The 144,179-nt window shown below is 42.0% G+C and overlaps 3 protein-coding genes and 2 long non-coding RNA genes across 8 annotated transcripts; 3 read left to right on the forward strand and 2 right to left on the reverse strand.

The window, feature by feature from the left end:
* The first annotated feature begins 10,228 nt into the window (after positions 1 to 10,228).
* pla2g6 (phospholipase A2, group VI (cytosolic, calcium-independent)) lies at positions 10,229 to 23,869 on the forward strand. 2 transcript variants are annotated; one of them, XM_084366050.1, is made up of 19 exons: positions 10,229 to 10,318; positions 10,983 to 11,203; positions 12,104 to 12,313; positions 13,262 to 13,442; positions 13,637 to 13,824; positions 14,881 to 14,977; positions 15,279 to 15,461; positions 16,409 to 16,517; positions 18,115 to 18,222; positions 19,119 to 19,206; positions 19,319 to 19,482; positions 19,563 to 19,713; positions 19,867 to 20,003; positions 20,285 to 20,362; positions 21,200 to 21,354; positions 21,450 to 21,501; positions 21,592 to 21,707; positions 21,943 to 22,016; positions 22,675 to 23,869. In XM_084366050.1, exons 2-19 carry the CDS (start codon positions 10,989 to 10,991, stop codon positions 22,817 to 22,819), a joined length of 2,451 nt encoding a protein of 816 aa, XP_084222176.1. In that variant the 5' UTR covers positions 10,229 to 10,318; positions 10,983 to 10,988; the 3' UTR covers positions 22,820 to 23,869. The 2 variants fall into 2 exon arrangements, with proteins under 2 accessions (XP_084222176.1, XP_084222177.1); XM_084366051.1 differs by lacking the exon at positions 20,285 to 20,362.
* Positions 23,870 to 25,546: 1,677 nt separating this feature from the next.
* LOC311264886 (platelet-derived growth factor subunit A-like) lies at positions 25,547 to 76,068 on the forward strand (the record flags this gene model as incomplete). 2 transcript variants are annotated; one of them, XM_084366069.1, is made up of 6 exons in its annotated part: positions 25,547 to 25,629; positions 65,861 to 65,953; positions 70,764 to 70,871; positions 71,049 to 71,242; positions 73,502 to 73,628; positions 74,647 to 76,068. In XM_084366069.1, 6 exons carry the CDS (start codon positions 25,602 to 25,604, stop codon positions 74,655 to 74,657), a joined length of 561 nt encoding a protein of 186 aa, XP_084222195.1. In that variant the 3' UTR covers positions 74,658 to 76,068. The 2 variants fall into 2 exon arrangements, with proteins under 2 accessions (XP_084222195.1, XP_084222196.1); XM_084366070.1 differs by lacking the exon at positions 25,547 to 25,629 and adding an exon at positions 65,478 to 65,540 and having other exon boundaries at positions 65,861 to 65,957.
* Positions 25,674 to 26,909, reverse strand: LOC311264915. Its single transcript, XR_014623502.1, has 3 exons — positions 26,827 to 26,909; positions 26,223 to 26,414; positions 25,674 to 25,814 (listed from the first exon to the last, which is right to left on the reverse strand). It is a non-coding gene; the product is annotated as an uncharacterized lncRNA (long non-coding RNA).
* On the reverse strand, positions 38,955 to 39,791 carry LOC311264907. Its single transcript, XR_014623501.1, has 3 exons — positions 39,662 to 39,791; positions 39,509 to 39,566; positions 38,955 to 39,200 (listed from the first exon to the last, which is right to left on the reverse strand). It is a non-coding gene; the product is annotated as an uncharacterized lncRNA (long non-coding RNA).
* A 22,182-nt stretch (positions 76,069 to 98,250) lies between the features above and the next one.
* LOC311250081 (dnaJ homolog subfamily A member 3, mitochondrial-like) lies at positions 98,251 to 104,117 on the forward strand. 2 transcript variants are annotated; one of them, XM_084341588.1, is made up of 12 exons: positions 98,252 to 98,497; positions 99,331 to 99,467; positions 99,582 to 99,665; positions 99,746 to 99,955; positions 100,138 to 100,290; positions 100,436 to 100,583; positions 101,186 to 101,250; positions 101,352 to 101,480; positions 101,686 to 101,801; positions 102,200 to 102,294; positions 102,424 to 102,565; positions 103,148 to 104,117. In XM_084341588.1, exons 1-11 carry the CDS (start codon positions 98,293 to 98,295, stop codon positions 102,549 to 102,551), a joined length of 1,470 nt encoding a protein of 489 aa, XP_084197714.1. In that variant the 5' UTR covers positions 98,252 to 98,292; the 3' UTR covers positions 102,552 to 102,565; positions 103,148 to 104,117. The 2 variants fall into 2 exon arrangements, with proteins under 2 accessions (XP_084197715.1, XP_084197714.1); XM_084341589.1 differs by lacking the exon at positions 102,424 to 102,565 and having other exon boundaries at positions 98,251 to 98,497.
* The last annotated feature ends 40,062 nt before the right edge of the window (positions 104,118 to 144,179 follow it).

The following is a 144,179-nucleotide window of genomic DNA, read 5'->3' on the forward strand; positions in this document are numbered from 1 at the left end:
ACGTGTGTACTTCTAACATAAAGCCATTTGGTTGGTTTGTTCTGTTGAATGTTTGTCACCTATTCATTCTGACAATAAATAATTGTATTTTATAAACAATAATTAACTTTCTGGTTTGTTTTGGGTTCTGTCCTAAGGAAAATACTCTTAAAACTGTCAATTCAACATTACTATTGTTAAAGGGACATGGGGCAGGATCCAGAAATCCTGGTGTAACGTTTAAATACTAGCTTTTCATTGTACACGCTACCACTGTCACTCCCCCGTGTTTCCTGTCTGTATCTCTACTTTAAACAAGGAAGCCAACACCAACCAAATAAATGGTTAAGTTCTTCTAACATGTATGCAACACATACATATCACTATATAACACTTTTATTCCAGCGTGGTGTGTTAGATATTTCAATATGTGACAGATCAACAGGAAATTAGTGTTTTGTTTTCGTTTTATTAATATTCATTTACAATTTTAAATCACAAAAGAAAAAGTAACTTGAAAATTGTTCGGCAGGATGAAAGGAAACATGCACAAAATACAACATCCGATGATAAATGTTGAATATAATCATAATCAAACGCAGACATTAACTTATTAAAGTTGTGGCCTAGTGTCACGACACAAAGTGTGCTCACGTCGCAGTAGTGGACGTAACAGTAGGGGAAGCTGATGAAGCCACCCACAACAAAGAGTCGATCATCAATCACTCCGATGCCGAAGCGGGCTATCCTCAGAAAAATCCCAATCAGAACTAGAAAAATTGCATTTCGGGATTTTGGAAATCTGCTGAATGTACTGGAAAATACTTGCTGGAAATGCAATATAAATATATATATATAATAACATATATATATATATAATAACATTTTTTCAGTGTTGATAGCTTGACACTTTAGGGAGTGAAATTAATACTACAAAATAGTAAAAACAATTAACTCAGAGCAGTGTTATTTGTCTAATCCCTTAGTGGTACTTTATCTCTGTTTTGCGAGTTAAAGAAGGAACCCTGGCATAGTGTTAAATGTTTAACTATTTTGAAAGTGTTAATTTGACTCTGGAGAGTGTGGAGCTATATAAACCCTGAAAAAGTGTAGAAATCAACTCTGTGGGAGTTAAATCAACACTGGACTTTTTGCTGTGTATAGTCTCACAAGTATCTTTTACAAAATGAGATGGAACGACATCTGTGGGACAAGCTGAAGGTTTTATTATTATTATTATTATTATTATTATTATATTATTACTATATTATATTATACAAATATTATAACAAACAAACAATATTCACACTGTATGAAGGACTGTCAGGTGGATTCTGCCTCGATTGACAAGTTAAACTTGTGGCATAGCGCCACGACACAAAGTGTGCTTGATCATGTTGGAGGGTCCGCGTACCACGCAGCATCTGACGGCACCGCGGAAAGTGTCCAGTTTACATGCATCAGACCACTCATCTGTCTTTTCGTCGTAGGACTTGACGTAAGATGTGGGGAAGCTGTTGCAGCCACCCACAACAAAGAGCCGGTCGTCAACGACTCCAATGCCAAAGTCGCAGCGGCTAATCCTCATGGAGGACACTTCCTGCCAGGTGTTGGTGCAGGGATCGTAGGCCTCAGCGCTGTGCAGATGGGCACTGAGGAGGATACATGAACATGAGGATACACGAGGAAACACTGAGGACCAAGCTGGGAGGCAGACACGGGGAGAGACAGACCAAGACGGAGGATGACAAACACAGGCTAACACAGGCTAGGAGCTAACACGAAGGAGGACGGGAAGACACACAAACAGGAACGGGAACATCTACGAGAACGGCGGAGTGACAGCATACACCAGACAGAGATCCGACAAAGACAGGGGGGAGAACAAAGGCTAAATACACAGAGACACTAATGACGAGACGAGGTACAGGTGGAGTGAGGACGGACACGGACAGGTGAGGTAATCAACACAGGAGGAAGTGACAAGTAGGACGCAACAAAGAAGCGGCCTGCATATGCCACGACGCCAGCGTTACACCTCATGTGACCTCATTCCCGTTGAAACCCCCACAAATGTAGATCTAGGAAGAAAAAACAGGTAGAAAATCAAATTAGCAAAGTTCCAGTCAGCACCATACATCTCTCTGTTACTAGTCCCAGCTGCTCTTTCACTTCACCCACCTTGTTGTTGAGTGTTGTGCAGCCGGCGCAGGTCCTGATCTGATGCATGGGTGCAATGACAGTCCACTGGTTGGTGTCGGGCCTGTAGCGCTCTGCGGTGCTGAGTCGTCCATGCCCATCATCACCTCCCATTGCGTAGATGCATCCATTCAGCACCGCGATGCTCACATTGCCGCGGTGGGGGCTCCCGGTTGTTTGTCAGGTCAATCCAGAGGTTAGCGCAGATGTCATACGCCTCAATGCTGTTAACTGGACAACCTCTTCTACAGCCTCCGATGGCCAACGAGATGGCATTAGGCAGGCGAGGACGAGCGACAGTGTGACGCCACTAGCAGCAGCTCCTGTACGTTGTCGTCTGTCACAGAGAGAGAGCCGGCGTATGCAAACGCAATGATGATCTGCATCATGTCAGAAGACAGGCCGTGGATGTTGAAGACCTTTCTGTCTGGGGCTGACCGGCATGTGAAGAGAGCTCTGTGGGTCAGGATGAAAACACAGGAGAGGATTGAAAATAATCAGTATTCAACATCTTTCTCTCATTTTCACACTGATTGATAATTATTGTTCTTCTGGAATTTATTAAAGTTTTTATTATTCTTCTTCCGTACGTTTTTCGGCTCGTTTTTGAGCTACAGAAACCGATCAACTATCAAAATGTTCAGCTCGTTAAGGACATGGTGGTGTGTATTTTTCTTTTTTCTATCTTTCATACTTTTGGAAATATTGAGCTTTTTCTGCAGATTTTCTCCCATTCATCATTCTTCATTCAGAATTTCATTCTGCTACTACTTCAGCATACGTTCAGCTATAGAAACCGTTCAACTATCAAAATGTTCAGCATGTTAAGCTCTTTCAGCCTTGTGCTTTTCAACCTTTTAGCTTTTCAACTTTTTCAAATATTCAGCTTTTTCAAAAAAAAAATTTAATATGGAAGCAAATGGGAAAATCTTCAAATCCTCCTTAAAAGTCATCCACTTTCAACCTCTTCTGCTCCCTCATACTTTGAGCTAGAGAGACCATTCCAACTTTAAACTATTCACAAGACCTTGAACTATTGAACTCGTGTTTCCAAATTTGAAAATCTTTTACGGTTTTGAAATTATCACAGTTTCAGTTTGAAGGATTTTTAGCTCGTCTTCTGGGTTTATAATGGGTGTGTATTGCGTGAGCTAGAGTGGGTGACATCATCGCTAGAGTGGAGAGCAGCTGCAAAAACTTTAGAAAAAACTCTGTTCAGCTTGATTTGGGTCCCACATCTTTTACTTCACATAGACAATATATACATAGAAATGTAGGAAATATTGTTGGCTTTCAGATGATGGTTTTATTCCAGATGTAGGACTTATACTTTTGGCTGTAGAAGCCCTCGAGCGACAAGCACTCCAGCAACTCCCCCATAAGCCGCAGTGTTAACTTTGAACCTAAACTTCTGGAGTGGAGCAGACGGTACCGGTTTTGTCTCTCGCTCTGGCTCCCTCATTTTTCACTCTACAGAAATAAAACACACATGACAGGGTTCAGCAATGTCTCCTGTTACTTACTGAATAAATATTATGGTCACAACCATTACACTTTGTTCTATGCCTGCAGGTGTTTGGGAGGTGTTTCCCCATTCATTCTTATGGGGACATGTTCAACTTTGGTTCTGCTACTGCTCCAGCAGCTGCCTTTTCAGGTTTTTCAAATATTCAGCTTTATGTTCAGCTATAGAAACCATTCAACTATCAAACTGTTAAGCTTTTTAAGCTTTCAACCTTGTACTTTTCAGCTTTTCAACCTTTTCAGCTTTTTCAAATATTCAGCTTTCTGCCTTTCCAGCCTTTTCAAGTATTCAGCTTCATGTTCAGCTAGAGAAACTGTTCAGCTATTAAAATCTTAAGCTTTTTCAGACCATTGAGCCTACTACTATCCAGCTTTTCTGCCTTTTCAGCTTTTGAAAAAATCAGCTTTTCCTGCAAATTCTTGACCATTCATTCTCATAGTTTTATGCATTTCCGGCAGTACATTCAGCAGATTTCCGAAATCACTTCAGCCGTCAGCATTCACACTGTATTTTCGCAGGAAATGCAATTTTTCTAGTTATTCAACTGATGGTTACAGTTTCAGTGCACTGATTGCAAATTGTTTGCTGTTAAACTGTACAACATCCTGCCTCTGTGACATGTCTTCAGCCCTATTCGCACAGAACTAGTATTACCTAGGAACCTCTAATTGTGGAGCTTGTCTGTCATCTTTATCCCATCCAAATCTGCCATTTCCATCATTAGAAAAGTAAAACATTACCTTTCATATTTTACCGAAGACAATATTCCTGTCATATTAAACCTGTTCAGTTCCTTTTGGCATGTCATTGATTTGGAAGCTAAATTTGGTTGTCGCTCATAAATGTTGAACAGCAGTCAACACTTTACCATTTTGTATCATACCTGTGCTCCTGGACGTTTTTTTTTTTTCTTTTTCTTTTTTTTTTTTAACCCACACCCAAAGTATTTTTCTGTTTTCCTTTTGCAGCTGGGAGCAGCTTTTCAATTTCAATTTGTGTACTGACGTTTTGGACAACAGTGCATCAAAAATCAGCTGCTTCAAGTGTGTGCATAATAACTTCCATGAAGTATATATCATTCTGCCACTTTTTATTCAATTTTATTCAATCAATGTAAGACTGATTGTTGTACGCAACTGATTGGCAGAAAAAACCTTCATTTAAACTTATATCTGACTGTATGGACGGACAGGGAACCTGCACCATAATTAAACTTACACTTTTGAATTATCTTTCAAAATATGTTCTCTATATTCTCCATCAGGTCTTTCATGTCCTAACTTCTGTGAAAAATATTTTAAGTGAAGTAGTAGTAGATCTTCTGTGTGTACTGTAATCACATTATAGCGTTGGGCTAACATCTGACTGTTGGGACCAGTACTTGAAGCATTTTCCCGGTGCAGGAGCGCATTCATGCACATAAAGCAAACCAACTTGATATGAAAGAAGTACACATGTGTCAGCATCAAGTTACACTCACCTGTCAGAGAGAGACTCAGGGCATGGTCCTGTCGTGATCTGACGCTTCAAGGCTGGGGGTTGATGCGTCCCTCTCATAACTACAGGACACAGAAATAGGCAACATCAGCACATTTGTAAAACGTCCAGCTCAAAGTCTATATGAATGCACGTCACACAAATACAACAACAATGCAATCCATATTCACAGATATGTGTAATCTTCCAGGACCTCCAAACAGTGGACTTGGCCTTTCACACGTGTAGCACACAAGAATTAGTCTGCCTCTCACATGCAGCTCGTCTGGCTGATGTCCAAACAGCCCAGGGAGGCAGTGCATGTGTGAACACTGCTATATGGAAAACCATGACAATTTATTGAAAAAGCACCCTGAAACTGTCAACATGGTTGTACCATTGTGCAAAAAAAGCACTTGTGATGTGAGAATCCAAGTAAATAATGCAATTAAAAAATGTAACAAGGCGTGTTGTTACCATGTACATAAATAAATAATAAAATGTAATAGAAATAAAATGATTATATATTAATTCACACATGCAATATTTTCTGTTGAACCAGCTTGAGTATATGTTCTTGAAAATGACAAAAATGTACTTTTATTTTTTAAAATAATTTTTTGGCTTTATTGACTGGACAGCTTCAGAGATGACAGGAAACAGGGTGAGTGAGAGGGGGAGTGACACTCAGCAAGGGGCCCCAGGCTGGGACTGGATCCTGGGGCCACTGCAGTGAGGACATAGCCTCCCAGACCATCGCTGTGATGCCACAGTGCTAAACACTGAGCTTCTGTCCATTAATGGCATTCATCTTGAAGGAAAGAAGTTCTTTGGTTCTTGAAGTCATCGCAGCTGCCCACGATGCACCGCCTGAATGGCCTGGTTAGCATTTTTTTAATATTACTAATGTAATGTTGGGGAACCGAAGCGACTCGGAGGAAACCGTACTAACCCTGTGATGTCAATGTTAAAAGAGGCGGGGGGTGGTGAAAAAGGTGAAGATGGTCATTTAGTCTTTGGGGACGCCACACCAAGTCCAGGGTGTGGTTAGAATTTTTCTCACCCTTGAAAAGAATCTGGCCACTGCAGACCATTTTCGACTTTTGGACTTTGACTTTTTTCCCTTTTTTTTTTGGCATTCTTCTGCCTCCTTTTCTTAAATTGTTTCAGTGCAAACTCAGAAATCATGTCGCTGCATGGGTCCTTCCTTTGTCTTTTCCATCTGGTGCGCCCTGAAGGTGCAGCCTTTGAGGAGCACCTACAGGGTTTGGTAAGAGCTTTTCCCACCCTTAAAAAGAATCTGGCAACTGCACACCTTTTTGGACTTTTGGACTTTGACCTTTTTTTTGACATTGTTCTCCTTCATTTTCTCATTATCTGCATACTTAAAAAATCTTTTGCTGCATTTGCTCTCTTTTTGGTTCTAACTTGCGGTGTGCCCTGAAGGTGCAGCCTTTGAGGAGCACCTACAGGGTTTGGTAATAGCTTTTCCCACCCTAATGAAGAATCTGGCAACTGCAATCCTTTTTGGACTTTTGGTCGATTCACAGCTCTCTTTGGATTCAGAACTCATTGAATTCAAGCTCAGATAGGATTCACATCTCATTGAGGGACCAGGAATCTCGGATTTCATGCTCTCAGATGATTCACATCTCATTGAGGGACCAGGAATCTCGGATTTCATGCTCTCAGATGATTCACATCTCATTGAGGGACCAGGAATCTAGGATTTCATGCTCTCAGATGATTCACATCTCGCTGAGACGGAAGGTATCTCAGATTCAGAGCTCTGAGGGGATTCACATCTTGCTGAGGGAACAGAAATCTTGGATTTCAAGCTCGGAGGCGATTCACATCTCACTGAGGGACCAGGAATCTCGAATTTCATGCTGTCAGATGATTCACATCTCTCTGAGGGATCAGCCTTTGGGACAAAACAGTCTCTAATACAATTAAACAGTAACCATAAACTGAAAAGACGTTTGGGGGAGCTAATGTTCTCATTCTCATCTTCTCCGTGGTCAGAATGATGAAGGTCATTATTTATAATGTCAAGCGATTCACAGCTCTCTTCGGATTCAGAACTCATTGATTTCAAGCTCGGAGGGGATTCACATCTCGCTGAGGGACCAGGAATCTTGGATTTCATGCTCTCAGATGATTCACATCTCGCTGAGGGACCAGGACTCTCAGATTTCACGCTCTCAGATGATTCACATGCTGTGCTGGACATGGAGTCAGAGACGAAAAAGCCAGAATCTACCACAGAGGTTACCTTCTGTGAAACTTCCTTCTTGAGCAGTTCTGTCAGCGTCTCTGCACTCTCACATATGTCTGGTGCCATGTGAAGAACTTCAGCAAAAGTGAAAATGAGGGAGTCTTCCACCTGCGTGTTGAGGTTTGCCAAAGTGCTTATATCAACCTGTGAATCATTCCTCAGAAGACGCTTCCAAAACATTAGTAAGACTATGCTAAGGGCAGTTTCAGAGACTGTCTGTATGATTTCAGAAAGAGTATCAATCAGTGTCTTCTGGACTTCTGGGTCATAAATCCCTTCAGCTAACCGGGTCCACTGTGCTTCAGAGATTTGATCAAAATGTTTTACCACGATGGGCTTTACAGCCTCTGGACTGATGATGATGGTACTATCCATCTGGGATCCAGACTCCTGCATTGTAGACATCTAGTCAGAGTAATAACTGAAATAACAGCAGTAATATGCTATAACTGGAAATAAAAGAAATCTTGGCTCTTATAAACCTGCACGGTTCCAATATTCAATGACGTCATGCGTTCGTCATTATTTAGCTTTGCATCAAAGACTTTTCGTCATATAGAACGCGCATGAAAGCGCATGCGCACACGGACACGGACACGTACGGCACACAGACGCACACACATTTTGGCGGAAGAGAAGCAGCAACAATACGAGCAAATAGTTCCAGATAGTAAAGAGAAATACGGACATAAGATGACATCAATAAGTATTTAAGTTGTAAGTACATCAAATCAATAAATAAGGTGTGACTTCACGACATTTTCCTGGCACAGCTGTCACGTTGTTATAAATGCCAGGGTAAATCCAATGCGCCCTTTAGGCAGAGCTGTAGACAAACACACACAGAAGATAAACAGCCTACATTTTCGGCTGCACTGGCCAAATTATTTCGACTTGATCATTGTTGCTATTTGGGAATTATAGAATATGCAACGAAAAAAATCTACACATTTCAAGCACAATATCGAAATTACTTGTGTGCACAAAATATGAATCTTTGCACAAAATCTAAGCTTTTGGGACTCCAGGGGCTCGGTAATAATCATATTTATATTTTAATCCCATTGTTGTATATAAATGTGTTTGTCCTATTAATGTGCTTGATGTATATGTCTTGATAGAATTTAATATGAAAGGAAGTTTTACGCTTGCTGGTGTAACCTAATGTTAATTATTAAGGGCTGAGGTATTGTTCTCAGTGTGTTGTGTTTCAATATGTCAGTGCCCCAAACGCCCAGAAAAAACAAGCTATAGAGTGAGTCAGACAAATTGGTTAATCCAACTGAGATGGCAACCTTAGTTACGGAAATGGCAAATTAGTTTTGGTGGGCAACTTCTAATCTGACTAAAATGAAAGAAAAGAAAAGACAAGGCAGGACTCTACTTTGGTGTTAAGTCAAATGACTCTCTCCTGTGATAAAATAGTTTCAGCTCTTGACAATCCAAAAATAGCATGCAGACAATAGGCTACTGGACAGCTTCCTTTTCTTGTTCTGTTCCTTAAATATATTGGCTTATAAATCACTTTGACAGCTCCAAAATCTTCACAGTTACCCATTTCCTGCACTTCTTGATGAAAATTTAAGTTGATATTTAAAAAGTTGAAAGTTTACAAAATATGCTTCATATATTTACACAGGAAAAGACGGACATGATTTGCTTAAAATAATTTTCTGGCAGAAAGTGATACAGAGGATGAAATAACTTTTTCTTTGGTCTACATTGATTATAAACCAGTGCGGATGTGGGCCTTCATGCATACTGTATCAGTGGTGGAAAGTATGAATTTGCCATATTTGTACTTTTCTGAAAGTAATTATATTGCTTCTGTACTCGCAAAGTTTTAGAGCAGGCCTATACCTACAACTGTAATTTTAGCAACATTAACGCACCAAACAATAATGCAGGAATTTCATGACATTAAACAGTGCTTTAAAAGGGGCATCATTAAAATCTAAATCAAAAGTATTAGCATTAAACATATACTATAACTGCTGTATACTCGATTATATAATTAGTGATGCATTATTGTGTTAATCTCCTTAATCCTTTAAGCTGGAGCTAATATCACCTACTTGATATGCTGCTCTGTAGATTAATCTATTACAACACATCTTGTTTCATTAGTGGATTTGTATTTTGTGTTAATACATTGAATCTGTAACCAGTTGCTATAGCTGTCAAATAAATGTAGTGGACTAAAAAAGAAGTATCTCAAAATTGTACTCAAGTATAGTACGTGGTTTCTCTTTGTGCCATTTGAAATACAGGCCTATACGTTAATAAACACTCCTCAAAGTTAGTCAGGGCTATTGGGATATGTTAGTGTTTCACTTGATTGTTTATTCTGTGACATAGCTGACATTTTATTTTGTGTTTTGTGAATATTCTTGGTCCCCCAAAAACAATGCAAAACATGTCATTTGACTCTGATTGCATATCCACCCACATGCATACATGCAGCCATATCCCAATAAATTGATTTCTGAGTAGTGCTTTTTCATATTCATTCATTTTAAACGCTGAATTATCAGGGATAGCCAGCTCCTCTCAAGTTTGCTGAACCGACTGATGTTTACGACATTTCAATATAATGTTCCGGTTCATTACATTTATTGAGCCTGTGGCCACGGGACCATCAGAGATCCCCTCTCTGCTGGTGGGACTTTCCCAATGCGATGGAAACCAGGGCGAGCGTTGATTACGTTCTAAGCCCCACCCCCTTTTACCGAGCGCTCCCGATTCTCGAGCTCTGATTGGAGCAAGTCACAGTCAGTCAAGCTTTGGAGCAGGTTTGGTTGCAGTGCGGCGGTTGTTGATGTCGGTGTCAGGAGTCAGCCGCCGCAGTGGAGAGCTAGCAGGTAAGCAGAGACACGCACCGGAAAGGCTGCTTTTACACGAGTTAATGCGATTAGCTACACTTGGCTGTAGCATAGACTAATATATTTGGGATGTTTCTGTCCGAAACATGAGCTAAAGGGATTTTTTTTTTGTCGACAGGGTGCGCTGCTTCTGCTTTTAGCGTTGGTAACTTATCACGTCAAATTGACTCTGTGTAACTGGGAACTCGTGAGCAGCTCTGAATGAAACCACTTGTTCATCATTCAAATGAAGACCAGCCCCGGTTTTCTCCGTCAGCAGGAGGTCTTGCAGTGTAATAGAAAGTGCAGAGTGGACCACTAACCCGAGTTGGTTATTCATTTCGTAGCCGAGCTAGTAACAACCGTTGAATAACTAGCTATAACGTTGTTTTGGGCGGTGCAGGTCGTTGCTCCACTGATAACAGCAAAATAAAGCTTGTCAGTAGCCACAGTGTGTAACATGTGGGGTGTTACACCTGTTGCTACTCTTGAGCCCTGTCCTTGGGATGCAATAAATGATTCATTAATGTTGAAAGTAATCCCCTAGGCTGACAAAGAGGGCAGGGCTAAACACTTTTGCATGTTTATATCAGTTAGACATCTTAGAGACTGTGCTGAAGATTGTCTGAGTCCTCCCTAAGCTCTCTTGTTATTTTTGCCTCAGGTGACCATGCAGTTCCTGGGCCGGCTGTTGGACACAGTGTCCTCTGTGTCAACCCTCTTCACCAACCCCTACAGGGTCAGGGATGTGCCGCTGTCAGACTACAGTGGAGGAGGCAAAGTCATGCAGAAAGAGGAGGGACGGATGGTCCTGTACAGAAACGCCCAGTGTCAGTCATGGGACTGTCTGCTTATGTGCCCTGAGACGCCTACTATGACTCTGAGGTCAGTATTGATCACATTAGCCGACAGGGAGGGTGGCGTGATATGTGTCATAATCAAGCGACTGACCTAGATTGAAATGTGCAGATGTAAGCTGAAATGACCACAAGCATGTTTATAAGATAGCTTGTGATACCATGAGCTCCTGCAGATTTGGTCAATACTTCCAGCCTTCCACCTTACTTCACCACGTCAAAGCCCTTTATCTTGAAGGAATCGGGTCATTCAGTCATAGATATGAAAAGTACTGATAAACCATGAAGATAAGATGGTTTTTATGATCCAAGCAAACTTATCACAAGCATTTTTAAAACTACACTAAATATTTACCACTTGTACGCAGAGAATTGTCAGAGCTACTTTTAACACATAATCTGCAGAGCATTTGTATCGCGGATCTAAAGGTTGCAGAAATTAAAGGGACACTTTACAGATTTTTAACCAGATATGTATCATTACAATGTGGGTAATATATGCCACTGAACAATGTTTATCTCCCTACATGTTGCCTGCAGCCTTCTATCCAACTTCTATACTAAAAATGTGGAAGTAAAATTTCACATCTTAACAATGACCACAAATATACTGTGTACGCACAATCTGAACAACAGCTCTAGAGCCAGCAAATGAGTGGGTGGCTCTGGAGAAAGAGAAAGAGAAAGAGAAAGAAACTCAGATCAAACCGTCAAAAATAGGCAGTGCAAATTGAATATGAATCACGGTTCTGTTACCGTGCTGCCTATTTTAGTTTAGTTTCTAGTTTAGATGTGATGTTAATACAAACATTTTGAAAAGGCTACCAGCGTTACCACATTCCCAAAGTTTTCGGCCTTCATTTAGATATTCCTTTACGGCTCTTGTGAAATGTGACCAGCCACGTAATCATTGCGCTGTGTTAACCAGGCTGTTTCAGGTGGCGTCAGAGGAGGATGCAATGAACTGGTTCCCCCAATATGCCCTCAAGCTTCGCCCCTTCTATGAGACACTTCCTCTGAAGGCAGAGACCGCCCAGCCTATTGTGGACTGTATCCGCAGCCACCCGGACTGGAGTTCGGCCCACATTGCTGTGGAGACGGGCCTGAGAGATTGTCTCAAACACAACTATGTCCAGAGGTAAGAGGAAATGTGCTGATTTTCATTTCTGCTTGAGAAAATGTTCTCATGTTTGTGGCAGTGTCCTTGAGTCCAAAATGATATTTTATCATTTCTGCGTCAAAAGTCCAAAAGATATAAAGATATCGACAAGGATTCTTACAATTGATTATCAACATTGTTCCTGCAGTCGACTTAAGGATAAATTGACTAATCTTTTCAGCCCTAGCTTCTGGCTCAGGGGCCTGAGATAAACGCTTCAGGATAAAGCTGAATGAAAAGAGGATTATAATGTGTAAACCTATTCTACAGAGGCATTAATTGTGAGGCAGTCAATATGAAGCTGCTGGCTAAATGCATACAGTGCAATAAATAGTATTAAATATTTATCATTAGTTCATAACAACAGGGCTTTAAAACCCTTCCAGTTCAATTTCCTCTACCCATTTGCCCTGCCGCAACTGATTTTCATTCATTTCAGGACATACATATATTTATTTGCTACATTTTTGGTCATGAGTTTTGCTGAAAGTCTTCAGTTGACAAGTCATACAAGATGTGTGTGTCTTCTAAAAAGCATTCACTGGCTATTTTTATATAGTTAATATAGTTATTATTAATGCTTGTCACCATGCTTGTCTGGTGGTACGGCACTTAAACAATTTAAGTTGTTCATCATCCTCATATGACAGTTATGCATCTTACATAACCAGAAATACCTCATTAACACATCCTGAAAACAGCTGTATTAAAAAGAAGAAGAAATAGTCACCTAACCCTACTGTAGTGGTTTTCCTATATCTCTCAAGCAACTCTGAAGTCTCTACAAGCTCACCTTCATGCTGTACGATTGGAAAACAGTGGCTGTCTGGACGGAGAGAAGTCAATCCAAACCAGCTGTATACAAAATATTCATTTTAGTGGCTAAGACTTGCAAAACGACCTGTTTGGTCATCTTTCTGTCTCCAGTCAGATCAATGCTCGGGATGCATCAGGTCAAACGCCGCTGCACCGGGCATGTGAGCGTGGCGACTCAGTGTGTGTGAAGGAGCTGTTGGAGGAAAGCCAGGCTCGCACCGACATCAAAGACCGCAATGGAGAGACACCCTTGCACTTTGCTGCCAAGCAGGATTCTCCTGCCATCATCCAGGTGAGACACGTGAAGTCACAGTTACATTTCCATCTGATCAAATTTTGACCACTGTGTTTCTGTGCTCAAAAAATTGTTTGAGCAAGGTAGATAGGCTATTTCAGGACGAGAATCATAACATTTTTAACCCGTCATGTCCTCTAAACTACACAGCAACAAGCTGCTGTCCATCATTTTCTCCTTTCCACATTCAGGTCATGTGTTTGCGGTTGTGCTCGGGGGTGAATGAGCTGAACAACGACGGGGAGACGCCGCTTCATGTGGCCTGCCGCCTCGGACGCATCGAGTCCGTCAAAGCTCTGTTGGGGGGTGGGGCAAAGTGTGATGTAGTTGGTGGGGCTGGCTACGCCATCCACAGTGCCATGAAGTACAGTGAGAAGGGGTGAGTAGGGGTAAAATTGAGGATTATGATTTGCAAACTTCCACAGCTGTGTGTGGTTCGAACTGCTGGCCCATCAAATTTTTTAAATGGTTTCTGTTGGTTTTAATCAAGCAAGGACAGTCTAAGTGTGTTCAAGTCAATGTTTCTTCCCTCTGTGATTTTAAGGTCATAAATTGATTTGATTTTTGAATTCACATCTGGATTTGTAAAGATCAACAGACCATTAGTTTTATGCCCTGACAACTGTCCTTTTCATTTTCAAATTATTCTTCAAAGATAGAGAGATATTTTACTTTATCCTGTTGACTTATGCAGGTTAGGGTTTGGCCTGTTTAAATAATATTCACCAAATGTATAGATTCCAAACAATAAACAACAAAAGATATAAATTCAGATTGTTACAAAGTTAAGTTTCTCAAACCTGCTCCAAGTAAACCCTCCCCCCAAACAAGTCAATTAAAGATCTCTGTCACTGTTATCAGTTCTGTTCAATTTAGTTCATCCCCCATGAGTAAAGCCTTGTCTCAGAGCAATCAATGAAGGTTCTCTGAAACATCTCAGATGCTGTCAGAGTTTTCTCTGGACTCAATTATGCAGAGTCTACAGTTTCTGTGACAGAGGAAAGGTGTCTGTATCGCCTTCAGTGACACAAAAGAGCATATGGTTTTGAAGTAACGGTTTCCCTGGTTACCCTGCTGCTGTCCCTCTCTTTTAAAAAGACTTTTGGCTGCAGATAGTAAATGCTTGTACTCTTGTGCAATATGCCTCCAGTATCTGGGTTTATTGACTTGGAATAAGACAGCACATGAAAGGGAAAATGATTGACAATTCTGAGGAGTACCTCTAAGACAACTACATTAAGTAAACTCATTCAAGTAATATTGTGCCTCTGAATTGTCATCATTAATCTGTACAAAAATTGCAAACCCAAGACAAATTGTAGAGCCTCTTTGATTTGTCGCCGCTCAAAATAATACAGCGTAGATTCTATGCAAGTGATGTACTTCAGTTAATCCATAGTAAATATTTGTCCTTTATTTTGTGTTTGACTGTCAGCTGTGTGGAGGAGATCCTCAAAGCCGACTCAGGCCAGCTCCAGGCTGAGGACTCTATGTATGGAGGGACGCCTCTGCACTGGGCCAAAACTGCTGAGGTGAAGAATATTACATTTCGTGTGGTTAGATATCCATAATGAGCCGTTTGAAGTACAGTACATGTTTGAATCTTAGTGGTACACATCCAGAGAAATTGATGTATTAGAACGGGATGTTACAATGAGTTTATTACCTTGGAGTTGGAGCTTAAGTAATTATTACAAAACTAACTGTAACTATGTTGCTGTGCATTCTCTGGGCTACCAAACCAAAACATTCATGTTAGGAACAGACAAGCTTCACATTTGAGGGGAAATATCAAGCAGATGTTTAAAAAAACATTACCTCTCTCTTTGCCAGATGTGTCGTATACTGTTGGAACACGGCTGTGCAGTCAACTACCTCAGTAAGACCGGAGAGAGCCCGCTCCATATTCTGACCAAGAGGGGCCGTTTTGAGGCGGCCATGGTGCTGCTCACCCACGGAGCGAATGCCAACCTGAAGGGCCAGGATGGAAACACAGCCCTGCACTTAGCTATGAAGGTCCGTGTGCAAGATATCATCTCTCCTTTGTTCTTATTTTCCTGATGAGAACAATAATCTCTTACTGATGATCAAAATGGTCATAAAAAGGAGGTAAATGTCAAGGAATGATTTTGCAATGTGGTTGCAACACAGGCCCCTTTCACACTGGGCAAAAACCCCACAAACACCCACCAACATCTGCCATTTGTCTTCACTGGGGAATTGTACAATAAGCACTCAGTCCCGCGTAAATACTTTCCATCTTTTCCGCCCATCTTTATCAAAGCATTTTTTGGCTACATCCATCATCAGCTCCAGAAAAAATAATTTGTCTAATTCAAAGTAATATTAAAGACTTTTTTAAAGCTAGTCTTCTAGATACAGTCTGATGAAATATATGATCTGCTGTTACCGCTATTGTTCCCTGTTTTCCGACACGTTCATGACACACAAAAAGGTAAACTCATCCACTGGCAATGTGAAAGGAGTTAATCACCTTTTATAAGCTGGTTTGCAGGCATTTAAAACACTTTAAGGTTATAAAGATTATACATGGTTTATTTAAAGATTATAGAGGTTTTAAAATCCTAACCAATTTGGAAATTAGGTTGCATCACACATACAGTGTAAGAATAAACTTCACAGATGTGCTTCTCTGCAATAGCCAGCATGCTCACACTGCAAGATGTTATCTGTCTTTCTTGGTTGGTTTGAGTGTTCATGTGCTTGTTTCAACAGGAAATGTTTTTTTCTCCTTTTGCATCTACGCTATTTATGTAACTACATCCAAATTTTGTTGGATAAGTGAAAAGGCTAAATTGTAACACCTGCTGAATGTGACAGATTGATGACATCTTAAAGAGGATCCAAAGTTGTATTTTTCCTTTATTGTCATTTCCGGTTGAAATGTAAAGTGCATGTTAAAAAATATTACCGCACCACTTATGTGCCTCTCTGTTCTTTAGATGGACCACATGGACTTGATCAAAGCTCTGATTGTGTTCGGGGCTGATGTGGAGATCCACAACGACCTGGGAGAAACACCTGGACTCATCGCTGCTCGTACCAGCAAAGGTAAGAGAGAGGGAGAGAGAAGAAGAGGGAAAAGAGAGCTTTAAACTGTGAGGAGATGAAATGAGGGAGGCAAGGAGGTGTACAATGGAGGATGAATTAAAGGAAGAGAGAGGAGGGAAATAAGGAATTGTGATCGATTGATTGAACTTAGATTGCATGGCCTAACTGGTCTGTTTGAACGTTATAATAACATCTTAACACGTGCCTGTAAAACGGTAAAGCTGCTGCATGAAAATGGCTGAGTATGTAATGATGGAGTCACAAAATTAGAAACTTTGCCTTGTGTCAATATGTTTAATCTTGTTTTACAACTCCTGCTACTTTTAAAGCTGTGAGCAATAAGCAAGATTATTCTGCCATATTGAGTAAAATAAGATAATAAGAAAGAGTCCAAAGAGGAAGGAAACAGATTAAGAATTATTCAAAATAAAACTCTGGCCAGTAAATTGTTGTTATTTCAGTCTCTTCTGCTCACTACTCTCATGTTCACCTTCATAAACAGTAGAGGGCAGTACTACATTAAAAGTAAGACTCTTTGTTCTCTCACCCTTGTCAGTATTTAAACTGACCTTTAATTTCTTAAACTGGCAATAGAGAAGTTTTTTGTTTTAACGACTAATGAAGAAAATTCTGATTGCACAATCTAATGGCTATATAAAAAGGACATCATTGGCATTAAGGTTCATTCCCTTTAAACTTCACTATAACTACACTAAGCCATTTTGCCTACTGGGCACGAAATCTGTCAGGAAAATGAAGGTTGACTGACGATCCAGTCAGGTTGAGTGACCTGGCATCATTGCTGTCTGCCTTCGTGTTTCATGTTCCGTTAAAGACTAATAAATAAATTAACACGTGTTTTATCCTGTGTGGTTGGTGGCGGAAACTGTCTTTGTGACAGCGGCGACAACATTATTCCACTTGGAAACAACCAGTGAAATAACAACTCTCTTACACAGTATCAGTGATACTGAAGACATGTATAATATAATCACCTTGTAGTTGTGAAATTCAGAAGCAGTTGAGTTGCTTCCTCGACACATTAACTCTAGTGCATGTTAGCGTGACTGTACCAGAGATAACTGATATTTTTGCAGTTCCTAGCAGCTGAGAAATCAATGACTGAACGTATTTATTAATTGTACGAAAGATTTAATTTTGATTGAGGTTTCTGCCTGTTAAAGGGCAGTGCTGGGTCTCTGTAAATTATGTATGTTCTTGATCTGCTCTATATAAAAAGTGTCATGAGATAACCTTTGTGAATTGGTGCTATATAAATAAAAACTGACAAATTGACAGATCAGAACAGTGCCACTCCTGAATTTGTGTTTCTATTCAAAAAACAACATTATGGTGTAATCATATTTGTTGTTTGCACATAGAGATGGATGTCAATGAAACCACTCACTTGATGCTCTGAGGCAGAAGTGATGGGAAAGGAGTTTGCTTTATCGATACATTCATTGATTTTGAAAATGCATGATAATTGCTAACAGCTCGCTCATGTTCTTGCTCTCTCTCTTTGTCTTTCTCTCTACTTATTATTATTGTGTGTGCATGTCTAACATGTTGCCTGCTTGTGTGTGTAACATAAAAGGTCCTAACAGAAAGATACTGCTGGACATGCTGTGTAATGTAGGGGTCCAGCGGTGCCTCCCGCCCTCCCCCGGCAGTCCTCCCCCCATCTCCAAGCCTGGAGGCATAGGTAACGCCACCAGACGACCTTCATCCCTCCCTTCACTGTGCTGTAACAGCCCAAATTGAAATGTCTCCCTTTGGTATTATGCATGCTATTTAATATTTAACTACTGTGGAAAAAATTTAAAGGGACAGTTTTCCTCTTACCTCCAGATTGTTTGGGTGTGAGTTCCCGAGCTGTGGAGATATCAGCCATAGAGAGGTATGCATTCTCTCAAATGTAATAGAACTAGTTGGCCCTCGGCTTGTGCCTTGTTGTCAGCAGTTTCATGTGGGAACTATTTTCTTTCCATCGAACTTCACACAGCTGCCATATCACTGTGCAGAAGGAAGCATGTACTCATGGATGAAAGGCTTGTTCTCGTGACAGCATGGGATGTAAACATTAATGGCGTTCTCCTCGGCCGAGCTGCAACCTTAGCTTGCTTTGTTGTCTTAATTAGCCAACCTCTTGTCCATGAGTAGATGCGCTCTTCTTTCTGCTCAGTGATACGGAAAAAAATAGGTCTTAAATGAAACTGCTCATAACAAGGTCTGTGGATTATCTTAAGTAGCCAGGTCATGTCTTTTTTGGCACTTTGAACACCACAAGCCGAGTGCCATCTACTTCTATTATATTTGAGAGAAGGCAGACATCATGACAGTCACAGATCTGAGTTTTCTGTGAAACTTGAGCCACAGCTTTTCATGTTTATTTGATACATCAGAACTGATCCAAAGAGGCAGCATCACTCTGGTCCCTTTTATATACATACTGTAGCAGAGAGTGGCTATGCTCACATTGTCATGATAGTGATAGCAGTAGAAGTTTCGTGGCTTGCCTTTTACTTTTGGTATCCCTCATGTGTGAATTTGATGCCATGTGTTGGTCCCATACCAATAGCTGTTGTAATTGGCTGACAGGGTTTGAGGACATCATGTATGTGGGGGCTGCAGTCAGTGCAATGAGCAGAGGCAAGTCTGAAGTGGATGGCCCCAAAATGGAGAGGAAGTGAGTTCAAAACTTCAGCTCAGTTGTATTTTTTTAAATGAATGTTTTCACATTTTTTACTTGAGAAAATTGCAGTTCTGGAAACAGGTAAACCATCTCCTCTTCTCTGCAGGATGGACCGGCTCCTATGTCTGGATGGTGGAGGTATAAAAGGCCTGGTGTTGATCCAGATGTTGATTGCTCTGGAGAGAGAGGCTGGTCGGCCCACCAGAGATCTCTTCGACTGGGTGGCTGGCACCAGCACTGGGGGCATTTTGGCCCTCGCTATAATCCATGGTGTGTATGTTTACCCTTTTATTTTGACGTTTTTTAGTAATGTAGCATTAAAAATAACATTGATGTTTCTTTTAATGTAGGTAAGTCCATGGAGTACCTGCGCTGCCTGTACTTTAGGATGAAGGAGCAAGTGTTCAGAGGTTCACGACCTTACGAATCAGCACCGCTGGAGGACTTCCTGAAGAAAGAGTTTGGAGAGAACACCAAGATGACAGATGTCCGATACCCCAGGTAACTGTTCATGTTGAATGTCTCCATTGCCAGATTCTAAAAATGAACACATTTTTGTTTCATTTGTTGCAATTACTTATTTTCAGGTTTGAAGAGATGTCAAATGTCTTTCTTTTCTGTTCTCTTTCCACTCATTTATTTGTTTCTGCACAGGGTGATGGTGACCAGTGTTCTAGCAGACAGACATCCAGGCGAGCTGCACATCTTCAGGAACTATGACCTTCCCTCCGTCCGTAGAGAGCCCCCATATGCCACCACTGCCACATTCAAACCCCTCACCATCCCACAAGGTACTTCAGGAATGGGAGCCAGTTATGTTTATTGGCTCATTGCACTGGTGCTCTCATGTTGTGATGGAGGGGTAGTGCAGTGCATTTATACTACCACTGGATGGTGTCAAAGTAAACAGCTTTCAAACCCTACACTGGGTGGCTTAACATCCTGGGATTGGGTAATATCAACAGGAAATATAAACATCATCAAGCCTACATCTGAGTATAGGTGTCGTCATATGCCTGAGCAAGCTCAGTTCTGCTGTGTTGACTGAGTGCCAGCCATGTTGTTGTTCCAGGATGGGAGGATGAGGATGTGTTGATAGTAGGATACACAGAAGAGCCACCCAGAAAGCGTAGGAAGGTGACAGGTGAAGGTGTGTGTGTGTGTGTGTGAGAGACTTTAAAGAAACAGTTTAACCTCAGTCATTTTCTGTCTACCCCAATGCTGATGGAAAGTTGGGTGAAGTTTCAACAACGCAGTGTTGCTGTGAAGCTCCAGAAATGTTTCGTGGACTATGAAACTTAACTTGCCTTTCTATCGGCATGGGGGCAAGACTGACTTTTGTTTTTTTGGTGAACTGTTTTTTCTAAGTATTTAAAAGAAACAGATTCACAAGGATTTTCATTTGTCAATCACAATCAAGTGGCAATGCTCCACAAATTCTCATATTTCCAGGTTTAGAGGAATAGTTTGATATTTGGGAAATATTCTTATTCACGTTCTTGTAGAGTTTGATGATAAATTGATACCATTTTCATGTCTGTAATGATATACTACATGTTAATTAGCTGTAGATGTTCTGGTAGGTGGATTTTGTTACCTTTGGACTGAGCCAGGCCAACGTTTTCCCTGTTTCCAGCTTATATGCTAAGTTAAGTTAGCCGACTGCTAACTGCCGATTGCTACCTGTAGCTTCATCATCCTGTGTGTTCTAGCTCTCAGAACAAAAGCGAATAATTGTATTTCCCAAAATGTCGAACTGTGCCTCTGAATGTGATTTCATACAAAACACATGCTTTTAATAGCACGCCAGCAAAAAAAAACAGATTTCACCCCTTAGGCCTTTTCAGCATGAATGAATGTGAATGGTTCGTGAGCGCTAACAAGCTTTCTCTGCGAATTGGTCGTAAAGTCTGCACCCAGAATCGAAGGATCTGATTCATTGTTTCATGCCTTTTTCTAAAATTTAATATCCATGTTTTTGCACCAGAACAACTTGTTTGGCGGGCTGCCCGCTCAAGCGGCGCTGCACCCACCTACTTCCGACCAATGGGCCGCTTTCTGGATGGAGGGCTGCTGGCCAATAACCCAACGCTAGACGCCATGTCGGAAATCCATCAGTACAATAAAGGCTTAAAAGCAGAGGTAGGCAACCTGACATCTGCATCTTTCAATCACTAATGCTTGTGGACTTCTAAATCATTGTTGATGAGATTATTTATTTGTCTCCTTCCTCTCAGGGCCATGGGAACCAAACCAAGAAGTTGGGCATAGTGGTCTCTCTTGGTACAGGTAAGCCACTTCAGTGTATCTTGAGTACTATTTATCCAAGATGCCGTATATCGCTCTGAATTCCCACACCGTGCTCCTGTGTGTCTCCAGGTAAACCTCCTCAGGTGGTGGTGAGCTCTGTGGATGTTTTCCGACCCTCCAACCCTCTGGAGCTGGCCAAGAGCATCGTAAGCGCCAAGGAACTCGGAAAGATGCTGGTGGACTGCGTGAGTACAACCTGCTCACGGTCACATTTGTCCTTGGTTAAATCAGTGATACTCACAATGTACAGTTTTTCATACTAATTCATCCACTAAGAGTTCTGTTTTCCACTTCAACTTGTGGAGCTTTATTTGATGTTTCTGATATTTTGGATGTAATAATTAGTAACAGTAGCATTTCAGGAACTGTCTTTTTGTTTCTAATTGTCTAATTGACACACAAATGTCTCTGAATGTAAAGTGTACAGACTCTGATGGCTGTGCAGTGGACAGAGCCAGCGCGTGGTGTGAAATGATTGACACCATCTACCACAGGTCAGCTGACTATGATTCTACTGAACTTTGGTTCTCATTTCCAGCTAATTCTGCTCTCTGTCGTAACCCTTTTTTAACGTTCCCCTCATCCGTTTCTCTGACTCACACCATCTCTCCCACTTCGGTTTATCTCTCTTGTTCTTACACACTTCCTCTGTGGTATTTTGAACCATTAAAGAGACATGTTCAGCAATGTGCTGTGTTTAATGACACAGACCAGATAGATATGGCTGAGGCACCTGTCTGTCAAGCACGCACACCCCCGTGACACGAACATAAAGGACAAAATTAGCTATCGAAGCCCGCACTTTCATAGTTTTTTTTTTTTAACCATTACTTCTGTCGGTTTATATGATAACTATTTACTATCAGTATTAATTGTGTAGATACGGAGAGTCAACAGAAAGATGACACATGGCAAAACAAGTATTTAACCCTTAACAGTAATCATTCTTACCAATCCAGTTTAATTACTCATTTAAACTACTTATATTGCTTTGGGAACAAGCTATGTTTAACACTATATTCAAACACAATTTGGTACGTGTTCTTGTGTCCTGTTATAAGTGATTGCCACATGGGCTTTTATTTGACTTTATTATTTCTGAAGTACTATGAAACTTGATACAAATCACTGTGTTTATTGTCTTTTGTGCAGATTGAGTCCCCAGTTGTCTCAGGAGGTGTTGTTGGATGAGGTGAGTGACTCAGTCCTGGTGGACATGATGTGGGAAACCCAGATGTACTTGTATCAGAAGAGGGAAACCCTCCAGTCACTGGCAAAGCTGCTACTGGACAATTGAAGGTGCAAGAAAATCACAAGGAGAGGCCTCGAAGATGGGACTGTGAGAGTAGATGTGTTGGAGAATATGAGAGCAAAGGGCAGTCCCAAGAGTGGTGTCAAGCACAAGAGTGACTGGACGAGGAACAAACAGTAGGGAGCCATGTGTCTGATATAAGACTGTAGTGTCTGTGTTGGTGTGCTCTTCCTTTCAGACAAACATCCTTGAGATGATTTGACAACAATGACTATCCTTTTTCCAGCTGAGATGACAGAACATAGTTGCAATTATGTGAAACAAGACTGACACCTCACGTAGCCTATTAAAGGCAAGTTATGTAGCATCATGTGTTTCCTACTTTGGTATGTGAATGCAAGGGAAGTGTAGGAGCAAGTGTCACACACCCGAATCAAACTTAAGGTGGCACAGACCGACTGTGATGATGTCAGCTAACTGTCAACCTCCCACGGTCCAGAGCATGACCGGTTGGGATAAAACTAATGTGTAAAACTCCTCCTCATTCCCACCTTCTCATGTTCCTCTTTTTCTTTTTTTAACCAAAGTAGCTACAGACACTGAATACACTGACATTTCCCATGAGGCCATATCATGAACAGGACCCTGTAGTCCTACTGTAGCACAGCTCGGATAATGGTGATGATGAACCTGCCTTATGCGTCTGGGACCCAAATGTGTACCTTTCTTTTTCTCCACAACACACTTTCATGCCTTTACTCTGTCAGTTATTTATTCGTCTTGGCTTCAAACACAACATTTAACTTATTGAACACTCATTGATAACTTGCTTGCAAACTGTGTACGCTTTTGAATCCTCTTTGTCTGATGTGAAAGTGACTCGAGCACATGTTTAACATGCACTGTTACAACTGGACTGGAAAATAAACTTGAATTTTCAATTAATGGAAGGACAAGGAACAAAAAGTCTCACTGCTACTTGCACAACATAAACTAGAGGTAATACATTTCCTATGTTTTTTTTGTATTCAGAACAATTATTGAAGTGTATACTGCTATGGTAATAAAATATATTAATGTGGACTAAATCTTGAACCCATGAAGTGTTGAGTTCTTTGTCGTAGCATTTACAGCGCTGCTTGTTTTAATTCAAGCTCGGTCTGACTACATGTTAATTACCGACTGCTGTGGCCATTAAGAGCACAAACACGAGACAGGTGAGTCAATTTTATTCAAACATACAACCTTTAATCAATTCACCAAAAGTCAAAACACATAATTGGGTCATGAGATATACTTTATTGATGAATAATTGAGCAGGGGGACTGTAAGACAACTAAAACTCATAGCTTGATGCTGTTTTTGTAAAAAGGAGTAAAAATGGCTTACATTTACACAAGAAACAAAACATTTGTGAAAGATTGCAATATACGGGAAATATATTAATAAAGCTGTTATTTACATTGTTAAAAAATGATCCACGGAGGGTTAAACCGTCATAAAAATGTAGCTAGCGTCGCATTGAAAGCCCTTGAGAGGCATCACAGACGCCTCCAGCGGCCATTTTAGGGCACCAACGGTAAAACGCGACAACAGTTTGCTGTGCCGTCATGTAGGGTTGTTGAAAGGCTGCTCTTTAAAACGACATGGAAAACAGATAAAGGAAAAATTAGCAGGTTGAAGACGACCAAGTATTTATTGGCAAAAAAAGGTATCAACGCCTTCATAATGGACACTGTTGCATCGCATACATAATTTTATGTTGGGTGAGTATTTCATTATTAGCTTATTCTGTAACAAACAAGTGACCTAAGTGTTAACATTAGATAGTAACACAAGTTTAATTAACTTTAAATAAGTTTCATTCAGTGAAAGAAGTATGCGAGCTGGAGTTACTGAAGTTATAGTTAGCTAGCTTGACTAGTGTTAGCATAACGAAACCAAGCTGCATTGACTCGCCGGACCGTTGGTCGACGTCGCCGCCATATTGGATGTAGCAGGTCTGCTATGTACAAGTAGACGTAAAACCGGGTTTTCTGAATATAAAGCATTAACGTTTACATTTAACTGACTTTGATGATTTGTCTTTATATTAAGTGATTTTTATTCTTTTGATTGAGTCTGCTTTCTTTTCATTCAGCAGTGAAGTGACATTTAACAATTCCTATTGATCTGTTTTATTAGTTGTTATTTATTTTATTTGTTGTCTTTCATCCAGTCTTTATCCAGTCTTTTATCTTTTATCCAGCTCTTATTATGTACTTGCACTGTGATTTTATTCTATAGCTACACTACTACATTTGTTCGTGCTCTTACATTGCACACTAGGCTGGCTTTGTAGCTTAGCGTACTGTACTGCCTCATCTGTGTGAAATATGACATGTTTGTAACAGTTTTTTGCAAACGCTATGTCAGAAAGTTTTCTTTTTCTCTTCAGTGCTAGCTAATTTCAAAGACATCAATTACTTGAATTTTTTGTATTTTCTGTATGTTTGAATTGTGGATGAGTCTTGTAAGAATTATCCAGGTAGTGTGGAGGATAATGACTAGTCTTTTATCTGGTAACAACTTTTTTTTATGTAACTATGATGAATTTTAACTTTCTTAAGTCTCACAGAAATTGTAAGCTATTTTTTGAAATATAGCCTAGTTGTTGCTGAATATTTGAAAGCACCAGTGTCCACTCCTCGTGTTAAACACAGCTATATGGTTTAACAGATTGGACCATGGGATAATCGGAGTAACTCACAGATCCTGGTTTGACTTCCTAAAACAGGCAGCTGGTGTCCATCATCGCTCTGAAGTGTGCTCCTGAAATGTTGATAAGATGCCGGATGTCTGCCTGCTCATTCACGGTAAGCCTGTGTAGATAAGCTCCTCAACTGAAGTCCCTCAATGCAAACGCGATGCAGAGAAAATGAACAGAACAATATCCAAGTTCTGTACATCACAGAGGCAGGTGTGTTGTTACATTCATTTGCTTTATGTTTTGTTTGCTGTGTTGTACAACGTCTGGGGATCCACTGCCTGGCCATGGTGCCTGAAAGTAAAAAATAATAGAAAATAATGCATTGCTCTCATGTGGGTTACAACTTAGCAAAGCAGTTTGGTCAGTTGATGCAGTTTTTTGTAGGATTACATTTAGAATAGAAGGGCACCTTTGAAGTAAGCAAGTATACTTTTCAACTTTTCATTAAAATCAGATTAGTCATGTGTTCAGTGACAATGAGCGTAAATATCCTTAAATTCTACTTTTGATGATCATCCCAACATTGAAGTCAATGTGATATCAACACCTCAGTGTTTAAAAAGTAATTTCCTTCAAATTTAGTCAAAATACTACTCGTTAGTTCTAAGACGTCATATAACCCACCCAACCTGTAACAAGCTACATCATTTTTACATTGTGTCTCTCAAGAGAGCCGATGTTATAACAAGAGGTGCTCACTCAAGGGGCTTTGTTGGTTTTAAAGTGGACAACAGCATAGGGGACGTGCTCTTGTTCTTGGGCCTGAAGTGGCTGGACTGTGCTGTAGACAGGATCTGTGTGTTTCTGATGGAAGTGGACTCTGCTGTAGTGAAGCTCATCCTGCTCTGTTGGTTGAGCTGAGATATCGTCGTACAAGGGACCAGGGTTTGGCTGATTATAAGACAAGAGAAATGAGATCATTTTATGATACACTGTATGCATAAAGCAAGCTAGAAACCTCGGAGGATTCATAAAAAGATGTTTTTTAATCAAATTCAAAATCTAGCTTTAAAAGTTAGCGAGTAAACAACATATCTGTGATGAACAACAGGATGAGTAGATAACTAATGTTTTACAAAAGACTGATTGGCCTAATATGGACTGCAGTAGATGTTTCTGTGTCAACGGACTAAAGGTGTTTAGTTAAGAAATAAGAAATTGAGAGAAATTGTAACATTATTTGTAAGTTTGAGCTGCTGTTCTGGCTCAGATGAAAGAGTAATTCTTTCTGAAGAGAAGCAGAAGACAAGATGGTGATGTTTTTCTATTAATGTAGCAGAATTGTTCAAATTATTTTCTTTACCTGCTCCAAGTTGTCTGAGGTTTCACTTCGAGGAGATTGGCTGGGCGTCCTCTTTTTTCTGGTTAGTGACACAAGAGAATATAAGAATTAATTGGTGATGCCATGTTAGTGTGTGAGTGTCACTGATTAGAAACAGAGCACAGTGTTGCTCACCTAATCCACCAGAGGACAGCGAGAAGTATTAAAACCAGGAGAGCAGCACAGACTCCTGCAGCTGCTGCTGATGTTTGTTTCCCTTTAATATTTTGGACAGTCAGAGTTTTTTCACTTGAGCCAATGGTTCTTTTGCCAGTTTTGACCATACAGGAGTACCTTCCTTCATGCTGACTGCTGACTGGGTCTATAATCAGGTGTTTGTTTTGGTTCTCTGGCAGGGTCAGAGGTCGACTGTTGAAGATCCAGGTGTAGTTTGTGCTCAGAGGACAGCTGGTACTGCAGGTCAGTGTGACTCGCTGCCCCTCTGTCACCACTGCAGAAGGAGTGAACGTCACTTTAAGAGCTGAAAGATGGTTTGATTGGTCAGCAAATGTGAAAGAGACAGACTATCTCACAAGGTCTCTTAACTAAACAACAAAGTAGATTGTTTGTTAGTGTCTTATAAATCAAACCATAAAGCTTCAAGCCAAAATTAGTACATTTGTTTTGATCAATAAATTAAATTAATTGAGTGAAAGGAGCATTGAACCTGCCTTTCAGTGTGCTGACTGCTGATTGTACAGTACATAGTATGGAAGTCAATAATTCACTATACAAAAATAATGTATTTAATCTAAACAATTACCTGTGACAACCAACGTCACTCCAGACGAATCTGACTGTTTCCATACATCGTATGTCTGGATCTTGAATATGTACTCTGCTGAGTCATCCCTCTTTAGGTCTTTAATTAACAGGATGTGATGATTCTTCATGTTTTCATGGTACTCAACACGACCTGCAACCTCAATTAGCCTTTCAGTATCCTGATCACCACTTCTGATTATTTTATACCATAATTTAGACTGGGGCTGCTGGAAGTCGGGATGAGAATATTCACTTGAAATGTTCACTGAGGAGCCTTGAACAGCACAGATTCTCCTCCTGACATAACTCACACTCCAACAGTTGTTATCCCCAGCACCTGAAATATAGATGAAAGACAAGAGACAGTTTACTTTACATGTACTACAAGAAACTTTTTACCAGTTATGAAAAAGTCTCAATTTAATACTAATGCCACTATATGACCTACATAAGCAAATGAGCTATTTCTGTAATTGGTATGATTACTGTTAATGTCTGTCACTAGGTTGGATTCAGGCTTAATTGGGATAAGAGTCTCACATCCTGAGGAAAGTAGTAGCTTTGCAGTCTGCTGGTACGTCGCTAAAACAAAGTTTGTTTTCGTGTTTGTCGTGTTTGAAAACTATTTAGCAAATCTATGTGTTTACATTTTAGAAAATACAGGCCTGGTAGTCTCAAACTTGTATCCTTTATAAATCTTTTTTACTCAAATATTTATCTTTATTTCATGTCTAACAACAATGATATAAGATTGATTGGATCGATACAGAGACACAGACCTGCAGGTCTTTCTACATTTGGTTGCTACATTTTTTATAGCGTCTCGACATCACATCTTGTGGGGTGTTAATAGCTCAGGGCGACAAACCACCGCCCAAAGGACTGAGAAAAGAAGACAATACAGGAAGAGAGCGAGCTCTTTGCAGTTACAGACACCACCACAGCCGCACACTTTTAGTGGGTCATAAGTGATGATTGAGAGGTATAACTTTTGTATGAGTCTACACATTTCTTTTTTTTTGTGAGATTCCTGCAGCTGCTAATTTTCATCATCCTTTGAGAAAATGAGCAAAGTCTTTTTGATCTAACAGATGATTACGTATTTACAATTCACCAGTAAATTCTCAAGCATTTTTACTGTGTAATCATGCTGCATGTCATAAAACAGAACTTCTAGACAAATATCAGTTAGCAGTATGTGTCAACTCAGTCTCTTTCTCAATCAATTTTCAACTCAATTTTTAATTCAAAGAGGCTTTATTGGCATGAAAGTTTTAACAACAATGTTGCCAAAGCATCTGTCCAAACACTCGAACAGAACACAACAGATAACAACATGAACACAAACACAACACCAATATTGATTTACATTAATAATATATACACTATATACAGTGTGTGTGTGCTAGTGCCTGCGTGTGTGTGTGTGTGTGTGTGTTGGTCACTCACTGTCTCTCAGGTTGTGGCATGTTGACACATATTGGGCAGCAAGATATGCCCTGTCTCCTTCTCCCAGGAGTATTTTTAATTTTGAGATGTCATTCAGCTCTTTGAAATCTGAGATTACAGCGTTGAACTTGTTAAAATAAATGTTCCTTGTTTCATTGAATGTTTTACATTGTAGGAGAAAGTGCATCTCTGTCTCAACCTCACCTGTCGAGCAGTGACCACATTGTTCTGTTTTCTTTCAGTTTGTGGTCACTGAGCCTGTACTTGGTTAAGATCTGTCTCTGCTTTCTATCTCTGACAGTAGAGAGATATTTTGCTAATTCATAATCTCTTTTTAGGGCTAGATAACATTCTAATCTACTTTGGCTTTTGGTTTCTTCTTTCCAATGTTACAGATAGGTTCAATCAATCCCTGTAACATTTTTGCACCAAAATTATTGCATACACGTTTATACGTACATGCAAGTTTTCTTCTTTTTTTTTTCACTTAAACCTGATAAATGTAGGAAATTGGTTCCTTCCTCATTGCCAGTTTGCAGGTTTGCATTTCTTTTTCTTGTTGTTTTTGCATGTGAGCCACATTCAACATCAAGAATACGTTATTACCGTAGTGACTTTTTTGTATCTTTTAAATTCAGTCACTCTTTCAAACTCAACATTGACTGAAAGTGTTGCTTGAGTTGAGATGGATGGAAAAGTTTCTTTGAAAAAGTTGATATGTAGATTTTCACCCCTGCTTTTTGCAGACAGATGACTCAATTGTCCCAATCCATAAGTTACAACAGACCATAGTTGGTTCATACTCACAGACTGTAGCGGAGTGTACATCCTTGAGGCCTTTTACAGCACAGGAGAAGCTTTCAGGAAGAGAGATGGGAACTGTTACAAACGTTTTTTTCTTATACTCTCCCTCAAAGTAACTGCTCGTGTACATTCTAAAGGCAGTCTTAGGATCAGTCAGAGGACAGCTGGTGTCACAGGTCAGTCTGACGTGGCCTGTTGCAGCTGCAGGAGTCTTTTGAACATGCACTTCTGTTGAGAGATGATGAAATAAGTTTTTCATTAATTCACTTGTTCCGTGTCTATTATATAAATTACAGTTGTAATAAGTTGATTAAATAAATTATGAACCAAACTCTCACAGCCTGTTAAGTTTAAAAGACAGAACATGATGAACTGTAGTTATTATACCATCAACAATGTAAAAACTAGAAAAAACGAAAGCAAAGACATGACAGTGTGCAGCGACATGCACAGACATTTTGAGGGGGTTTTGCTGCTACCTATAAAAAACATAGCTCTAACTCTGCTGCCTATATGTGAGCCAGCTAGCTAGTTAAGATTGGTTCATATGATCGCATAACAAAAGACAATAATTCATGACTTGATAAAACATGACAAGCTGCACATTGTTCTGAAGCATATGTGGAGATGTTTGTTTTGTTCTGTACAGTTTCATGACTGTATCTTGCACAATTGTTACTGGTAATGATCTATTTTGACATAGCTCTAATTATAATTATCTCTTTTTAAAAAATACCAGTTTAAAGGAATTAGAGGTAGGGACGGAGGAGGTTTGTCAATGTTGGAGGAAACTTAACCTGTTGGATATGTGATGGAGCAGGGCTCATCCTCTGATGTCTGCTTATAAGAACACATTCTCCCTTTAGCATAGGTCACACTGAAGCAGGCTGATGTGACAGAATCTGGACAAAAAGAGAGAAATTGTGTCTGCTTTTAGTTAATTTAGTTGATTTGTCATTGTGTGTCATAAGCTTTATAGTTTAAGGATCCAGTGCATGAATATTTCTTATTAACATATTTAGCCAGAGGTAACATGATAAGGAGTTAATGGCTGTCACTCACCCACTGAGACTTCAGGGGCTCTGAGATCCTCGTAGCCTTTGATAGCACAGGAGTATCTGACTGCTTCCTCACTGCTGACCAGCTGTTGGTACCAGGGAGACCAGTCCTCATAGAGAAACTCTCTGTTCTTGTACCAGATGTAGGCTGCAGGGTTTTCAGTCAGAGGACAGCTGGTGTTACACATCAGTGTTACTGTGTGTCCCTCTGTGGAGGGAATCACCTTCACCTGCAGGTCTGAGATGATGGTGAAGAAAAGTAAGAATTCATATATTTATGTCAGACTTAAAGTAACTGATTACTGACAGTCACCTTACCTGCAACATGGAGCTCAATTATGCCTTGCTCACTCATCCTGGGGACTTCTGCGTTCTCTTTGCTGCTGCAGCAGTAAGACATTGCATCACTCTCTGTCAGATCATTGATTGTTAGATTAAAGTTACTCTCTTCTGACATGTTGTACTTAACATGACTGTCATCTGCAGGGAGTTTCTTCAGAGTAAATGTAGATCCAATCCACTGTACTTTGTACCATTTCATAGTTGTAGTGCGACGTTCAACCAAACAGGGCAGATCCACTGATGAACCTTTTAAGGCACAGATGCTGTTTACTCGACCCTGAACCCCTTTAACAGAAGATTAAATCATCAGATATCTGGACACTTTCATAAGTCTTGTATGACTTCATATTCACTATAATAAGTCAATGATAATAGTATGATTGTAAAGGATCATACTTTCATTCTGCAATGCATAAAAAAAGCTCCTGCCAGCTAACATTGAATCATTTGTTGTCTTATATCTTACTTTCACTCGTACACTCCTGAAAAACTTGTATCTATATTATTTACAGTTTTCAGTTAAATATTGTCATATAACGAGCAAAAAACATTATTCCTACCTGAGAAGCACAGAATGAAACCCATAAACACACATCCAGCTTCTGCCAACAACATGGCTGTCGTAGTCTTCAGCTTCTGATCAAAAAGATGATGGTATAACTGAATGAACTTGTAACAACTGCTGTGTTTATTAAAACGAATAAAACATGAAGAATATAAATAATAATTCAAATCAACAGCAGTCTTCTTACAGAGACGGAATGAACTGTTGGTCAGTGTGAGAGCAGCAGCTGCACGCAGCTCTGCAGCCAGAGCATGACTTCCTTCCTTATTATCATTCTTAGTACAAAAGAGGCGTCTAATGAAGAATCTATCTACTGCAGTAGTTATGTGATATCATTACTTGAGGGTATTGTTTTTATCTGTATTTTATCACAATTATAACTTTTTATTTTTTATTAATTCAACAATGTACAGCTGGAGTAAACCGTGTTATATTTCTATCAAAATGTTTTTACAAAGTTGCCAGAGTGAGATCAGAGAGAAGTGAAGCTGTCTGTAGTTGGTTTGTGTCACTGAAGAGGGAAACTGAGAGGAAGTGAGGAACATGATGTACTGCCTTTTTGCTGCACATCATTAAATGTGTCTATAAAACTATTTCCAAACAGTGTTGCATACTGCTGTGGCTTTTTGCATCCCAGCTGCTTGTATTCTTAAATCTGATGAGGAGATGCGTAAGATCTCTTTTTAAAGATTTGTCTTAAAGAGCTTGACGGGGTAGACGAATACAAAGTTCCATTAACATTTTCAGCTTCTTTTAAAGAAGTCAAGTCTGTCCAAATAACGCACCTTGTCCGGCAACAATGCACAAAACATCTAAAATTTTAAATGTTTTTGTGCCTCTCTTAGAACATTGCAGCTAAAAGTTCACTTAAATGCAAAATCATGCCACGCAGTAACGCAGTCTGAATACAGACTTTTTAGACTGTGCTTCCTGGTATACATCTTTCACACCACACACACTGTGCAGCAGTGTTTTCAGTCTGATTAGTGTGATGTTGCGAGTTGGCAAAAAACAATAAGAAAAGGGTGAATTTTGGTGCCATTTTATTTAGAGCTACATTGTGTCAGGATCACACCTATAGTTTAAAAACAGCTTCACTATGAAAAACCATAAAAGCTACATGATCTTTATATAAATAAAGATTATTTTCCTGCATTAATGGGGAGTAAGAATACCTTCAGGTGTAAACGGCTCTATATAAGAGCTGTAGCTGTGTGTAATGGCTGTACTGCTTGATCTAATAACTGCTTTGACGTTGCTAGAGGATATTGCTAATGCACAATTTAGGCGAGAGCGAGTTTTCAGGGCCCGTACTGATGTTCTGGCCCATGATGATGAGCGCTCATCAAGCTGAGAGAGCTTGGGCATCCCCTCTCCTCCTCGCTAAACTCGCACACTATGACCGTGTGCAGAGATGCGCCTCTTGGCATCTCGCTTGAAATCAGACCTCCTCCAAAGTCCGAGGATCCGACCTCACGGCGTCCCGGCAGTGTCACTGAGGCAAGCAGCGTTTTACACTTTTGCTTGTGATGCTCAGCATTTTCAGGGGATCCAGATCTGCGTTAGTGAAAAGTCTGGCTCATCAAGCAGAAACATTGCTCACAACACATCGCTGTGGTTGTACCATTGATTAAGATGAGGAAGGGCACTCAGTAGATCCTGAAGCACTTGTAATTAAGAGATGCTCAGTCCGGGGTCGTGTTGGATCTGAAGTTGACAACAGCATAAGTGGCATGCTCCTGTTCTTTGGGCTGATGTGGTTGGATGGTGGAGTACAGAGGAACTGTCTGGGTATTAGAGAAGTGGACTGGACTGCAATAGTGAAGATCCTCCTGCTCTTCTGGTTGAGCTGAGATGTTTCCATACAAAGGATCAGAGTTTAGCTGACGAGGAGACAAGACAAATAATATTAGTTTCCACTTTGTGGCACCAAACCTTTGCACTGCAAACTGGACTGATGACATCTTTGTGGAGGCTGAGCAGTGTTGGCACTATATGTTTCATGATACCCTTATGTTGATCAGTGGTTAAAGAAGCGGCTGTAGATACTCTTTCTCCCTGTAGTATTGACGAGGAATCCCCGCTAAAAAAGCTCCGCTAATATGGTGATAAACACATTTTATTTCCAATAAATCCTTCACAATAAAAGTCCCATGTTATGTTGTCGTTTAAAAGCTTTTGTTATGAAGCTGTAAAATCCGGAAACTTTGGGTTTTTCACCAGCAGAAACTTTACACAACTCCTGAAACAGCTGAAAGTGAAATGTGAGTTACCAGTAGCGAACCAGGCTGAGACGTCATATCAGGGGCCAAGCAATTGATTAGGGACATATTGAACAAATATTTTGGCTCCTTTCCAGCCAAGAGTTTCAAATCCTATAGCCTTGTTTCAAAGACCTAATTGTTGTACAAGAACTTTGTTGAAATGTCTGATTTTCACCTGCTCTGTGTTGTCTGTTGCTCCAGATTCAGCAGATTGACCTGAAGTCCTCTTTCTTCTAGTTAGTGAAATAAGACATGAATAAACATGAACAAGTGATTTTACATGAGAAATTGAATGCCATTGATCTGCAACAGAGCACAGTGTTGCTCACCTACTCCAGAAGAAGATAGCGAGAGCTATGATAACCAGGAGAAAAGCACTGACTCCTGCAGCTGCTGCTGTTTGTTTCACTTCAATGTATTGGACAGTCAAAGTCTTTTCACTCGAAGTAATGGGGGTTTTGCCGGTTTTGACAACATAGGAGTAGTTTCCTGAGTGCTGTTTGCCAACTGGATCCAGAACCAGCTGTTTGTTTTGGTTCTCTCGCAGGTTCAGAGGTCGACCGTTGAAGGTCCAGGTGTAGTTTGTGTTCAGGGGACAGCTGGTACTGCAGGTCAGTGTGACTCTCTGCCCCTCTGTCACCACTGCAGAAGGAGTGACCGTCACTTTAAGACCTGAAAGATGGTTTAATATGTCAGTAAATGTAATCAAACATAAAAAAGTCCTTTTACCTGTTTATGTAGTAGGTAATTTGTCAGTGCCCTAAAAAACCCTGTTACATGACATGAACTTTTCTGCTCTTGCACGCTGAGGAGTCAAGTCATACTAAACAAGACTTTAGCATTCGGCAATAAAAGCTACTTTATAACACCCATTCATCCACATGACTTTCTGAAATGATATGAGAACATCTCACTAGTTCTGTTTCACATTTACTACTGTGAGAGGACAGTTGTTTATTACCAAGGAAGAAAAACAAAAACTTTACTCCATGAAGCATCAACCAGCCTCAAAGGTCCAGTGTGTAGGATTTAGTGCCATCTAGTGGTGAGTTTGCAGATTGCAATCAACAAAGTAACTTTGCCTCACCCTCCCTGTTGATGGCTGCTAAAAACTTGAAAGGCTCTCTCCATGGAAGATGACCCGCTTCCTCTGTAGATATACAAGTTTAACCTTAAGGTAACGAAAACAAACCATTTCCTAAATTCAGGTGATTATCCGAACCCCAAACCCTACACACTGGACCTTTCAAATGCTAGAAAACTCATGAGAAAAGACTTTAGGCTACATAAAATCAAATCTGCACTGTACTTATTGTACAGAATTACCTGTGATAACCAAAGTCACTCCAGGAAAGTCAGATTTGTACCGTTCCCCATCATGTCGTTGGAGGCTGAATTTGTATTCTGCTGAGTCATTCTTCTTCAGGTTATTGATTCTCAGGATGTGGTGGTTCTCCATCATGTCATGATACTCCACACGGCCTGCAGCCTCAATCAGCTCCTCAGCTTCTTTCATCCCACTTGTCTTTATTTTATACCATAATTTATCCTTCGGTGGCTGGTCGTCAGGATGTGAGTATTTACTTGAAATGTTCACTGAGGAGTCTTCCAGTGCACAGATTCTCCTGCTGACATAACTCACACTCCAACAGTTCTTATCCTTAGTACCTGAAATAACGAGAAAACAAACAAAAACATCAGTTTCCCTTTTTTCTTTTTCTCAAGTAAATAATCAATGAAACCAGAACAACAAAGAAGCCTTATTTCTTTTGTTCTATTTTTGGGATTTCCTCAGTGTGAGCACCCTCAGTACGTCATGATCTGCTCCTCGTGGGCAAAACATGTCAAGAAAATTGCTGCATAATGAACAATGCAAAATGTTGAGGAACCAGTTTTGTCCAAATTCTAGTTTTATGACAAGACAGTGCTCCTTTTTTCTCTGACTGACTCTAAGTCAACTGGGACATCTAGTGGCCACGAGTTGTGATCGTATTGTTTTCATATTTCTGACCGCCTTTCGGCCTTTTGTCTATTTAGATTTGTGACTTCAGTGTTAAAACACATTACGCAGTATGTCAATGGCTCATACTCACAGACTTCAGCAGACATCAGGTCCTTGAAGCCATTTACAACGCAGAAGAAACTTTCAACATTGAAGCTGGGAGTTAAATACTGCTGATTCTCAAAGTATTTAACTCCACCTATGTACCACGTATAGGCAGTTTGGGAGTCATTGAGAGCACAGTTGGAGTGACAGGTCAGTCTGACATCTGTCAATAGAAGAGTCTTTTGAACATGTACTTCTGTTAGGAGATAATAAATATATTTTTGTCAGTTATTTTAGCATGCTACAGTGTATAATTTAATGAATCAATTAATTTAAAAAAATGAATTTGAAGGCATTTGATGTTTGAGGTTGCGCAATTTGTAAATATTAGCAGAAACTTAACCTGTTGGATATGTGATGGAGCAGGGCTCATCCTCTGATCTCTGCTTATAAGAACACATTCTCCCTTTAGCATAGGTCACACTGAAGCAGGCTGATGTGACAGAATCTGGACAAAAAGAAATGCGAGACATTATTCTGGCTAGTGTACGCAGTCACAGTACTTCAAAAGGTTTATAATTTAAGGCTCCAGTGCATGATTCATAAAGGTTTTTTATGATAAGGAGTTAATGGTTGTCACTCACCCACTGAGACTTCAGGGGCTCTGAGATCCTCGTAGCCTTTGATAGCACAGGAGTATCTGACTGCTTCCTCACTGCTGACCAGCTGTTGGTACCAGGGAGACCAGTCCTCATAGAGAAACTCTCTGTTCTTGTACCAGATGTAGGCTGCAGGGTTTTCAGTCAGAGGACAGCTGGTGCTACACATCAGTGTTACTGTGTGTCCCTCTGTGGAGGGAATCACCTTCACCTGCAGGTCTGAGATGATGAGGAAGAAAAGTAAGAATTCATATATTTATGTCAGACTTAAAGTAACTGATTACTGACAGTCACCTTACCTGCAACATGCAGCTTAATTATGCCTTGCTCACTCGTCCTGGGGATTTCTGCGTTCTCTTTGCTGCTGCAGCAGTAAAGTTTTGCATCACTCTGTGTCAGATCTTTGATTGTTAGATTAAAGTTACTCTCTTCTGACATGTTGTACTTAACATGACTGTCATCTGCAGGGAGTTTCTTCAGAACAAATGTAGATCCAATCGGCTGTACTTTGTACCATTTCATGGTTGCATTGGGATGTTCAGCCAAGCAGGGCAGATCCACCGATGAACCTTTTAAGGCACAGATGCTGTTTGCTTGTCCCTGAACCTCTTTAACAGAAGATTAAATCATCAGATATCTGGACACATTCATACTCCTTTTAACACTTTTTAGTATCTATAATAATTAGTCAATGATAATAGTATGATACTGTAATGGATCATACTAAAGCAATTTTTGAAAATCCTGCCAGCTAACATTAAATCATTGTTTTTTATATCTTTATTTCCTTCCTACACATCATAAAATTCAGATATTGTTATATAAGGAGTTAAAAAAAAAAAGATTCCTACCTGAGAAGCACAGAATGAAACCCACGAACAAACATCCAGCTTCTGCCAACAACATGGCTGTTCTAGTCTTCAGCTTCTAATCAAAAAGCAAAACGTTGATTGTATCATTTAATGACTTTATTACAACTACTGTGCTAATGAAAACCTACATAACGTCAAGGATGTAAATGAACAGTTAACAGCAATCTTCTTATGAAGACTTCAAGGACTGGGGCCAGTTTGTCAGCGGCTGGTAGATACTTTAAAACTGGATGCAGCTTTCACACCAATCACTTCCTTCCTGATTACTTACTTCAGTGAAAAGAGCCCTGCAGTCTACAATCTGTGTAGCCTAGTAGTTAGTTGATGTCATATTTTGTGATTGAAACCTTTGAATTTCATTTCAGGGACTGTGTAGTTTATCACAATTATCATTATTGTTTTGTTTTTCAATTTTTACATAAGAAAAGTCAATTGCATTATATTTCTTCAAAAAAGGCGTTGCAGTGGCCAGAATGAGAGCAGAGGGGTGTGACATTGTTTGTGGTTGAACTGTGGTGGAACAAAACACAGACTTCATTGAAGAGGAAGCTGCAGACACAATGTCTATGATTTTTAAGTTCACCACATTCCTTTGCAGCGCACCAAAGTTATCTGTGCTGCAAATTAGTTGTGGTCAGGCAAAAAGTGCTAAAAACTAGCTGTCTTGTTTTTAAGAGACACATCATTGCATCCAAAAATGCACATATACCAGTGTTCATAAAGACGCAATTGTATTTTTTTATTTTATTTTTTTCAATTTTCTTGCAACTACAACAACTCAGCAGAACTTCTTCCAGTCTTTGTTTTCCTCAATCAATTTTAAATTCTGGCCGGCGATCTGCTACGACAGACAGATTAGTAAAGGCAGATCAGTGGAACACTTCATCACCGGCTTAGTCTTCAGAAACTTCTACGATTTTATTGTGATTGAAATGGCTCATTTATCTGTAGTCGAAACACTGATTCACTTGCCAGTAATGGGGCTTTCAAACTGTCAAATTTCAATAGTGAAAAGGTCGTCAAAGAATCTGATCTGTGGCCTTTTCGTTTGTAAATTATGGAATCTATTCTCAAAACATCTCTTCTCTATTCTCACACAGTGTTTCATGCTGCACTGACTTCACTTAAAGCTTGGTTATCAAACACTTGTGACAAAGATATGCAATAAGGATGATGGCAGGATATCAACTTTATTGTTCAAAATTACACAAGTGCACTGTCACAATAAACTACACTTAATCATGATTCACATCAGGCCTTTTATCCTGCATTATGTTAAGAAAAACAAACTTATCAGCACATTTTGGATAACATATAGGTGAAAATCAATGTATCTCTGATATATCCATGATAGACCAATATCAACCGATTGCAATATACACTGACAACAAACTTTAGTTCAGTTCGCTTGATGGGTGGTGGAGTAAAGATCTTCTGTGCGGTTCTGAGAGAAGTGGAGTCTCATGTAGTGACGGTCATCCTGCTCTGTTGATGGAGCTGAGATGTTTTCATACATGGGATCAGGGTTTTGCTGAGGAGACAAGACAAATAATTTTACTTACATCATATTGAATGGACAGGTTTGGCTGATTCTCCTATCAGATGATTATAAAATGCAGCTAGAGCTCAACTGATGAAGGTTTTTTGAAGCATTTTAAGGTATATTTTGTGTCTTGAAAAAGTTTTCACCCATTTAGAGTTTTACCCCCAAGACTTATTCTTCTTTCAAATATTAATTTATTGGCTAATCATTACTGTGAAAAGAGAATATTTAATTGCAGATGTTTCACCCTGTTTTGACATAGTTCATAGAAAAATTATTCAATTTTTTTTCTTTACCTGCTCCAAGTTGTCTGAGGCTTCACTTCGAGGAGATCGGCTGAATATCCTCTCTACTCTAGTTAGTGAGAGAAGTGAATACATTAATGAATCTTTGATCCAAGGTTAGTGTGTGAATGTCATTGGTCTACAACAGAGCACAGTGTTTCTTACCTAATCCATAAGAAGACAGAGAGAGCTATTATAACCAGGAAAGCAGCACCGACTCCTGCAGCTGCTGCTAGAGTCCATTTTCCTGTTGTACTGTGGACAGTGAGAGTCTTTACACTGGAGCCGATGTTGTTGTGTGTTTTGACAGCACAGGAGTATTTTCCTGCATGATGACTGCTGACTGGATCTAGAACCAGCTGTTTGTTTTGGTTCTCTGGAGGGATCAGAGGTCGACTGTTGAAGGTCCAGATGTAGTTTGTGTTGTCAGTCAGAGGACAGCTGGTGCTGCAGGTCAGTGTGACTCTCTGACCCTCTGTCACCACTGCAGAAGGAGTGACTGTCACTTTAAGACCTGAAAGACGGTTTAATATGTCAGTAAATGTAATCAAACATAAAAAAGTCCTTTAACCTGTTTATGTAACAGCATAAAATGTGTCATAGCCCTAAAAAACCCAGTTCCATGATTGTTCTAAAAGTGACTCATGAACTTTTCTGTTTTTGCACACTGAGGAGTCAATTCATACTAATCGGGGCTTTAGCTTTCGGCAAAAGAGCTACTTTATTACGCCCATCAATCAACACTTTGACTTTCTGTGATAGAACAACGTTTCACTAGTTCTGTTTCACATTTGTTACTGTGAGAGAACAGATGTTTTTTCCCAAGGAAGACATGAAGATGAAACAGTTACTGTACTCCATGTAGCATCAACCAGCCTCAAAGGTCCAGTGTGTAGGATTTAGTGGCATCTAGTGGTGTGTGTGCAGATTGCAATCAACACAATAACTTGGCCTCCCTGTTGATGGCTGCTAAAAACTTGAAAGGCTTTCTCTTGAGTCAGTGTTTGGTTTGTTTGTTCTGGGCTACTGTACAAACATGGCTGACTCTATGGAAGAAGACCCGATAAATGTGAAAGCTTAATGTTAAGGTAACAAGAACAAAACAATTCCTAAATTCAGGTGATTATACACTAATTATATATTTGTGAATCGTGAATTCCATTCTTGCCTGTAGATCCTTTTAAGTCCTCCTAAACCCTACACACTGGACCTTTAAAATGCTTGAAACAGGCTCCTGAAAAAAATCAGCGTTTGTGAGTAAAGCTGAAGACTTTGGGCTCCACAAAAGCAATAACACTGGTACCATCTGCATTGTACTTATTGTACAGAATTACCTGTGATAACCAAAGTCACTCCAGGAAAGTCAGATTTGTACCGTTCCCCATTATGTCTTTGGAGGCTGAATTTGTATTCTGCTGAGTCATTCTTCTTCAGGTTATTGATTCTCAGGATGTGGTGGTTCTCCATCATGTCATGATACTCCACACGGCCTGCAGCCTCAATCAGCTCCTCAGCGTCTTTCATCCCACTTGTCTTTATTTTATACCATAATTTATCCTTCGGTGGCTGGTCGTCAGGATGTGAGTATTTACTTGAAATGTTCACTGAGGAGTCTTCCAGTGCACAGATTCTCCTGCTGACATAACTCACACTCCAACAGTTCTTATCCTTAGTACCTGAAATAACGAGAAAACAAAGGAACAGTAGTTTTTTAGCTTGAATGTCATTTTTATGAGTGTGTCTCAGTCTCACTGTTTTTTACTTCAGTCCTTTTTTTTAATCTCAAGGTGGATAATTAAACAAAGAATAAAACCAGAACAAAAAATAAGCCGTAATTATGTTGTTCTGTTATTTGGATTTCTGCGTTTCCTCAGTGTGAGCACCCTCAGTACGTCATGATCTGCTCCTCATGGGCAAAACATGACAAGAAAATTGCTGCATGATGTACAATGCAAAATGTTGAGGAACCAGTTTTGTCCAAATTCTAGTTTTATGACAAGACAGCGCTCCCTTTTTCCCTGACTGACTCTAACTCAACTGGGACATCTAGTGGCCACAAGTTGTCATCATATTGTTTTCATATTTCTGACCGCCTTTCGGCCTTTCGTCTATTTAGATTTGCGACTTCAGTGTTAAAACGCATTACGCAGTATGTCAGTGGCTCATACTCACAGACTTCAGCAGACATCAGCTCCTTGAAGCCATTTACAACGCAGAAGAAACTTTCAACATTGAAGCTGGGAGTTAAATACTGCTGATTCTCAAAGTATCTAACTCCACCTATGTACCACGTATAGGCAGTTTGGGAGTCATTGAGAGCACAGCTGGAGTGACAGGTCAGTCTGACATCAGCCGATAGAAGAGTCTTTTGAACATGTACTTCTGTTAGGAGATAATAAATATATTTTTGTCAGTTATTGTAGCATGCTACAGTGTATAATTTGATGAATCAATTAATTTAAAAAAATGAATTTGAAGGCATTTGATGTTTGAGGTTGCGCAATTTGTAAATATTAGCAGAAACTTAACCTGTTGGATATGTGATGGAGCAGGGCTCATCCACTGATGTCTGCTTATAAAAACACATTCTCCCTTTAGCATAGGTCACACTGAAGCAGGCTGATGTGACAGAATCTGGACAAAAAGACATGTGAGACATTATTCTGGCTAGTGTACACAGTCACAGTACTTAAAAAGGTTTATAATTTAAGGCTCCAGTGCATGATTGATAAAGGTTTTTTATCATGATAAGGAGTTAACGGTTGTCACTCACCCACTGAGACTTCAGGGGCTCTGAGATCCTCGTAGCCTTTGATAGCACAGGAGTATCTGACTGCTTCCTCACTGCTGACCAGCTGTTGGTACCAGGGAGACCAGTCCTCATAGAGAAACTCTCTGTTCTTGTACCAGATGTAGGCTGCAGGGTTTTCAGTCAGAGGACAGCTGGTGCTACACATCAGTGTTACTGTGTGTCCCTCTGTGGAGGGAATCACCTTCACCTGCAGGTCTGAGATGATGAGGAAGAAAAGTAAGAATTCATATATTTATGTCAGACTTAAAGTAACTGATTACTGACAGTCACCGTACCTGCAACATGGAGCTCAATTATGCCTTGCTCACTCGTCCTGGGGTTTCCTGCGTTCTCTTTGCTGCTGCAGCAGTACAACTTTGCATCACTCTCTGTCAGATCTTTGATTGTTAGATTAAAGTTACTCTCTTCTGATGTGTTGTACTTAACATGACTGTCATCTGCAGGGAGTTTCTTCAGAACAAATATAGATCCAATCGGCTGTGCTTTGTACCATTTCATGGTTGCATTGGGATGTTCAGCTGAGCAGGGCAGATCCACTGATGAACCTTTTAAGGCACAGATGCTGTTTGCTCGTCCCTGAACCCCTTTAACAGAAGATTAAATCATCAGATATCTGGACACATTTATGCGTCTTGTATGACTTCATATTCTCAATTATAAGTCAGTGATAATTGTATGATTGTAAAGGATCATACTTTCATTCTGTAATGCATAAAAAAAGCTCATAACAAGAATTTGTGAAAATCCTGCCAGCTAACATTGAATCTTCTGTTGTCTTATATCTTACTTTCACTCGTACACTCCTGAAAAACTTGTATCTATATTATTTACAGTTTTCAGTTAAATATTGTCATATAAGGCGTAAAAACAATTATTCCTACCTGTGAAGCACAGAATGAAACCCATAAACACACATCCAGCTTCTGCCAACAACATGGCTGTCGTAGTCTTCAGCTTCTGATCAGAAAGTTGGTTGTATAATTGAATGAACTTGTAACAACTGCTGTGTTTATTGAAATGAAGAAAAACGAAGAAGATGAATACTGTTTAAAATCAACAGCAGTCTTCTTACAGAGACAGAATGAACTGTTGGTCAGTGTGAGAGCAGCAACTGCACACAACTCTACAGCCAGAGCATGACTTCCTTCCTTATTATCTTAGTACAAAAGAGGCGTTTAATGAAGAATCTATGTACTGCAGTAATTATTTGATATCATTACTTGAGGATATTGTTTCTATCTGTATTTTATCACAAATATAACTTTTTATTCTTTGTCAATTCAATAATGAGTAAACCGTGTTATAGTTTCATCAAATGTTTTTACAAAGTCGTCAGAGTGAGATCAGAGAGAAGTGAAGCTGTCTGTGGTTTGTTTGTGTCACTGAAGAGGGAAACTGAGAGAAAGTATTTTTGACCTTAAGAACAGTAGAAAACACTCACAAAGTGCTGCAGTGGGTCTGTCTGTCTCAAGTTATCTGTGCTCCAGATTACCTATGGCCAAGCACTGAGAGTAAAAAGAAATATGACTTTTTAAGATCCACATCATCATAAAATACACACCTAAACACACATTCCCATTAAGAAGCAACAGATTTTTTGTCTTTAGTCTTCTGTTTGGCTCCAACAACATTACATCACTAACACAGTCTTCATAAATTCTTTGATTTTAATGTTGAAAGTTTAAATGATTCATTTATATCTAGTTGTGATACTGATTCACCTGCCACTGACGGGGCTTTCAAACTGTCTAATTATAACAGTGAAAAGGTTGTCAAAGAATCTGATCTGTGGCCTCTTTGCTTTAAAAAAAGATTAGTCTTTTTTCAAAACAATTTAGTTTTCGCAGTGTTGCATGCTGCGTTCTACTCACAGCTGCTAGTCCACTTGCAACCTTCACATAGACAATTCATCACACCTCCTATTTGAAGATGTGGCCTAAAGAGCTCTTGTTAGTTGGCCTGCCTCTGCTTGTGAATCTCAGTACTTCTGGGAAACTTGTGGTCCACATTAACATGTAGTGAACTGAAAAGGTGCTGGAGATTAGACGGCTTGAAGTTTGAAAGTGAAGTCTCTGATGTCAGGAAGGGAAGTTTCTAGGGATATACGATATATCGGGCAGAGAAATTATTGGCCCGATAATGATAAAAATTACATCATCGGTTATCTGCAGATAATTATAGCCTATAAATACAACCGAGGCTAGAGCTATGAATAACAAGTCATCCATCTTTGCCTGCTACATCTTAGCCTTTTTACCCTCAGGGATGCATACACTACAGGGTATGTATATCTTTTTTTCCTGTAGAAGAGCCACATCATCATAAAAGGCACCAACATTATTTATTTTCTTATTTTCTTGAATGTAACTACTCAGTAGAACTTCTTCCAATCATTTTTTAATTCTGGCTTGTAATCTGTTATGACTAAAAGATTAGTAAATACACATCAACGGAACATTCATCAACGACTTAATCTTTAGAAATTCAACGATTTTATAGTAATTGAAATGGCTCATTTATCTGTAATTGAGACACTGATTCACTTGCCAGTAATGTGGCTTTCAATCTGTCAAATTTCAATAGTGAAAAGATCGTCAAAGAATCTCAAGACTCAAGACACTTTATTGTCATTTCTTACAAATGTATGTTCATACATAAGCTGAAACGAAAAAAACGTTTCTCACCAGCTACTAGCAGTGCTGTACTAAAAAAGAATAATAAATAATTAAACAGGTTAAAATCGTATCAAAGTAAAGGGAAAAAAAGAAAAGACATTCATACATACATCAGCAGCAGTTTGGGAGCGTGTCCATAATAAAGTGCTTTTAAGTGCGAGGTGAAGTGCGAGGTGACTGACCTACTGAGGGGGAGGGTTGGGTGTGAATGTGTGTGTGGGTAGGGGGCGCAGTCCATTCACCAGCCTTATAGCTTGTGGGAAGAAGCTGTTCAGCATCCTGGTGGATCTGCAGCAGATGCTCCTGTACCTCTTCCCGGATGGCAGGAGGGAGAACAGTCCATGAGAGGCGTGATGAGGGTCCTTCATGATGGCGGCAGCTCTGTGGACGCAGCGCTGCTCGTAAATCTCCTTCAGGAAGGGCTGAGGGGCACCAATGATTCTGCTGGCTGTTTTCACTATCCGGTTGAGCTGCTGCTGTTCGTATGCCTTGCAGCTCCCAAACCAGGAAGTGAAACTGTAAGTGAGAATGCTTTCAATGGTGCCCCTGTAAAAGGTGGTGAGGTGAGATGTGGGAAGACCTGCCTTCCTGAGCCTCCGGAGGGGGTGGAGGCGCCTCTGGGCTTTTTTGATGACCGCTGTGGTGTTTGTGGAGAAGGTCAGATCATCAGCGAGATGGACTCCCAGGAACTTGACGTTACTGACCCTCTCCACAGCCGCGCCATGGATGTTGATTGGTGCATGTTGTCTGCCACCCCTCCGGAAGTCAATCACCATCTCCTTCGTTTTGTCCACATTAAGGACAAGATTGTGGGATTCATACCATGCAGTGCGCAGCTCCACCTCCCTCCTGTACGCAGACCCATCATTGTCAATGACGAGCCCCACCACTGTTGAGTCGTCAGCGTACTTGATGATGTGGTTGGTGCTGTGTCTGGCAGCACAGTCATGGGTCAGCAGGCTGAACAACAAGGGGCTCAGAACACAGCCCTGAGGAGAGCCTGTGCTCACTGAGATGGTCCTCGATCTGATTTGTGGCCTGTTTGCTTGTAAAATATGAAATCTATTCAAAACATTCTTGGGAGTTTTCACACAGAGTTGCGCTCTGTGCTGTCTTCACCTAAAGCTTGGTTATCAAACACTTGTGACAAAGACATGCAATGAAGATGAGGGCAGGATATTTTACAGTTTAACTATCAACTTTATTGTTCAAAATTACAAGTGCACTGTAGCAATAAACTACACTTAATCATGATTTACACCAGGCCTTTTATTCTGCATTATGTTAAGAAAAACAAACTTATCAGCACATTTTGGATAACATATAGATGAAAATCAATGTATCTCTGATATATCCATGATAGACCAATATCAACCGATTGCAATATACACTGACAACAAACATTAGGTCAGTTCGCTTGATGGATGGTGGAGTAAAGATCTTCTGTGCGGTTCTGAGAGAAGTGGAGTCTCATGTAGTGATGGTCATCCTGCTCTGTTGATGGAGCTGAGATGTTTTCATACATGGGATCAGGGTTTTGCTGAGGAGACAAGACAAATAATTTTACTTACATCAATGTTTGGTGTCTTGAAAATGTTTTACCCTCAAGGTTAACTCAGGGAGAAATCTCTGTTAATGGTGAACATCATGACTGGTCATTGAATTACAAGAGCCTGATATTATCTTAATATATTGTATAAACATTGATTCATGGTAGTCAGTGAATCTGGATTGCAGTAAACGAAAATCAAGTTAAGATTGCTCGCACAACAAGCAGATGTCAAAGAGTATATTTATCAAATAAAAATCTGAGGACACGCATGGAACAGTTTTGCAGCAACATGACCAGGTGCAGGAGAAGAGAAAATCTAAGGAGAAGGCTGCACCATTAATAGGAGATGATTTAAATGCTCACACCTGACACGGCTAGCTAGTAGCTACTGCAGAGCTGTCACTTTCTGCCACCAGTTTGGCTCCACCCAAAAACACGTCATCGCTGTATACAAACACAACTTTGGTCTATAGTTTAGATTGTCTTCTCTACCTGCTCCAAGTTGTCTGAGGGTTCAGTTCGAGGAGATTGGCTGGATGTACTCTTTTTTCTGGTTAGTGACACAAGACAATATGAAAATTAATTAGTGATTCCAGGTTTGTGTGTGAATGTCATTGGTCAGGAACAGCACAGTGTTGCTCACCTAATCCACAAGAGGGCAGCGAGAAGTATTAAAACCAGGAGAGCAGCACAGACTCCTGCAGCTGCTGCTGGTGTTTGTTTCTCTTTAATAGTTTGGACAGTCAGAGTTTCTTCACTTGAGCCAATGGTTCTTCTGCCAGTTTCGACCCTACAGGAGTACCTTCCTTCATGCTGACTGCTGACTGGGTCTATAATCAGGTGTTTGCTTTGGTTCTGTGGCAGGGTCAGAGGTCGACTGTTGAAGGTCCAGGTGTAGTTTGTGGTCAGAGGACAGCTTGTCCTGCAGGTCAGTGTGACTCTCTGCCCCTCTGTCACCACTGCAGAAGGAGTGAACGTCAATTTAAGACCTGAAAGATGGTTTGATTGGTCAGCAAATGTGAAAGAGACAGACTATCTCACAAGGTCTCTTAACTAAACAACAAAGTAGATTTTTTGTTAGTGTCTTCTAAATCAAGCCATAAAGCCTCAAGACAAAGTGAGTACATTTATTTTGATCAATAAATTAATTGAATTGAGTGAAAGGAGCATTGAACCTGCCTTTCAATGTGCCGACTGCTGATAGTACAGGACATGGTTTGGAAGTCAATAATTCACTATACAAAAATAATGTATTTAATCTAAACAATTACCTGTGACAACCAACGTCACTCCAGAAAAATCTGACTGTTACGACATCCATCGTTTGTCTGGATCTTGAATATGTATTCAGCTGAGTCATCCCTCTTTAGGTTTTGAATTGACAGGATGTGATGATTCTTCATGTTTTCATGGTACTCAACACGACCTCCAACCTCAATTAGCTTTTCAGTATCCTTCTCACCACTTCTGATTATTTTATACCATAATTTAGACTGGGGCTGCTGGTAGTCAGGATGAGAATATTCACTTGAAATGTTCACTGAGGAGCCTTGAACAGCACAGATTCTCCTCCTGACATAATTCACACTCCAACAGTTGTTATCCCCAGCACCTGAAATATAGATGATAGACAAGAGACAGTTTCACTTTAAATGTACTACAAGAAACTTTATACCAGTTATTAAAAAGTCTCAATTTAATACTGATACCACTATATGACCTATATAAGCAAGAAGATTAGTGATATGATTATTCTATATATCTGTCAGGGGGTCAAATTCCAGCTTAATTTGGATGGATAAGTCATAAAAATGAAACTATAAAGAATGAATTAAGGAGTCTCACAGCCTGAGGAAAGTAGTAGCTTTGCAGTCTGTTGGTATGTTTGTTTTTGTTTTTGTCCACAGGGGGAGCCAGAATCCTTGTCGTAGCTTTAAGTAACATAAAGTTCCTTTAAATATTATTTAAACTAAATTCCTGTGTTGAAGAACATGTCATCTATTTAGTTAATCTATGTGTTTACATTTTAGAAATACAGACCTGGTAGTCTCAAACTTGTATCTTTTTTTCAACTCTGAAGGCCAAAGATGATAAAAGATTGACTGGATCTTTACAGAGACACAGACCTGCAGGTCTTCTTACATCCAGTTGCTACATTTTTATAGCGTCTCAACATCACATCTTGTGCGGTGTTAATAGCTCAGGGCGACAAACCACTGCCCAAAGGACTAAGAAAAGAAGACAATACAGGAAGAGAGCGAGCTCTTTGCAGTTACAGACACCACCACAGCCACACACTTTTAGTGAGTCATAAGTGATGATTTGATTTGATTTGATAACTTTTGTATTAGTCTATACATTGTTTTTTGGGAGATTCCTGCAGTTGTTAATTTTCATCGTCCTTTGAGAAAATGAACAAAGTACATGTCTGACTGTCTCAAAATCAAACATGAATTCTCCTAGCTGGTGTTTAGTGCAAAGCAACTGTATTACACTGATATAAGTTTCTGTTTGGCATTAATCTCAGGAGGGACTGGGGGAATATGATCCAACCAATCTGGGAAAAATATGATTTGCTGAATCTGAGCCTGTTGTTGGTGGCTGACCACCAGTAAGTGGACAAACAAAACATATGTTAGCCAGCAGTTTGCTAGCGTGCCACAGTAACATTAACTAATAGATTAGATTTGCAATACTAGGAGTGGCCCTTGGGCCAGATTAGAAGCGAGGTTGAGCAGCACCTTCTGGGGGCCTGCATTAACCAGTGATTGCAGTAACAAATGTAGCGCTGTAGTGTTCCTTAGCCGGCAGGGTGATGGAGTGTTCGTTAGCAGAGTTACAGAAATAATTTGGGTGCCCTCCTCAGGAAGTGCTCTTGAAAAAATGTCATGTAGTTCTCCCCTCCAAAGTTGATATGTAGATTTTCACCCCTGCTTTTTGCAGACAAATGACTCAAATGTCCCAATCCATAAGTTACAAAAGACCATAGTTGGTTCATACTCACAGACTGCAGCAGAGTGTAGATCCTTCAGGCCTTTTACAGCACAGGAGAAGCTTTCAGGAGATGAGATGGGAACTACATTCTTTATTATCTTATTCTTTGAGTTGCTCCTGTACATTCTCAAGGCAGTCTGAGGATCAGTCAGAGGACAGCTGGTGTCACAGGTCAGTCTGACGTGGCCTGTTGCAGCTGCAGGAGTGTTTTGAACATGCACTTCTGTTGAGAGATGATGAAATAAGTTTTTCATTAATTCACTTGTTCCATGTCTATTATATAAATTACACTTGTAATAAGTTGATTAAATGAATTATAAAACAAACTCTCACAACATGATAAGTTAAAAAGACAGAACATGAATAACTGTAGTTATTATACCATCAACAATGTAAAAACTAGATAAAACGAAAGCAAAGACATGACAGTGTGCAGCGACATGCACAGACATTTTGAGGGTTTTTTTGCGGCTACCTATAAAAAACATAGCTCTAACTCTGCTGCCTATATGTGAGCCAGCTAGCTAGTTAAGATTGGTTCATATGATCGCATAACAAAAGACAATAATTGATGACGTGATAAAACATGACAAGCTGCACATTGTTCTGAAGCATTTGTGGAGATGTTTGGTTTGTTCTGTACAGTTTGATGACTGTATCTTGCACAATTGTTCCTGGTAATGATCTATTTTGACATGTCTCTAGATATAATTATCTCTTTTGAGAAAATACCAGTTTAAAGGAATTAGAGGTAGGGATGGAGGAGGTTTGTCAATGTCATTGGAAACTTAACCTGTTGGATATGTGATGGAGCAGGGCTCATCCACTGATCTCTGCTTATAAGAACACATTCTCCCTTTAGCATAGGTCACACTGAAGCAGGCTGATGTGACAGAATCTGGACAAAAAGAGAGAAATTGTGTCTGTTTTTAGTGAATTTAGTTGATTTGTCATTGTGTGTCATAAGCTTTATAGTTTAAGGATCCAGTGCATTAATATTTCTTGTTAACATATTTAGCCAGAGGTAGCATGATAAGGAGTTAACGGTTGTCACTCACCCACTGAGACTTCAGGGGCTCTGAGATCCTCGTAGCCTTTGATAGCACAGGAGTATCTGACTGCTTCCTCACTGCTGACCAGCTGTTGGTACCAGGGAGACCAGTCCTCATAGAGAAACTCTCTGTTCTTGTACCAGATGTAGGCTGCAGGGTTTTCAGTCAGAGGACAGCTGGTGCTACACATCAGTGTTACTGTGTGTCCCTCTGTGGAGGGAATCACCTTCACCTGCAGGTCTGAGATGATGAGGAAGAAAAGTAAGAATTCATATATTTATGTCAGACTTAAAGTAACTGATTACTGACAGTCACCTTACCTGCAACATGGAGCTCAGTTATGCATTGCTCACTCATCCTGGGGTTTTCAGCATTTTCTTTGCTGCTGCAGCAGTAATACTTTGCATCACTCTCTGTCAGATCATTGATTGTTAGATTGAAGTTACTCTCTTCTGACACGTCGTACTTAACATGACTGTCATCTGCAGGGAGATTCTTCAGAACAAATGTAGATCCAATCCACTGTACTTTGTACCATTTCATGGTTGCATTGGGATGTTCAGCTGAGCAGGGCAGATCCACTGATGAACCTTTTAAGGCACAGATGCTGTTTGCTCGTCCCTGAACCCCTTTAAAAGAAGATTAAATCATCAGATATCTGGACACATTTATAAGTCTTGTATGACTTCATATTCTCAATTAGTCAGTGATAATAGTATGATATTGTAAAGGATACTCTCATACTGCTCTCATCTCGCAACATACAGTATTGTAAGTCTTAGTGAAAATCCTGACAGCTGACATTAAATCTTCTGTTTATAGTTTACTTTAACTTCTACACTCTGTAAAACCTTTAATCTATTTTAAATATAGTTTTCAGTTCAATATTGTCATATAAGGAGCAAAAACAATTATTCCTACCTGAGAAGCACAGAATGAAACCCATAAACACACATCCAGCTTCTGCCAACAACATGGCATGGCATGTCATAGTCTTTAGCTTCTGATCAAAAAGTTGATGTATAATTGAATGAACTTGTAGCAACTGCTCTGTTTATTAAAACTAACAAAACAAGAAGAAAATCAACAGCAGTCTTCTTACAGGGACAGAATGAACTGTTGGTCAGCGTGAGAGTGGCAACAGCACGCAGCTCTAACACCAGAGCGTCACTTCCTTCCTTTAATGTTCTTAGTGAAAAAAGACATCTAATGAAGAATCTATGTACTGCAGTCGTTATTCAATGTTGTATTTTGTCACTGAAAAGTTTGATTTTGCTTGAAGGTATTGTTCTGTCTTTTTTTTTTAAATCACAATCATAATTATAGTTTGTTTTTTGATGTAATGTGCAGCTGGAAAAAATTGTGTTATATTTTCAACAAAGTGTTTTTATAGAGTTGGCAGAGTGAGAGCAGAGAGATGAGAAACTGTCTGTGGTTGGTTTGTGGAAAAGTCATCACTGAAGAGGAAGTTGCAGCTTTTTGATGGCCGCATTACATGCAGATCATCAAGTATTTTGAAAGGAATAACAATTTTACAGATCATCACAACATTAAGAACACTAGCAACAGTCACAAAGTGCTGCAATGGGTGTCTCTATCGTAGCAATCCAAGCTATTGATTACCTGTTGTCAGCCACAGAGAAAAAAAATATATATATAGCTGTATTGTTTTTTAAGAGCCACACTGTCATAAAAGCACACTTACACAAAAACATCCACTAAGAAGCAACAGATGTTTTTATTTCCTTACATTTAGCTTCAACTATGTAACTGTTTCGACAGACAAATTGACAAAGACATTTCAACATTACACTACAGACGCAGTCCTCAGAAATTCTATGATTTTAATGTTTAAAACTGAAATGGTTAATTTATCTGTAGTTGAGACACTGATTCAGCTGCCGCTGATGGGGCTTTCAAACTGTCCTGTCCAATTCAACAGTGTTAAGCACTATATAAAAGCTGTAGCCTAAATAAAGGGCTGTGCCACTTGATACAATAACAGCTTTGACGTTGCTAGAGGAAATTGCCAATGTACAATTTAGGCGAGAGCAGGTTTTCAGGGCCCGTACTGATGTTCTGGCCCATGATGATGAGCGCTCATCAAGCTGAGAGAGCTCGGGGATCCCCTCTCCTCCTTGACTGTGTGCAGAGATGCACCTCTTGGCATCTCGCTTGAAATCACTAGTTCTGTTTCACATTTGTTACTGTGAAAGGACAGATGTTTATTACCAAGGAACAAAAACATTTCCTTTACTCCATGAAGCATCAACCAGCCTCAGCGGTTCAGTGTGTAGGATCTAGTGGCATCTAGTGGTGAGTTTGCAGTTTGCAATCAACAAAATAACTTGGCCTCACCCTCCCCTTTGATGGCTGTTATAAATTTGAAAGGCTCTCTCCATGGAAGAGGACCCGCTTCCTCTGTAGATATAAAAGTTTAACTTTAAGGTAACGAAAACAAAACAATTCTTCAATTCAGGTGATTATACACTAATAATATAATTGTGAATTGTGAATTCCATTCCTGCCAGATTCATGTAAATCCTCCTAAACCCTACACACTGGACCTTTCAAATGCTGGAAACAGGCTCCTGAAAAAAGACTTTGGGCTCCACAAAAGCAATAACACTGGTACCATCTGCATTGTACTTATTCTACAGAATTACCTGTGACAACCAAAGTCACTCCAGGAAAGTCAGATTTGTACCGTTCCCCATTATGTCGTTTGAGGCTGAATTTGTATTCTGCTGAGTCATTCTTCTTCAGCTTATTGATTCTCAGGATGTGGTGGTTCTCCATCATGTCATGATACTCCACACGACCTACAGCCTCAATCAGATACTTTCTCGTGAGCACGAGAAATTTATCTCGAGCACGAGAAACGTTTAGGTTTTTTTTCTTCACGGGCCCAAATTATGCGCGACAATCAGTGATATCCCTCAGCCTGGGATATTGTTTGAAAATGGAAGTTTGATAGGTGAGCACTATTTATTCATTGAAGTGTAGTTATGGTGAACTCGGACTGCATCATGATGAACCAGACAAAACACTTTCACTTTACTTTTACTTAAACTCATCAAAACGTCACCAAAAGTATTCGCTCTGGCAGATTGCACTCTGTCCACTACATACAGAGCTTAAACAGACACATACAGAAAATGACATGAATGCACCAGCATGCATAAAACAAACAGTGGGGGCACCAGGTCAGCAGTTGTTAGTCTGTCCTGCAGAGGGCGCCATCATCACACGATCTGAACAGGAGATTGCGCAGTCAGAGAGACAAATTCAGAATACTGCTGCTGAGGTATCTGTCACCTTTTCTCAACAATCTCATGGGTTATGTTTTATTCTGTAATATTGTTTCACTGTTGGCTGATGTGAAGCCGTTCATTGGAAATTCAACAGGTAATGTTAGAAAATGCTTGGTACACATAACAGGTGTTTGTACGAGAATATGCACGCATGCATGAGTTGATTAATAGTTAACAGCCAAACATGGTTAATGCCTAGACCTTAACAGTTTCCAGCCACAACATAGTGAAGATACAGGAAGCCTCTGCTAAGTGAGACAAGGCCATGGTGTGTGTGAGTGTGTGTGGAATGAATTTTGTTGATTGCCCGTGAGCCATTTTATTAAAAGCATTTAATTTTTAGCTCTGTTTCATCATAATAAGACAACACAATTTAAGCATGTTCGTAAAAGAACAAGCATATTAATCACTACCTTCATGTCAGTAACATTTAAATGTAGAAAACAGAGGAGAGATGTGTCTGAGAATGAGAAAGAAAAAGAGTAAAACAACACGAGACCAAGGAAAATGGATCACAGCTCCTAATGCAGCTGAGCAGCGTCATGTATGACCAGCTAGCCAGTATGAGCCTGCTACTGTTTTGACTTGACTCAAGTGTTTTAGCTCCAGTAAAACCCATTAGCACGCTTGACCACCTCTAACAATACTGAGTTGGGACAGACAGCAAGAGGTAAATGATAGTTTTGATGCTGCTCTTTAAGATGCTTTGCACACATGTATTTTTTTATTATCCTGACATGTTCATACTTAGTTCATACTAATAATCATAAAATATACAATACAACAAACACAATTTTCATGTGATCAAGGAGGTTGCTTGCCTCTAAAGTAAAAACTAGACATCAATTCACATTAATTCTGTCTTATCTCCATTGAACTGCATCATTGTTGGCTGTGCTGACCTCATAGCCACGAGGCTACAGCATGTAAATAAAACTGCACACCTGCAACTGTTCATACAGTTTATCAGGCCCACCACTTATCAGCAGTTCAAGGTGAACCTTTATATCAAGAGGCCAGATGATAATTTCTGTTTCATAATTTCTCAGAAGCCTTTCATGATAGCTCTTCAGGCATACATATTTACATATTTACACACACGACATGACTTTTACTGTGAACTTTTGAAAGCTTTCTGTATTGTTACCACAATGACTCTATATGCATCTATTTTTATGGATTTTTTTGGTAATGTAAGAGAGGTGGAACAAGCTGTTAACACAGCATACATGTACTTTAACACCTTATATAAAAAAAAAGTGATTTATTCTATTTTCTCTCAATACTTCTATTTCTTATGTGTAGGTGTCGCTCTCGTCTATCATCAAGCTTTTAATAGAGGCAACTCTACTCCAAAAACACAACCAGACAGATTAATAAGACAGAGGTGAGAAGTGCCTCTTCATACCAACCCTCATCAGGTTTTATAACTTTTCCCTCTGCGGTTCAGCATCCTCCCACTCAAGCCCGAGCTCCCCTCCAGCTCAGGCTTGTTGAGCACTTGTCTCTGTCTTATCCAGGACTTTTAATGACTTCTCTGCAGAGATATAGAGGGTGATAATGAGGGCTGATGAAAAGGAGAGCAGAGCCAGGCTACTTCATGTCTCAACACAATCACCTGCTGGCGAGTTGGAAAGCAGGTAATAACAACACTGTATAATTAACACATAAACACACAAAAGAATGATTCGCTTTTGTTGGCTTTGCCAAAAATGCAGTCAAAGTCATTCTGTCTCAGGCACTGCATTCTAGTAAAAACTCTGGCATCTGATTTTGAAAGACCTGTGTTCTTTATACTTGATTAAAAGCCATTAGTGGCAGCTTTGGATCAAAGACGTTTTGTCTACACATACCTGTGCAACAAGCTGGCTCTCACTGCTGACAGGCTGTTTTTATTTTGCTTTATGTCTTTTTCCCTGCTCACTGAATTAAATGAGACATGTGTCTGCCTGTCAGTGTTAGAGTCCAGTTACACCGCATGTAATTACTTTTATTAACTTGCTTGACCGATCAGGCAAGTGGTAAAACAGAATAAAACACATTGTTTTTACCAGAGCTGATGATGGCGGTACTTAGAGTGAGCCAATCTTGCATCATTCTCATCTCTGTTGACGGTTGCACATGTGCAATACGGATCAGGTAATAGCAAATAGCTGCAGGTGAAGATGTTCATGAGCTGAAGTGCAAGAGAACATTTCTATTATTCTGGAAAGGAGAGTTTAGTTGAGTGATGTTAATGGATGTGGGCGAAACTCCTGACTATGTATTGCACAATTTGCCACAAGTTTGAGATTAAGGTGAAGATAAGATAAGATGAAACATGACACTTTACTTTATTCTGTGTTGTTATTTCATAACCGCTAATAAATAAAACTGTTTGTGTAGGGGCATTTAAAAATGACTTTGGGTAAGTGGATTTCTGACCCAAAAAAAACATTAACACTACTTAACTGATTTCACTATAATATATCAGCATGTTCATGAGCACAGAGATTCATTCAGTTTGATGGTATTTTGTCTATTGGTGGTGCTACAGCGACATATTAACTTTAAAAAAATGTGATAGGAGTTTATATTACACCAAATCTGGGTCAAGATGCAGTTTAACCACTGCAAATGTCTCAGGAGAGTAAATCGCTTTCTGTCAGCAGTGCAGTACCTCATATTGCTCTCGATATAAATACACAGTATATAATAAATCAGTCACTAGAGGGTTTCAATAAAACAAAACTTAAGTAGTGTGGGATCATGGGAGTTGTTGTCTTTATTTTTAAGCAACCACCATTGCAGATGAAAATCTATCTACGTGACTGAGGCGAAAATGTTATGTCATGACTCTCTCCCTGCAGTCATAACAACAGGTTACCTTGAACAAAATTAGGATTTTTCTGGGTTTAAACATTATTACTCAACAACACAATTCAACAAAATCTAGAACAAAAGTCTGGTTGTTTTTGACATTTTATGGCAATAATGTGAATACAAAAAAAAACATGTCTGTTCTGTTGAAAGGCATCGTGGGAAATGCGGGAAATCACTAACCAAACTGAAAAGTCAAAAACTCAGCGTGAACTGAACGTATATAAAAGCAAATAAATTGTAGTGGTAGTACCTTAAACACACTAATTCAGGAACGAGCCTCCCTCTCTGTTCCACTCAGGCTCTCCTGGTGCTCATTACAATCACACAAAGCGTCTGTGTCATCGTCCTGATTTGGAGTTAATACGATGCTTCCTCCTTCATCCAGCGTGGCTTTCAGAGTGATGCCATGATGTCACCTCACTGTGTGTGTGTGTGTGCATCACATGTGAACACACACACACACACACACACACACACACAGGGTAAACACTACCTCCACTACTTCCCTCCATTACCCCTCTTTAGACAGCGTTGCATTGTTTCCGAGCCAAAATTACCACATCAGCAGCCCTCCAAATACACCCCACATCCTTCGCTCTCAACGCAGCGACAATGAGGGAGAAATCCTTCTTTTGGAAGAGCAGAGAGGGGGATTTCTTCTCCCTCCAGTTCCCAGCGTGGTAATAACTGCCGTGAGAGCTTTACTAATTGGCCTCTTAATCTTTTGAAACGGCAGCGAAATAGAGCAGCAGAGAGTGAGAGAGGTTGAAAATGAGAATGATATGAAGAGAGAGAGAGAGAGGTTTACCCACAATGGTTATCTGTGCTTGGGTGTGTGTGTGTGTGTTACTGTACATTGAAGTGTGTGTGAGCTAGCATACATGTGCACTTGTGGTCTCTGGGAGTGTGTATGTGTTGTCAGTATTGCACATTGGGGGTTCATGTTAATAAATTATTTGTGTTTTAAAATGTTGGCTATGCATGTGGTAACAGTTGGTCTGTGTGTACTCCTTTGTGTGTGTGTGTGTGTGTGTGTGTGTGTGTGTGTGTGTGTGTGGTCACCGGGGTTCACCAACATTTCCTGATGATTCATCAATGGAAAACACAATTAACTCCCTCACTGCCTCCTAATTATTTCCGCAGAGGAGATTGAAGTCTCCCAACTGAAACGATGAACAATTGGTGACGGACGAACGTTTGAATCAAATGTTCCACCGGCCAAATGACCCGGCGGTGCCTGTTTTCACACTCTGCACTCATTAATTCCCTAACAGCTGTCAGCTGGGGCAAACCTTGTCAATCCTAATAAGAGTGTTTTTTGTTTTCTTTTTTTTTTTTTATTTATTCACTCTCTCAGTCCCAGCTGTGTCGATCATGCTCATGTTGATCATCACCTTATCACATAAATCAATTGGCAGCCATCGGAGGGAGAGGTGATAGAATTGGAGGAAGAGGAAAAGGGAAGAGGTGTTAACCTTCTTCTGCAGCTGGCTGGAAGTGGGTCAGGCTCGGGACGCACGAGAAGACAATTCAAATCCAAACAAATTTTATAAATGTTTTGATTTATCACACGCAGATCATTGTGTTCCTTGTTTGAAAATGAGGTAAAGGCGCTACATCTCACTTGTAATGACATAAATGATTGTGTTGTAGGCTCCTTAGAGTCACAGATCTCAGTGACGAGTGTGATCCGGCATGAATCAACACGTGTTAATAAGCACATCAGGGGGAAAAAAACTAAGCTGTGTCTGGAAATACATTGTCAACTTTCAAAGTAGTAGACATCATTGAAAATTGAAATTAAACCAAGGTAGATTATCTGAGGATGAAGGCTGTTTTAAAGGAATATTCTGCACAACGACCACACACCTTCACACCTGGGAGGTAATCAGAGCACAGTCTGGTCTGCTCAAGGGAGCTTCAGCATTGGTAACAATGGATGGGCAGAAGCATGCTTCATCACTTTACCATCAGCCGACGCTGCCTGGACTGGCAGTTTTCAGTGAACACAGCCGGAATGAGATGTAACAAAACAACCTCTGATAAGAAGGAGGCCAGTTTGACGACAGAGAAATACAGTACCAACATGTATTATTCGTAGTGTGCTGTTTTATTTTTATTTTATTCTTATTCTGTATGTGTGCTGACTGGGTGTTGTGTAAGTGTGGACCACTGTTGCACAGACAATTGCCCCCTTGGGGGATAATAAAGATTGATTGAATTGAAAATTGAATTGAACATGGTTTTCTTGTCAGGTTTGGCTCCTGGGTCAGCAAATAGTACTGCGAGCTGCATGGTTACAAGTTAACTAACGGTTACTTTAGCAAAAAGCTACCAGTATCTGTCCATCAGGATCTCCTCGTACTATATTCCTGGCTTTCATGCGTCCACCCCGTCCGGAGGTGTTCATCTGGAGGCTGCTGGTTAGCAGTAGTAAGCAGTTACTTTAGCAAAAGAACGAAAGCTGTTTGTATAGCCAGAGTCAGAGGACAGCAGAAAATCATACCTACAAGCCAACTTTAAAGCCTTTGTTGGACTGGATACTGGCTTGCAGCTGAGATACAGAGTAAGACATATGACATCGATTTTGACTTCAAGGACTGTTTAATGGAGTGTTAAATCTGTTGTGTGAGGGTCATTGCCTTGTTGCTTTCACTTCCTTGTCGTCTGAATCAGACATGTGGAAGCAGCTCTTTGTCTTTACCATCTGAACACATAGAGGCGGATTACAGATGTTAACAACAGGACAGGAAGTACTCTGGCAGGATCTGTGCTGTGATGTTTTGTCTCAAGGCTCAGATAAGACAACAGAGGTCTGTCTGTTTGTTCAAACAAACATTCCTCTGTTCACTTCACGTATTGAGGGTTTATTTAAATTGAAATTGTTATACTTAATTGTATTCCTGTATTGTGATATACAAGTATGACAAAGAAAATGTATGCAACTTTATATGTCTACTGCCACTGCATCCCAGGGGTTAACATTGTACTTTTTACTGCACTACATTTGTGTGACGGCTTTAGTTACTGGTTACTTTTCACATTTCAACATTTCTTGTCCAGTGAAAACCCCGAATGTTTCTGATAAACTGAAGGATGAGGTTCCTTTATGGGTTGAGCCAATTCTGCTACTTCTTCAGCTAAATAGACTATATGAAAAGTTTGGGATTAGTTAGAAAATGCATTGTCACAAAGCCAAAAACAGGCTGTGTTTCATGAAAAGTTGAATTTTTATTGATATGTGGTTCTCACAGGACAGCTACAAACAAATGATGATCTTAGAGAACATTATGCATTGGTGTACATTGCACTAACAGTAGTTAAAATCAATGCAATCTTATGCACCAGTAAGTAATCCACAAAATCACAGCCCTAGTTTATTAAAAGAAAAGAAAATAGCTGCAATGAAGGCCGACTGTTGCGTTGCCTCACGCTGCCTGTGTCTCGGCCTTAAAAGCTGCACTTGAACTCACCGCAAAGACCACAGCACGGGTTTGATTAGTGTCAACGGTGCAGGACACACCACAAAAATTAGGGCTACATGCGCTCACTCACGGCCGACCATTGGCCTGGTGTGTCAGGGCCCTAAACGGGGACAATTTCTCTGCATAATGTGTAGCCTAATTCTATTTTTCGCTCTTAAAAGTTACTTTCATTAGTTCTTTTGCTGATAATTACTTAGTAATTAAGTAAGTAAGGTTTTGAATCCAAGACTTTTACTTGTAGGGGAGTATCTCCACAGTGTGATATTACTACTTATATTACATTTCAGATTTGTGCAGCATTTTGTGGGAGCTCTTTGAGTGCTTTCCAGTTCAGTCTTTAATGTGGACTAAATCTGATTCAGATTGGTGGGAGGTCCAGCACTTACTGTATGCCCCTTCCAGTTAAGCTTGCTCTCTGTCTTCATGACTACGAGTTCACACAGTACAAGGGCCCTGTGTTTTCACTTTCCCAAACAGACCTAAATAAAGCATTCTCTCAGAGCCTTGTGGCCTGCGATGAACAGACGGGTGGGGTGGTTGGTGGGGGCGGTGGTGGTGGTGATGGGGTAGCATTACATGTAGGTAAATGCCGGCATATTTGAGATGGTAATCCTGGATAAGTCTCCAGTTGGCTGATGACCAAACATTCATGCGTCGCACAATAGGTTTTGGCAGGTGTCCAACAGTGGACTTACTCTGGGTTTAACAGTGAAATCCATTCTGACTTTTTTTGGAAAGGGCTTAAATAATTGATGTCGGATGGAGTGAAGAGAGACGGCGAGGAAAAATGTGTATAAAGGGTTTTTTTTCCCACCATGTGCTTGGTTTTGTGAATAAATTCGGGGATAGCCCTTAACCCCCACCCTGCTCGTAAAACTTTTTATCCCCTGCTGGATTAACTTTTACTGCCTCTCTCTTCTTTTTTTGTTGCTGCTCATACCTCTAACACCCTCCTCCCCAAATCTTATATTTTCATCTTAATCTTTTCTCATTGGTGGTATTCTCCTTTCCCACAGGGCAGCAGTCTGGGTGGGAGAGCTGTTTGTATTGTGTGCACCAAACAGTGCTGAAGTGCTCCTGAGCAAGGTCACACAAAACCCTAATATGGTGTAACGGTATTTGCGTCAGTCTGCTCGTAGGAAAAGAACTGGAAAAGTTATAAAAGAAATAAGTGATATGAGGTTTTCTCTGGTTTGTTATAAATAAACTCTCTAAAATATCTGTGGGAAAAAAGAAGACGGAGGAGACTGTAAAAAAAGTTATTTCAGCGCTCTGCTTTTGTTGTACGACAGTCATATAGTGTTTTTAAATGTAAGTAGAGGCGTTTAAAAGAAGTTTCCCTGCAGAAGCTTTAAATTTTGTTTACTTTTGTTAAAGTAAACAAAATAAAAATTTTAATGTTGTAAACACAGAGTATTTGGGCAATGACAGACAATATCTGATAGAAGACAGTACAATATATACACATAACACTTGTAAAGATGAAAAGAGATGTAGGAACTAGACTTTTTGCCGTAGCGACTACCTACTGTTAGCAAGTAGCTCAGTTATTTTGGAAACTAATGCTGCTTTTCCACCAAGCACGTCTACACAGGTTTGTTAAACGTGGGTCAACCCGCTAAAAATCGCCTATTGACCCCATTCCCACCTCCTGCAGGGAAGGCAGTCGGTCTGTGATTTTTATCTGCAGCTTTACGTTGTTGTTTCATGTCACGGATGCGTGCCGAAACAGGGAACAACACCAGGTAAAGTAAACACAAGCATGGAGGCCAGTGACGACACTTCATAGATCACCAGTTTGTACATTTTACTACAAGATCTTTATTTACGCGCCTCCACTGGATGTTGACCCGGGTGTAACTGTGTACACGTTCCCGTTGCACACAAAAGCCCAATCTTAGCAGGTTTAAGTGGGATTTTTGACCAGTGGAAAAGGGGTATAAGTGGTCTGGTTAGCTGACTGGAGTCTGCCTGCACCGCAACCTTGAATGACGGGGGTACTTACAGCGGGACAGAAGAGGTATGAGGCATCAGTACGGGGTGAAAACATCATGTTAGCAGTGAATGAGTTAACCAGAGTGACTCGGACACAACCAAAAACTTATGCCAACTTATTTCAGTCGTGCAGATTATTTACTCGACCGGGCCTTTTAAGTATGATTATACAAGCAGCTGTTACTACACTACGTTTTCTAAAGTTGAACTTAAAGTGTCTGCTCCTCTCTGTCTGTAACAGCAGGGAGGAAGCAGGGAGCTCGACTGTCCCAGAGAGAGACAACAGGCAACGGAAGAGACAAAATAAAGGAGAAGACAGAACAGAACGAGTGGGACGCATCAGAGCTGCTGCCAGGAGGAAGTGACAGCGTCACGGCACGGGTGTGTCGCCATTCAAGATCCGAATCGGTTCTGACCCATTTCCTCTCCATCATTCCGGTCCTTTGTCTATGTGTGTGTGCCGGTGTATGTGTGTGTGTGTGTCGGGTGCACTGAAGCCATTCAAGGGGAGATGGAGGGCGAGAGACAGAGGTGGACTTCTGTTGTGATGGAATTAGCCGCAGTCAGGCTAAATGGGCTTTAATTGGTGGAGTGTTTGGTCCAACACAGCTTGGATTTTCTACTGACACACACACACACACACACACACACACACTTCTGTCGGTCTTCTTTGATCCGAATAGGATTCATCTTGGTATCAACAAGCTTTTTATCTCTTGCCATTCTTTCCCTCAACTCATTCCAGTTTTCCATCCTTCGTCCTCTTTCCTTACTTTCTTCTCCTCTCTTGGTCTCTTTCCTTTGTCTTCACAGGAACCTGTGAGATTGAATCAGATTAGCGGTTTAATTTTTAAACGACTGTGTGTGTGCTGGGATGAAGGACGTTGGGTAAATTGCTGTGCACGTGTCCGTATGTGCATGGGAAAGTGAGGGAGACACAAAGGGAGAGTAAATGTGTACGTGCATGTTTGAGTGCTCGAGGCTGGATTTCCAGATTCCAGTGCTGCTTTATGAAGCTTTAGCTCTGGAAAGTCTTTAACATTCCCTCAACAATGTCCTTCACTAACCCAAAGAAGTGGATGAATGCAAAGGGCTTTTCATGTCACAGACTCTCAGCTAGATGGATATTAAAGGACCAGGTTAGTGTTTGTGTTGTGTTCATGCTCATTAATTATAAATCACACATAATTAACATAATTACCAGTTATTACTATCCAAAGAATACCAGAGGTAGCTGCATGTAATCTGATAAATTGCCTCCAGTGATGTCATTCAGTGGTAGTTGCATTGTGGGTAATGTAGGCGCCAGGTTTTGAAAAGGAAGTAGAATATGTGGAATTAAAAATCTCTGGTTCTGCTGTATCAGTTTTGATCATTTGTTTTTAAACTGTCCATAATGAGTCCAACAGTGTCATAGGTGTGCAATGCCTACGTTACCCACAATGCAATATAGCCACTGAGTGCAATGGAGGCAATTTATCAGATTACATGCAGGTATCATTACTCCCCAAGACCTGTAATAGTCAATAATTTCAATGACTACACTTTAAATTGATGATCATTGTTCCGTGTCTCAAACTATGCCATGTTGAATTTTATGGAGCTTGGCCTGGAAACTCCTTGAAAAGTCCTTGAATTTGACATTTAAGAAGGTGTGGGAACGCTGGAGGGAGGAGCAAAAGCAGAAGACAAAGCAAACAGGATCGATCCGGTTACATTTTTAAGAGGACAAGCCAGAAGAGGAGAGTGAAAGCATGAAGATGGAGCCACCACAGACTCGCCAATATTTAGGACACGGTTTTATATCCGTCCTTTCTTTTTATCTGATACTCCTGTCAGCACAACCCGTGGGAATCTCTTCCAGTTCTAGTGAGGCTGACCCCTTGACCTTGTAGCTCCACCATCAGACCAAGAGTTTCTCCTCCGCCCGTAAAGGGTTGATCTGGACACTCATTAATCAGCTTTATTACACAGCAATTAAACACTAACACAGTCACTGACTCCGTCTTACAGAGAGAGTCAGGCAGGAGGGTAATTTAAGATGGGACCACTGTCTTACAGAGCAACTGATTAACACATGATTTTAGCTGTAGGTTATGAATTAGCTTACGTGGAGACAGTCAGTCCTCACAGAAAAGTCTGGTCTTAGTGATGTACAAGAATAGTTTATCTGTCCACCAATAACAGTCCAACATTCAAATTTGCTTTATTTATCATGGAAGGCAAAGATGAAGTAGATATGTACACATGTAGATGTAACTGGGTCATAAAACATTAAAGAAACACACTAAACATCTGTTCGTTGTATCGGAACAAGTTGTGTGAAGTTGTTATACAGATGTGATCCAGTTGACCAGTTGTGACACTTATAAAACCAAATAAACGGGTCTTTACTGTAGTTTGCTGTCGGAGTTAACGCTCCTGCAATGTCTTCTAGTCAATTATGCAAAGCGCGCTCCAGTTCAGTGCCACGGGGACGCGCATGGCTATATCCTGTGACTGAAAGCATCCCGACTTCATTCACCCCGGAGATCACAGGACCGCTGGGAACTGATATCAAACTCCTCCGGGCTGCAGAGTGGAGAGGGTTTTGTGTTTTGTTTTTTTTATTGATGCCATTTGCCTTTTTCCTCCTCGTGTTCACGACACGGCTGCTTCTTCCAGGAAGTTTTAACTCAACTAGTTTTTTAAGATTCGCCCCATGTGAAGTGCCAAGATGCTCAGCTGCTGCAGGACGCACAGATGTGTGATTTTGACCGGATTACCCTGAGGACAAAGTGAGGACACGATGGTGGATATTGTTGGAAGTGTGAACGTAAAAGAAAAGCTTTCACATTTCCATCGGACACCTGTTCATCTGAAGCCAAAACCAGGAGCTGCTGAACATCAACTTGACCTCGGTTACATTGTTTGATGCGTTAAAAGAAACTCGGGCTTAAACATGCTTTGCGATCACTTCTACATCCTTTCAGAAGTCAGCCCTTCTCTCACCTACAGTGACTTCCACTGACTAAAGGAGCAGAGCAAGCTTGCCTCTCTACTTTAACCGCATTTCATTCAGGAGTTGAAACATCAACTGAAGCTTTTCGACGCTCCTGGCTCGCTCTTTCATTGAGGTCGTGGTTGTTGCCAGTTCTCCCGAGGGATGTTTGTGGGCTCCCGAGACCAGGGAGCGACCGCCCGGCTCCTGCAGTGGACCTTCGCCTCGTCCTGGTGCCTATGCAGCGGATCTGAGAGGAGATGAGAGCTGCGGTATACCACCTCCTCGCCGGCTGCCTCTGCCTGTTACGCACCGCTGCTGAGGTGAGCCGCGCGCGTATGATGTGGTTGATTTGTTTCACATGTGTTGTAACGTGTACAGAAATCATGAAAGTAACTGCAGCACACGCAGCAGGTTGAATTCATTATGCGTAATTACGCACGCATTTTTACGCAGTCTTTTGGCGTAGATCGGCAAAAGTATCATCCTTTTTTAAATAAATGCAAAAGTTATCTGCCACTGAGCCGCTGAGTTTGCAGATTAGTCGTGCTTGCATGCTTTTGCGCCCTTTACGCACCAACGGGCGCAGCTTTTTGTCTCCACCCGCAGTAAAGCGGCTCACGGACTGACTTTGTTTCCACAGGAGTCTCCTCTCCCCCGGGAGCTGTTGGAGCGCCTCTCCCGCAGCGAGATCCGCAGCATCAGCGACCTCCAGCGGCTGCTAGAGATAGACTCCGTAGGTAAAGCGCTTCATTATAATACAAATCGCTCCCTCCTACAAGCTGGATTAGCGAGCCTCACAGCAAAAATGAGGTTATTCAGCAGAAAAACTCAGCTCATGTTGTTGATGTGTGCACCATAATGCACAAATGCCTGCTCAGCTGTTATTCAAGGTGAAGGATTATTATGCAGTGCTGCGAAAAGTAGTCAAAAGTCTCAAAAGTGCAAATAAAAGTATATCATCAATATATTTCATATACTCAATCAATATCTTCAATCAGATTGGATATTCAGCATTTTTCTGATCATTGGAAGCAGTGTTTCATTTTAAAATCTGATTGCTGATAAAATAAGAACAGAACAAAGACTGATGTCCCTGTGGCCTGGAAAGATCCTGAGTGGGTTCAACCTCAGCACAGAGTAACTGCTGACAAACATCAGCCCACCAGTGGCTTCCATGTGCCAGTCAGAGCTGCTGCTTCCCTCCCTGTCTGTGCCTTGAGAGATTAGTTGCATCTGGTTCAGTGCACAGTGAGAGGATGCTGTCCTCTCGGCTCATTACTGGAATACCTCACCGGATGTTGCTCGGAGACCAGTGGCCTGTCTTGCTCCTTTACACCCGCCGTGAACTCAGAGGCAGAGTTAACTTTGTGCTTGTCAGCCACTGCCAATGGTAAACTCGGAACGAGAGGTCGATTTGTAAAGAAAATGTGTGTTTAAAGGGGCATTCTGCCATTTTTACACAACAAAATCAGTGTGTGGGGTCAGGAAAACAGTTAAATATCATCTGCTTCAGCCTTGTTTCTACCAAGGAACTTTACTTATAATACCATTTGAACTTGTTATATATGTACTGAAACCCCAGGGTTACGGTTTTCTAGTACAGACAGTACTCTTAAATGTAGGCGGGGTTGTCTCTGGTTGATCTTCGGGTCTGCAGTGTTCCACTTCACCTATTAGTTTCGGATCAGTGCGCTATGTGCCTCAACAGACGGTTAATGATGAAACAGGACGGCATGGAGCGCTTCTTTTGGTACCATCCACAACTTTTGATAGTGGAAATGCAAAAATAACTGCTCTGTAACGTGTAACTGGACTGAACTTCTTGGTTGAAACGTGGCTTTTGTGAAGTCTGAAATATATTATGATGTCACAGTGATGTGAGCCAGGTGATCTTATCTTGGGCTTGAAGGCTAAAAGTTTTCAATGGGAAGGTTAGAAACAGCAGAGGGTGTGGAGTTTTAAAGATGTGAGCATTTACCAGGCGTAGGGGGCCTAATGAAGAGACAGTTGCATTATGGGAATTGTTGTGTTTTAGAGCTCCATGCTAAGGACTAAAATGTGGGATTTCTCAACTTCTGCTGCACGAGATCCCCTAAAACCAGTAGTTTGTGCTGATAGTTTTCCTGCCTTTAACTCCCTTCAAGTTCAAGAAAGAAGTTTCAGGAAGCTGTCATTCTGATTTAGTGAAACTTTCCTCATCAATATATATAGATAATTATCAGTTTCCATGTCAAACACTTGCCTAAGAGGAAATCTGTGTAATAATAATACCTGTAAAAACATTTTTCCTCTTAAAAACTTAATGGTTCTGTTATGTGGCATTTTTCTGGCTGAGCAGTTAAATTCAACAGAAATGTGTAAGGAGAAAAAAGTGTTTTGTGCATTAAAAAAACCCCAAAAGGTAAACATTATGTAAGTAAAAAAAACTAGGCCACAACTCATAAGCAATATTCACCTTCAATAAACACAGTAGATGCCAGTTCTCATTATCCAGGTTATAAATCAGCACTGAGCGAATCAGTGAGGTGAGACAGGAGGAAATAACTGTGGCATAAAACCGGCTTTATTCCATTTTCGCCTCGGGTCAGACTCCAGATTCCTGCCACACAAACTTTCCTCCGCTCTGAACTTCTGGTCGTCTGTGAAAAGTAGTTGATTCATTTTTTAATGTCTGCCGCTCCGAGCGGTGCCACCATTAATCCTGGCATCATTGAGATGCAAATGTCGAGTGTGACGGCTCCCCGGCTCGGTGGGGGTCAAGTGGCTCACTTCATTATGCTGTTGTCATGCTGCCCATTATTGGTTTGAGAGCAGGGCCCGCTGGAAGGCTGCTGTGTTGCTATGTATAATTCATGCTCAAATTCCTGCATGTCAGGGCGAGAGAGAGGGCGAGAGACAGAGACACAGAGAGAGAGAGAGGAAAGTTGAAGGTGGACTTTGTTGTGTTTTAGAAGCACATTGTGTATACAGGCAGGCGTGTGTGCGTGACTGCTTGCACACACACACACACACACACACACATGGCAGGGAGCTCTGCATGACGGGTGCACACACACACACACACACACACTCAAACGCACACACAAAGAAGTGTGAGGTTTGGTATTCAGAATCAAATTAAAACAGTCCTGCCCAGACATCATTTATGTTGATTTCTGGGAATCTTTCTCTCTTTTTTTTCTCCCCCCTCTCTTACACAAACACACACACACACACACACACAAACACACACACAAACACATACACACAAACCTAGAGGTTCACACTGCACAGACAAACTCCTAATTTATTGGCTATGAACGTGTCTGTGGATATCCTGTGGTTTGGCACTGCTGAGTGTTGAAATGGTTTGATGGATCTGTGAACACTTCAGAAACACTTGACTGGTTTTTACAGCATCTCATGTTAAACACACACACACACACACACACACAAACACACAAAGGCAGAGCTCCCTTGTTAGGTTTTAAATCATCACTAAACCAAACATAAACATCAGCTTGGATTTTTCCGCTCGTCGTGATTCAAGATTTATTTATGTATTTATTTACGGTTAAACAAAAGCCATTAAACAGTCATAAAAACAGACTAGGAGCATCACTAGAAACATACTCAGATGTTTTATGATGCTATAAAATAAATGCACTCACTGCTTACATTTAATCTCTGATAGCCGAGTCCGAACATGAAAATAAATGGCACTTTTTTTCCTCCCCAGTTCGGAGGTGATTTCCCACAATGCTGCTTATTATTAGACCTCCTACAGTCAGTACACAGTCGTAATGCTCACTGCTTATGTGAAAACAACCTCTATTCATCAGTTCAGTTTCCGTTTATGTGAGTTAAGGCTTACAGGTAAACATTTCTGATTTGGCTACATGTGAAAGCAAACTGTTAAATGTTCAGAGTGAGTCATCTCAGGTCAACTTCTCCTGACTTCTCCTTGGGGACAATAATGTTAAAGTTGACACTTCTACCACTTGCTTATTTTCTTTAGGTTAATCAAACCAATATATTCAGAAGGAAGTATGTGTAACTATAACAGCAACAACAACAGTTGTTATGTCACAGAGTCAGCTTTACAGCTCTTGACTTAAAAAAATAAAATGGAGCAGTGATTTCAACGAAACAGAGAGTGCGAAAGAGCCACAGATAAACTGTCCCCTGATCAGCATTTCACTTGTAGAGCATTACCAACCTGTTCACATTCCCAGTCATCAACAGACATGTCGGAAAGCCTTTCTAACATGTTGTAAATGTGATATGGTCACAGTTTGCTTAGGTTTAGGCTCCAAAAGTCGTTGTTTAGCTTTAGAAGAATAATGTTTGGATTAAAATAAGTATGTTACATATGTGCCGTAATGTACGTGATCCAAGTTTAATATGTTACGTAAATTAAATTGCATATGTGAGTTAAAATACGTCACCGTTTAGTTTTGGTTTCATACTCACAGGACATGAACAGTGGTCACTTCCTACATAGACTTAAAGATGCTAAAGGATGCCTTCAGTGACCTTATAGAGGAGACCAACCACTCAAAGCATTTTGATTAGAAAAGTATGAGAACAGTCTCTAACACCAGAGATGGCGGGTGTACGACATGCTTTTTCTTCTGGCTCTCTCCCCATTTATTTAGATTGGGGACTTTGGTACCTTGTGCTGTCTGTGGAGAGAGAAAGGAGGCTTTGAGTTCTCTTTTTTCAATCTTGACACATTTCTCTGTCACTTGTCATGTATACAAAACAAATGCAACTCTCTGAACGCCCTCTAGGAAAGACTGTTTGAAAACATGCAACATTAACCCCAACTTGAAACAATTATTGCATCTTGCTTCTCTTTATGATGGCCAACTTACCACTCTGCCTCACGCTCAGAGGCCACACTGAGTCATTCAGAAAAGCTATCAACAGTTGCATCATGTTTAAATTCTCCGTACCTGCAGTCAGAAACTCTGTCAGTTTGGCCGTCAGTTCCTCAGCTGAGTTGTGACGACCCGTGAGTGAACTCTGATGAATTAGATTTAAAATGTATCTGATATACGCACTGACAGGCTGTGTTTCTCACTGGCTGCATTTACATGCAGAGAACTCAGTAACCTGAGATATAAACATCCTAACTCAGTTAGAATAACCTAGTTTAGCTTGTGCTCTGATCATGAGAGACTTGATAAAGATGTCTGTAATAAACAACTTGCTGCAGCATGTAAACATCCCCCCGTCTTCACAGTTTGTTTATCGGTCAGTCGGTCAGTCATCAAGACGTTTTATGTGGATGTTCATGGTGCCCAGTTTGAATGTTTTGACCTTTTTAAGTCCATCTTGTACAAAAGAAACAATCATCCACTAAGGAAATAGCCATAATATTAACTAATAACATTCAAGCTTCCCAGAAGAAAAACCCATTACACTTATTTTATCCTTCAAAGAAGAAAGTGTGTGTGTTCGGTGTCTTGGTATGTGTGTTTGGGAATATTTATGAATGGTGTCTATAAGGGTGAGTGTGTGACGTCTGAACGTGCGTGTGTTGTTTTGTCTTTATCCAGAGAACGAGGTGATCGAGGAGACCAAACACAGCTACCACAAGGACTTCTCTCACAGCTTCCCCGACCTGAAGAGAGGGCACACACACACCAGACACAGGAGGAGCACCGGTGAGACACACACACACATACATAACACACCATCAAGGTCTCAGAAACTGAAACACACTGGCTAAAGGATATATATTATAGTTGTATGGAGTGAACATTGGCTATAGAACAGGCCGGCTCTAAGTGCTCTTTCCTGCTTGGTGTCTGTGATCTTTGACATTGTTTTCCCCCCTGCAGTGGTGGAAGAGGCCTTGCCAGCGGTGTGTAAGGTGCGGACGGCCATCTATGAGATCCCCAGGAGCCAGGTGGATCCCACCTCAGCCAACTTCATCATCTGGCCGCCCTGCGTCGAGGTGAAGCGCTGCACCGGCTGCTGCAACACCAGCAACATGAGATGCCAGGCGGCTCGCAAGCACCACCGTATGGTCAAGGTACGGAAACATTTAGTAGAGAAGCCGCAACAACACTACCCAGGACACATATGTACAGTAGATGCAGTAACTCATCCACTATATACGATATCAGCAGCTGACCTGACCCGATATTATGGCCCGTTTCTTTCCATTGTGTTCTCATTTTCATCAGAGACACTTCAGACCAACCAGCAGAAGAGATGATTTAAAGCTCTGCCCAGAAAAACAAACAAAAAGGCCGTAAAGGAGGCAAAAACTTTACTTTCTAAACTTTCATTCTCACCATCCCAACATGTCGGCACATTCATCGTAAACGCCGGTAATCGCTCTACAAACATTTTGTAAGAGGCTTCTGCTATTTGTCTTTTAGTGGCACCGACGTACGCGTACAAAAAACTAATGATGGCAAAGGGAATGTAAACACACCAGCACACAACCATTTACTGGAGGTATACACTCTACACCGGCCAAAAACAATTACTCTACCCAGCTTGACCATTGTGTGTGTGTGTGTGTGTGTGTGTGTGTGTGTGTGTGTGTGTGTGTGTGTGTTATTGAGAGTCTGGCAGTGAGTTAGTTCAAGAACTTAATAGCTTCCTTTTGATCTCTGCCAGAGCTGGAAATAAGACTCAGTAAACCCCGATCGTTTCACACAATCTGCCAACTGGGAGCTGTCCCAAGGTGTGTGTGTGTGTGTGTGTGTGTGTGTGTGTGTGTGTGTGTGAAGGGATCTAAGATGCAATTTTTAATCTCCAGAATAACAATATTAACCTGATATTGATATTCAGTGTGTCTAAAAGAAGTTTTATATGTGTGTCCATGTTAAATGTTGATCAATTAGACAACAAAGCTCACATCCAAAGATAAAAATGTAAACAAATAAACAAGATTAAAAATCTGAGAGAGAGAGCGAGTGGAAAATAAGAGTGAACGATGGACGAATAAGAAAAGGTATTTGTGTGTGTTGCCAGAAGTCGAGAGGGGAAAAAGTTGAGGGAGAAAAAGAGAGGGCGAGTTTGATTCTCTGTGCTTTATCCTGCTGATACCCAATCTGAGATGAAAGGAACGGTCCTCTGTCTGCTTACAGAGGAAATCAAAAATAAAGTCACTCACATGTGCTGAGATCCAGCGTTCAGAGGGTGAACGGTCACGAGTGCAAGATGCACTCACACACAGCCGGAGGGGAATTGGCCGGGCTGAGGTTCAGGTGGTGTGTCCATGTGTGTGACAAAGAGAGAGAGGGACAGATAGAAAGATAATGTTAGCATTAGCATCTTAACAGCACTGCTGTCATATCAGGCTGTCACCTCAAGTGTGAGAGGGAAGCAGCAGGAAGGACAGTCGGAGGCAGTTGTACACATTGACCTGTCAGTTTTGGAGAAAGTTGCTGCTCAACATTTTAAGTATCCCTTGGATTTGCTCCAGAATGAGGGCAATCTGGAGCATGTGATCAACAGGTGCATTAGCGTAGTGTTGGCAGTGATGCGGGTGCTGTACTGGACTGTTGTGGGGTGTGAGCATTGGCTGTAAATAAAGTGGACAGAGCCACCAAGACGTCACCCGTAGGCTTCTGAAGAAATTAAGCTCAAAGTGGGTGATATCGGTGGACGCCATCTTGGCAGTACCTGACTCCGCCCAACTCCTGGCTGATCAGAAACGGGCAAAGAGGAGCCCGGGTGGAGCAGAATGAAGCCTGGTTACTGAAACACATCCACCTTGCTGGAAGCTACCAAGCTATAAGAGGGGACGCCTAAACTTTGTCCAGTGAGTTGAGTTGCAGAGTGTTGGAGATATCAGCTGTAGAGATGTCTGCCTTGTCTTAAAATAATGCAACTAGTGCTGTTTTTCCTTTACATCTGCCGGCCTGGCTCTACTCGGTTGGACTCGGCGCAGCCACAAGTGCTAGTGGAGCAACGGCATAAATAACACTGAACAATTCAACAGCAATGTCTCCCTTCACAACCCATGACCAGGTTACTCAGGATGATGTTTGATTGTGAGCAGTTTCATGGAGGAACTAGAGAGTAAGGTTGTTAGCTGGGCAACCTAATGTCCCATTTGAGCAAACAGGCGCACTATGATGGACTGTGACTAGACGATTGCTGTTTGGAGGAGAGTTTAGGAAACAATTTCAACCATTCCAGTAATTTTTAATTTAAACAAAAGCTGAGTAAGTGTTTTCTCTGCAATATAGTTGAAAAAATCTTTCTCTTCATGTCCTCCAGTATGTAACCTCTCTCTCTCACTCACTCTCTCTCTCTTTCTCTGTCTCTCCAGGTGGCGAAGGTGGAGTACGTGCGGAGGCGTCCCAAGCTGAGGGAGGTGCAGGTGAGGCTGGAGGATCACCTGGAGTGCATGTGCACCAACAAACGCCACATCAGCCCAAACTCAGACACAGACAATGGTGAGCAAACAGCTGTGTGTGTGTGTGTGTGTGTGTGTGTGTGTGTGTGTGTGTGTGTGTGTGTGTGTGTTTACTTATGCATTGGCTCGTGTCTCATGTGAAGGCTGCTCCTGTCTGAATGTGTCTACTGACACCAAAAGCAGCTGATAAGAGATCTGAGGTATTTACTGTGTTTTTCTTCTCTGCTTGAATTAGTCCTCCCTCAGGGCAACACCCCCTCACACACACACATGCACACGCACAGATGCATGCACACACACACACACACACACACACACACACACACACACACACACACACACACACACACATGCATGCACGCACACACACACATTATCCAAAATTTTCTCCTGAATTAGCGCCAACAACAGACAGCAGCACTAATAAAAATGCTTTCCTGCAGTTCCAACATGCATTAAAATTGTGCTGAATGGGATCATAAATTTTATGCAAAGCTATAATTATGTTATTTCAGCTTCTCATCTGTCACATTAAATATAAAAAAGCCTACTCACTGGGAGTCACCGTGAACAAAATGAGTTATAAAATTAATTTCTACATTAAAGTTGACTGTAAATCACTTGATGAATGATAGTGGATCAGATTATATCACACTGGAGGGCTTACAGTTAAAGCATCCTGTAATTAAAACGTCACAGGGTCAACCCCTGTAGCAGCCATGTGACTTCCTGCTGACACACCTACCTGCTGACGTCCTGCAGGTCACAGCGTCACCAGCTCAATGTAAAAATGTGTATTTAGGCCCTTCAAACATACACCTAGTTATTTAGAGCAATGTTTATCAATGTGCTCCAAGTGTGCATGTTTAAATAAACAAATAAACAACTAGATAACGCTTTTTCTGTGTTTGTCCGCCTCAGTTGTAAACAGTTTTAACCGAGCACAGTTACAGTTCAGCACATATGTGTAAGTCTTTGTATGACTCAGCATAAATATTTCATCTTGTCATTGTTGAAGGAGGAGTTTTCTCATCTTCACTCGACTCTTTTCCCAACAGGCATCAGGTGAATAGAGACGGACAGACGGAGGAGAGGAGGACCGGAAGAGGCCGACGACCTGAGCTAGAAAACAAGGACGAGCACCTTCAGCCTCCAACACCTCCACCACCACCTGCCATCAAGGGACTGTGAAGGTTTGACGGAGTGTATTTTGAACCTTTGGGGAGGTTTAATGGAGGATAACTGACTCTTATGGACCTCAACTGTACTTTGAAACATTTGTAAAAAATAAACTGAGAGCGACGAATCACAGAAACGAACGCGAAACAGACTGACGGTTTCCCCGCTGTGATTCCTCGACGGAGAAAAGAAGCGATTAGACGATGAAAATGCAGAACGCTGGCACGGGTGAGGTGCATTCTGGGATATGGAAAGACTTATTGTCTGCCTCTTGTTCCTTCTCCAGAGTATAAACCGCTCAGCGACTCGGATTATAAACTGGGTGGAATCCTTTCTAGAAACAGTGACTGGGATTAGGTTTTTTTGTACTCAAGATTTACTCTTCCTCAGCAGAACACACACACACACACACGCACGTATATCCTCTTATTTTTATAACCTCTCATTTTCTATCGCTGTCTGTTTCTACTTCTGCTATGTTATCCACATAAAGAATGGAGGGGAGGAAATCCTCCTGACATGTTACTGATACTAATAAACTATTTATATGAACACAAAGTGAGCGTGGTGATCAGAAAATAGCTTTTAGAGAAACGGGTTTTGCTTCCCAGAGTGACTGAAGGACTTAAGAATGTATTTAAGCCTGAAAGAGGACCCGAGCAGGCTTCTGTACGGGTGTGTGAGAGAGATTATCTGGAGGATCATAATACTGAGGCTAAAACCCCTGTGAATTTGTAACTGAGAGTCTCACACACACACACAGTCAGACATAAAACCCCACCAATGGAGAGGATAGATAAAGGCATGTGTGGGCTGTTAACACAGTGAAGTAAGCCACAGCCAGCAGGTGATTATTCAGCGTTGCTACAGAGCGACTGTTGTTATTTCAAGGTCAAGCTGAGGAAATGACAATTAACTCAGTAAAGAGGAAGGTAAATGTTTTCAGGAGTGACCTCATCTCATGACTCGCAAACGCTACATGACACAGAGGAGAGGGTGACATCATATGAAAACACCACACGTCTGTCGGCTGCTCACCCCAGTGTCCGTTTCCATTATGATGAGGAACTCTTTTCTGTCTTTCCACGTCCACTCTCTGTATAAAGAAAAACACAAAGGCACTTGTATGCACATTCATTTAACCCTTCAACACGGGCAAGATTGCATGTAGTGATGCACAATGGACCGGTCGTGACGTTGCTGAAATAATTCCTGTGATAATAGCTCCAAATAGTTTACATCAATATATGTTTGCACATTTTGGAGTATTGCATTAGGAAAGGTTGATGGAAACTGTGCTTAATGAGAGATGGAAACACATTCAGCTCATAAAAATCTATCTGTGCCCTCAACCTTAATATGTCTTAAAGGTGCAATATGTAAGAATTGGCCACCTGTTGAATTCATACTCAAAACATGGCCATGCAGCTAGCAGTCGGGACCGGGAGCTCGGAGCACGGAGGGAGCTTTGCATCAGGACGAGACGCGGCTAGCTGTTTGGCATGCTAACTTCAGTAGATATCTCTTCAACACAATACATAGAAGTCGTTATTTTTTCACTTTCTGTTGACAATTTGTTACATTTTGTTTACATCCAAAAACGCCTACATATTACACCTTTAAGATACTGGCACTCCATTGTGAAAACTGATGCAGCTGCAGATTCACAAGATCACATCTTGTCTGGCTTCAAGCTTTGCACGTGTGGCTGAACACACAGGCATTGAACCAATCAGCGTCCAATGAGCAACTCCTCGCTGATACAGGCGGGGTTTACATGTGTCGACCAGCGAGAGGAGCACTTTTTGTTTTAAAACCACAGCGGCAGCTCCTCGAAAGGTTAGCGTCGCTGCTGCTATAGCATCGGTTATATCAAAACTGGAGAGTATATTTCATTGAAAGAAGAGTAAAGAACGTCGCTGAAGGCTTTTCTTGATTGGTAACATGTTTTTTGCTCTTCTCTCAACTGGATTTGGCATGAATTTGATTTACCAACAGGCTCCACTAGTGGTGGCGCTCTACTGTTGATCTGACTGGTTGAAGTTAGCCTGTGTTAGATGGTGATAGACGGATGGTTCCTCCAACCACCCTCAAAGTATTTTTGTAAAAGGGCCTGACCTTCTCTGAAACAGTTTCTAGTGGCGCCTTTTCCAGATCGTTTTGTGTAACCAACCATCTGGCCCATCAGGTTACCTTCATTGGCAAAACCTTTTCTTTTAAGCGAGACTTAGGCCTTGGATACGAAGGTGAAGAGGGTTTATATGCATTATTGGTCATTTCTTCGCTCACTGATGTCATGTCCGTTATCTGATGCTGATGTAGTGACTGAGTTTCTGTGCTTTTGTGGTTGAAAAAGAGCCGCTGCATTTACTTTTCTGATGCTCCAGACATAAATATATATATACAGTACACACAACAGGAAGAGCGATTCATTATCAACCCAGATATTTTAAACCTCACTGCTTGCTTTTCTGCTGAGCTTTCAACTGTATCCCCGAATGGAGCTGCAATATAAACTTCAGCTGCAGTTGTCACATGTTTACTCAGGAACCATTACTGCTTTGTTTCATTCTGCAATACTAGACTCATTTTTATGTAACAACTGCTCTGGTTTAGGAAATGCAGCCAATGAGTAAACTGCAAAATAAAGAGAAGACTGTAGGGTTTTGGGGTTTTTTTTGGTGGTGAAGACATGATGTTTTTTCTTCCCTCGTCCAAACCTGAAGCCGTGGAGCCGAACCCTGTGCCCACGAGGCCGTTCCAGCCCCTGCTGGCACCCCACAGACCTGCTGTTTGGACCAGCGCGCTGCGGTTCCACGCAGCCTCAAACAGCTCTTTATGTTGCAGACGTTAAACACTTATTGGGACATGCTTCAACAGCTGACTGCATTTACAACAGACGGAGGACAAAACAAATGTTTGTTGGTTGTGGTGGTGAAAAGCAGACGAGGCAGACAGTCGGGTGACTTCATTGCGAGTTTGAGGTCGCTTTGCGTAACTCACTCTGCTGGCATATTTCTCTTGGAGGAGCTGGTGTAAACCATGTGTAGACATTGGCCAACACTGTAACCAGAGTGGGTAGTCAGTGTAAATACATAAAATTCATAATTGAGTGGTTCTGTTTGAGCTGCACAAAGACGACACTGTGCATCAGGACTTAATAAAAAAAACTTTGGTTTTTGGTTCCAATCTGTCAGATCTGCAGCAGCGGGAAACATCCTGCCGTTCATCAGCTAAATACCTCAACATGTCAACGTATAAGAGAGAAAAACGTTGTGAATATAAAGCAGTGAAAACCAGTTGTTGGTGCTGGAGGGAACAAAGAGAAAGAAGAGACAGATGGGGATAAGACTGTGTGTAACAGGGTCTGAAAGGTGAGAGGGAGGAAATGAAAACAGACAGGATGGAGCACACTGAGATTGTGCGTGTGTGTGTGTGTGACAGTGAAAGTGTGTCTTTGTGTGTGAGAACGAATGAAAGTGGGTTTGTGTGTGTGTGTGTGTGTGTGTGTGTGTGTGTGTGTGTGTGAAACAGAGAGAGAAACTCCATCTCTCTAAAGCTCAGTTAAGCAGATTAACAACATGCTAGCTAAAATGCTGAACGCTCTGCAGGTCAAGTACAACCTGATATAAGCTGGTGGAAGTTGGACCCTTCAGTTACAGATCTCAGATCAGATTACCAAACCTCTGTATTCCTACACTCGGCCATTATGCAGCTGAGAGTATATCTGATTCTGGGTCGGTGGGTTTTTTCTGGATAAACACCTCCAGGTTCTGCTCCTGCCCTCAGCTTCGCCTCCATTATATTGATTTTTATGTTATTTTTAGTGAATTGTCTCATCAGCTGTTTACTGGATTGAATAAGGAAAACCGGGAAAGACTCTCCCCTTCAGAACAATATATAATTTGATTATTAATTTAATATATGTACAAAAATGACTCGTAACTTTAGTGATTAACTTTTCCTCGAGCACCATCATCAGGTCGTTATTTCCACTTGTCAACTACTTTGGTCAATTTATGACCAAACACTTTCTGTAATTCCCATCAGCGTCAGCGGTTGTGCTAATTAGCACATGCTAGCAAGCAAACACACCAAACTAAGATGGTGAACATGGTAAACATACCTGTGTCTGTCTGACAGCCGCATATTAGCATTGTCATTGAGAGCCTGTTAGCATGCAGACATTAGCGTATAGCTCAAAGTAAAAGCCTCGACGAGCCGCTAACATGGCTGTGGACTTTTACAGGGCTTTTCCATTCACATGTGCTGGCCTGGCAGAAGACGTACTAACCATTGTATTAATAAAGCAGCGTTTGAGGAAGAACAAGGAGACACAGAGGGGAAAAATAAGAGGAGACCACACTGAATGGGTAAAATCATGGATACTACAGCAACAGGCTCATGAGGCTTTCCCTTTCTTTTGCCGTTTCTCTTCGTGCATCGCTTAGCTGAAAATCCGATCAGAGGGAGTTCTCTCATCGATGGGCTCTGCTGCCAATTCAACATGTTTAGTCGGCCAAAAAGGCGCCAAGGAGGGCAACTGTGCGGGACGCATTGCAAAAACTAGATCTCATCGACAGCCGACTAACTACCGTAACTGTGATCTGGGAGGAATCTTTATCATACTGGCGATGGACGGCATGAATGGCCAGCCTCCAAACACTGATCCTCTTATCTCCCTCCTGTCTTTCTTTACTGCAGTCATGTCAAACTTGATTAAAAGTGAAGTCTTTTTTATTATCAGCTCTTCTCCCTGATCTCGTCCTCCCCTCTCCGTGTGTCACGCAGAGCTGCTTTATGAACGTTCGCCTCACCAGATAAATGTGACAAACCTCCCAGCGTCAGGCTTGTTCCCACCACTGGATACGGCAGAGACAGAGGACTTTGAGGTTTGGCATCATTAGATCAGGATTTACTGCTGTGTGGTTGAGGCTGATGTGTAGAGGTTAGATTTATTTCCAGTTGAATGTGATCCCGGCCCCAAAACTAAAAGCTTTTACATCCAGAGAGAGAGGAAGGAATCCCATGCTGTTCAATAATGCTAATTTTTTAAATGTCCACATCCAGCTGGCCAGTGGTGGGAGAAGTAATCAGATCTTTTACTTCCACATACTTTCAATACCTCAAAACGGTATAAAAATAGACAAACAATAAAAGTACAATACCTCCTTAATGTACTCAGTTACTTTCCACCGCTGCTGCTGGTGCCCACGTGTTACTAACGAAGGCCGGTTCTCTCAGAGTCACTTCAGTTAACTGTGTTGTGATATCGTTTCGACACCCTGCAGGTTTAAACTCGGCCTCTTTTCTTTCCGCGGCGGCGGAGTATGACAGTGCTCCTCTTGTTGTAACGGAGCAGAACAAATCCATTTCTACATGTCGGTCAGAGCTATTTCCTTTCTTCGTGAATCTCCTCTTTCCTGTTTTTCCCCCAATAAGGGCCTTCAGGTAAAGCAGCTGCCACCAGTGCCAGGCTCTTCTCAGAATACACTCACGGACGTGAGGACGCAACGCTTGACGACAAACACACAAAGGTTTACAAAGAGCTTGCGAAAGGATGCTTCTCCCACTGTCAGCAGAGAAATCAGTCTGTTTGCAACCATTTTGATTTCTAGTGTAAAGGGACAGTTCAACCCATAATCCCAAAATACATTTTTTTTCCTCTCACCTGTAGTTTTTGAAGATTGTTTTGGTGTGAGTCGCTGAGTTTTTGAGATATCAGTTGAAGACATCTGTGGATTATCTTGATGAACCGGGTCATTGTTAGAGGAAAGAGACGAGGTGATCTCCAAAACTCTACAACTCGCACCAAAACAATCTCGATGGATAAATATGACTACAGGTGAGAGGAAACGCTTTTCTATTTTGGGGTGAGCTGACTCTTTAATATGAATTCCTGGAGCTATTTTAAGGTAGTTGTAGGATGTGCTGCAATTTTGACTTTGACGACAAGTTAATTGTATCTGAAACAAGTCTCTGGATCACGTGTGATGCAATATTATGCAGCCAGATGGTTCGAGTAAAAGTGGATTCAGCTTACGCAGGGCAGAGGCAGACAGCGGCCGTCAGTTTGGAGCTGAACAATTACATAACAAGATGATTTCCCTTCAGCTACTTCAGTTGTTTAGGAGAATGCTGCGGCACCGTTTTGCTGTGAAGCTTCAGAAATGTTTTGTGGACGACAAAACCTCACCGGACTTTCCATCTGCGTGGGGGCGAGGAGATAATGATGATGATGATTTTCATTTTTTTGGGTGAACTGTCCCACAAACACGGCTGTAAAATGGCCCAGACGTCGCTAAAATCACTCAGTTTTGTCAGTTGAAACGGGAAGCGATCAGTCTCTCCCTTGGTCACAGTGCCAGTATTTTATTCTGGTATTTTGAAGAAAATAAAGGAAATCAAGGACGAGCCAACAATGTGCCTGTGCTCATTGCTTAAGCGAGCGATTCGAGAAATAAACAGAGTCACATTCCCCGAAATCAAACGACTTTGTGTTTGTTCCTTCATGAAGCATTAACCAGGTACTGGCTGCTGCAGGTCTCCATCCCGCTGCAGCCTGAGGGGAAACAGCTGCCTGATCACTATCAAATACTCCTGAAAACACCCCTTCACCTCCTAACGACACACCTCCCGCTCTGCTATTCACTCTTTGACTCTGGCACAGCTTTTTAAAGTCATAAGCCTCTTCCACACGCAACACAAACACGACAAAAAAAAAGGCCGTCCTGCTGTCAGCCACTCCAAATCACTCAACAAAATAAACCCCCTCCTCCTCGTCCCCCTCGTCGTCGTCTCCATCTCCTGCAGCTCCGCCATTGTCTTTGGGCCGGGCTGAGCGAAAAGGCCTGCTGCTGCCGCTGAGTGTTTGTAGAGACACAAAGGAGAAAAAAGCGGCAGCGTGGCTGAACAGGGAAATAAAAACAGAGGAGGGGGGGAATGAGCTCGGGAGGGGTTAAGTGCTTTTTGATGGACTCGCTGGAGGAGGGAGTTAAAGGGAAAAGGTGTGTGTGAGCTCACTACGCCCAAAACCCGTAAGCGTATCTCGACTTCGACAGGCCCAACGAGCCATCCACAGCCGTGACTTCGCTCTAACCTATTTTGCAGGAGCGCGGCCGTGCGAGGAGATTAAGCCCGATGTCACATGTAGCTGTAAGCAAAGTCCGTCTATCGTAGTTATTTTTATGTCAGTCTAACATGTTCTCTCTCTTTAATCCCTCCGTGGTTCTCATTTACCACAAAGCCATTAAGAGCCATTGTGATACCAGAGGAGAGCAGGAGCATCGGCATGACAGATAATATTCAGATCCCCTGGAATATTTATATATTTTGTGGATGATGTTACTGTACATGAGAGACCTGTAGCACTCTTGATCCCTCTCATATGCAGAGCGTCTAAGCCTGTACATTCACTAAACTACTCTATACTTTATTACACACTGTGGGTTGCTTTTATTTAACATAGAAAAATTGAATTAAAATAGTAAAAGTAATCCTGCCTCCCTCCCAAAATATGTGAATTCATTACATTTAAAAAATGACCTCCAGTGGGACGTTTCCACTCTTGAGTTAAAAGTGTGAGAATAAAAAAAGACAAAACTTTGACGTTGAATCAGAAAAACACACGAGAATCAAATATCGAGAACCGGATCTCTTTCCTGTATGTTCGAGCGAAAGCAAATGAGAGGAATCTCTCTCGGTGTCAGAAACATGAAATCCATTTGCAGCTGTAACAAGAGGATTAGCTGGAGTTTGCATGCAGTAATGAGGTCAGTGTATAGACTCAGCGAGGCTCATGAGATGATAATCTTGGGAATTACGGTGAGAGGAAACATGAAGTTGACGGTAAGTTTGAAAACGGAAGTCCAGGAGAAACCGTTACTTTCGTTACTGATACGTTAAATACTTGGCCAGACTGTTGCCATGAATTTAATAAGTTGCAGCTGATTTCACTGTCCCCAACATCAGCAACTCATATACAAGTTGTGCAATGGTTCAGTCATATTTAATTAATGCTAAAGATGCTAATGTGTCCCATCAATATTGAGCTCAAGTGTGGACTTCTGAGGTTTAACTGTGGCTCAGTGTGTTCATGCTCTTCACTTCTGTATTGGCCTCATGTGAGTTATGGAGCTTCCTGAGTAGATACTTAAACTCAGCGGTGAGAAAGGAGAGAAAGACATCAATAGGCTGAAAGAGGAAGAAGGGGCTCGTGAAGAGGTGGATATACAGGCGGAGGCGGACGGGGGGCCACTGGGTTGATAGTAAATCTGGTTTTATTATTGAATGAACATTAAGGGAACAGGCACATGCTTCAGTGAATGGACCAGCAGGCAGAGCTTAAAAACCAGCCCGACAGTTTGATGATTTGCCACACGGCTAACAGGCGAGTTAATAATTTTTCTTCTTACTTAGTCCCACTTAGATCAAGAATCTGATCTTCAAAGAAAAAAAGTCCAAGACGGCGACATGAATTAATTCGCGGCAGTATTTCAACACAGTACAGAGCTTTTTAAAAGCACCGCAGGAGGAAGGGTGAGATGTCCCACAACTACAGCGGCCTGTGTTTTGTTGACTCTGGAGGACGTGTAACCAACATGAAAGAAGTGAATAACCGTCACATGACTGAAGCCAGTAAATGTGCTTCATTCAAGTCCTGCATAAAGGGGGGTCTGACTTCAGAGAGGAAGCCACACAGGGACCCATCGGAGACTACAATGACGTCCCTCTTTATTACCTATAAACCATCCTTTTCAGCTCTCCGTGTGTGGAGCGCAGGACTTTTCCACACGTGAACGACCACGTGTTGCTCTCAGTGTCCGTGGAGCGTTTATTCAACAACTGAAACTGTTCAGGAGCAACATGTTGGTTCATTGTCTGATTCATCCTGTTGAATAATGACGTAAGTGGAATATTACCGTCGCAGCAACTTAATTTCAGTGTCTTTTCTTTGTTCTTTGTGCTATAAATGTTTCAAATAGCTGCAGGTGCTACAGTATTAATACTTTATAAACAAATATCCCATCTGGAAAGGTTTCACATATTTAAACATGGTGCCAATAGCGCCACCATGTGGTCAGTTACTACATGTTTTAAGATTTGGCTAATATCTCTATAACTGATCAATTTGCACAGTGTGTTCCTTGGATGAAGCAGATTCAACAGATTTGGGCCACGGCCATTTGGATCGGTAAAAACTGTACGCCATTTTGGATTTTTGGCCATGTTCTTCCTCTGTTGGCACATATTTCACCCAATCTTCACCATATTTGGGACGTTTTGGATGAACCTGAACAGATATTATGAGATTGTTTCTTGTTATCACTCACTGTTCACATGTAATTGACCATCTACAATTTGGACATAGCCTGAACGTAGCAAATGCATGCATTAAGAGCATGTTAGCATGCTGACGTTAGCATCTAGGCCAGAGCACTGTTCTATACATGTGTCTATAAGTTCAGCCTCACAGAGCTGTTAGAAAGGCTGTAGACTCTTCTCAGAAATGTAACATAACTACAGTAGATGTAAGATGACAGAGAAATGTTTACTGGCAGAGTGAGAGAAGACGAGACAGAAAATAAAAAGGTGCTCGCATGGAGACGAAACCTGCAACTGAATTATTTTAATCCACAAGCGGCTGCATCAATCAGCCAAACCTTTTCCCCAGAGAGAAAGAAACAGCTGCTCTCCTGCCTCCCAAGGAGCTAGGCGGTTAATAAGAAGGAGACAAAATGATCTAAGGTGATGCGCCGGGCTTTCTTCTGCTTCCACATCAGGCCTCCGCTCCCGACCTTTGACTCACAACCTCCTGACCTCGGCTTTGTCCGGCCGTCAGGTGCCATCTTGCCCTCCATAGGGATCGGGATTCCTTCAAGATGCTCTCGCCCGAGGGGGTTTAGTATTGTCTTTCCTGGACAAAGAAAGAAAAATCACCAGTCGCACCCCGATGTCCGTATGAGCAACACTTCAACTTGTGCATGGTTCTCTTCATGTCCTTACCGCTCCCTCCCATCACATCTCACTCCTCTCCCCTGGCACGATGAGGCGATTGCCAGAGAATTTCAAACATGCTTCTGACAAAGACGTCAAAACATTTGGAGGAAAATATGAAATCTTCTCCGCCTCCCTCTTTCCCTCCGCTTTGATTTGTAACATCTTGTGGGCATCGTGTCAGCCACTCCTCACCGAGATCAAAGTGCGGCCGTCTCTCATGCAGAGATATCATTCTTTATGAACATCTTGCAGGTTCCACCACAAATCACTTCTGCCCACTGGCTTTGATATGGCTGTCCTCCCCAACAGGAATTCATATCATGCATCCCTCCTCCTGCTGCTTCTGTTCTTCATCCCTCTCTCATCGTGATACATAATAACAGCATCAAAACTTCAATCCAGGGATTGAGTCGAATCATCCCTGACTTCAAAACAAAAGATATCCATCTTGGCAAAGGTGCGTTTGTGTCTTGTTTTCATATTGGCAAAGTCACAGCACGCGCTCTCGGTCTTCGTCTTTCTTTGTTCTCTGTCCCCTCGGCCCGCCGTCTCTTGCTCTCTCGCCCGTCCTGCCCTCCTCGTCCATGCTGACCAGCGGAGCACAATATGTGGGATCAAACGGCGGGGAAGCGAGGAGCAAAGTGTCTCTCTGTCTCCTAAGCCCGGAGAGGATTAAGGCCAGGAGACTTCTGAGGAATGGTCATAAAGTGTGTTCGTGCCCGCCGGCTGTAAAGAGTCGGAGAGAGCTGGAGGAGAGACGGACAGTGAGGTTAAGAAACAGAGGAAAAAGGAAGAGAGGAGTTCAGAAGTGTTGATGACTTTTGATTAACTGGAAGAAATGATGTAGCTTTGTAACAACAGTGAAGACTTTAAACTGCCGACGCAGGAGTTATGTGCCGAGGCTGAAAGGTTAGTTAGTTACGTTTCTGCAAAGACGTGTCTCTATGTTGCGACTTTTTGTTTGTTTAGGTTGCATTTTCTATTCCTCTCTTGTCACAGCACCGTGCTCTGTTCAGGTTTAGGCACAAAACCACTTGGTAGGAGTGAGGAAAGCATCATAGTTTGCCTTTAAATACCTGCTTTGGTCACCGCGCTCACAGATGGAGATGGTCCGACTTCCCGTGAAAAACACCTAATTTTGATGCCATAAACACGCCTTGAAATATCTGCAGCTCTGCTCTCCTCCTCTTCTTGTTTGGCAGCCTTGTCGGCTTGTAGTAACTAACTTGTGTACTTCCTTTATCCCAAATGTTTCTGACATTGTTTCATTTGGTCGCCTATCGCTCGATATCAGATGATACGATGACTCCATCACTGATTTTCACACCTATTATTGTCAAAATAACTTTTAACACACTTGTAGTTTCTGCTGCTGTCTCTCATTCAGAACAATGAAAACAGAAGACATAGTTTGATCGTGAGGTACCGCTCGCTCATGGGAGTTGTAGTCTTCATTGTTCAACAACCACCCTGGCTGACGAAAGTCTGTCTACGAGACTCGGACAGAGTTTTGCTCATGGTATGTTTAGTCAAGTTATCATGTGATGTTATACGTTGGAATAAAACCATTTGTTTCTAATCCGTTGTGGTTGAGACGAGCCAACTTTAACAGCAGCGTCCTCCGTCAAAGGCAGATGTTGTCTTCACCCATACATCCACCCTTACCTCCTCACTCTGCGATCTTAGTGGCTCTACAACAACGTCACCTAACTGTGAACCTGGGACAGAGACTCCTCTCTGACTCCCCATTCTTCTTCTTCCTCTGCACACCGAGGTGGCAGGTTGGCCTACAGGTGCAGGGGTAAATCAATAACCGGCGGGTCACGGACAGGAAATTTTATCCCGGCTGTAAGCAGGAGGGCAGCTGTTGTCACATCTATCATGATCGCCGGAGAAACTAACTGCAGGGGCCGGGTGATACAGTAACCCTGCGCTCTGACCTCTGCGACGAGAAGCATATGTGGATTTAATGTAATTTTTATTAGATATAGTATTTCAGGTTTTCTCAGCTCATACGGCAACACGCCTTCCTTGAACTAAAGTTAAATTTCAACTTGTCTCGGGGTTTAAATATTGTAAGATCACAGTGATCTTCATGGTCTCCAGCTTCACCCCGCTGTGATGAGTCGGATCATGATCCTCGTATGTCCTCCTCCTTTCAGAACCACTCTTTATCTCTTTATCTTCCTCTCTCATCTCCTCTCACCATCTTCTCTTTCAAACATCTGTTGCCATTTTAGGGGGGTGCCCCTGACAATCTGAATTTATTACATTCATTCATTACATTAGGAGAAAATTTCAACTGCATTCCTCTGCTGAGCTGATTTAAGCCCGGGGGCTCGATAGTTCAACTGCTCACACCACAGTAAATAGTTTCATACGTTCACTTGGACAACTTTCTAGGATGATATTTCGATGGTCATGTTCGCAACTTGTTGCAGAGCCCCCAGAGTTCACTAAGTGGCTTGTTCTTTGACCCAAACGGCAAAATAAACATTGGCAATTTATGTTTCTATAAACCAGCGATGTGTTCAGACTTTACATTACTTTAGGTTAAATTTTCAGATGGTCTATGGTTTAGGCACAAAAACTATCTTGTTAGGGTTCGGAAAAGTTCATGTTTTGGCTGACCGGGTTCGGTTTTGTCAAACATGGCTGAAAATTTGTCCCTTATGTATCGTCAAAAACATCCGGACTGAAAAAATGTTGCTGTGTCTGACAAATGGTGAAATGTTATAAAATATACAGCGGTTTCACACTTATGGACCGATAGCAGAAAGTGTTGTCACATCAACATCCAGTCAGTGTTCTCGACAACCTTTTTTCTTATTTCTTTAACTTTCCAGTGGTGTAGGGTTAGGTTCGTCGTATACAGTAAACACAGTCAGTTGGCTCGACACCCTTCTTTTTCTAATTTCTTTAAATTTCCAGAGGTTTCATGGTTACAAAAGTGGAAGTGCCGTCGTTAAAAATACTCAGTGGTTTCCTTCTTACAAATGGTGAAATGCCATCGTTAGAAATATTGTCACATCAACACACAAACACTTCATTAAAAATATACTGCGGCTTCATGCTTACAGATGTTGAACTCCCACCTCTGGCTACTGGGCTGTGTTTTTTTTTAACAGGGGTGAAAAAGCCCCATTTATAGCATCTGAACTCTTTGCTGTGTCTTCGCTTGACTTTCCATCAGAACGGCTTCCGTTCAGTTTTATTGCGGAAACTCTCTTTAGTGGGATTACTAAATAAGGACAGTCTGGACCAGATTTGTAAATGTCTATAAAAAAAAAAAAACCTCTTGAATTGCTTCGTTGCTCTGATTTTAAAAACTGGTCATTCTCTTCTCATTTTCTCACTTGGTCAAACAGGAGGAATTATGGGTCTGACTTTGTTTAACCCGTGTCACCTAAACAATTCAGACTGACAGGGGAAAGTGTTGTCACATCAACACACAATCGGCTGGCTCGACAACCTCCTTTTCTTCATTGCCTTAAGTTTCCGTCCTTCACAGTGGCTGGGGAGCGGTGAGAGGAACAATACGAGTCAAGTGTGCAATTACATCTTCACCTGTTGACAAAACAGCTCAGAGAAAGTAACATCCTGCCAAGTCTGGTGTTTTCAACCGTGCTCGCCCTCCCACCTTCCTCCCCTCGCCGCACATCTTTCATCCCTCGCTAATGGAGCCTCGCTCGATTCGGTTTGAGACTTAAGTGAACTTGTCAAAGTCAGACACCTCGCCCGAAGATAAAAAGGAGCTTTGGTGGTCCCTGCTGGGAGATGAAGGAGGAGAGAAGAAAAGAAAGGAAGAGGAGGCAAAGACAATAATACCCAGAGAACACTTGCATACCTCAACCCTTTTGTAATTTGACTTCTTGGTATTTTGTTTGAACTTTTTTGTACAGTTTTTTGCTCTGTCTTTTGTCACCAGGTATCTGACATGACGTGCGTAACCTCTTCCTGTCAACAGCGAGGTGGTCGTTGACCAATAGCCAGGGGCTGCACTCAGGTGGGCCGCTGCCCTGCATGGTTTGCCTGTCACCTGAGGGGAGGGGAGGTCAGAAGACGACAGGATGGACCGAGGTGGAGCGCCGCAAAGCCCCGGGCTGCAGCAGGGCCTTTGGTGTGAACGACCAGCAGGACTCTTTGTTAGAGAGCTAATGGGGCAGATAGAGACTTCCTGGGAAATGGATGTCCAGAAGTATGGGAGTCGTCTCGCATGCAGTCGTAAAAATTAGAGAAGGTGGTAGTCGTTGACCCTCAGATAACACTAATGGCTGCAGCGACTCGGGAGGAAGTGGGTCAAGTCAACATGCGGGCTTCATGCAGAACTCTGCTGGATCCAGATCAGATGATAACACATGTTGAAACTTCACATTTCTTGAAGTTGCAACTTCAGGCACAAAAACCACTCAGTTAGGGCGAGGAAAAGATCATGTTATGTCTTAAAATGCCTGTTTTTTGTTGCCACGCAGACAGCTGGAAAATGTCCCGACATCTCCTTCAAAATTTCCAGTAGTTTCATAAATGTTGAAAAGCTATCGTTAAAAATATCCAGTGGTTTCATGCTAACAAATGTGGAACAGCAGCCACTGGCTTGGCAGCCTTTTCGACTCCGTACCACAATCCCTCCTCTGCCCGACACGAGAGTCAACTCACACACATGTAATGTGAACATGCTATGACACGTATTGTAGAAATGTCAGTAGGGTACGTATGACACGGACAAATCTGAACGTATCTGCGGTTTGCAGAAACTTTAAATGCCAACATTTTATCCTGGCAAGTGGACTGTCTTGCATGTATTGCCGCTCGCACAAGGCTTATCTTATATTCTTGGTGTACAGTTATGAGAAAACGTGTTGTATGAGGGTAAAGTTCACGTGTAGAGCCCCAGCAGAGCGTCAGTACGTGGAGTGAGTGTGCTGCAGCTCGATAATGTGAAAAAAGCCTGAATATGAAGCAGGCTGGTTCTGGAAACAAACACGCTGCCAACATCATTTTTCTGAACATAATGTTTTAAAAGTATTTGATTAAGTGCATAACTAACTGTTGGGAGTCGTTATGAAAGCAGCTCGAGAAAGCACATTAGTGTTCATTAGTGCAGGTACAGCATGTTCCCAGGATCAGGACGGAGCCGTCCAAATTGGCCGGGATAAGTTTGGCCTGGGTAAGAGTCCTGGGAACGGCCCAGTCCGCAGTTTTCTGAGTGGGTGGCCCGTTCCAGATCTGCTCGTAGTTTCATGTGCCGTGCATCTCCTTTACGCGTGAACATACATCGACAGGCAACACACACAACGCACACAAAAAATATGAAAAAAAAAAGACTCTACTTACTGAGAGCTTTTATCAGTTAATATGAAAATGTTTTCCCTGTGGAAACCACCAATCGGCTCACCACAAAAATTCTCCTCAAACTGGAAGCCCAACTGGCAAACGCTTTGAACAATCGACCGCAAGACGTCACGGCAGCGTTTACGGGGCTCTGGGGTCTGAGATCCAGAGAGGGATAAGGCTTGGTGGAGTGATAGAGGGATAAAAACAGAAACAAGGACGAAGGGAGTTTTCAGCAGAGAGACAATGATTTTCCATAAAGACACCACAAATGGTCCCATTCATCCTCGTCTGTGAGCTATTTTTACTTAAAGGATCAGTTCACCCAAACATTAAAATAAATGTGTTATTTACTCACCCACATGCTGATGGAAAGTAAAGTTTTGTAGTCCATAAAACATTTCTAGGGCTTCACAGTGAAACAGCCAAGTTATTTACGTCCTTGTCCGATATCCTCACTGCAGCTGCGAAGCTAACTGTGTTAGCACGTCTGGAGTGGGTGCATGAGCTTGACTGTTCATCAAATCAATTCAAATATTTTTTATTTAAACTCAAATCAAAGTCCAGAGATCCCAAATCGATTTGAAAAGACGTGATTTACACCCTCACACAAGCTCCTGCAGCCACTTCAGCTGGGGTGCACGCTAACCTTCTTAGCTTAGCAGCCATAGAGAAGATTTCAGCTTTAAAAAGGATGTAAATTATTTATTTTTCAAAACAATTTGAGATCACAGGGCTTGTGGAGACTTGGATGAGCTGTATGGAGCAATTTTATGTTTTCTTGCAGTTGTTTTTTAAGTTTTCAAGCAAGTCTTCGGCTACTTTAGTTGTCTGGGAGAACGCTGCGATGCTGTTTTGCTGTGAAGCTCCAGAAATGTTTTGTGGGCCTCGAAACTTCACCCAACTTTACATCTGCATGGGAGCTGAGAAGAAAACAGCTGCATTTTTGGGCGAACTGTGCCTTTAGAGGAAGCTTATCTGACTTTAGGTACGTTCTGTTCACATACTCGAACAATGCCGATTACATTTAATGACAAATTAAACGCTTGCTTTCGAGGAACACGGTTCCTGGCAAATAAAGCACGTTTAAAGCGTCCATAATGAAACATTAATTAAAATGGATCACAGCATCTTTCGGCTCATTGTTCGGCCTCTCCAGCTGGCAACTTCTCTGTTTTGTTCATTCTCTCTGCTCCCATCAGCATCGTTTTCATCTGCAGCTGTTTCCAGTGAAAAAGTAATACTGCCTCAGTGTATTGGTGGCAATAATTTGCTGTGGGCCCAAACCCCAAAGTCCTACCGCTGGAGAGGCCCTCTCATTTGAAGCAGCAGATATCCATCAGTTACACACACACACACACACACACACACACACACACACACACACACACACACACACACACGCACACACACGTAGGCTTGGGAAGAAGAGAATTAGAGGAAACCACAAAGACATTTACGAGCAGCCCCATGGCAGCCATCACCCAAACAGGGCCGCTGCCACAGAACCGCAGGGGCAGAGAAACCCTCTGTCTGTTGACTCTGCAGATTAGTGACTTAATATAACCACACAAAGACTGCCTTTCTCTCTGCTGCACTCTGTGAATATGCCGGAGAAGGAGCCACGGTGGTTATATAATCTATTTTCTTTTACTACCAATCTCAATGAAGCAGCTACACTGTAGTTTGTTCAACTTTAACAATGGACATGAAAGAAACGGCAAAGTAAACGTGCCGCAGAGAGGACCTGTGTGAAAACCAAACCTCCGCACTGTTTTGATCTGTCGTAGAGGCCAGAACCGAAACCAGCCTGCTCTCACTGTTCTCCGTGTGGTAAAGAGGTGGCTCATCACACAACCCATCTCTATTAATGAGTGTTTAAGCAGCATGTGTTCAAGGGCAGGACTGTTCATTTACACACTTTGTAACCTCGAGGGCAAAGAGTTTGTTTTGTGGTTAAAAAAACTGCAAGTCCATCAAAATTAAATCATGTTGCACAATCTAATCGAGCACGCCGAGCCAAACGTTTCCGGCTATCTCGCCTTCATTACCCTCCCTTCATAAAACCCCTGGTGAATAAATCACTGTATGTTGTTTTAATTTTAATGAAGCTAAGATGTTAAACACAAACAAAACTGAAGCCGTTTTTCCTCCAGTTCTTGATACACAGTTACTGCCCCTTTGTTTGGATTGGCTGTTAAAGGGGCAATACGTAAGATATGACCTGTATTTTAGTTGAAAACATTCAGAAGATTAACTAATTTATAATCATCAACCGGAAAACAACAGTGTTGGTGTGACGTCTAGGTACTGCGTTGCAGAGATGTCCACTGGAGTTGGCATGCTAACCAGCTAGCCCCGGCTCGTCCTGATAATCAGATATCCCCTGTAGTTTCAGCTGAGAGCTCGCTACATTTCACAAGCATGTTTTAGATTTTAGTCTAAAAAAATGATCAAAATATACTCGTCAAGAAATACTATTACATCTATTTCCTTACCGAACAGAAAAACACAACCATACAGCTTCTGAATTAAACTTTCTCTCTTTTACCACACGTATTTGCCTCGTTAACTCATCATAAAACACTCGTCCTTTAAACTCGACATTAATGAAATGAAATTCAACAAAACCATCTTGCTTTGGGTTTCCACAATCACCTCGTGCTTGGTCAAAATATATCGTCTATTCGACGTGTGTGATGTGAAAATACTCGTCTCTACGTGCTGATTTCAGACTTCAAGGTTTTTCTTTTCCAAGACAAAACTTTTTGGAGTTGCTCGGTTAAAATAATGTAACTATAAATTATGTGTAAGTAATTTCAGTTAGAGTGGGCACTCCTCTCTCTTGGATGCCCCTATGGTAGATAAAACATTATAGTGCCCTCTTGGTTGCCCTTCAAGTTCACTTTAAACATATCACGACTTGCTGCTGCTGCCTCTTTTTATCCCGCCCCCCCCCCCTTAAGACCTCAGCAGTGAAGCCCAAAACTGATCTAACAGCCATTGTCCTGCAACCTCGAGGCTTCAAACCCTGAGTGAAAAAACAGGGGTGACGGCCAACAGCTACGGCTAACAACGCCATCAGTTGCCGTTGTTCCAAAAACTACTGGAACAACTCCATCATTCATAGCAACCATACTGACGGAGAGGACAAAACACCAACCGAACCCAGACCATGTATATAAGCCCCGATTTTTCACAGCGTGTTTGCTTTCTCATGCTTGACCTCCGCACGTCCTGCAATTTGATGTGTTATGATTCAACACATGAAGTCATCGCCGCTTGATTGGCACTTTTATGCTTGGCTTGGGCAGCCGGATGAAGACGATGCGATAAAGGGGAAAGACAGAGGGCTGGAGCAGGGCAACGCAATCCGAGCACTCCCCGAGGGAAATGGACTCAAATCAGTCATATTAGTCAATGTGTTATCTAATGAAGGAGGGGACCACCTACGTGCAGGAGGGAGGATACACTACATCATCCAACAGCTAAAATACAACATGTTTAATGAAAATTAACAGCACATAACCACACAGAAGGAAAAAAAAAGGGCGATGCAAGAAAGTGCTGAGATGAGACGCTGTTGGTGACAGAGTTTGATCCGAACAAGACACAGAGACACCACTTATTGGCCGTAGGCGAGTAGACGTACACACAAAACACAAAGAGATACTGTGAGGCCATTCAGTAATTCAGTAGCACGGTCTGTAACCATAACAGCGGCATCATCTCCATAACAGAGGGGAGTGCGGAGTGTCACGCTGGACATGGTTTGACTCCTGCTCGCTCTCTCTTGTCTGTTGATACTCGCTCTGCCCCTCCAGCGATAACAGCAGCTGTGCGTCTTCTGAAAAATGCATGTGAGATGTTCGGTCTCTCCTCCGGCTGGGAGATCACTTTGTTTACAAAACCTCTTAATGTGTGTGAAAAATCTCCTCGTGTGCTCTCCCTCTCTTTCTGCGTCTCGTGACACGAAAGGTCGAGTGGCCGTGTGGGGGGTGGGGGGAGGGGAGAGGATGGGACGTCACAGGGGGGCAAATCTCATGATCCCCCCACCTCTCCAGTCAAAACAACTGTGAGAAAGGAAGGAGTAAAAGAGGACACTGACAGGGTCTTTTTTTTACTCTAGGCACATTAGACAACACATAAAGTGTGTGTGGTATATAGACTAGTGGGAAGAGATGAACAGAAAAAATCTCTGAGGTGATTTAATGGCGCAAGGCAAATTTATTGGCAGAGCACCTTGTACCACAGAGTCAGTCTAAGGGCAAGAACAGGATATTTAAAGTCACATTAAGGCAAGAAGAAATCTATAAAACACACTTAAGTTAGCTATAAAGTAAATATGAAATAAACAACTGTCACAGGTGTGAAATATTTGCCAAAGCATGCTTCTTACAGGTGTATGTTTATCTTTTTATTTTGTATATTGCCATTATTACCTCCACCAAGGAGGTTGTTTGCCTGAATCCATGTGTTTGTTTGTTTGTTGGTTGGTTTGTCAGCAGGATCACACAGAAACTACTGAACAGGTGGTGGATGGATGGACGCTGGTTCTCGGCTCAGATCTCGACGCATCCAACTTTTGGTGCGGATCCAGGTGAAGGGACGGATCCAGGAATTTTTTTCTCACTTTTTTTTAACAATGAAGGACAGGGCATTTTTGACATTTTTGTTAATTATACTATAGGGAGTAATACATAGATCTTGATGAAAAAAAGCTAAGCATATTAAGGTGTCTGGTGCCCAAATACAAATAATGGCAGATTTAAAGCAGGACTATTGGCCTATTGCATTAAAGGAGACGTGCCAGGGATAACATGCGACAAAGGTCCCCCACCAGATGCCCCATATAAGACATCTTACAAATGGCGGTCTCCCAGCTCGATCCACTGGCAGGTAAGAAAAACATGAATTGATTAGGATTGACCCACCAAGTTAGGATTGCATTAGTCTGACACAGATTTTCCAAAAACAGTTATCAACATAATTGCAACAGAGGCTGAGATATGCTGATGTTTTTCTCCTTGTGTTGGTCAAGCTCAAAAAAAAAAAACTCCATGCCCCCAATTCGTAACACAGGCTTTGTAGTAGCTTATGAAAAAATGACTTTACTTCTCACTTGATTTATAACTTCAGCAAGCAGTTTCCTAACGACTTTATGATCTCAATCTATAGTTTCAAGCCTTCTTCGATGTTCGATAGCATGATTTTCAGTTTGTAAATGATGATCCCGTTAAGTGTTAATAGACGATAAAACGGTACGCTTTAGGACGAAAAGAAAAAAAAAAAAAAAGATGGAGGCAGCCATAATGCCAAACCTCGAGGCTTCAAACTGTTAAACCAATGGGTGATGTCACTGTGGGTTTATACTTGGTTGCTACATGTAGAGTATTTCATTAATTTATTTTATTGATTACACAACTCTCAGCTGTTATCTATAAAGTTTAACGCTGGTGAAACATTTCAGAACAACAAACAAACACCTGTGTCATCGGTAGCCGCTTGTACGGTGTGGTTACTAAAAGTGAATCCGCACACGGCAGCCAATCAGAGTCGAGAATTATAAGCAGACACTTATAATAAAACAACAGTGTAGTTGTTATCAGCACAGATGACAGAAGACACAACTTTTTTTCCCCCCCACAATTGTGTGTCTGTTTGAGCTCCACGGAGCAATCTGGGTCAGCCGTGTTGTTTTCCTCCGCGTGTCTGCGTTTCAGCCTGAGGTATGAAGTCGCCGAGCTGCCTTCCTGACAGTGGGGCTGATATATGGAGCGCTATTACCATCATTCATAACCCCAGCACGCTAATTACAACCACAGGCTTGCAACGAGCTCTGCTGCTTTGAACCAGGCACTTTATGACAGCATGACGGGATCTAGTGTGTGTGTGTGTGTGTGTGTGTGTGTGTGTGTGTGTGTGTGTGTGTGTGTGTGTGGGATAGGAGCATAAGTAGCCGAGTGAAGATTGACACCCCTGCCCCGCCTCCCACCGGTCGGATGACTTGACCTCAGACCCTCCATCTCCACAGCCGGGGAGATTAAAAAGCAAAGAATGACCAGAGGAGGAGGAGAAGAAGCAGAGGCTCAAACAATTCAATGAGTCAAACATCCAGAACAAGACGCCCCATCGTTCCACATATCTGGCGTGTCAACATTCACGTGCACACATCATTTTAAACACTGAATATAAAGGGGGGGGACTTGATGCTGGAAGTCAGAGCAGCTCTACTGAGATAAGAATCGACGCTCACACTGATATTTACATTACCGAGCGGCAGAAATGTCAAAAAGCCTCCTCTGGTCACACATTCCTCGCAGCCACACACAGCTGGGATGCTGTTTTGCAGGTCGCCTTGGAGACGGCGGGGAATGGGAGAGCGATGGCGGGGAAGAGGGAGGCGAAGCCGAGAGGGAGCGTGAGCTTCCCTTTCATCAGGTCACACACACACACACACACACTGACAACCATTCAGCGAGGTCGCCTCCAAACCATGAAAACATGAAAATCTTGATCTTTCCACGCAGCTTTTGTCTCTCACACCGTCCTGCTGTGGTGACGAAGGACAGTGTCTCTTTGTTAAGTAAATATGGGAGAAGTTTTTATGGGTTTCTAGCAATTATATGATTATATAACTTTAAGAAATTAAACCTCATTTCTCTGCACTCCGGGAACCAAGACACATTTAACCGACTGCACAGTTCACTTGAACTCCTCTCATCTTATTTTATTGCTTCTAATGTGTCGCATCTCTTAAATGTTGTGTAATTTCGTGCGTTGAGCTCGTTGTTATTTATGTTCAGTTTAAAAATGAAATCTTAAAAATGTAAATTTGTAGACTGCTCCTTTTGTGCATGAGCTCAAAATCCAACATGACCAAAGAAATACCTTTTTAACTAAACAGTAAAACATGTCTGACCCGGTCTTGACACCTAACTGATGCAGAGGAACATTGTTCTCGCCCCACCACCCTTTCAGCGACCTTTGAACCCTCACCCTTCAGACACAAAAGTCAGTGTCTCACCACCATTTTCAGATTTGTTACAATCTGACTGTGCCAGGGAACAGGAGGGTCCCTGCAATATCATTTGTGTTGTTGTTGTCCTATAATCATTTATAAGCACTGATCAAATACAATTTTAAAGTTTCAGACTGTGATCAGTGAGCTGGTGCAATAAACTGACGAGTCTGTCATTCACAGCTCTGTGATGCCATCTAGTGCTTTTATGTTGCATGAGGAAGGGGTTTTCAAAAAAATGTGTGGCAGCAGTACAATATATATGTATATATGTATATTTGAGTCTGTTAATAAAATGTTTACATTTCTGTGTAAACATTGTCCAAACATATTTTATAGTAATGAAGGGAAGTCGATCTCAAACTATCTTAACTGCTGCAGGTTATTTCTGTTTCTACTTTTCATGAAATGATGCACGAGAAACAAAAATATATTGTCAAAAAGCAAATGAAAAATATAGTAGTAGTAGTAGTAGTTTTCTGTTCTGCATGACCTTTGACCTCCATGTCAAGATGACAAAGAGACTGTGTTATTGTGCTCTCAAGAGTAAAATATAACTTGATTATTTTGTTATTTTGTTTTCATAGTTTGAAAAGTACGGAAGCCTTAAGTGGTCATAGGGTCGAACATATTATTTCTTCCGTTTTTCTGTGATAACGAGTTAAATTTTATTTGTTTTTATGTCAAAACAAACGTTGTTTTTGTTATTTTGAAAAAAAAATGTAAAATGTTGACTAAAAACGCATTTTAAACTTATATAATATTGTTTATTATTTGTGTTGAAATAATGTTTGACCCCCGGCTGTTTAGGGCTTCCGTAGAAAAGTAACGTCACCTCAGTTTCACCCTGAAGTTGCCAGACCCAAATATTGAATCCACCTCCTCAGTTTCTTTACAGACTCATTGGGGTGAAACATCAGCTCTGGGCTGTTATGACTGAATAATAAGAATTTAATAAATCTAACACATCTAAGCTGAAACTACAGATTGATGCAAGCCTTGTTAGTTAAAAACCTACAATGCATCCCCACCAGAACTTTACCTCTAGAGATAAAACACCCTGAAGACAAACAACCTGCAAAGTGAGTTTCTGCAGGATCCCCCTCCTCAGGGTCAGTGCTCAAAACCCGCACATGCGCAGACCGCCGCCGCTGACACCGGTAGTGACGTTAAAATGGCGTCCTCCGCTGCCCGGCTCACTACACGCTGGTTGTCGGCATCAGTTTCTTCTGGGCACCGTAGCGGTCTTTTTCTGAATGTCTCCTCCAGACACGGAGGAGTTTATTCAGCCACGATATCGCAGACGCACCGGGGAGGGTTAGCGGTTAGCCTGAGCTCCTGGACGCACCGCAGTGACGTGACATTGAGGGGACTGACAGGTGAGACAGCTAGCTAACTGTTAGCATAACATGCTGAAAGTTTGTTACATCAGCTGCTCTGTGTCAGTGTTCATGACACGACGACAGTCTGTTGAAGGGAATAAAGCTCAGTGGTGTTCAGCATCGGAGCGTACAGCTAGCTGAATGCTATCATAGTTAGCCTCCGTCTGATTCAGCTGCTCTCTGCAGTATTACATCAGTTACTGCAACAACAGTGACCTTGTCTTCACAGCACCTTTATGCTAGCATCATTTGTTTTTCTTGTCATGTTGTTGTTGGGTTATTTTTTGCATCTAGTCCAGATTCATCTTCAATCGTGTAGCTGTCTTGAATGAATGTCCTGTCAGGGGATTGTAGAGCAACCATGTCAATATAATCAGAAAGTGTAGAAATAGTAGAACAAAACAACAGTTCTGAAGTCCTGACTCTACTTTTCCTTCTTTACATTTACTTTTTAAGATTGCACTTATCGTTCCTCTCAAATATTTACTGGGTGCTTTGCAGTATGGGGTGTGATTTACAAAATAGTGTGTCGTGATCATAAAAATCTGATGCATTCCTGCTCAAAAGAAGCGTGCAACAGGCGTGTCATGATGAAATAGTGTGTCCCAATTGTGTGCATACTGCAGGCAACAGTATGTACTTTGTAAGAGCAGCTGCAGAAAGTAAAAAGACAAAGTATGCGATTCAGAACACACACATCATTTTGTATTTCTTGGCGACATGTTAGGAGCCTTGTTGATGATTCACTGCTACGATTAACAGTAAAAATGATATATGCTTATTTATTGCACTAAAACTTAATAGTCCTGCTCTGGTTCTTTTCTCTGCAGGCACAAGATGTCCCAATGGCACCACCCACCACTCTTTCCACACCAGCAGCAGGTTTGCAAACAAGCAGGACTTCTATGGAGTCCTGGGTGTCGCCCGCACCGCCACACAGAAGGACATCAAGAAGGCTTACTACCAGGTCAGCATAATATTTTGCTGTATCACACTGTTGTGAAAAAATGGTTTGAATCGGATGCCTCCTCGTTCTCTGCCCTCATCTTTCTTCCTACTTTTTTTTTTTTTTACTCTCCAGTTGGCAAAGAAGTACCACCCAGACACCAACCCAGATGACCCAGAGGCCAAAGAGAAGTTTGCCAAGCTGGCTGAAGCCTATGAGGTACAAAACCGATTACATAGAAGTGTCAGAGATAATTTAGCCCCCTCTCCAGTTATTGTCACAGCTGTTTGTGTGTGAAGGTCCTGAGTGACGAGGTGAAGAGGAAGCAGTATGACACATACGGAGCGGCGGGCTTCGACCCAAACCGTGCTGGGGCGAGCCAGCAGCAGTACTACAGGGCAGGGGGGACCAATATAGACCCTGAGGAGCTCTTCAGGAAGATCTTTGGAGAATTTACCGGAGGAATGCACTTCGGAAACATCCACAACATGTTTGAACAGAGGCCCGAGGTCAGAGCTCCCATCGCTGTAGCATCAGCATGTCTTGATATTATACATTAAACCATTATTTTATATGAAGGGCTTTATATTGCTGTTTTTTATTATTTACTTTAAGAATTAGTTAAGAAAACAGACATGCACAGAATGTGACAGGTCATTGAGTTTTGAGTGACATATCTGTTTTCCCACAGTTTGTGATGGAGCTTTCGTTTTCTGAGGCAGCGAAGGGCGCAAATAAGGAGCTGAGTGTGAACATTGATGACGCCTGCCCGAGGTGTGATGGAAAGGGCAACGAGCCGGGCACCAAGGTGTCTCAGTGTCACTACTGCAATGGAACTGGCATGGTGAGTTTCAGGCTGGCAGGCAGCAGCAGGGCCCTTAAACTTCTAGCGCTATCGTCAGGCTCAGTCAGTTTTCTGGAAGGATTTCACTGAACTGTATCACTGTGCTATTAGTCAGCCACATTACTGACTGTGTCGCTCCCCGCAGGAGTCTATCAGCACGGGTCCTTTCATGATGCGCAGCGCCTGTCGACGCTGCGGTGGGAAGGGATCAATCATTGTTACGCCCTGCGCGCTGTGTCGAGGCTCAGGTCAGACCAAGAAGAGGCAGAAGGTCAATGTACCTGTACCTGCTGGTAGGTTCTCACAAGTGACTGATAAGAGATGAGTCAAACTCAGATCTGTTTGAACAAGAACAATATGTAGATCCCTGGCATGTCTCAGTATATTTGAACAAAAAGTTTTTAACTGGCTATGAAACAGTCTCTTCCAAAACAAATCCATGTGCCAGCCAGATCAAGGTCTTTATGACAGGTGGCTGTGGTGTTCATACCCTTTTTGTCCACAAGGGGCCACCACAATCATCAAAAAATGAAAGTTACTTGTAGGAGTTTAGGCTTAATGTGTCAGCAAAACATTGTCCTTTTGTCTTTCTAAATATAACGTTTAACAATATGATATGACAATGTTCTGTTACTGTACAAACTCAAATACTCCAGCTTCATAACACATACTCTGAGTTCACGTTTTTTCAATGATGGTACATCCGATGATCAACTGTGTGTGTCTGCGTCATCGTTTACAAAATCGTCCAAACGTAAATGAAAGACCAAAACGCAACAAGGCAAGGTCTTGATCTTCTGTTTAAACCTGCTTTGATTGTTGACTCTGATTTGAAATAACTGCTACATTATGACCTGTAGAAATAAATACTGATTTTTATGACATTCTCTCACAGGAGTGGAAAACGGTCAGACAGTGCGCATGTCAGTAGGAAGCAAAGAAATCCTCATTACATTCAGGGTGAGTTGTTTTCAGTGTTTTTGAAGCATTTAAGGAGTTCTACCGATGTACTGGAGTAATATAAGAGTTTGAAATGTTGTATCTGATGCGTCTCTGAACAGGTCCAGAGGAGCCCGGTGTTCAAGCGGGATGGAATCAACATCCACTCAGACGTGTTCATCTCAATAGCTCAGGCCATCCTGGGGGGCACAGCGACAGCACAGGGCCTCTATCAAAGCATCAATATAGTGGTGAGTAAGAAGAAGAGCAGCACCGTCAGCGTCAGGCCTCACTTCCCCCTCACAGTTATAAAGCTGGTGTTGAGGCTGCACTGCTCACTGATTCTGGGTCGCAACAACAATTCAATATTCTTGTATTTAAGGTGCTGAAATTTCAGTTTCAGTAGAGCAAATTCCTGTTGTCTGCTCTGTGTTTCTAAGTAAGCTGTGTTTTCAGATTCCTCCCAGCTGCCAGGCTGATCAGGTGATCCGGCTGCAGGGGAAAGGCATCCGGAGGATGAACAGCTACAGCTACGGAGATCACTACGTCCACATCAAGATCAGAGTGCCAAAGTAAAACCCACATTGATTTTCTATGAATGTATGTCAAGACTACTCTGCCCAGCTGTCCCAGATTAATGCCACAGCTATCAAACTATCAGAACCACGATGTGTATGACTTTATCTGCAAGACATCAAGGATTTTCCATGTTGTGTAATGTTGCTGTCATCAAAGTTTTGGATTTGTCTTTATAAATAGTGTTTAATAGTGCAAATACTGTCATCTCCTTTATTATATCTTTTTACCACCCTTTCATGTGAAAATACGTATACTTTAAATAGTTTTATAGTAAATTTTCAATTTGTTTTTCATTTTCTTTGTAAATTATTTTTCCTTGTAAAACCTATTTGGCTGATTCTAATCCAGATTCAGTTTATTTCATTAAAATGTTTCTGGTCTGTTCCTGCAGGAAGTTAACACGTAGGCAGCGCTCCCTGTTGCTGACTTACGCTGAAGAGGAGACGGATGTTCAGGGGACGGTCACCGGAGTCGATCCTTCTGCAGGTGAGAGTTACACACACAGCTGATCATCAATCCAACGTAGTGTGCAGACAGACACGTAGAAACAGATAGTCAGTCAGCTGCCGCAGCGGTGTCAGTAGTTGAGCTAATGCAATGTGCATTTGTGTCCAGGAGGGGGCAGCAGCACTTCAGGGTCTGGTTCGAAGTCGACCGGCTCAGAGGAGGGACAGGACAAGCAGCAGCAGCAGGAGAAGGAAGAAGGAGGCTTCTTCTCTAAACTAAAGAAATTATTCAGCTGACACTCAGGCTGCAGGTGGGAGCTTCTTTCCTGGCACACTGATATGTTGAAAACATAAACATTACATTCAGCAGCACTGTTCAAATAATGAATCCAGTACCATCTCTGCAGTTACATCTCCGGTCGAGTGATTTACTTTCAGAGCACATTTAAAAACAAATGTTAATCAATGTCCTCGTAGAGCTCTGTACCTACACCAAGTTATGTCCTTGATACTGTTACGGGGAATTTTAGTGTTTTATTGTGAGAATTGTTCATATTCTACAATTTTATTTAGATGTTTTTGAGCCTCATTTATTTATTAGAGTCACAATCTTTACATTGGACTGTTTTCAGCCGGGAACATGCTGCAAAATAACAGGATTTAGTGTTCCTCCACCACAATTGTATTCCTGTCTGTAGCAAAAAATACATGATAGCAGTTCCACTGATGTTAAAGATATCAGAAAAAGTGAGATTTACTATCTTGGTGGATAATTCAACTTTTCTTGTTGGATGTTGGACTGAGACTGTCCTCGTGACCTGGCTACAGCTCGTTCTCCCCATGAGAAACCGCTCTAGTTATGTCAGACTGAACTTGCTTTCTTCCCTCTCCAGGTGGAAAACAACGGTAAACATGCTAAAGCAAGAAAAGAAAACCACCGACTGGGCCTCCATGCTGTCTGCCCCTGCTGTGGGGGGATGAGCTGGGAGGAGGAGGAGGAAGAAGAGAGGCAGAGTGGTGTTTGTGTTGACACAGTCGCACATTGTTGAAGCCGCGGTTGGCAAACAGGCCACGACGACGCCAGGTCCACCCACACACACGTACTGACCCGACACCGCAGACAGGTGCTGAGCTGAGAGACTCGAGGACTGCTGGATGAGGAACAAGATGACGACTACAGAGGACTGTTGTTACTGTGGTGGAGTAACTCTCCTGCCTGCGTTCTGTGTTTGAAACCACACTCCTCGTTGAGTCACAAAGTGCTCTACAGACAGTAACTCTCTATTTAATGAAACCAAGTTTAAAAAAAAGTCAGACAAGAATGAAAGGTCAACTTACAAAACAAAAAGAAAGGATGACCGCCCTGTAGCACCCGATGATGTAGTCATTTTGTGAAAAAGGACCTGATCTGAAAATGTCATAAAATGTCTTGACTGATAATGCAGAACCTTTTTCAAGTTGGTTATTTAAAGAAAACCTGTACCAAATGTACTAATTTAGACAGATGTTATAGTTTTAAATGTAATAAGGTTTAAATTATCAGTAAATGTTATCACTACATCATCTGATTGGGACACTGTTATGACCAGCACCTCACTTTTTGGTATATAGTCACTGTACAACTCGGTTTAAAGAATAAAACAGACACATTGGATGATAACTGAAACAAAGTTGATGGGTTTTAGGATAATTACTACAGATAATTTAGTGTTTGTACTCAAATTTAAGACTCGCTGGTTATTAAAGCTTCCAAACATCTGTTCCTGTGAAATGCTACAGCCCTAAATGAAGGGAGTTTGTCTCACTGATACTTTGTTGTTGTTGTGTGTGACAAAAATAAAATTCTGAAGCTTTAAAAATATATTTTACTGTCATTCAGCGTTTATGTTGTAGCACTACAAGTCAACAGTAGATGGCGGTGTGAGTCAGTAATAAGTCACAAATGTCCCGCTTCGCCCTCTCAGTGCTTCTCCAACACTTTCTTCAAAGCTCACACTCTCCAGCCCTCTGACCTCCACCCACTCCATCGCTCTGTGCTGCGTCTGAACAGAAACTTTGAGCGGGTCATCGCGAACATTCGCTGCAGACGGGGGGTTTTCCAGCCGTGGCCAGACTCAGAGTGGTCAGTCTCCACAAACAGGACTTGCGGTGCCTCACACGGGAGAGTTATGATTAAATATGAAGTCACCGTTACATATGGAACAGGCCAGTGGCTGTGTCTTGCATACATTATGGTTACATAATCCAAAACCTTTGGATTATGTAACCATAATAACATAATCACATTATGTTTAAGGACCCTCTGCTGTCTGATAGCTGTTAAGATCTTCCGGTTGGTACTGAGTTTTGACAGAAACCTTCATGTGTTATATATCACGTTAGAGGAATGGAGGACATCTTCTAATCTTCATGTGTGCTTCAGCTCAATTTTCTATAATCTCAACATCTCTTTATACGTATTATTCACATGTTTGAACAAAGGAAAACAGGATCCATATGTTCAGAGCTGCTAATAGTTTAGAATTACATTAAGGACTGAGCACTAACATGCTTTTGTCTTTAGTAGGAGAGGGTAACATCTGCATGTGTTTCAGGGTCATCAACATTTTTCATTGGCTGGTATGATATTGTGGCTATGTGGCTACTTCTGCCTCTTTTCTGGCACGATGCTATGACATGTTAAAGTTAAGGACAGACACATATAGCTACTTTTCTGTGAACATTGTTCAGTCTGATTTAAATTTGAAAATAAGACTGAAGTAAAAGATATAAAGAAGTAAACACTGATACTTGCCAACCCCCCTGATTTACCCAGTTTCCGATGTATGACAGTTCTTCACACCTTTTTACCCTTTTAGTTTTCACAACCTGTTTCTGACGCTGTTCAGTCTGCTGCACTGTTGCACCTCCTCAGTGAGTGAGAGACGAACAGAAAGAATAATTAAACACATCTCAGACGCCCCGGAGAGAAGAATTCCCATTTCTTGCGTAAAGTTTTAAAGGCGAGGGGCTGTAAAGTCTGCCTCGTTGATTTTTCTCTCAGTCACGGGCGTCGCACCATGTCAGTTCCCATCGAGAGGCCGACGAACACAGGGCAGTGGTTTGCACAGAGTTGCTGAAGGGCAGCGGGCGAAGATAAATGAATGATTAATGTATTTTCATTCTTTAAATGTCATCAGAATGCAGGATGACTTTGATTTAAAACATTTTCTGTACTTTTTCAACATTTTTTTCATTCTTTTTCTCAATCATGGTGCGGCCATGTCTCTTCTCTCTTCACCTCTTTAACACAATTTTTCATGATTTTCACATTTTTAATTTAATTGACTATATCTTCCTCTGAGGGTACCAACAACCTTAAACCTTTTTGGGGGCCGATTAAAACACTTTCAAAACCAAGGTTGGCAGCAAGCTGAAAGCTAGTTCCCGTAAGGCTGAGGGTCAGGAGACACGGGGCTTTCACTCGACGACTCTCTATTGAAATACAGAGCTATACATTATGTTCAATGTTGAATGGGAACAGACGGACAACAAAAGTCTTTACAGCATGATTAAGTGACAGGTTTTGACCCAGACAGCCAGACTTTACCAAAGTCAATAGACGGCAATTAAACGTTGGACAAAACCACAAACTCAGAGACATTATTTGACCTCGTCTGGCCATAAAGGCAGAAACACATATAGACCCTCGGTTGTACAAACAGATAAAAGCTCTCGTCTGCCAATCATGTGTGACTGGCAGCTGGTTGCTGGGAGTTACTGGGAAAAGTAGGCAGGCATCATGGGAAGTGATAATGGACTTTTTCCCCCTTTTAGCGTTACAATACAAACGGCCTCACATCTTCTCACGGCGCAGCACAAAAAGGTCAAAAGCAGAGTGTGGAGGGTAATTGGACTTGTAGGGTGCTCTGGTGTTACTATTGCAGGCTGATGGATAATTATATTTCGGGCACAAGAATGCTGTCTGTGTGTGCAGGAGACAGTGATTGACCGAAACCTTAAGAGCACATTTCGAGAGGATTAATATGTGGAAGTCTCGCAGCTGGTGACAGACAGTGTGTGAGATTTAGTGCCCTCCACGCCTGGAAGTAACCCATCCTAAGCCTTGCTTTACCAGGACGCTGCCGGTCTGTCCGCTGGGAGCAGGGCTTTGTTTTATGTGGGGAGAACTAAGCCTGGGATTTGTCTGCTATCTTCCCACTGGGTCGGCTGAGTCTCCAGGAGGACACTTGAGGTTATAGATGGAGGGGCCTGTAGCTCCTCGTCCCAGGAGGGAAGTGAGGCCTGGATGCCGAATAATCCTTCTAACAAGTGAATCGCACAAAAAAATAGACAGTTAGAGAGTTTTTATCTGGATGTACAGAGCAAAAACACAAATCTTCAGGATTTTATCTCCACTATGAGCTCTGGAGATCCTTGACTTGGTTCTCAGTGGTGTGTTTTCACCTACTGTATCACGATTCATGCACAGGGTTGAGGGTTTGACTCCTGCCGGGGCCACCCACATTTTAAAAATCAGTGAACAGATGAACATCAACCTCGCCCTCTCTCCTGGCTCTCGCGGCCTGCTCAGTCCTCCTCTTGTATAATTTACTTGTAGCTGATCTTCTGCCAATGAAATCTGTAAGCTGCATCTAATGCAGGTCTGTGCGTCCTGGCCTCTGTGGCTTCTCTTCCTGAGGACAGAGGATGCCGTTCGCCGCACAGACTGTAAAGCTCACTGGGGCAATGTGATTGTGATTTTGGGCTACATAAATAAAATTTGATTTGATTTGATTTGACATGGAAGTTATCTCGGTTGTTGTCACATGACGTTCGTTTTGTTACATTGAATTAAAAACCCTAATTGGCTGCATGGAGCTCCACTTCTACGAGCGTGTGCGCAGACCCTAGATGAGACAGAGCACATGAAATTATGCTTTTTTAATTCGACAATCCTAAGTAGTTAGAAAAGGGGATGCACTGATCCGATACTGATATCCAATATCGGTCTCATACCGACTCAAATAGCTTGGTTGCCAATCTATTGAATTATATGTTCAAAAATCCCCTGACTTCAAATTATCTGATAACAATCTTGAGGAATAAGGTTAAATATCTCGGACATTTTATTACACATTACAGTTTCTGTGGTCAAACTACAGAAAGACAAGCAATCAGAGACTTCATGTATCTTATAATGATGCCCTGAGAGTATTACTTAAGAGACCCAGGTGGAACGGTGCAGGTGACATGTTTGTTGCTGCAGGAGCCAGAACTTCACACTTAAAGGGGCACTACGCAGTTTTGGGTAAGAAATTCAAATCAGAAGAGAAACATCTTCACCGACAAACTAAACAAACACACTGTCTTTGTTTTCATGACTGAATAAACTGAATAATCAAACTGACCTTGAAGGACAACACAATTTCATACTGTTTTACTTTGTTTACATGTGGCGGACCCTGCCACCTGTCAGTGTTCTGGGACCTTATTTTCCTCTGAGAACGTTTTGTGAATTCACTGATGGAAAAAATAAATATCATTACCTCATTATTATTGTAAATATTAAAATTCTGAGTTTGAATTTCTTCTCCAAAACTACACAGTGCCCCTTTAATGTGTCTGAAAATGAAATCATCTTGGTTTTTATTAAACATGTAAATTATAAAGAAGTTTGATTCCTGTTTATTTTGAATGTTTTGTATATTATGATTTAATCAGCCCATCTTCATCAGACAAAAACAGCCTTACAGGTCGCACTCGCTCCCATGATCCCCCTGGATGAGGTGAGTGGAAAGGTCAAGAGAGGCGGAAATGAAATTAAACCAGCAGCGTCGCCGCTTGCTCGGACTCGCCAGCGGCCTAAAAGAGAGAAATGAGGGATTTATTGACGTGAGTCTGAGGAAACTGACGCAGGAGCGCAGCCGCAGGTGCGAGTACGGCGTCTTCAGAGGATGCTCGATGCGCAAATAGATGCGCAACTGGCAAGAACTGTGCACGATGCTGGTGTTTCCTACAGCAGCTGGGCTTGTAAACACTCAATAAGCGTGGCCTGCAACTGATGATGACTCTCTCCTGCACAAGAGGCAGAAGAAAGAAGAAGTTTCTCTTGTTCATCAATTTGGAGACCCTCATGCTGATGATCATTGACAAGGACGAGCTGTACATGAGGTAGACACATTTATTATTGTTATTATTAAATACTGTGGCTGAGGCTACAACATATGCCGAATTTACAAGAAGGCCCAAGTATTTAAGATTTTGTCAGAAACAGCACTTCACGAAGTTTATAAAGTGTCTCCTAACTCAACAGCGCACTAAATTGAGCTATTTTCTAAGGGAGTCTGGGGGATTTCTCTCCCTCCCTCATCTCCTTGCTGTTGTTGACTGGAGTTGATGTTGCTGCTTTGACCTACAACATGTTGGTGTTGGAGTTTACATCTGCTGTGGAGCAAAACGTTCTCAAAGGAGATCCAGGACATCAAAATGAGTACAAATAGATGAATGTTGAGCACCATTTACCATGATGTCACTACACAGACTGACCCCTCAGCTCCTCCAGCTGTGACTGACTTCCTGCATCTCTACATTTTGAAGATAAGTTGTTTTTCAGTGGGCAGTGACGACGATGTGGTGAAGCCACTGTCATATACGCTGTGGCTGTGCAGCGCTCTGTTCATATCCCGGTGTGTAGTTTGTGCTGTTGGGTTTGAAAACAGGCCGGTCTGTTGCAGATGCCAGGGCCTTGTTTTGATCCGTCTGACCTCCTTATTTGTTGTAATTTCTCTCGAATAAAAAGTGTCAGCTCCTTAATTCTATAAAAGGTTTCAGATCTGGCCTGTGCTTTGTGGCCGCACAGCACAGAAAGAAAGGCAAGAGTGAGTAATCCAAATCAGATTAGTCAGTGATTCATTCGGTAATCACAGCCTCCAAACTCACATTTTTTTGGGCCCAACGGATATTGGCAACCGGGGAGTGGAGGCCATAATCACAGGGGATATATCTGAACCAAGCAGTGGGCCAACTTGGAGATATTTCATTACTGATCCAGTAACCATCATTCAGCTGCAGTTTGTGTGTGCATGTGTGCGAGTCTGTGTGTGTAAGGCTAAAGGGTAACATTGGTTGCGGCCTGTTTCCCATTTCCCCTCAATCAGAGGAACCTCTGGTCCAATTTCACCCTCCCCTTCCTCCCACCACCCCCATCTTCAGCTAATTAGGGTTCCAGATCGCTGCCACATGCATGTGGGCCGGCAGCAGTGTGTGCGTGAGTGTGTGCATGCACCTATATTTACGTCCATCTCGAGGGGTCAAGGAGATGTTCCCTGCCTCGCTGCTATTAAAAGGCCCGACCCCAGATTTAGTATCAGATTACCAGATTGCCAAATGTTTCCCACATGGTCTTTTCCATATCAATCCTGAGCCAGTTGGCTGATGTTGCGGCCTGGCTCCGGTCCTCCCGCTCTCACCAAACTACAGAAACACAATGACATATAGCACACAAAAACCAGTGACCTCATGCCTGGTAATGTTTTTCAGACCTTTTCCTCAGATTTGTAACGCTGACTGAGAAAGCCTGTTCACTTTTAACGCAGCTACTAATTTGCCTGCCTGAAAAAACATGCATTTTGGGGTTTTTTGGTTGATTCATAGTCCTGCTGTGAGAGAAGGAATATCAGGGTGAAATCACGGTTTGCGGTAGGATAATTAGGCTATTATATAAAACCAGGCAGCCTTTTGGGAGACCATCAGTTTAGCCAAAAAAACAAAATGTGCTGAAATGATTTGGAACTGGACCGGGGCAGCTGTGAGTGTGTGTGTGTGTGTGAGAGTGTGTGTGTTTTATAAATTGTACTGTATGTTCATTACATCCAGAGTTTTATACCTGTAATTTATTCTAAATACAAAACAACAGCATCAGAGCAAGTCTCAGCTCTTCAACTACCATTTCTGATCACTGACAGGTCACAGTTTTACACTTTTTACGCCTCATTATTCCTGCTACTCTCTGTTTCCATTCATTTTGTACAATGTGAAAATCAATTAGCAGACTTGCAGTTTAATTACTGTACAAACTGATTTACAACAATTACAGTGCCACACAAGTTAAATAAAGATTTAACTTCGACCCATCAGGATGCACGTTGTCTTTATTTAACTTCTGTGCGGGCATTGTTGTCTTTTCATGCCTGGAATTGGATAAAAAGAAACAAGTGTTGTGAAGTTCATGTAACCACTCGTTCACTGTGCTGCAGATGTAAGCAGTCACGAGTGAATTTATTAGTTACATGTTTACTCAAATGCTTCTCTGTGCACCACTGCATGTGTCAGGACCTTAATGTCAGACTCACAGTCCCCGAGAGAAGCTGACCAGACTGCACACACACACACACACACACACACACACACACACACACACACACACACACACACACACGGTCCCACCCACTCATTCCCCCTGGCCAGTCTCCTCTGGTGGGTTTTGTCAGCCTTACAGCAAATAGCCCCGGCCATAAATCACACAGTGTTAGCGGCATGGCCTGCAACAAGCACAGCGTGCATTATTATTACTAACTGCAGCCACTTATGGTAAATGTAACTGCTGTTTAAAGGTGGGATGGAGGGAGTGTGTGTGTGTGTGTGTGTGTGTGTGTGTGTGTGTGTTTGAAGTAGAAAGGCAGAGGGAAAAGGGAAGCAGGTTCAGCATTGTTCATAGAGCAGCAACTGAATGGATGTTGAAGGCAAAGATTGACCAAGAGAAGATTAATAGTTTCTTACGAACACCTCCATAGCTTACTAACTAACACATTATATCTTCTTTGTTTAAGCCAGTAAAGTGTAAATACAACAACTTTTGGTTTCAGAGGGGGTCATGTGCGGGACTATTTCTTTGCTGCAGGAGCACTGACATCCTGCTTATTTTAACTTTTTCACGTTTTCATGTGTTATTTCGTGATTTCTCGGGGTGATGGTAGTAACCAGTCCTCATCAGACAAACAACCACATAGATTGTTTTAGCAAGCAGCTTATTACAACTCATATATACGGTTCTTGTTAGACAGCGACCTCTAGTGGCCGTAGTGGTTATTACAGCAGCAAAGGAGGAAGTCAGGGGAAGTAAAGGGTGATAAAGTCTGAATAGGGAGTAGTACGGGGCGGACGGTTGGATGTAGCAAGCACAAGACTACTGCTAGCGTACATCAAAGGTCCGGTAAGCCTGTTACTGGCACGCTGCAACGGCCATGTTGTTTTGGGAATGGTGACAAGTTGTTGTAGTTGTAGTTATTGGCAATTGATCACTTCAGTCATTTTAGTATGAGGAGTTGTTGGATGGTAGGAACATTTTTTTGCCTTTGTACAGAGCCACGCTAGCTGTTTCCCCCTGATTCCATCACTTATGCTAAGCTAAGCTAACCTTCTTCTGGTGAACTCTCAGCAAGAAAGCTAATAAAAGCTCCGTTTTAAATGAAGCGTTTCACGTGGCTTTGTCAACTATGCTTATTAATAAACAATGCGTATAAACCAGCCAATCAAAACTCAGGATTCCCTGCAGCTACCATGTCATTCTTTTGAAATGTTATTTATGTTTTCTTGAACTTCTCAGCTGTCATTAAGAATCAAAGATAATCTTGTTTATTGCTCCGGCTGCATTAAAACGTCATCGTTCTCGCAGATAGACAATGTAATCACACAGTTGCAACACTGAGCAGGCTGGACGTCCTCTGGCAGCTTCTCTCTGTCAGTAGAAAAGAGAAGACAGACTGCAAAGAAATGTCGTAGCTGACCGGGGAGGGAGGGGTCTATTTGATTTATTGTCCCTTCACGGAGCCAGAACTGTTCTGTTGGGTCAGGAATGCAACCCAACCCGTCTGATTGTTCCCATGCTGCAGGTGTGGTTCTGGACTATTTTTTAAAGGGTTTATTCAACCTTTATTTAACCAAGACATTCAATTAGGAGCTGATTATTTTTAATGACAGTCTGGCAAGATGCAGAGGCTCGAGTGTTGGGGAGAGAAGACTAAGAAAATAGACAAAGGGTACGAGCTGGCAGGAGTTAGTCTGATTGAAGCTTGAAAGATACACTTTGGGATTTTGAGCGAGGAAAATCTCAGAGCCACTGCAGTTAACTTTCTAAAATGAAAAAGCAGTCTCATTATTCCCCAGGTCGTCAAATACTGACGCTTTGGGTCAGAGTTTGGGACTGAATACCGACCCAAAGTGTCCTGGGAATGACACTCAAGAATCAACTATCTTTCTCCAGTTTCACCAGGAGTCTCAGAAACTGGGATTTCTCCAAGTGATTGACAGCCTAGGAAACTTTGGACAAGTAAAAATGACTTCTTAGCCTCGACTTGATTTACCTCTTGAGCAAGACTTCAGCTTGGATTTGGATGTCAGACCTCGATGAGAAGCCCGGGAATTCTCCAAAGCAGCACCGTAACGCTCAAAAGAAACACTCGGGATAAATAAAGACCTGAAAAAAAGACATGTTTTTCGAGAAAAGAAAGTTGTTTCTGTCTATTCTAGTAACTGCTTCGGGCTTCCCTCCACTTTCGAGTGATAATTACTGGACTCGGAACGAAGCGATGTGCCAGTCTAACCGACGCTTCGCTGCCTCCCCTTCAGAATGGATGGGAATCTTCCTCATTTTGGCCACAATTTGTCTTTAATTAAAGGAGCAGGCGAGCGCAAAGACGCGACGGCCTCTAATTACTTGGAACGTAAATAGACTCCCTTTGTGTTATTCTGAATAGATTATTTAAGACAAAGGTGTCAGAATGCCCAGGAAAAATACAGTCCTCCTACTTTCTCATTTTGGTATCTGACCCCTTCATTTGGTGGTCAGGCATGTATAAATGTTTAAGTTGCTCACAGGGTTTTAACCTTTCAGCGCAGTTCATTGGAGTTCATAATTACGATGTTTGTATGTTTCTTAAATTTAGTACCCGTGATTCATGTTGTACAGAATCTACAGAAAACTACTATCAGAGGCTCGTGCTGGTTGAAGGGTGGTCATCGATCGGACCACACGTGCTGCTCCATCACGTAGAAAAAGGATTGCGTGGACGTTCTGAATTTAATTTTCCTCGGCAACTTAACATTTTTAAGGTCATTTCGAATAAACACGGCATCTCCGAGCGTGGGAAGTGTACCAGCCGTACAGGGTGATGTGGCTTTGAGCAACCTTGTTACCCTCAAAATGACCTTTAACCTCTGACTCGCTGCGTCCTGAGTCATCGTACATCACTGGGTTATAGTTAGTGGGGAGAGAAAGCTCTCCAACACACATCAGTCACATCCAGGGGCGCCAGCGAACTGCTGGTTTATCATTAAACGAATGTGTATATGAACTTTAAAACAATATTTTAACTACACTCACACACAGGAGTGACTTCACTCCAGTGGAGGGTTCAGGTGCTGTTACATAATACAACTTGGACCTCACAGCCGCCTTATTAAGAAAGCTATAAAGTATTTTTAATCGGGACTGATGGTCAGATAGATTACTAAAGGTTAATGATGTTTTAAGCTACATTTAACTTCTTTATCATCTTTACTCTTCTTTAATAGCGTGTGTGTATCACATCTGATCTTATTTTTTCCTACAGCTTGGCTGCGGTTGAACCTCACAGCAGAACAATCTTAGAAATCAATGTTATGCTCACTTGTCTCCATTAATGGTAATACTTGCGACTGTCTGTCTGATATATTTAGATGCTCCATCCACTATTCCTCCAGCGCCGTCTCCGACAACATGGATTTTGATTCCAAAATACTTCATGATCATATTATCCATTTTGGGGCATAACGTTACTTTTATATCGATTCAAGAGAAAAACACCAGCTGTTTCTGTCCTGAATGACTTTGCCTTGTAACTGCGATCGCCATCATCACATCATAAAAGAAGAACATGTAAGCTTATAAGTCAGAGCTTTCAAAGAAGTTGAATACCATGAAAAGGTGATATGTCATGATGCACAATAATACTGCTTTTTATTGTTTTGCCTTATTTGGCCTGAGAGATAAATGTACTGCGGTGCAGCTGTTCCTGAAAGCACCATCCTCCCTTTTTGAACCTGCTTTCTCCCAATCTAATTAGTTTGTTTTACAGTATTTCAGACAATAACTGGTATGTACCGTTTACACAAAGCTGTCTTTCCTTGGGAAAGTTATGGTTGTTGTTCTCTGTTCAATGTTATTGCCATCGCCACGCCTTTTACAGATAATCTCCTGACACGTTTGAAGACATATTAAATACTCAGAATAATCATTTGTGATGATTTTCCAATGACAACCATGCATATTTGAGTGGACCGAGACTTAAAACTACAGGGAGAGTCAAATCTCAGTTTGCTTACACCTTTTAAGGAAATTGAGTTCAACACAACCATAAATGTACAATTATCTGACATCTGAAAAATGAAGCATCTTTTGCATTTTGTGTGGATGAAACAAGTTGTTTTCCAGTATTTCAGACAATAACTGGTATGTGCTGTTTACACAAAGCTGTCTTTCCTTGGGAAAGGGATGGTCGGTTCAGACGGTGAACACTGTGAGTTATGTCAGATATGGAGTTGAAGCATATTTGCCCTGATTTGGACTATTTTCAGTTTTTTATTCACCATTTTTGGTGACATTCAGTGATGTAATGTAACTGAGTGCATTCACTTAAGTACTTAAAGTGCTTGTTAATTTGGGTGTTAGCATTTTCTGCTACTTTATACTTCCACTCCACCACCTTTTGGAGGCAAATATTGTCCTCCACTACATTTATCTGATAACTTATTGCAGATTACATGCTGTATCAGAGCCAAGTGTCACTTATTTTTTATTTAAACAACTGATTCCAATAATTAGAAAAAAGGCTGAGTATTAAATCTGATAACAGGCCAGGCGGGACATCGATCCAAAGTATACAGTATAAATGTACATTTTACTTGTTATTTTGATACTTAGGTCCATTAATTGCCAGAAACTTGGTACTTAAGTACATTTAATATCAGCTACTTCTAGACTTTTACTCAAGTACTCTTTGTAAAAGTATAAAAGTATGACTAAAGTATGACTTTTTGGTGCTTTTTAATGGCACTGCTGATGTCAAATATATTAATAGACCAAGCGGACACATATGCATCTGCCTAAACTGTATATCTTAGTGTCAACTTTTAATGCAGTTAATTCAGTTTCACTCTAACACAACTTAAGTATACTTCTTCTACTACTACATTAAAAAGAACACATATTATGAGAACAGACATTATAATTCATATTAATGTTCACTTTTATGTACTTTACACTACATAAAACTTTACATTTCCTCTCTGAAAATACCGACCAAACTACAGACTGTCAGTAAACGCTGAAACAAAGTCAAACTCTCTGTGTCTTGGAGGCATAATGACTGAGTCTGCCTCCTCCTCTGCTGCTATGACCGTGGTGTTTAGGCTGTGGTGTGACTACCAGTCCACTATGGCCTCTCTAGTCACTATGGCACAGAAAACACAAACACTCTGAGCACTTGCGGTCTCACTGTTTACCATTTAGTGTGTACATGATCGTGTGGGCCTTTTGTGTGTGTGTGTTTCCTCCTGAAGTCTACTCTGACAGTGTAAATGGAGGGTGTGAGTGTTTCAGGCTTGCGGGCTTCCCGCTGTAGACTCGATCAAAGTGTGTGTGTCTATGGAAGCAGTATGATTTGAGGTTAAGAGGGTCCTGCTCTATATCTCCTCTCCTGTCAGCTGTGCAGCAGACGCCTGCCTTCATCTGGGCTCTGCGGAGCGCTCGGCGGGGCTTTTGTTTCGTTGAAATGTACACACATGTTGACACCGCGGTGTAAACACAACCGGACTGGGGGTCCAGACGAGCGGGGGTCGCGTCAGGGAGGTGAGATGTGCGAGACTGCAGCCGCTGCAGATCGAGCCGGCTGAACACAGGCGGTGTCTGTTTCTCAGGGACGTCATACTTTACATTTACAGTTCACACCTGGGAGCTACTGCAGGTCAGCTGCTGCACTGGACCAGGTGGAGGTCAAGTGTGTTGCTCAAAGGCAACCCGATAGTCGCTGTTGAGGGATCGCAGAGGCAGACTGTCGCTTCTTTTTCCAGAATAAAAAGTCAAACTGTAAAAGTACAGACACTGGTGTAAAAAAAGACTGATTCAACTTCTTTACTCAAGTAAAAGTAATAAAGTACAGGCTCTGAAATGTACTGCGAGTATAAAAGTAAAAAGTTTCCCTCTGAAGGACATTTCTACAAGCCATTTCTGTGCAAAGCTACCTGAACCTCCCGTCTTATTAATATAACTCAAAGACTATTAAAGGTAGAATCAGCCGCATTTGTCCGAGCTGTTTGTGAACTCACCGGAAAGATGGTTGATTGTCAATTCTCATTCTCAGGATGTCAAATACCGACATTTTGGGTTAGTAAAGCGTCCCGAGCACAGCAACAAACTGAGAAATCTACTAGTACAGTAACAAAGCATTTGTACTCTCTTGCTTACATGAGATCTGCTCCAACTCTTGGAGGCTGAAAGGTCCAGTATTTGTGATTTACTGGAATAAAGTAACCACTAAGTCCAACCACCTGAGCTCCCCTCGTCTCACCCTCCCTTTGACAGTGTGAAAAGCCCTCTCTGGACTTAGTGTTCTGGATTGTCTGATCACTATATATTTCATTTCTGCCAATAAATCCCTCTAAATCACTGGACCTCTAAGACTTTTCTGTTTGCTGCTGCCTTTTGTTAAACACATTCGGGACTATTTATTCATACGTGGCTCTACACTGTCATTTCATCCTCATTTTTATTTCTGCCTTATGTTTTTTATCTTACTCTTTGTCTAAATATGTAGTTTTATGTTTTTATGTTTCTGTCTTCAGTGCCTTTCATGTCCTATGTGAAAGTCGCCGTGTTGTCGAGCGTGCCGTACACATAAACTTGCCTCGCTTTGCCTTATGGCTATTTTACAGTTGTGGAAAGTCAAACCGAGAATACTAAAAAACCCAGAGTGTAATGACTGTGGTACTGATGATGTGGAAACAGGCGAACAAAAATGCCTGTAGTGTCTTCCAAGTGGATAAAATAAGCAGTCGAGTCGCAGAGCAGCGCTTTCTGGCTGGAGCTGGAGAGTTTCTGCACGGCTGAAACAAAACTGTCGTCCACACGAGACATTCGTAAAATGTTATTGTTTGACCGGTTCATCGGTTTATTTTTAATCCCTGTTCTTTTAAACAAATGTCAGTTACACATTTTTATTTTCCTACATCTGTTGTTTTGTTAACACTGCACTGATGTGACCGTGATGGAGACGAGTCGTAGCTCTTCCTATCCTCATTAAGATCATGTTTTTCTTAAATCACATCGCTTCCTGTCACACAGACAAAGCTCCTCGTTTCCCTCTTTTACTTGATGATGTTACCTCGAAATGTGTCGCTGAAGTGGATGAAGTTGTAGGAAGCATTTTTCCTTCCCTGAAAGCTCCCTTAAAGGACAATCTCATGTTTCTAAAACCTTTTATTCTCACAGTTTTGACAGTCAGGAACAACAACGTGCTCTCCTAATTGAATTCTGAGGTTTTAAACGAGGCGGTATCACTAAAGAAAAAATCACAGGGTGGTTAGACAATCATCAGAAGTCAAAAGGTAAACTTATTATACAAAATGTCCGCTGTAAACCTTCGTTACAGTTTACAGACTGACTTCCTGTTCAGCTTTGACCTTTGACGTTCACTGTGGTTGTTCGCACATACACCTTTTCTGTACAATGAGGAATTATTACCGATATTTCAGCTGCACTCACTCACCTCTAAATAAAGTAATTTTGTTTATAACTATATTGTCTGACTGCTCCTGTTGTTGTTTTGGGTCCGATGTCGACATAACCGGAAGAAAAAAGACCTAAGTTGAAATAAAGTGGAAGTTTTTTTCTTCCACTTCATTCATCCAACCCGTCATCGTGCTCATGTTCGCTCATGTCATGTTGGTTTATTTGCCCCAGCCAATAGTGAGTGATTAATCACTCCTGTCGACGTGATCTTATGGCGATTTACACAACTGCCTCTGTCGTATAAATGCTCGGCTCATTTTTCGGTGACTATTTTTAATGGATGTAGCTGCTGGGAAGCTACGAGCTAATTGCGAATGAGGATCAGGGGCAGTTTCTTAGCCTCGTCCACAAAGCTCTGGTCAGACCGCGGACCAAGATTTGAGAGCATCTTGTACTGTGTCATAAAGAGGAGTCTCATTTAGCCTCGTTTGTTTATGGAAAAGAAGCAGATGTCTCGGATTTAATGTGGTGATGTCTATTGTTCCCAGTTTTCCTCTTCATCCACAGCAGCAGCCCTCAGCCTGTTATTAAACAGCTTGTCTCAGGTGTCTGCAGGCTTTCGTTTCAGGCAAAATGAGCTGATGTCTTTTCTCGCCTCACCCTTTTTTTTTCCCTAAATGCTCTAATGAGTGGAATTAGCTGCAGAGATTCGTTGAAAAGCTTCCAGCTGTCTGGCCTCAGCATCGTATGGTTGAGGACCATTTAAAGCAAAGCATTTTTGTCCGCCTCTCTCTCTCCCTGGTTCTCCACTGGACGCCCACGGTCTGTGCTCTCTCTCCCCAGGCTTCGGTCAGTCCTGTTGGGCTGTGAGGGTCCAGACGTGCAGCCGGTTCTTGACCGGAGAAGGTGAACTCGGAGCAGCGGCGTTTCAGCGGGGGGGAGGACGAAGGCGTGCGTCTGTCGTGTGTGTGCTTTACACGCGCCTGTCAACACATGAAATGACCACAAATGACCCTTTACGTTCGTGCCCGTGTCATCGAGAACCTAATTAGCTGCAGGGTGATTGCGCGTGTGTTTAAATTACCCAGGACCCCGGCTGGAAAACACTGCTGCGACTCTGCGTTGGCAGTCCTCCACAGGGCCTGTGGTGGAGGACGGAGAGGTGGGAGGAGGAGGAGGGGAGGCGTTCGGGGAATAAGCTCTGAAACCTGGCCCAACGTTTCGACATTTCTCCACCGCCTCTGCTGCTCTGCTTTGGGGCTTGTTAAGTGAAACAGAAGAAGGTGGAGCTGGGGGTAAGAAAAGAGAAAGAAGCAGAGAAGAGCGAGTGGGAGCGCAGGAGTGACCGGTTGAGTAACTGAGTGAGATGAGTGAGTGAAAGAGCTGGCAAGTGTCGGCGTGGTGTCAGAAATGAGCGCTGGTACTGATTACAACATCAGCCTCCATTTCCTTCACAGAACGGGACAGAAGAGAAAACAATCGCACATCAGAAGGAGAGGTCACGTAGCAGACATGCACAGAAAAGATGGTTTATTCATTTAAAAAAGTAGTTTTGTGGAAGGAAACTCGCCTCCCTTTACTTCTAAAGCTCAGCAGTTAACACTTTCTTGTATTTCATTTGTTTAAAGGTCCTATTTGTAAGAAAAAGCTGATTTCTTACAAAATCTCTGACGCTTCAGGGTTGTAGGTGGGGTCGGTCGCCATATTTGATGAATCGGGAATGGGACTCAAAACTCAACTTTTCTTACAAATGGGAACTTTAGTATATAAAAAAACCCAAACAAAGCAAAATAAACAGAAGTCAGATCATCACATTGTGGTTTTGCCTGCCTGGCAAACTAAGCTAACTGGCTACTGGTGGTGGTAACTTCATAGTTACTATACAAACATGAGTCAGTGGTATTGATCTTTTCATCTGACGCTCTGTGAGAAAGTGAAAAGGGCGTTTTCTGAAATGTCCGTCCGACCCAGCACATGCTCTGCTGCCCTTGGTAAACTTGTCTTTTGTTGCTTTCGTCGCCAAACAGAGAAAACTAGCAACCTGTCCTGAGCAGATAATCATGGTACCAAACTAAAGTCCCTTCAGGCAAGTCTCACCACTCGCCAGCCATCTTGGCAACGCCTCTGGGCAGTTATTTCAGGCTGTCAAGAAAAAGTCCATCTGGAAATAAATAGGGAGAAAGCCGTTACTTCACTTTCAATAGTCTCCAGGACATAAAAACTGCATCTATAGCTGGAATCGCTGGTAAAGTTTGATAAAACTGCATAAAACGTTTGGTGACTTTGCCCCAAAATAAGGGTTAAGACACCTTTTTTTCCTCCACAGGTTTTACTACGACACATTGGGGAGGTTTCATGACACCTGCTCAGTTCAGAGTGCCATGACATGATGTTCTCGTCCCACCAGAGCAGTCGAACAAATGCTCCAAACTAAAAGAGTTTAATGTGTAATATTTGAATAACCTCACCTTCCCTGGCAGTCCTGTGCCTTACCGTCACATCTTCCTCTTTTCCTGGTTCGGCTGTTATGAAGCAAACGATTGGCTTTTTGAAAAAAAAGTGAAAAAGCTAAGGCTCATTTAGGATTAGGCTATGACTGTCTTCCCTAAAACATCTCCTATTGCCACAATAAACCTTGAACTGACCTTTGGGAATCCATGTTTAAAGCAAACAGCCCCACATGCACACGCTCACAATTGGCTTCAACAGTTTTATACGATAAAATATGAATATGCAGTAAAAAAACGTGCACGTCTTGAACAAAAAAACATAAGCAAAAGTAAATAATATGTAGATGTGGAGATGCAAGATGGAAAGAAAAGAACAATGGAGGATCGGAGGATGGAAACGTGCTGCATACTGAACACAGAGGGGGATATTTTTCTCTTCTGTTGTAACAGCTGTGGACGTGCAGAGAGAGAGAGAGTCATCACCACATATTAACAAATCACTGCGCCGGGCCTTTATATGGTACAAGTGCTGATTATCATGATTGCACATTAAGAGGAACACACACACACACTGTAATTCGATGTTTACACAGTGCACATTCCTCCAACTCCCAGCAGTGGATGATTTTGGCTCTGTAAATAGAGATAACATATTAATTACTCACCACGATCCAAAATAGGTGCTCAGAAAATAAGACTCAAGCAGAATCAACTCCCTAAACTATGTCTGCGGCTCAGACTCTCACTCTGATAACAGGCTGATGAGGCTCTCTTACCTCTTTGTCCTCAGGGCCGGTCAACATTTATCGTTGGGCCGGTCCCAGCTCAGCCTGCAGGAGCTGCTGCCAGGTTCTGCCTCGAATCAACTTGGATAAAGGTTTCGTTGCTGCAATCAAGGGATGTGAATGCGAGATTCAGTTGGACTCTCGTCTGAAGTCATAACACAGATCTTTGGACGTGAAGTACCTTTCCACTTTTGGAAAACGACAGGAGATTTGGCCCATAACGTCTTTTTTCCCCCCCAACATACTTAACGCTGGCTCTACTGGATTCAGCAGCTCCAATCCTCCTGCTGCTTCATGCATCATTGTGCTTACAAGACCCAGTTCATCATCTTCTGTAATGAGAAACATTTGTGTGTGATGGAGGTTGTAAAAATAGTCTCTGTTTTTACACTTTTACCCCTCAACTTTTGAAAAATGCAAGGCCTCGAACACAAGTACCCATAATTCTGCTGTGACAGCGCCCGGAGATGGATTAGTGTGAACCAGCGCTCAGGACTCAGCCAGATTGATGTTTAACATGTCTGAACCAAGATGTTTCTCGTTTTACTCGGATTCCTTTTTAAAAATAACACAGATTTTTTTTTTACGTGACCAATTTTGGCACAACTATCCGACCGTTCAGCTCAAACAAGAAGTCGGCCAAAATGTCTCCGACAGATAATCTCCAGTGATGGAGGGTAACTAAGTACATTCCCAAGGCCACTTGTACTTTACTTGAGTATTTGTCTGCTTCTCTGTCCTTCCACTCTGCTACATTTTGGAGTGACACATAATACTTTTTACTCAACTACATTTATTATTATTACTTAGAGACGTTTTAAAGTAATTTATTTTTACCGGCAATAAAAAGAAGAGAAAATACTGATTCCTATTCCTGGACTTTTACTCAGTTGCTGTTTGTTTTGATGACTTTTACGTCTGTCAAAATAATGTTTTAGTACGATAGCTTTACTTCTACTCAAGTGTGACTCTTCAGTACTTTTAACAACACTGGATCAGCAGTACTTATTACCATGGCAACCTAATCACCAGAATAAATGCCGGCAATGTGAATTCAAGAAAATCATGGATATGTTGAAACTTTACAATTCTTTATGTTGCAACTTTGTTTTCGTTGAGGTTAAATTTTCATTTTTATGTTGTGACAACGCTGTGCTTGTGGTCTTGTTAGGTTTAGGCACCAAAAACACCTGGTTAGAGTGAGGAGAAGATCATGTTTTGGCTCACCAGGTTCTGTCGGCACAAACATGCCTCGAAAAACGTGGCTGGGAAACGTCCCCACGTCCCGACTTCTTGCCAAAGTGATCCGCTTCTGTTGAAAAATGTCCAGACGTCTCCTTAAAACTATCCAGTGGTTTCACGCTTAGAAATGTTGGTCTCCACCACCATCCCCTCCACCCCTGACATAAAAGTCAGCTCATATACTTGTGATGTGATAATATGGCATAATATGCAGCATTGTAAAACGCTCATACTGTATTTAGTTCTGGTGACTGGGGCTGTCCTATAGTGACCAAACCAAACAGATGTCCAGCTCCACCTTGTCCTCCTGTCTGTCCTTCCTCTTTCCAATCAGCTATAAACACCAGGAAACAGCAGTTCTCACACCTTTTAACCAGCGCTCTGAAGAGTTTACGACACCTCCTCCTTCTGCTTACAAAGCTCTCCTTTTGTTTGCCTAACTCACATAATCTGGGTTTCATTTGATGCCGGACCACACACAGGTGGGACTCCTGCTGCTGCTGCTGTAGCAGGGTCTATCTCAGGTGTTTGCTGATGACGTTTTATGATTCCCCCTCGGTGGATTTGCAGGTGTTTTTCGGTCCGTGGTGTGTAAAGTGTCGCACGGCTTGACAGGCGCAGATAGAGGCAGGTGGGATTGTCTGAAAGAGGAACTAGTAAGAAGAAGCTTCTGTAGCTCACTTTGAGGGGAAATGAGCTCAACACGTTCAAAAGCTGTCGGGGAGCTTTATGTTTGCTCTGGCCATTGTTGCAGTTGCTGCAGCTATAAAGTAGGTGGAGCGATCGTGAAATAAAGTACATTTCCCCTTCAGTTCAACTCAGCAGACATCACTACAGTCAAGGTCACCGCTGCTGCAGCCAGGTTGATCTGACTGGAGGAATGAACCGGGTCCAGTAGGTCCGGCTCTGCTCCTCGACTCTATCCTCCTGAGCCGGTCGGCTCTAAGCAGAGACTTTACTTCGGAGAATGGGGGTGGCCGATAGCTGGACGTAAATCATTACCATGGCAACCAGATTTCCATTTTTAGTGTCGGCATCATTAGCGTGGATAGCGATAGCGGTCAGCAAGTTAATCTAGTAGCACGGTACACAACCAGGGAGCCGCTGCCCAGAAACAGGCCGTCGGTCAGTGAGAAAATATTTTCTGATGTCCGCTGAATGTTCTTCCTCAAGTGACATTGATGTACAGGGTTTTTTCCTGTGGATCGATGGCTTTACTTGTTGCTTAAGTAGTAGTGCAGCTGCCATTTGCTAGTTAGCTCTGTTAGCCGTTCAGCTCGTGGCCCTATAAGCTGACTCTAACGCTCACTGTTGATGTTTTGAGACGAGCCGTGAACTGTGTGTGTTTCCAAACAGCAGCGGTGTCTGGGAGGAAACCTGACTCTTGAATATTTAGATCTGATGAGCAGCCATAAAACACGGCAGTCTTGGATTTCAGTGTTACTCTCAATGTAATGCAGAGCTGAAACAAGGTGTTGCAGGATGATTCGGTCAGAGAGTGTGAAATGAGATGTTTTGCAACCTAAAGCTGAAGTTATGGGGCAAAAAGGATCAAACTGTGAGTTAAGGAGTTAAAGTGCACGTCACATTTCTTTTATTTGGGGCGAATTAACTTTATAACAAATCTTTCATGTGGCTTCAGGCCTTTACACACCAATGAAAACCAAAACGGGAACAATCAAACAACGGTCAGGGAACCCGCTGGCCCTTGGAGCTCGAAAAATCCCTTTGTTTCTATCCTGGCATTTATTGTAAGTAGGGCTGTAGCTATCGATTCTTTTTGGAATCGATTAATCTAGCACTTTATCGATCGATTAATCGATTAATCGTGTATATATATATATATATATATATATATATATTTTTTTTTTTTTTTTTTTTTTTTTTTTGCATTTTTAAACAACCAAAACAAATAATGCATGACGAAAATGATGTGGCTGTAATATGATCAACCATTTGGCTTTTATTTCTTTAAAAAACAGAGGTATTTCTTACACCTCCAACATTTGGCTCCAAAACTTTATTGCAATTTACCCATTTAGTGCAAGTGCAAACAATTAAATAACAATACAGTTTCAACTTACTGTAAAACATGTATAACATGTAACACTATGAATCAATACAAACTTAAATAGTAACGGCCATTTTGCCTTAGTGTTGTCTTATACAACATTACAAAAAGGGATTGCACCTTCTAACCACCTACTAACAAATAATATATAATCTCTGGGATAGGCCTATTTGCTATGGTAACCTAGCAACCTATGTGTGTGCACGCATGCTGTGTTATATATAATTGTATGTTATACACAGCACCAAATCACAACAGAAGTCATTTAAGGTCACTTTTCCTATAGAACCGGTCCGGACCGTGTTCGTTTAATGAATAATTTCTTCATCGTCGCGCATCTACAATTCTCCTCCGCTCTGTTTTACGAAGGGAGGAGCTCCGGACCGACGTAAACAAACACACGTGCACACACACTTACAGACAGACAGAGAGAGAGAACATGTCACGTCGGTCTCAACTGTCTGTAAAGCAGATATCATATCTACGTTTTTTAAACGCGCACAAACTGATTCTGCTCTGGCATGTCATCTCGAGCCTTCGCAGTTCTCCGTCGTGGTGGCTGATACGCAATGCAATCTCCTGCTGGAGAACCAGCGTGAGGACGTGAGTTTAGAGGACCAATCACAGCCCTTGCCGTCTCCGTTTCCCCTCGACGGAGTGACGGACACTCCGCGCCCGGAGAGTACGGAGAGGCTCTCCGTGTCCGTGTACGGCACTTTACGCAGTAGTATTAACAACGGTCCGTGTGGAACATTCAAGATCCCTGCGCGTCATAGGAATTTAACGACGCTTCGAGGCAGAGTTTTTGCCTCGACCAATTTTTGTAATCGAGTAACTCGAGTAACTCGATGAATCGTTACAGCCCTAATTGTAAGTGGCAACTAATTCTGAGGTCGCTTTAAATGTTTCCTGGAAATATACGAAGACTTGACCCTGATCTCTCTCTGAACTCCTGCTGAACCGTAAAATCTGCAGGGAATCTCTTCAAACACGCTGGACCAGAAGCTCGATGTCGCAGTTACAGCACACTTTAGTTATTGTAATTGAGTTTGGATTGAATATAGGTCGATTTTAGGTCACGGCGCGGCGTGGCCAAACGTCAAAGCGTGTGCGTGCATCAGAATATTTTGGAGAAGAGCGGACTTATGCGTATTGGATGTGTGTAGTTGTGTGTGTGTGTGTGTGTGTGAGACCTCCTGTCGGCCCATCCATTCCACTCTCGAACACTAACTCTGGCCAGATGTGACCGTTGCCCTTCTCCGCTGTTCGTCTCATTCTTTCTTTCGCTCTGCCCATCTTTCTTGCCTTCTTTGGTAAACCTTCCTCCACTTTCACTCTCTCATCACCTTCTCCTCACGTTAACCTTACCCGCCGAGTTCAATCAGTCTCATATGGCTCCTGACAGGTATAACACACACACATACACACACGCACACACACACGCACGCACGTTCGCACGCACACATCGCACCGAAAATATCACAGTTCAGTGACGGGTAATGAGAAGAGTGTGTCGGTGACCCGGCTGAAAACCTCTGGCATCGGATTTTGATTACAGACCGAGAATGTGTGTCATGTGCGTGTGTGTGTTTACACTGGGCGTTCACGTGGTAACAGGCCCTGTTGCTACGACTAATCCAGCTCATTTCCTCTCCACAAAGACTCATCATCTGTCATCTGACGGGCGTGGGCCTATTGTGTGTGTCCGCTATAAACATGTGGTCCGTGTGGGTGTGTGTGTGTTTATACGTGATGTCAATATCTATATGCATTCAATGTGTACCTGTCCTTTTGTATGGGAACTGCACGGGGTCACGACCGCCAGAGTGGCGAAGCAAAAGGCTTCGGCGATGAGTTTTATTTTGAAATGGATTTTCAATGCGTTACACGCTTCTTTCATGGTTAATTAGCAAATGAAAGCTTTAGTAAACAGCACGAAACATCAGCTTTGAGTAAAATAAAACCTGGGTCCCATAAAGTTCTGCACCGGAGCATCATGGTGACTGTGAACGCTGGTGAACTCGACTCCTCGACTGTCCACCAGAATCAGTTTTTGAATAAACCGCAGCATGATTTATATCCCTGAAATCGAGCTTTAGAGGGTTTTGTGGTTCAGAAGTTTCCACAAGGGTTTAAGTCCATGTCGACGTGTAAAGCAGTTGCAGTTTGCTGATTGGTCGGCCTCCGGCTGTTGGCCTCAAATTGATTCTCAGTGGGTGTTTTCCAGATTGAAACACATGATAGCGAAACATTGCTCAGTCCGCTGGTGTTGATGTGTGTGTGTGTGTGTGTGTGTGTGTGTGTGTGTGTGTGTGTGTGTGTGTGTGTGTGTGTGTGTGTGTGTGTGTGTGTGTGTGTGTGTGTGTGTGTGAATTCTCTGGAAGGCCCTCGATCGGAGGGAGTTGTCCGATGACTTGCCCGGTGTTTTTGGGGATATATACAATAATCCTCGTTAATCAGCGTGGAATTTTCCCTTACCTGCACCGGGAACTCCCTTCCCTGGTTTGTTTGAGCTTTTGGGTTTTAGTTCAACACTTGGAAACACTTGACTCTAATCCTGCACAGATTTTCCGCTTCTGGAGAAACTGACTAGAACAATGCGCTATTTAGTTACTGTGTTTACTTCAATTTATAATACAGTGGAAACCCCTTATAGGGACCACAGTTACAGTGATCCACCACTCAGACTGTGCGGATCATGAGGCTTTGGACAGAATCATTTCTATACAATCTCTGCTTAAATCAAAGTTATGTAGGAACTGGCATTTTGTACGATTTGCCTCCTTCCACAGTTTCAACAGTGCAGCACTGCTGTCATAAATACAAATCCCAGGTCTGTAACATTTGTCAGATGTAATGCAGGTGCTAACCATGGACCTATAACTAGTGGACACGGCACTCGAGGCCCCGTTCATTCCTATAAAGCTGCTCAGTGGCGCATGAAGTCAAACAACGCTCGCCTTCGGGCCAATAAGAAACTTTTGATGTACCAATTGTCAGGAAAACGTTGAACATGGATGAACCCGATGAAAGCCACAATATGAAACAAGTTGGAGTGACGATAACGTCGTTTCTTAGACGACAACTGTTGCTGCAGTTTTGACCTTTGCAGACTTTTCCCCTTCTGCACCTTGGAAGTTGGTGAAGCTGTGCAGGAAATCCCTACAAAGCTTCAGATTACTGTAATCAGTATGTTTTCTTTTTTTGGCCCTCATCACGTAGAGAGGAAGCTGTACATAGAAATGAAAAAAAAACATTTGCATATGAAAATAATAAAGGGTGGAAACAAGATGACCGCTGACACGACTCGTCTCTGCAACAACCTTCTTGGCTGCCCACACGTCAGCACCAGTGTCCCTGGTCGCTCGTTAGAGGAAATGAATTGAGCTCCGGTGACTTGTTGATCATCCCGATCGCAGTTGGACTCTGGGAGACTTTCTGCTCCAGGGATGACGAGAGCAGGAGTGTGAGATAAATAAATCCTTCTGTTCCTCTGCGCGGCTCCCAGGAGTCAAAGTGTGTACGAAAACTGTACGAGCGACATGTGAACCGCACACAGAACGACAGCGCTGGGAACGTTTGTGCTTTCTCGGCAGAAACACATCTCCTTGATGAATTAAGGTTAAAGGCATCAGACTAGCACGGTTCAATTAGTGGTTTCATCCAAACGATGTCAACAGATCAGTGAGTCTTGTTTGTAAGCCATTGTCACGTAATGAACAGCGAGCCAGCAGTGCTGTTTACATCCCTCAGTGGTGGTCAGCGGTCTCCTTTACAAAGAGCCGAAAGACCTCTAATGACTTGAATTCATTTAAATGCCCCTTTGGATCTGGTTGAGGTCATGTTTGGAGGTTTCAAACATGAGACCACCCTTTTTCTCACTTCATCTCCTAATTAGTTTCACTCTTTTCAGGGCTTTTTTCCCCCCTTTTTCTCAGATTTTTTAAATATTTGTTTCGTTCTGGTTTTTCTGATGTTGTTTGGGGAGAAAAAAAAAAAAATAGATTGATGAAGTGCAACTTTTCACATTCACATCAAAGACAAACCAGAGCTGAATAATGAGTAGTGAGAGGCAGAGGAGGGACTGAGACTCTGCGGCATTATCACTCTTTAAAGTGACAGTGTTGTTCCTCTGTGGGTTGAGCTTCCTCATGCTTTCACAGTGTTTCTACAGCGGCTCTGCTTTGTAATCCAAAAACATATCTCACTTCCTGCAGTATCAACATTGCAAAAGAGGGGAAACCTCTATGACTCTCGAGGCTTAAATAAAGGAATTTAAAGGACAAGTCAGTCATTAGCAGCCTCATGACAGCCCACTCCCAAAACATTTCTGAAACTTCGCAGCAAAGCAGTGTCGCAGATGTGGACTAGAGTGTAACAAAACAACTCGGAGGAAACATTTAACGGCTGCACACAGCTCATACAGCGCAATCCAAATCTCCAGAAGCCCCGAGGCCTCCAAAATGATTTTAAAAAAAGACTTTATTTACAAGCTTACGCACCCACTTCAGACACTGCCCGGCTACAGTGAAGATTTGGGTTTGAAAATAGGGTGTTAACTGCGTCTTTTCAAATCATTCTCAGATCTTGGAGCTTCCGGAGACTTGGCTTTTGCGGACGAGCTGAATGGAGACATTTTATGTTTTTTCGGGGGAGGTCCCCAGCTACTTCAGTTGTTTTGGAGAACGCTGCAACGCTGTTTTTGCTGTCAAGCTCCAGAAATGATTTATGCACCACAAAACCAACTTCCCATCGCCATGGGGCTGAGTAGTTGAACTTATCCTTCAAATATGGGAGTTTGAACTTAATTTGCACCTGGCAACAGCAAGACGCCCTCTCCAAAGCATCATAAAAGCATGCATGTATCTATTAAACTATAATCTGTTGTCTCAGATAAAGAGACCATTTGGCTTTTGCTTTCTACAACACATTTAATTGTAATATAAAAAACACTTTTTTGTGAATAAATCAAAAGAGAAAATAAGTTATTGGATCCTGTGTGAGTCTGTGTGTGCGTGTGAGAGAGGGGGATCAAGCCAGAGCAATCCTTTGAGCAAAACATTGAGCAATCAAGCGAGCTGAGGTAAGATCCAGGCTGTATTTCCTCTTAAGCTGCTAAAAATACCTGTTCGTATGGGAGCGGGCGGTCCTGCGGAGGCGGGTGGTCTGCGCTGCTGATACGGCGGCCGTGCCAGAGCTGCTTTCTCACCGGTGTTGTCTTTCAGCAGCTGGCACAGAGCCCCTGAGTTTAGACCACCGATCTCATACTGCTGAATCACTGTAGGGCTGCCGGGGTTTCCACTCTGACCTCGGTGAGCGAGGTGGATGTTGAGACTGGGAAGCATCATCTTCTCTGAGCTAAGCTAACCAAACCATCCGCTGTCTGTAGCCATGTTAGCTGTGTAAATATGAGAGCCCTATCATTTTTCTCATCTCAATCTCAGCAAGAGGAATTTCCCAAAATGGCAATATGTTCATTTCTTTCTTTTTCTTCCAGACTTTTGTATCAAATTGCAAATATTCTTTGAGTTTTTCCACTTGCATACTACCAGATGTGTGGGATTTACAGCAGGAACTAAATGCAGATAGTATCAGGTAGGTGGGCAGTCGGAGACGCATGCATACGAAGCACCAGACTCACACTGAGCCACTCTTTGCTCCCATTCTCTCCCCTTCTCCTTTTCCAACAATAACATGGCCAGGCCTTGACTCACTCCTTCCTGCCTTCTCCTCTCTCTTCATCTCCACCTTTCGGGACTTTCCCCTCGTCCTCCTCCTTCGTTCCAAAACGCCGTCCTGGTTCATGATAAATCTCCCCTCTGGATCTTGGACGCCACTTTCCACCCACACAACCCCTCTCCAGCCAATCCCCCCCTCTTTGTCATTATTTTCCCCTCATAGGTCATTCTGCATCCGCGGGTTAGAGCTATAAACAACATTAATAAATGCATCAGTCCGACGCGACCGTGATGGATGTTTATTTAACAACTGATGCTGAGTGCTACCGTGCTGCAGTGTTTTCAAATGCAAACAGTTGTGTTTCTTCATTTCCGACGTGTACGACACAGTCAGTCGAGTACAATAAAATCTGTTTCCATGTGTCCCTGCCCAACAAGTGTTTGAAAAGAGTTTCAGTTCACAGTTTTTAAAAAAAGAAAGTGTCATCTCGGGCCCTGGCAGGAATGAGTCAGATCCACTCGCACTACTTATGAGATGTTACTAACTTAACCACAAACAGTAAATCAGCCCACAGGCTTTTATTCCTCCAGGAGCAACACGTTCTGGGGAAATTTAGTCAGTTTCCAGTGGTTTGCAAACTCAGCCCACTTAGTCAGACCAACTTTAGCTACTGGACAGCGAGAAGCACTTAACCTGCCTGCCTCAGTAAATATCCAAGTGTTTCCTCTGTGGACTCCAGAACAACAAGAGGAAGTTGAAAGTCACCCTGAGGTCCGCACAAATGCAAATAAACTCTGGCTTGACTTGATTTTGTGCGACAAGATTGTTGGGCACCTTGTTAGACAGCTGATGTGTTACTGTATCTGGAATCAGAGCAGAATTCACCAATGATTTTGATTAAATCACGATGATCGATGGGCCACAAGTTCTGACTTTTAATCTCCTAGTCCGGACAAGGAATCTGGGTTTGACACTGTCCTTCAAGATTCATTGTATTTATCTTTATACAACCAGGACTGTGTTACAAAATGATGTTTGTCCCTTTAAAAAATTGGGTTTAAGGGACCAAACTTTTCATGAGATGCTAAAAATTCCTCAGTCTGAACTGCTAAAAAACAAGCCTGTTGATTTTACAAGTAACGTATTTATAGTGCCTTTAGCCCATTTAGTCGGCCTCTTAAGGGATAGAAATGATGAATGAAATGAAGTTTGTTGACAGCGACCTTTAATACATCTATTAATGAATTAAAAACCACTTGTTGGATGTTTAAAGTGGGTGTTTAATGGGAATGTCTTGGATCACGTTGTGTCATCACTGTGTCTCCACTGGAGTAATTATGTCACATGTTACATCATTTACTATGTTATTTTTTTTAATGAAATTTGGCCTTTAATCCAGAAACACCCTTTTTTTTTTCTTCATCCCAGCTGAAACGTTATCAGTCATAATCGTCGACGGGGTGAAGAGGTGATGAGATGGAGCCAGTTAGGACTTGGCTCTGAGATGAATGTGTGAAGCCACTGGCTTACTGTCAGTGTCGGCGGGGAGGGGGGGTTTACAAGTGTTTGTGTGTGTGTGTGTGTGTGTGTGTGTGTGTGTGTGTGTGGCTGTGATCAGGGGTGAAGGGCGACCCTCGTCCTCCCCTCTCTCGTCCCCCCCCCTGACAGGCGTAGATCTCCGTCTCCCCTCCTGGCTCCATCCCAGATAGATCGTGGGAAGATACCCCCGCCTGCGCACAAAATAAACAGATAAATAAAATAAGATAGAGTAAACAAACTGATTCAGAACACAACAGGAAGAATCGCTCCAATCAGCATCGCCTCTATATTTAGACACGGATAAGGAAGGAAACCGTCTCTCTCTCACACAGTGGATGTATTTGAGTGTTTGTAAGGATTTTTCGGGTCGGTGCTGTTTATCCAAAGTCCCTTTATACAAACATAGTTAATACAAATTCTCAGCACCGGCTTTGGAAAAGTACTGAGTATGTAAAAGTAATAACACAGAATGTAGTTTCAAAAGATTGTAGTTTGATGACACCATGAAGTAACTTAGGATCATGGGAGTTGTAGTCTTCATTGTTAAAAAACCAACATGAAAATCTATCTGACGTGACTCGAGTCTTGTTCACGGACCAGTGATGCATTAAAGCTTCATGCTAGGTTTAGTCACCGACTTCCTCACTCTCAATCTTAGTTTCCCTGAAAGTCGTAGCAACATGCGACCAAACGAAACGCACCATTACGTTGAATATGATTAGGACTTCTCTGGGTTTGTAGATTGTGGGAAGCTTTTGAGATAATGTAAGTACGCAACTAAAAATATATAACAAAGGTCTAGTCAACACAGAAATGTTGCGTATTATATCTCAGCTACATGACCAGCGTTCTCTTGGGACAGCCCAGGATGTGACCCATGCATGGGTGACTGGACTCAGACTGTTCTCGCTCTTTATACTGCTGCACTAGAGGTGTACCTACTGCGTCAAACGTAGATGTGTAGGGTCAATGACCAGGCTGCTGTATTAGACACGCTGGGAGTGAAGTGTCAAGATACAAGGTACTTTAAAAATACCAAAGAACAACTCGACATATTTATTGTGAAAGAAAGTCCGAAAGAGCCACTAAGAAATCGATATAAAACAAAACAGGAGTGTCAAATTATATGAAAATTGAGACTTTACACCATCAATCAACCATTCATCTTAATACTGAGCACATTTAGTTCATTTATAGACATTTGTGCTGTGTTGGAAACCTTTTTGACAACCTGTCTTAAAAACCCCAAACACTTTTGTAAGCTGTCTGTCTTGTTTTTCGTAAAATGTGTACAATACATGTACGACACCACTCACACGGCAAAATTATGTCACCTCTGAGTCGCCTTATTCACCTTTAAATAACAACAAGAGACGTGATTCCACCGTAAATGAATGGAGTGAAGACAAACACCAGGGGTTAAAACAAGCAGCACTCATAAGCTTTTCACATAACTTGAATTTTTTGGATATTTCTGGAAGTAGCGTGAGCAGCAACAGTCATCCAGCCTCTTCTCACAGACACTCAAACAGTATTACCACCCACAGTGTTTGATTGACACGCGGTTGACTGAGGGGAAGTGCAGTGTGAAAAGAGTTGCGGACGACAGAAAACGAGCCACTTTAAAAAACAGATTTGAATTTGAAAGACAACATCCTGTAGCGACCCTCGGCTCTGTCCGCTTTTTTCACGGCCGCCGTTCATCCACCGTGGTGAATCACAGAGAGAGAGAGAGAGAGCGAGGTGGCTGAGAGGAGCGGCTCACTAACGAGAGACAAATGGTGTTTATGATGTGTGTGTGAGCGTGGAGGGCTTTTTCTGTGTGAACGCGCAGTGGGGAAAGCGTGGGCGTCGTTAGCTCGAGGGGAGTGGGACGACTTTCCAGGAGAGTGCAACGGGGTTTTTAGAGGGAGCAGAAGAAAACGAGGGCAAAAGTGAAGTGAATAGGAGGACGCGGAGAGGAGAGGGGGATCGAAGCATGCAGAGGGATTAGGAGGTGAGGGGGAAAAACTGTCTCCGTGGGTCCAAGTGTAAACATCGAGCCAGCGTATGAACGTGTGCGGGGGCGCTGGGGTGAAACTGAGCACGATAAGGAGAGGATGGAGGGAAGGAAGGAAGCAGAGAAAGAAAGTTAGGAAGGTTTATTTTACAAACAGGCTTTGTCCTCATTTTCTCTCTATTACCCTCACACACACACACACACGCACGCTGGGGAGGTAGAAAATGATAACACGGTTATGAAAGTTAACACAAGCTGGCTTTGTACTCTTCTGGACCTCTTTCTCGCTCCGCGCACATTTTCATGCCACACGCCTCCTCTCAGCGGGCCACACACAACCACATGCCGGGCCCACATGGGCTGAGAGAATCCAGAACTCGAGCGCACAAACACACAAAATAAAAAACACTCGCAAATACCTCCACCACAAAAGCCAGCACCTAAATACACACACCGGCAGCCAAGCTCAACAGGCACATGCCGGCCTCACACACACACACACACACCCACACACACACACCTCCACACATACTGTACGTTCATGTTCATATGTACACATTCAGAGGCCCAGGACGGAGAATGAGGGGATTTCCAGCCTGATGCTTCACAGCTGCGGGACGGCACCCAGCGCGCCGCCAACCTGACGCAGAGTGATGACCTCATCAGATGGGAGTAACTGAGCAAACAAACCGCACACGGTCAGACGCAGAACTTTGACTTTTGCGCTTTATGCTGTAGAAGATACAGAGGGGAGAGGCAGTGATGCAACGTCTCCATTTTAAAGTGCTGCGAGGGAGAAAAGGGTTCGCTTTTCCTCTGTGTGGTCAATACTGCTAATCTGCTGTTTTCTGATGACACATACAGCTGGCGTTCATAATAACCGCATGATTTTATAGTGTATAGCCCTTTTTGTGGTCCTGGATGAGCAGGACGGTGCTTAACGTCGCAGCAATAAAGTTTAAAGGACCATCAACTGTGATGAACTGCAGGGAGGGCTTGTCCGCTGTCTGCAGCCTGCGTGAGTCTGCTCATCTCTGAGGAATAACTACATAAAAACACTTTCACAAACAGCAGTGACACTTACGAATAGATTATCAGTGTTTTTTAGCCAGATACGCTGAGGCGAGGGCAGAAAAACGTACCGCCAGGTTGTGAAAAGTGCTGGTACGTAAGAAAAAGTCACGGTACGCCAAAGCACCGGTGTCGAAGGACTGAGAGGACTTTCAATCTGCCGCCGTTATTTGTCACTTCAGTGGAGCGGAAGCTTGAGTTGGAGGAGAAACAGCTGGTCAATCATGTGAATTAAAAGTTAAGTAATGGAGCCAAGGAGCAAAACTGTAAAAGGCTGCAAATCAATCTGTGTGAGAAGAACAGTCAATGCGAGCAGCTTAGTGAGACTCATATTTAAGTTCAAGTTATGTTTAAGTACGCAAAGAGCAGGATGGGGTTGGTGGTTGGGACAATCAAGCACAACCAACTCAAAAGTCTTTCAACTTATTTGAACCCAAACCACGATCTTTTCCTGAATCTAACGTGGTAGTTCTTGTGTGTAAACCATGTGAAGAAGAACATCCAGTCCAGTTCACCTCACGTCGTAGTTTTCGTGTTGCTGTGAGAACAATCATAAAAGTTGTTTTTGGGTTGCAGCTACTCAGTTGTTAAGGTATGAGGACATGCTGCCTTTTATCACTTCGGGGGATTGCAACTGATATCTCTCTCCCTTTTTTAAAACACTGGAGTCTCCGAACACCTCCCCTGCAAACTTTCCCAGGTCAATAAAGACAAAATACTGTGTTGTGAAAGGGGAACGCTGGGCTCAGAATTATTAGTGTAACGGGAGAATGGGAATTACAAGTCGCCTCCCCTGCTGGCCTTTTATTCTTTACTGCAGAGTTTTCTCTTGGTGGTTGTGATGATTCTTACCTCCCCTGTCAGCAGGGAAGCACTCAACCGGCCAATAAACAGCTAGCTGTGTAATATTTCACCCAATCCAGGACTAAATCCGCTTCGAATATAGTGTCCTCAACTGTAGAATAAAGTCCTCCACAGTCTATCAAGAACCTGTCCACCATGAGGAATACAAGAGTGTATTTTAAAGGTCATTATAAATCATTCATCCTCCTGGGACAATGAGCGTCTGTGCTATATCTTTGTGGTGATCCATCCAATAGTTGTTAAATATCTCACTGGAGCAAAGTGTTGAAATGACAGAAGTACTGACCATTAGTGCCAAGACAGCAAATGTCCCCGCTGACTGCTGGAACCAACCTCGAAGGTGTTGAGAGCTGACATCCATCTCCACAACAGACCTCCACGCCCTCACAGCATTATACGGCCGTCATACTGCTTCCTGTCACTGAAAGCAGAGTGCTAATGTGGAAGGGTTGCGTAAGACACGAGACGCCGTTCGACACATTTCTCCACCAACGACAAAACTCGGGCGACTGGCAGAGAGAAGCGTGATGACAAAAGTGTTTGGAGAGTTTATGGAAACGGTTACAGAGGCCTGAGTTGAGAATGTGCTGAGTGTCGGAGGGAGCGGAGGATAAGACGGGTGGACTGGGTGTAGTCGTTTTTGAGCAGGATTCAGGAGAGATGAAGGGAGAAAGAGGGCACTGTGAGGAGAAAGCCTCTGCGTCACTTCGCCCTTGTTATTAAAGCAAATAATCCAAGAGGAACCAGTGAAGTTCCAGTGAAAATAAAAAGCTTCTCTGCTCAGTTTGCACTCGATCATTCAATCCCCCTTTTCATTTCTCATCTTTTACAACCCAGTGCTCCGCTGGACTTACTCAGCACTTTCTTAGATGAAGTGTCCCCGCTCACTCCCGCTCTGCTGTTTTTGTTTTCTCTCAAAGAGCTGCCAGAAGCAATTTAAACTACTCGCATGTGTCCAGCGCTGGCTCAAGATGTCCACTTCTCACTGTGGGGTTGCTCAACAGTTTTAACATTGCGTGCAATCTGAGGTTGATCTACATCTGTGTGTGTGCCGCTTTTTACCAGGCTCCTCCAAGAAACACACGCTACTGATTAACAGTTTACAGATCATCTAAAAGGTAGACAAATAAGAAGAGAAGGGAGCTTGCATCACTGGGTTGCTACATCCCAAAGTAGTCAAGAGTTTTCTGGAAGATGGAGGAAATCACAACCTTTGGAAACAGACGAAGCAGGCTGGAAAGTAGCTTCACCTCAAAGGTTAATTACACAAAGTTTTCCAGAGGAGCAATTAGAAACAATGATATATGATGCTCTGAGAGTCTCCAGTGGTGGAGTATCCCCTTTAACCTCCAGTTTCTACAGAAAGGTGGTGGAGAAACTGTGGTGCACTGTCGTGGTGCAATTGTCCAAGACGCTATGAAGCAATGCTAAAACAAGCGTAGCAGATAGTGTTCCTGGAAAAAGTCAGGCCAAGAACAGGACATGGTTACAACACCACAATTTCTCCATCCAGCAGAGTTGGTACTCCGCTTCTGCGAGGATCAAACCGTCGGCCTGACGCCAAAAGTTTTTCCACGCCACAGCATTTAGTAGCCATTAAGACCGGGGCCCTCGCAATGATCAAAGTGATTATTTGGGAAGCTCGTGGGGCCCGCTGTTGTCTTTGGCCAGTGGTTTCACAGCACATTGAGAATAATGCTCAGTCTGGAGAAGCCATTACCAGTCAGCATCAACAACCTCGGGACACAGAGTCCGACTGAAGCGAGCGGAGCAGAGACCGAGCTGAGTCAGAAAAATATACCGGGTCTGTTGATGGAGACTGCGGGAGGAGACAGTGACAAAGAACACAGAGGAAAGGATAACATGCGAAAAGGTTGGAGGCAGGGTGAAAAGAGCGAAAACACACAAAGGCGAAAACTGAAGCTTTAACAAAGTTATACTTCACTCTTCAATTGTGATTTTTTGCAGTTTTTAGTGTGTGGTCTTCTGTGTTTTTCAGTTTTCTGCAGAATTACTTTCTTATAAAATAATAAAGACGCAGGCCAGCTATTCTCACCACGTCTGACTTCCAAAAACAGGTCGTTTACTCATTATTCCCTAATGTGCTGCAATCATGACAATTAGTTCAGTTAAACGATTTAAGCGTGTTGTGGCTCCTTTCATCTAAATGATTGGACGAACTCGCCTCGATGTTGAGCTTCATGCTACGAAGAGAAGGAACTCGCTTCAGATGAATTATCAACAGGAGAGCGTGAAGAGAAAACATAAAGAGATGGATGTGAAGTATGTGAGGTTTTTGAGAATGTGTGCCCAGTTTTTTTCCCCCCACATGATCTATTAACTTCAAAATGTCTCCATTACGTACTCCATGAGGTCTACATAGCTTAGTTTATGGAGGTGCATGCATGTGCACATGTGTATTTGCCTGCCAACATAGAATTTATACATAAATCTTTGAGAATGACAAAATGTTTGACTTATCTTGGTCATGGGTTTCATTAACCAGGGACAAAGTCTTATCAAATGGGCCTGTTTGGTCTAATTCATGCCAGTTTAGGGGTCCTTGATGTGAAAAAAATAATTTAATAATCTATTTTTCGGAATCAGGTTCTTACTTTAAAGAAGGGGCAGCCGACTCTTGTGGAGTCCCATTCCCAGGTCGTCAAATACAGACGCTTTGGGTTGGTATTCGGTCCGCATACGAGCCCAAAGCGTTGGTTCTTGACGACCTGAGTCAGCTGTCTTTCTCCAGAAAACAGTTTGTCACTCACACAGTCCTGTTGAAGCAGATTCAAAGGTTAAACAAGTGATTCTGGAGAAGCATAGTTTGATTGTTGAGTCTCATTCCTTGGTATTTGACGATCTGGGAACGAGGCTCAGTCCTGTGATGAACTGGTGATCTGTCCGGTGTGTACCTCACCGCTCATCCAATGTTAGCCTGGATCAGCTCCAGCGCCCTCGTAAACCTTCAACGGATACAGTATGTGCTTATGGATGGATGGATGGATGGATGGAAACTCAACAATCAGCTGTCTTTCGCCACAAAGTTACATAGCGGTGCTTTAACTTTGGTTGTTACTTATTTTATAATTAATATTAAATGTTCAACCACATTTTCAGGGGCCCTTTATGAGTTTGTAAACTGCGTCCGGACCTTTCTATCAGTCCACTGCAGCAAATTGACATGAAACTCTGGTCTCCTGTCTGAAAAAGCAGACGATACTAACTAATGTTTAGTCAATAATTGCCTTTTTCTTTTAAGGGTTGTCAAGCTGTGTGCTGGTACCAAAGAGGAGCAATAACAACAATGGTTACCCTCTAAAGACCAGATGTTGCTTTTAAGTAATCAACCACTCAGACCTTCAAGACTTTTATGTGTGTTTTTCAGACTTTGGCTTACGCAGTGTGAAGTGTGTGTGGTTGTTTGCATAATTGTGCACGATCTAGTACAATGTGTTGTTATCAAAAAAATGTGAATCTATTCAGAACCATCTGTGCTTCACACAAAACCCACAGGCCCCCAGATTTCCCAGAGAAAACATCTTTTCAACAAATGTGAATCTCTGGCTGTCGTTTTGTCTCCCTGTCACTGTATACTTGTCAGTATCCTGTTAGCGAGTAACTCACACAAATGGGAAAATCTCTTGCAGCTTGTGAAACAAATCCAGTGGATCTTTTTTTTTTTCAGGAGGGACAAAACATGAACGTGTTGGAGTGCGTGTCCTGCTTTGTTAAAGGTTCTGTCACATTGAAAGGAAGCCAAGTTAAACAGCATTGGTGGTCTTTGTAGTTTGCCCTGTATGTGGGAAAAAACATACTTGTTTCATTCCAGTGCAGGGATGAAAGAAACTCGACCTACTGCGATGCCCCGAGGCTGCAATTTATTTACACATCTCTGTATAGCAGAAAAGAAACACAGAGACGATGGTGACAGATAACATTTATCTAATGTCAGTGTGGCGAGGCACGCCATCGACGCCGCACAAAGGAAACTACTGTTTATTCTCATCATCATCTCGGATACTCTGGTATCAACCTGTAAAGTTCAAAGCATTCCAGTCGTTCTGTGGATGAGGATTGCACTTTTTCTTGGACTTTCTTGGATCTTCTTTCAGGTTTCCTGTAGTTCCCTGCCAACCCAATCACCAGAATAAATGTTGGCAATGTATGCTACATTTCAGCACAACCACAGAAATGTTGAAACTTTCTGTCTGATGTGTTGAAACTCAATGTGGCACAACCACTCGGCAGTGGCGACGCATGCAGATGCAGCGGGCTGGCAGCTCCTTCGAATTTTGCTACATTTCTGTTACTTTTTTTCCGGCTTGATTGCTGCAACAAGTTTTACCTATGACAGAAAAAACATTCATCAGCATTGGAGAAGAAAAGCATCAGTTTTAGATTAAGAACAGTGGACTTTGAGATGATCACCGCCCGCAACATCCTTCGATAATCCAGACCCGACCAGCTGGATTTAAGGGCTGCTCCTGTCTGATGTCTGGTTGCATGAAAATGTAAATGGACAAAATTTCACTCAGGCTGCCCAAGTGATGGGATATCAGAGCCTGTTGTGTCCACATCTTTACAGAGACCCGTCTCCACCCCGACTTTCTGGATCAAGCTGTCACACTCAACAAGCTGACTGTGGTCCAAGCCGACAGAGCGCTGGACTGCACTGAGACTTGGAGAGGTGGACTCTGTGTTTACATCATTGATGCTTGGTGCTCACACACAGTCGAAGCTGATGGACAGTGTTTCCCAGATATTGAACTTTTAATGTGAAGCTGCCAGCAGTATCATTATATTGTTGCGCTGTCTAGTTTCCATTCACCGCGATGCAAATTCAAAGAATGCACTCCAGAATTATTTCCTTGTCCTTCGTTGTATAACGACAGATAAAAAGATCATGTTTCGGCTCTTCTGGTTCCATCACCACAATCACAGCCGCAAATTGTCCCATCAACTCGTTAAAAAATATCCAGGGGTTTCACGTTTACAAATTTTAAAATACCGTCTCAAACTGTGGTCGGCCATCAAAGCCATCCAGTGTTTTGGTGCTTAAAAATGTTGAAACATCATCTTGAACAGTGGTCTCTGGCTTGGCAGCTGTCCTTACTTTCATGCACACTAACTCGAAAAAGCACAGTGAATACACATGCGTATAAACACTTTTTGAAGTCACTCCAAACAGTCAGGGGAATATTTTACTTTGCATTTTAAAGAGCGAGCTAATATTTTCCCTTGTCAGCAGAGTCCTGTCATGTGGTAACAATATGTGTGATCGCTCTCTCTCATCCGCCGTTCCCATTTTCTTGTCTCTAAATCACTAAATACTCATCTCAATCTTCCTCTTCCTCTCATATCTTGTCCTTTTCTTTTTCTTTGCTTTCCACTTTTTATTCCAGTGGCAGTAAACATGTCACAGACAATGTGAAATCATCCTCTTCCCGTGTTTCTTTAGCTTTGTTCTTGGCTGCTTTCGTTTCAGCCGTTCAACCACAATTCACTCATCCATCTCGTATTGCTCATCTCTTTATCGTTCCCATTCATACGTACAGTTAAAAGTCTGCTCCTGTGCCATCCTTGAATGCCTGTGGCATCGCGTTGAAGCGTTCTGTCAGCTCAAACCCATAAATGAACAGATAAAGGATGACAGAAAGAAGAGATGAAACAAAAAGCTGTCATCAGCTGCTCTGTTGTTCGCGTCCTCTCCTCAGTGTGTGTCTCGTCTTCAGAAACACTAATAAACTAAAGCTGCTGTGGGGACGTCTGTTTTGTCTCTTCTGGGACGTACTGAAGGTGTCAGTGTTATGTTTTCACTTGCATTGAAGACAAACACAGTTCTTATGTGGTGAGAAACCTTCATGACCTGATTTCTGTGCCAATGAAAGACAACACAAACCACAGCAAGATCAACGTATCAGACGGGTACAGAGAATCAGTTGTACTCTTGCTCAAGAGCACTTCAGCAGAGTCAGGCGGACTCGAACCTCTTCAAAACCACTTGTTTAATCAGATATCTGGTAGCAGTGGTCAACATTCTTGGGGATAACACCACCACTATGAAACCCACAACATAATTACTTTTTAATACTCGTCATCTGTGAATGGTTATTTAATATACTTGACATACTGTAGATTATATTTCATATCCTTCAAGATTTTAACATAAGAGTCTTGCATGGTGACATGGTGATGATTACAGGAATAATTTTAAATATATGAAACTTGAAAACTTTGTTGGCTTTCTCTCTGAGAGTAAGATGGAAAGAGTAATGTAGAAACATGAAGCTTCATCCAGCAAATGTTTGGCAAGCGTAGCATAAAAACTGAAAGCAGGGGGAAACAGATGCCTAGCATGTCCAAAGGTATCGGCATCTACCTCTAGAGTTCAGGAATTAAAACCACAACTAGATATTTTTACAGATATACTGTATATTTTAGCTTCATAGTGGATCCTGCTGCCCGTCCTCATCAAAAAAACAGTGTTGGTTACGTGTGCAAGCAGCTTATTACTATCCATATTTATGTTTATGGTCAGACGGCAACCTAGGCAGAGGTCTAATCGTTATTGAAGCAAAGGAAGAAGTCAAGTGATTGGATATAAAGAGCGACAAAGGTGGAGGGTGGAGTGGATAGTTGGGTCAAACAAACACAGGACTACCACCCAGGAGACTGCTGTCAGCGCCCCCTGTGAAACCAAAAGTCAATTATTTTAACCCAAACCATAATCTTCTCCTAAACCTAACAGGGTTGGGCCAATGAACAATGCCATCCTTGTCCATTGCCACTAATCCCTGTACCATCGTAACATCATGAGTTAGAAGAAGAGCACAAAAAAGTGTGTGTCCCCCCCAAACAACAATATCATCCTCCATTATGGTCCATCACCCAACCCTAAAGTGCTTTACGCTGGTATGCTGCAACGGTCATGTTGTTTTGGGATGTTAAGGTATGAGGTTGGGATTTTGTTACCTTTGGACGGAGCTGGGAAAGTTCATTCCCCCTTTTACCTGTATTTATGCTAAGCTAAGCTAACTGGTTGCTGGCTGGACTATTTGCGTCATACTTAGCTGTAGAGACATAAGTGGTTTCAGTCTTATCATCTCTCAGCAAGAAAGTGAATAATGTCCCAAAACTATGTCTGTAGGAGGAACATTATTTACAATGTGTTACCATTACTTGTCAAAAGAAACTTTCCTTGTCACTGGTCTTTAATTTTCCCCCTCCATCCTGTGAAAGCTGAGCCATGTCTCCATTTCCAGCTCCTCGTGTGACGTGAAGGCTATACATCAAAACAAATCTGTTCGGACACGAACTGCAAATTCATTGCTGTCGTTAAGTAATTTTAGCCCTGACTATTTCTCCCAAATTGTCCTAATTTTAGGGGCCATTGCTGTAATGTTGCCAATTTAAGGGGCTGAATTGTTTTTGCAGCAGCGCAGCAGATGAGATCAGACGATGGTTGGGGAGTATGAAGGTTGACGGGTCCGTCAGATTGATGTTTCTTTAAGCGATTTTCCAAGAAAACAGTTCCGTCAGGCTCATGCCGCCTCTCCAGCTTGTTTTAAAAGATAAAAATAGAGGAAAGTTTGTTTCTTCCCGATCGTTCCACATGTAGAGAGGAAGGCTACCCTCCTCACCTTTTGATCCTTTTTTTAGAATAGCCCACAAATATGTAAGAATGACCCTGCAGGTGGTACGGCCTCGACCTCTCAGCTGTTAGTGGCAGTGGGAAAGGGTTATGGAAAAAGATTTGAGATGGTTCAGTGCCAGTTTACAGCTCATGTCTTACAAAAGCTTAGATGTTTTCTCTAATAATAAGGCACACTTCTTCTCTTGAGCTGACAAGAGAAACTTATTTAAGTCGACTGTGTTTCTTGACTGCAGTTTCCAGCGTCCTGATTTAAAATTTTGTGAAAAAGTACTGAGGTAAAGACTTCTCTTTGCCACATAGCTTCTCCTTAAATTACAGCAATAAAAAAAAATACAAATCACAGAAATATGCTAGAAGTCTATGAAACCACTGTCATCACTTGTAATAAATTTCACGATGTGGTTTCCAACAGTTCGAGCATGAAAGAGAAAATTACTATTTGCAAATATGTGTGTGTTTTCTGCAAAACTCTGCGATGCCTGTGGAGCTGAGGACGACTGTTTCCACCATCCACCACAGCGTATTTCCTCAAAGCTTTGGAGAAGTCACACAGACAATCAGCCATTTGTGTTCAGAGATGACTCCACCAGAAAGAGAAGAAAAAACACTTCAATGTGTGCTTAATCAAGGCTGCATGCTGACTTGGCAAGAAATGAGTCTGAATTGATTACCTCGCAAAGTTTTTATAGAGAGAGGGTCTCACTTTTAGTTTGAGGAATGAGGTGTTGAAGTGTTTCTCTTGTGCGAGCTCGAGGCAGATAGAGAAGTAAAGAAAGTGAGAGAAAATATTTGTTTTTCCATCGCTGCACCACACAGAGTAGGA

The sequence above is a fragment of the Pagrus pagrus genome (genome assembly GCF_965226575.1).
Source record: "Pagrus pagrus genome assembly, chromosome: 2".
NCBI lineage: Eukaryota > Metazoa > Chordata > Actinopteri > Spariformes > Sparidae > Pagrus > Pagrus pagrus.

Bases quoted from the DNA above. Each gene is read 5' to 3' on its own strand.
- pla2g6 (XM_084366050.1), top strand. From the start codon at position 10,989: ATGCAGTTCCTGGGCCGGCTGTTGGACACAGTGTCCTCTGTGTCAACC. The intron at 19,714-19,866 runs GTAACTGTTCAT...GTTTCTGCACAG, and splicing joins ACAGATGTCCGATACCCCAG to GGTGATGGTGACCAGTGTTC. The intron at 21,355-21,449 runs GTAGGCAACCTG...CCTTCCTCTCAG, and splicing joins ATAAAGGCTTAAAAGCAGAG to GGCCATGGGAACCAAACCAA.
- LOC311250081 (XM_084341588.1), top strand. From the start codon at position 98,293: ATGGCGTCCTCCGCTGCCCGGCTCACTACACGCTGGTTGTCGGCATCA. The intron at 99,666-99,745 runs GTACAAAACCGA...TTGTGTGTGAAG, and splicing joins AGCTGGCTGAAGCCTATGAG to GTCCTGAGTGACGAGGTGAA. The intron at 99,956-100,137 runs GTCAGAGCTCCC...GTTTTCCCACAG, and splicing joins TGTTTGAACAGAGGCCCGAG to TTTGTGATGGAGCTTTCGTT.